At 41.7% G+C, this 105,772-nt stretch overlaps 3 protein-coding genes and 1 pseudogene across 3 annotated transcripts in view; all 4 read left to right on the forward strand.

Annotated features, from left to right (window-relative positions):
* Positions 1-2,141: 2,141 nt before the first annotated feature.
* Positions 2,142-14,041, forward strand: LOC133367657 (vomeronasal type-2 receptor 26-like). Its single transcript, XM_061591753.1, has 8 exons — positions 2,142-2,163; positions 2,561-2,741; positions 4,013-4,075; positions 4,557-4,848; positions 8,370-8,591; positions 8,879-9,106; positions 11,814-11,940; positions 13,137-14,041. Exons 1-8 carry the CDS (start codon positions 2,142-2,144, stop codon positions 14,039-14,041), a joined length of 2,040 nt encoding a protein of 679 aa, XP_061447737.1.
* A 4,403-nt stretch (positions 14,042-18,444) lies between these two features.
* Positions 18,445-64,332, forward strand: LOC133367659 (vomeronasal type-2 receptor 26-like). The gene is made up of 8 exons (XM_061591754.1): positions 18,445-18,549; positions 22,335-22,466; positions 38,275-38,502; positions 50,740-50,843; positions 53,037-53,328; positions 58,008-58,235; positions 59,177-59,303; positions 63,422-64,332. Exons 1-8 carry the CDS (start codon positions 18,445-18,447, stop codon positions 64,330-64,332), a joined length of 2,127 nt encoding a protein of 708 aa, XP_061447738.1.
* A 5,524-nt stretch (positions 64,333-69,856) lies between these two features.
* LOC133367660 (vomeronasal type-2 receptor 26-like) lies at positions 69,857-75,754 on the forward strand (annotated as a pseudogene).
* Positions 75,755-87,539: 11,785 nt separating this feature from the next.
* Positions 87,540-105,772, forward strand: part of LOC133367661 (vomeronasal type-2 receptor 26-like) — a 19,847-nt gene continuing 1,614 nt past the window's right edge. Inside the window, exons 1-5 of the mRNA XM_061591755.1 lie at positions 87,540-87,701; positions 91,314-91,417; positions 93,839-94,130; positions 96,287-96,511; positions 104,245-104,371. Of these exons, the coding sequence (XP_061447739.1) occupies positions 87,540-87,701; positions 91,314-91,417; positions 93,839-94,130; positions 96,287-96,511; positions 104,245-104,371 (910 nt within the window). The remainder of the gene's footprint in view (positions 87,702-91,313; positions 91,418-93,838; positions 94,131-96,286; positions 96,512-104,244; positions 104,372-105,772) is intronic.

Here is a 105,772-nt window from a genome sequence, read left to right on the forward strand (position 1 = left end):
ATTTACAAAATGATTTCAATGTACTTAACTGAGAGTTCTCACAGTTACTTTCTTTTCTTTGTACATCACAGCAAAGTTATTCATACCTATAGATAAACAGGTACACACACACATACACACACAAATATATTTGGTTCAGCGACACTGATGGAAGCAATTTTTAAATATAAGACCAAGATACAAAACTTTAAATCAGTGTAGCAATGCAATCTAATACAGCAAAACAGATAATAGCCACAAGATATGCTGTGGTTAAACACAAGAATCTACATTTGGAGGGAAATTCTGTCAACAGGATCATACTGGTGCTGCTGGTGCTGCTGTGTCATATTGTATGCAAGAGACATTCTATTAACTGCAGCATTTATGATGATCCCCAGCCTATTCCTCATAAATTCTACCAGCCAGGAGACCTTCTGATTGGTGGGATTGTTTCTCAAGTCGTATACCTCTATAATAATCTCTCCTTCATAGAACAACCTGGACAGATCTTGATTAACGAACCAATGTAAGGCATCATCTGTTACTCATGTCATAATTTGTTTTTTCAGTGTGAGAGAAAGATGGCATCCCAGCAATATTTGGGCATGTTAGTCTTTTATTAATCTGTCTTATACTGTTGCATACAAACTCTTCACAGACTCTATGGGAATGAAAGGAATGAGTGGATTATTTTGTTGTATAGTTTTCCCCACCCCTGCCCTTCTCACATGTTGTTCACATCCCTGGCCTCCATCTGTGCTCCCTCCCATGCACTTCCAGACTTTAAAAAAAAAAATCATTTCACATTAATATGTTTTAGAGATACTACTCCTATTGCTTGTATAGTCTACTAGAGAGGGACAAAGTCATGACTATCACTTAAACTTAAAGCATAGAGGCAAAGGACACAGAATCAGATCTTACTCTGTGATGAGACATTATAGTGTACTTAGGTTTTCAAAAAGAACATGTGAGGACTGAAACTGAGGAGGATGAGAGTGTGTAAGTCAACTGAAACTCCAGCATCTGCTTGCATGCTGGACACAACCACCCTACCCTCCACTCTGAATTATCAGGGGTGCTATTGAGCATAAAGAGGCTTCTAAGCAGTAAGACACAGTCTTAGATCTTTCCATTCAGCGCAGAAATGCTGGGAGAGGATATGGCATCCAACTCTCCAATTTAAAACCTCACACATTCTTTTCCAACAGCTGAAGAGAGCTTGTTTCTAGGATATACATGCATTTGCAAGCATAGACTTGTCCACACTTATTCATTCTTTCCATTAAAAAGCAGATACATAAAATATCATAGGAGTGAATTTTTAAAAAATATAATAATTGGACCCCAACACCCCATGACATATCTGTGGTATTGCTTTAAAATATGGGTGAGTTAATGGAAGCTCCTGCACGGTACTTTCAACTTCCAATATCATATCTTATGCTAATGTAAATGTACTGCCTTCAAGTCGATTCCAACTTGTGGTGACCCTATGAATAGGGTTTTTATGAGTCTGAGAGGCAGTAACTGGCCCAAGGTCACCCAGTGAGCTTCGTGGGTATGTGGGAATTCGAACCCTGGTCTCCCAGGTGGTAGTCCAACACCTTAACCACTATGCCACACTAGATGCTAGATGCCCTTTAATTGCATTAAAAGACGTCAGGTGAAGTCAGATCACTATGAGTGATCTATTATTTTTTGTTTCAACTTACTTCATTTTATAGCCTGTCTTCTTTGGACTGTTGTTTGTTGGTGGTGGTGATCTTGTTTCTGTGCAAATGGATTGACTCCATTAAGTGCAGGGAAAACTTTACTAAGCACTATATTGATCCCAAACCATTTTCAGCATTTAGTTCTTCATGGGGGAAGTGTCAGGCTGCTGTTGTTGTTGTTGTTAGTGCTTGGGGGGAATGAGGTGCCAACATTCATATCTTGATAAAAGTGCCAATTTTTTTTGCTGCTAGCACAACAAACAAAAAGGTGACAATACTCCAGACTGGTAAGTACCGTCACAAAAAGGACTGGTTATTCTTATTTTATTACTGCTACCTACTACTATGAGGCACCACTGATGTATGCATTGCTTTCTAGCATTCAATTGGCCTTGACACCCTTTTTAGAACATTAGTGGAAAAGCACTAGGATCAGGAAGCAGGATGGGGCGTGGTGGAGGGTCCGGTGAGTGGTCCGGCTTCACCAGCAGCCCCCTTTCCTCCCCACATGGCCCACGGGAATTTGGCCACAGCCTGCCCACCCCTCGTGGGGCTGCTGCTGGTCCTTCGCCCCGCCCCCTTGGAATCAAAGGAGAATAAAAGCCCTTGGACTCCACACGCACAACTCGACGGGGCCCCAAAGAGCAACTCCGAGCTCCAAAAGGTCGCAGGGTGAGGAAGGGCAGCTGCCGCAGGGGGGGGATTTCCAAGCATCTTCAGTCCCGGCCCTCCTTCGTGCCTCAGTCTAGCACCACCCTGGGGAGCCCCTCCTCTCTTGGGGGACTTGGTGCCCCACCCCCAGGCTTTCCTTGCCTCCCATGGTGTGGCAGTCCTCACTAGCCTCCCACCCTCCCTCCCTGCAGAGGCGGGCCGCAGAGCCCAGTGGCTAATTCGCAGCGGCATCTTGCTGGTGGTCCTGGGCCACTTGACCTTGGTGCTGGGGGCCATCATCCACGGCTCCCTCCTGCTCCACATCACCCGGCCCACGCACACTATCACCTTGGAGTACGCTGTGGCTAATGTCATTGCAGTGGCTTCTGGGCTGTAGAGCACTGCTGCCGGCGTCCTGGCGGTCCTGGTGTCCCAGAGCTTCTCTCACCGTTGCATGGACACAGCACTGGTCCTCTGGCTTCCTTCCTTGTTAATGGCAGCAGTGGAAGCCGGTTTGTCTGCCTGGTGTTACACAGCCTCCCTCCCTCTCTGTGGAATTGGCCCCTCTTCAGCCTCTTACAAAGTGGCCCTGCTTCAGGCAGCTGCCCCACAGGAGGTTGCTGCAGAGGAAGGCTCTGAAGGGGAGCCTCACCACCAGCCTCTGGTTGAAATGGATGAGGAAGAGTGCTGCCTTTGAGGGTGGAGGGAAGAGAGCTACCCACTTTTGCTGCCAGACTGTCCTTCATGTTCTTGAACAGACAGATGGGCTTGTGTTCAAGGTGCAGAGCTAGCCAGGTAGGAATCTCCCCCAAATTGTTTTTTTAAGTGTTTTTAAATTTGTATATTTGTATATTTGTTTTTAATGTTTTTAATTGTTGTAAACCGCCCAGAGAGGTTCAGCTATGGGGCGGTATACAAATGTTATTATTATTATTATTATTATTATTATTATTATTAATAATAATAATAATAATAATAATAATAATAATAATAATAATAATAATAATAATAATAATAATAAAAGCAGCACCCAGTGAAGAAATCAGAGTGGTGTGCAATGCTTTCGACTGCAAACCTGATAGATGAAATAGATATCAGGTGGGGTCCACTAGTGAGGAAGGTGCCATGAGACAAGCAAAACAAATGAAAGGCTGAGGGAACAGAAAGAAGAAAATGAAAGGAGGAGGGGAGAGGAGATCAGAGAAGAGGAAAAAAGAAAGGGGAATAGAACACAGAGGAGTCAGAGGGAGGAACTGAAAGATGGTCAGGGTGAAAATAAAAAAGGAATGGGATGAAAGCCAAACTGAAAGTGAGGTGAAAGGAGGAAAGGGGGGTGGATAAAGGGAGGCATGACTGCACCAGAGGAACCCATTATGATTTTCCTCTCAGCATGAAGCCAATTCACTGTGTATGAAGTAAAAGGAACAGGAAGCCCATCAGCCAGGACTTTAAAGGCATATGCCAAACCCTCCTCCTGATACGTACCTGGAGGCTTACACAAACAAGTGGGTCCCTGAAAAACTCAATACTTGGCAGAGTGAAAGAATTCATTCCCCTGCATCCTGAGTATCTGAATCATACAATCATTCAGTCTCTGGCTGAAGACTCCCATCCAACAGACACTTCCCTAGAAATGCCAACTGCCCTGTCCTTGGGTGTTGTAGGTGGTGGTTGGGCTACACAACCTCTACATTGCTGGATCCCAGCAGTGAAGCTGGCACCTCCTGGTAAGAGCTTTTATCTCAAGGGAGCTATACCTCCAAGTGTAGAATAAAAGAACTTACATGAAGAGATTCAGGACAGATTGAAGAGAGTGTCTCACCCCGCAGAACTTTTTCAACTTAAGACGCTTTTCGGGACACAACAAGGAATTCTCAATAAAGTCTTCCTGTCAAATTCTAACTATGTATTGTGTCCAATGTTAACCATCATCACAATAGGCCCATTGAAGTTAATGGTCCTGACTAACTTAGGTCTATTAATTTCAGTAGATCTATTCTGAGTAGAATTTAGTCATCTATTACCTTATTTGTGCCTCCAATACAAATGGAGGCAATGGAACAAGGTGCTTATGACATGCTTTGCCAAACAGACCTCATAATAATTTCACTCTTGTAAGGTCTTTAAGGCATATAGATGAATAATGATGAAGACTACAAATGTGTTTGTTGGTGGTGCTTGATTAAATAATTGTAACTCTTATTGCAGTTCAGTGCCAAAGAACTATCAGCACATCTTGGGTTTAGCATTTGCTGTCAAAGAGATTAATGAGAATCCCAACATCTTAGTAAATATCTCCCTGGGATTCCACATCCTCAACAGCTACTACTCTGCAAGGATGACTTACAAGGCCACACTGAACCTGCTTTCTGCCCAACATAGTTTTCTTCCCAACTTCAAGTGTCACACACAGAAAAATCTGATAGCTCTCATTGGAGGATGTATCTCTGAAATCTCAGCCAATATAGCCATTGTTTCAGCAAGTCAGAAGATTCCACAGGTAAACTGTGTGCACGGAAATATGGAAATTTCACAACTGTGGTACATAATGTTATTTTCATCTGACAATATTCATTGTCGCATTTTCATTAGCAAACTAGTTAAATCTGAGCTTCATGATAATACCATCAGATGGGTTCCCATCTCACTGGAAAACAGTACTCAAAGGCTACTCATCAAACTAGAAATTTCACAGACATCTGTCTGGGGCATGGTACTCTTCAACATTTTTCTCAGTGACTCAGTTGAATGGATATAGGGAATCCCTATTAAACTGTTTAGAAGACATAACACTGGTAGGGGTAGTTAATACCTCAGAAAAACAGGAATAAAATTCAAAATGACCTTGATAGAATAAGTAATTGAGCTGAAAACCATAACATGAAATTCAACACAGACAAGCCAAAGTCTTATTTAGACCACACACACACACATACACACTCATAATTAAATGCAGCAGTATGTGCAAAAATGAAGTCAGGATTACTGTTGATCAAAAGCTAATCATATGTCAGCAGTGAGATGTGACTCCAAAAACTGGGGGGGGGGGACAAGGTTAGTGAATTTAAGGCTGTTTTAACAGAACTATAGTTTCCAAGTCACAAATTTTAAACATTCTTTTTTATTACAACTAGTCAGTTCTCATGCAATTCTTGGTACAATACTTTAAGAAGGATATGCAGACAAGTTGCAATAGATTCAGAGGTAGGAAGTGATGAAGATCATGAGAATGGAACAAAGTCCTATAAATAAGTTTGAAGGAACTGGGTATTTTTAGCCTGAAGAAGTGATTACAGAGGAGGGGGAAGAACTCTTGAAATATGTGAATGGCTGTCACATGGAAGAGGCAAAAAGATGTTTCTTCTGCAAGCACAGAGGATTATACAGCCACAAGAGTGGCTATATACTATAGCCAGTGGGGATTTTTCACATTCTGCAATGTTAAATTGAAAATACCCCCATGCCATTCTGATGCTTCCCATAAGCTCATTTCAAAGTAAAGCCTTACAAAACTTATAGTCCTGAACTCAGAAACGCTTGCTTAACAACCCTCTCAATTTTCATGGTGATACTCAAAAGAGAGAGAATAGAGAGTTCAAAGTGTAAAAAGAGAGAAAAAACCTCCAGAGCCCTTTTGGACTTTTTTCTCTGAGAGTTCTCATAATCTGTTGAAATTCATTAAGAGAGAGCTTCAGTGGCCAGACTGGTTTAACAGTCAGCCACTCTGATTGAAGTCTGTGAGGGAAACTGGGTGTCTTCTAGCACCCTTCACTGACTACACTTCCCAGGATTCTTTGAGAGAAGTTCTGACTGTCCAAAGTGAAATAAAGGCCAGGTGTGCATGTGGTCAGGGACAGCTTTCATTTAAATTTGGGTGGGAGTCTACATGTGCCTGCTGTAGAATAAAAAGGTGGGGGAAAGGCTGAAAAGCAATGATACTGTTCACAATGTTTTCCTTTTGGAAAGGAAAGGGGCTTCCCTTCTTCCCAGTGCCCACCCACCCAATCCCCCGCCCTGCCCCTACCCCAGGTCGGTGTTGGACTATGACCTGGGAGACCAGGGTTCAAATTCCCACACAGCCATGAAGCACACTGGGTGACCTTGGGCCAGTCACTGCCTCTAAGCCTCAGAGGAAGGCAATGGTGAAACTACCTCTGAATACCGTTTACCATGAAAACTCTATTCATAGAGTCAACATAAGTCAGGATTGACTTGAAGGCAGCCCATTTCCATTTTCAAAAATGATTGCACAGAAATAAATCCCATTGAACTCAAAACATATGCAAATAATCAAACCTACCCTCCCTTCTCCTTCCTCCTAATCCCCCTCTTGCCCCTTTCCTTCCCCTTCCTTTCCCCCTACCTACCCATCCCCTTCCAATCCCCTCCTTCCCTTTCCCCCTCGTCCCACTCCCCTTCCTCATCCCCATGACCAGTTTTACCTATCTTAAGCATGATTGCACGGAAGTAAATGTCATTGAACTCTATAAGCATGCAAATGATCAAACCTGCCCTCCCCACTCCCTTCCTTTGTCCCCCTCCAATATGCTCCCTCCCCCTCCCCCATGGTCAGTTTTTCCTAACCTACCCATCATTGCATAAGAGTAAATCCCATTGAACTCAACAAGCATGCAAATGATCAGACCTGCTTTTCCCCTCCTTCCCCTCTCCTCTCCCTTCCTCCTCCTCTCCCCTCTTCCTTCTTTCTCCTCCCCTGCCCACTCCAGCCCTCCCTCCCCCCCTGGTCACTTTTACCTATCCTAAGCATGATTGCACAGGAGTAAATAGCACTGAATTCAATAAACATGCAAATGATCAAACCTGTCTTTCTCCTCCCCTCCCCCTCCTGTCTGCTCCCATTCCAGTCCTCCCCTCTGCATTTCCTCCCCTCCCCCCTCCTCCTCCTCCTCCCCTCCCCATCTCCTGTGGTCAGTTTCACCTATCCTAAGCATGTTTGCAGGGGAGTAAATCCCACTGAACTCAATAAGCATGCAAATGATCAATCAACTCTCAGCAAACTTGCACAGGATCCCATTTCTTACCTCCGAGATTAAAAAGCAGGGAAATTAAGTTTGATAGAAATATATCTTGGCTATAGGTATGTTCTTAAAACGCAAGGTTTTTTGCCTATTAGTGAATAAGTATAGATTTTGATTCAACATTAGGAAAATTATCTAGTAGGCACAGTTCAGCTTGGTGAACTCTCCCATGCTGGTGGTCTCCAAGCAAAGGCTAGTCAGCCCTCTGTTGTTGCTCTCTAATTTTGGAATTTGTGCTTCATACAAGGAGATATTTGATAGCCTAAAGGAGCCCCTGCAGCTCTGTAAACCTATGATGCGATATCTCTTCTAACTTATCTTCATTTTTTAAATTATTATTTCAGCTCACTTATGGATCATTTTTACCAGCACAGGATGATAAAATGATGTTCCCTTTTTTGTACCAGATGGTCCCAAATGAAGCCCGACAGCACATAGGGGTTATACGGTTACTTCAGCATTTTAGATGGTTATGGATTGGGCTATTTGCTGTGGATGATGACAAAGGGGACAGGTTTTTACAAACAATGTTGCCAATACTTTCCCAGAATGGCATCTGTCATGCCTTCATAGTAAGAATACCAAAATGGACTTACGTGGATGAGATGATAGATTTGATTATAGAGCAGTGGAAAACCTATGAAATTGTCACCCAAAGAAAAGCTAATGTATTTTTTGTATATGGAGAACCTCCATCATTTCAAATTTTGAGAACAATGCTGTTTCTAGCACCTTTTTTATCACTCCCACCTCTTGGTAAAGTCTGGATTATTACATCACACTGGGATTTTGCATCAGTGCCTTTTCAAAAGATTTGGGATATACAAACCATCCATGGTTCCATATCCTTTACGGTTCACTCAGATCAGCCATTAGGATTCCAAAAGTTTATTGAATGATAAAACCTTCCTTGGCCAAAGGAGATGGTTTTATTCAGGACTTCTGGGAACAGGCTTTCAGCTGTTCATTAAAAATGTCTAAGGGGAAGGAGGAAGAAGAGAAGAAAACTTGCACTGGGGAGGAAAAGCTAGAAAGCATTTCTGGAATTTTGTTTGAAATGAGCATGACTGGCCACAGCTACAATGTCTACAATGCTGCCTATGCTGTTTCGCATGCTTTGCATGCCATAAAGAAATACAGCTCCAAACACAAAAGATTGAAAGAAGGAGAAAAACTGGCTTTTCTGAATGTCCAGCCATGGCAGGTAATTACAAATCAATACATTAAAAAGGGTGGGAGAGACTGGATTGTGATCCAGAGGTATTCATTTCATCTTCATCTGCATAAAAATGCAAATAAATTTGGATCAGTAGTGCTAGCTATTACAAAATTGATTTTTTTAAAATTATCATTGTTGTTTATAATCAGCAATCCACATTGTGCCAAACTGAGAAATTGAGAGAAATAATATATAGAAATATAAAATCACCACATATACTTTCTGAAGCTCACTGAGATGTTTCTGTTTGCTCATTTTCTCTTTGAATCTAGTTCCATCACTTTCTAAAGAGTATCTTATTCAATAACAGTGCTGGGGATACTGTGTGTTTTGATGAAAATGGAGAATTAGTTACAGGCTTTGATGTTACAAACTGGATGATGTTCCCCAATGGTTCAATGGTTAGAGTAAAACTTGGAAGACTGGAACTTCAGGCTCCTCTAGGGAAAGAGTTAACCATTCATGATGACCAAATTGTCTGGCATCAAAGCTTTAATCAGGTGAGAGATTGCTGCGTATTGGCAGAGATACAGTGGAAGTGCTACCATGTTGATTGTCCTCACCCTCTTAGTGGCTTTCAATGCCATAGACCATTATCTCCTCCTGATGTGACTCTTTGGGTTGTGGGTACTGTGTTACAACAGGAAATACACCTATTTACAGGGTTGTTATCAGAAAGTAGTACTGGGGGACCTCTGTTTAGCCTCATAGAAATTGCTCTGTGGGACCCCACCAGATTCCATCCTGCCTCCCATGCTATTTAATATCTATAAGAAATTGCTAGGATGATTCCAGGGATTTGGAGCTTGGTGCTGGTACCCAACTCTCTCTCCATTTCATCTGAATCAGGATAGTTTGTTGATGTACTGGACCAATGCCTGGAGTCAACGCGGGGGTGGGCTGGATGAGGGCCATCAAACTGTGACTGAATCCCAACAAGATGCATGCACTGTTGATGACAGTTCTTTTGTCTGGGAATTGGGGAGATAGGATGGTCTGAATGGGACAGCACTCCCAAAATGTATATATTTGGGAGCACTGCTTGACCTGATGCTATCATTGGAGGCTCAACCAACCTCAGTGGCAAGTAATGCCTATTTCCAGCTCAGTTGTCTTACCAGCTATAGACATTCCTGGACTGAGATGGTCTGACATCAGTAATCCATGCTTTGGGGACCTCACATTTGGATTATTGCTATTTAGTCTGTGTGGGGCTTCCCTTGAAAATGGTCCAGAAACTGCAGCTAGTGCAGAATGCTGTTGCCCGGTTATTAATTGGGGCAGTGAGATGGGAGTATGTAGCTCCAATCCTCAAAGTACCTTACTGGTTTATCAAGTCCTAATTCAAGTATCTGCAAAAGCACCTGTCCCAGTACCAACCAGTTTGATCCTTAAGACTGATATGAGGGTAGGGGGCTCTGTCTAATCATATTCTCCATTAGGATTAATGGCTCAGGACCTTCTCCTGGAATTATGTTTGCCCTCTTCACTTTTATCATTCAGACATCAATTTGACATCCTTGCTTACTGAAGCCTTTACAAATTGATATCTTGCTGTTTTTATGATCAACATCTGCAACTGATCTCTGTGTTTTAATGATTTTGCTATTTTCTAATTATTTCTGATTATGTTATGTATTTTATTTACTGATGCATCGCATTGTTTTACATTTTAATGTACATCATCCTGGGTGCCTTCAGAAGAAGGGTAATTTATAATGCAATGAATTTATTATATTATTGTTATTATTAATAATAATTTTTAAATCACAATTCTTTTCTTTTTAAAATTTTCACATAAGACAATTCCAATGTTTTTAAATATGTCTTACTGTGTTCCAAATTTAATCCTACTAAAATGCCACAGAATCTATTCATGAACTTCTTTCAGGAAAAGTAAAAAATAAAAAAGGGTTCCAGGTCTCATTTCTAAAGCACATTTTTCATCCTGCTAGATATATGTTTTAGATGAGAGAGCACCAATACATTTTCAGTCTTAACCAATGAAGCCCAATAATCAATAGAAGCCAATCAACATGTGATCCTCAAATAGTCTTCATTCAGACATAGTTTTACAACTCTGCCACCTGGTCTGCCAACATGTGAGACTACTTTGTGTTTTGTCCAGCCCTAAGCAAGTAATAGAGACTGGGGAAGTGCTGCTTTCTGTCTCGGCCTGATCCTTGTAATTCTACTTAGGTGTTAAGAGACCATCTCTGCATCCCTTTGAGCTTATAAATTCATTTTGATTTATTCTTTATAAACCATCTCTGCTGAAAAGGAACTAACTTCATCAGGAAAACTCCAGACACACTCAATTTCCCCATTGAAGTCCAACCCTGGACTGGTGGCTTTGGCAGATGAGGGTTGCACTTGTGGACAACTCCATCAGATCATACAATTTTCAGTTACCAAAGCAGTTTGGCCTCACAGATTCCTCTTGAACGGTTCAGAGACTGGGGTAGCTGATCACTGCTTCTAAATGTCTTTGATTAGCTAGGAGAGGCGTTTCCCCTGTCAGTGCAAAGTATCTCTCAGTCAGGAAAGCTTTCAGTTCTTCTCTGTCTCAGATGTCAGTCTTACTGGATGCAAATTCACTGGCATCTCTTTTGTAATTTAATGTCAACAACTCACTATTCAAAGACTACTCATACACAAAGCAGTCTAGATTTCTTCAGTCATTCAAACCACATATGATTAGAATTGCATGACGGGGGAGGAGCACCTCTGTTTGCCATTGCTGTCACCTCCCTCCTTGTGTTGGAGGCTGAATGTGTGCAGCAGGGCGTCATTTATGTGGACTCATCAGATAATTTAGAATTTTGATTATGCAGATTTCTAAATTGTGCAGGAAACCACACAAGTAGAATGGGTGCCCCCCAGGAGACATTCAGCCCTATAAAGGGTGTCATGCCTGTGTGATGGTGCCATCAGTCTTATCCCAGTCTGCTCCTCACATGACTCTAATTGCATGTGAATGACTGATGAGGGCTTGAGGGCTATTGTCTCGTTGCCAATATCTGTTACATAGAAGCATAGGAAGCTATCTCATACTGAGTCAGACCATTGGTCAGTCTAGCTCAGCAATGTCCACGCTGACTGGCAGTGGCTCTCCAGGGTTTCAGGCAGGGACATTGGACCTTCTGCATGCAAAGCAGATGCTCTACCACTGAGCTACAGCCCTTCTTTATATATGATTCTGTACAGGTGCTGCCTCTTTCTGTGTGCAATGACTACTGCTATCCTGGCTACAGCAGGAAAAAGAAAGAAGGAGAGTTATTCTGCTGCTATGATTGTGCTCCGTGCCCGGAAGGGATGATCTCTAACAAGAAAGGTAAGAGGCATAATTTACAGAGAAATCAAGCAATTTCCATAATATTTCTAGTCATTTATTTGGAGAATACATATTCCAAGAATGTTTATGAAGGTGCTTCACAAAACAGGTTGTGTTTTTGAAAATCAAGAGTTTAAAGGAGAGAGGGATGACAAGTAAAATTTCGTAAAAGACTTACCAAACATAAAGTAGCATCACATACTCAAGATGTACTAAAAAGCCAATCATAAGACGTAAAGAAATCAAAGTGGGCAAATTTATACCTCCCTCCACAGGCTAGGCAAAGCTACCCATAAGGCCCTTCTTTAGGCTCAGACAATAATATATCTGAGGTAAGAACCAAAATGAGACCCTCGCCAACAGATCTTAATGCAAGACTAGTCATATGACTAAAGCTGTTGCTGTAGATACCAGTCATCCATCAGACATTTGAATTAGGCATAAAAATGTAGTGCAGTGTGGGGAAAATAAATTTTATCTTACAGGAACATATTTCAGTAGAGCTCCAGAGGCTCCAATATGTATCGTTGAGGACAAAACTCCAAGTGCTCATTCTTACCAAGCATAACATAATGTGGCCTGAATAACTTTCTAATGAGTTGGATCCAGCTAGTTGCACTTGGTTCCCGTTGAAATCAATGTCACTTTAGTTAATTCATGACTAACTTTTCACATGATCTCAATGGGACCTACATATTTATGACACTTTTTATCTTTCTTTTCTTTCACACTCAAAACAGTACACATGGAGCTTCCAAGTTATCAAGCATCCAGCTACTGATCAGCATAGCTGTGATATCTGCCTTCAGAGCATGATCTGAGACTATAGTGCTCTCAATACCCACATGAAAATATTTTATTAATAAATCAACAATAGTAGTTTATATTTGATGTGAGTAGTACTTTGTGGGTATTTAAAGTGCTGCACACATATTTTCCCAGTAACTCATAAAACACATTCTATGATCATTTTACAAAGCCTTAAAAAGAATGGCTTTTGCCAAAGTGTGACTGCAGACCTCATGACTTGAGATCTGAATCATGGACCCCTGACTCACAGAACAACAATAAGCCACTGCATCAGAGTAGTGCAAGAGAACAAAAATATATTTCCACAGACCCTTTTAACAAACCTGCTCAGATTGATATTACTCAACATCTTGAAATATTGAAACAGCTCTTCCTTTTCTTCCCAGACATGGATGCTTGTATCAGTTGTCCAGAAGACCAATATCCCAACAAGGAACAGAAACAGTGCATCCCTAAGGTTCTAAGCTACCTATCCTACAAAGGAAGTTTAGGGGTCATCTTAACTATATTGGTTATTTCTCTTTCTTTGGTCACAGCTTTAGTACTTGGGACTTTTGTGAAGCACAAGGACACTCCCATAGTTAAAGCTAACAATAGAATCCTCACCTACATCCTCCTTATCTCTCTCCTCCTCTGCTTCCTCTGTTCCTTGCTCTTCATTGGACAACCTGGAAAGGTGATCTGCCTTTTGCGACAAACAACTTTCAGCATCATCTTCTCTGTAGCTCTTTCCTCTGTGTTGGCAAAAAACATCACTGTTGTTTTTGCATTCATGGCAACCAAACCAGGACTGGGAATGAGAAAATGGATAGGGAAAGGTCTGGCAAATTTGATAATCCTTTCCTGCTCCTCTGTTGAAGCAGGCATTTGTACCGTTTGGCTATTTACTTCTCCTCCATTCCCAGATATGGACATGCACTCAGTGAATGGAGAAATCATCCTGGAGTGTAATGAGAGTTCACCTACCATGTTTTACTGTGTCTTAGGCTATATGGGCTCCCTGGCAATTACCAGCTTCATTGTGGCTTTCCTTGCTAGGAAATTGCCAGATAGTTTCAATGAAGCCAAGTTCATCACTTTCAGCATGCTGGTGTTTTGCAGTGTTTGGTTATCATTTGTTCCAACCTACCTGAGCACCAAAGGAAAATATATGGTGGCTGTGGAGATCTTCTCCATCCTGTCCTCCAGTGCTGGGTTACTGGGTTGCATCTTTTCCCCTAAATGCTACATCATTGTGCTGAGGCCTGATCTGAATAGCAAGGAGCAACTAATAAGGACAAAAATGAAATAAGTGATTGCCTTTATATTGCTGAGACTTACTGCTTTTGATCGGTTGATGGTAGTGGGTACGATGACACTTCCATATGTTAACATCCTGTTCAACTTCTTTTCAGCAGGGTTGGGCAAAGACCAGCTCACTTTAGTGAGCTTAGTACCTTGATTCTACTCTCACACACACCCCTCTTCCCTGCCTGCTACCTTCTCCCTGAAGGGAAAAATATATTACTTTGTAATTCAGGATGGGGCAGCATACCCTTCCAAAATGAAATTGGTCAACTGCACTGGACCTCCTTACTCTATAACCTTTACTAAACTGATTAGCGATGTCTATTTCCACCTTCATTGGACTATCATCTTGATTATTTTCACACACATGCCACCCTACATAGACTTCTATCCCATCCCAAAAATAATAGGGGCCAGGATGTGGTAGGATGTAGCAGCTCCTTTGAAACTGGGAGAAGCTGTCCTCCCTCCTGTTAGTTGAAAGCTTAGTGGAGTTTGTGTCTTCTGTTTTTTTATTTCTTCCCACTCTTCACCATAAAGCCCATATTTAAAAGGGTTACATTCAGGTTCATCATTTTTCTGCTCTCTGGGTGCTAAATTATGAAGAATAATAATATTTTTAAAAACACAGTTGCTTCCCTTCTTTGTAAACAAGCACAGCAGATTTCTGATCTCATGAATTCATTAAAAAAAATATTTCGAACAATTTTACTTATTCTGAGACCAAATTGTTTCTCTAAGCCAATATTAATGCTTTTGAATAATTCTTACTGCATTGCAGTTTTACTAGCAGTAGTTCTGATAAATATTGTCATGATATCTCTACTATTTCATTAATTGATTTCTGAGGTCCTCCAAAGCACCTATCACCTTACTATTTGCATAGTTATTTTCATGTTGAAAGCTTTTTTGATGATGACCCTTAGTATTAGTTAATTTGGTCTATCAATAAATTTTATGGAGCCCAATCAAAATCAGATTCCCAATTAATCAGTTCTTATCAGTTCACAACTGTCTTGATTCTCCAACAATTGAGACAATTTGTTGTTTTCTTGCATCAAGCCTCAATTTACTGGAAGTAAGAGAAGGAGGAAGCACTGTTTTCATCTTCCTGTTGATCAATTTAATTACATGTAAGTGAAGGGTGAAGGGAAGAGAGTATCTGGGGCTTATGAACTCATCTGGTTTTGGTTTTCCTTAAATCACCTCTGGAGAGATGGAGAGGACTGAACCACAGCAGCAAGAAAGCAAAAACCCAAAAACTCTGGAGAGAGGAAGGAGGTGGCAGCAGACACAGGGAGAACAAGTGTAACTATAGAGGTAGAACAAGACCAGCAGCTGCACTTCATGGATTTTCAAGTGAATACATTGTACATTTTAAATATATAACATCAAAATATTGATTCCACCCACCCTCCCACTCAAAATAACAGCTGACTTAGAGGGAACATAAACATGTTGTTTGATGCCCATTCACTGTCCCCATGTCCCTCTCATGGTTTTAGACATCAGAATTTTAACAAAAGAATCAGAAAGCAAAATGATTTTAATGTTATTTTTATTAAGAAGTGGAGGGAGAAATTGACTCTAGTTAATTTGACATCTGTAAAAGAAAGTTACAAAGCAAAATGTGGAGGCAATATTCTAAAGCTTTTAAGGCAGATACAGAGGTGCTATGTTGCTAAAGATGCTTAGTCACTTAATCACTGTTGCTAAGTGTGGCACCACATATCTCTGGAAGAATCCAGATGTAAATTGAGGAGGCTTAGAATGGCATATGCATGGCCCTGTCCCATAATTTATGCCTCATACCCCAGATTTATTGTGGTGCTTACTGCTTTTCAATCTGTAATTGCAATGTATTGCAATGTATCACGCAGAGAGAGAGAGAGAGAGAGAGAGAGAGAGAGAGACCCCTTACCTGCAGTGGGACAGGAAACCAGAGAGAGAGAGAGAGAGACCCCTTACCTGCAGTGGGGCAGGAAACCAGAGAGAGAGAGAGAGAGAGAGAGAGAGAGAGAGAGACCCCTTACCTGCAGTGGGACAGGAAACCAGAGAGAGAGAGAGAGAGAGAGAGACCCCTTACCTGCAGTGGGACAGGAAACCAGAGAGAGAGAGAGATACCCCCCTTTTCTGCAGTGGGACAGGAAACCATTGTCCTTATTTGTACACAGCTCTTAACCAACCCCTGGTGCAGGGGAGGGCTGGGGAACATGAGATCCCTGCATTCTCATAATGAGAAATTCTCCAGTTGCACTTATTGAAGTGTCTTCCACCCCATTAGGGCAAGCTGAGCCTTTAGTGTTTAGTGGCAAATTCGAAAGTGCAGGGTCTCTTCATAATAGTGACTCCATGCCCTCTCACAGCTATGCCCACTTTCCATCTTCTCTCATCTTCCTTGTTCTCCTTGTCATCTCCAAGTCCGCACTTCACTACAATAGATGTCACTTGGAGCTAATAAGGGGGGGCTGCATGTTAGCCATTGAGAAGAGTCTTCTCAGGGCCTGGCTCACTTTCTTTCACTCTGTTGGCTCCAATCATCATAAAAGGACAATGACTCGATTCCGTGGCTAATGTGCCCCCCTTTCATGCTGATTGACACATATATAGGAATCTGGCTGGGACCCTGGTCCCAAAAAAGTTAGGGGTCTATGACCCCCCCCCCCACAACCCTGGATGACTACATCTCTGGTTAGAAGTAGAAAGAAAATAAAGTGTCTTTTTGTACAACATGCAATCAAGTTAAGGAATTCAGGGCTGGATGGCCACTAATTTGGATGGCTTAAAAAAAAAGATGCATCTATGAAGGATTATGTGTATCAAGCACATGATAGCTAAATGGAATCTACATTCAGAGGCTGTATACTTCTGGTTGGCACATCCTGATTTGCTTATGGGCATTTGAAGTAATTTGTTTGGCTGCTGTTGAAGACAGAGTAGTTATGTTCAGATGTAATGCTAAACCATGGTGGCATATTGTGTGAATGAACAGCTATAGGTCACATACTCTCTTGTCCCATGCAATCAGAAGCAAGGGACACATTTGGGAGATATTTGGGAGATATTTGTTGTTGTTATGTGTCTCCAAGTTGACTACGACTTATAGCGACCCTATGAATCAGTGACCTCCAACAGCATCTGTCATGAACTGCCCTGTTCAAATCTTGTAAGTTCAGGTCTGTGGCTTCCTTTATGGAATCAATCCATCTCTTCTTTGGCCTTCCTCTTTTTCTACTCCCTTCTGTTTTTCCCAGCATTATTGTCTTTTCTAGTGAATCATGTCTTCTCATGATGTGTCCAAAGTATGATAACCCCAGTTTCATCATTTTAGCTTCTAGTGATAGTTCTGGTTTAATTTGTTCTGACACCCAATTATTTGTCTGTTTTGCCTAGAATGCCCTCCCTTGTCCTTAACATGGCTGCAACCATATCTACTCAGGGGTAACTCCTATTGAGTTCTATGGGGCTTAGTTCCTTAATAAGGATGTTTACAGTTGCTGCCTTCAGGGGCATCCATCTGTGCTCCCATCTAACATCTCTGCAACACTAAGCTCCTTTCTTCCAATAATGGCCTGGCCTGAGGGCACGTAAACGCTTCTTGCCAGAAGCAAGTAAGCTAGATTAAATGTTCTCTAAAGGTGTTGAACTGTGACCTGGGAGACCAGGGTTCGAATCCCCACACAGCCATGAAGCTGACTGGGTGACCTTGGGCCAGTCACTGCCTCTCAGACTCAGAGGAAGGCAATAGTAAACCACCTCTCTCTGAATACTGCTTACCATGAAGACCCTATCTGGGATCAACTTGAAGTCAGTCCATTTCCATTTTGCATCACCCTAAGCTTGTGAGAAAGAATGACCTTGTCACTTCAGATGGCCCTAGGAACACCCTATTTTAGGTAAGATTTCTATTTTAATCTCCAGAGAATTTTTTTTTGAATGGTATGCTCCAAGCAACTGTGATTGATACAATGTATCATGTTTAATGATGTCACTAGGGCCTGCCCTGTGATGTCACTAGGGCCCGCCCCGTGATGTCACTAGTGACTGGAGGTCTCCGCAGCGTCACTCTTCCCTCATGCTCTGTGTTGGGAGGCACGAGGGAGGAGGTTGTGGAGTGCTGGAGAGAGAAAAAATGGACGGAGAAGGCAGCAGCAGAATGGAGGGGAAGAGAGCTGTGGTGAGTGAGGATGGTGTGTGTGCGTGTGCACGTGTGCCCCGTGTGTCCTGCTGCCCCCCCACTGCTCATACCCCCGCAGCTCCTGCCATCCCTACCGCGTGTCCTGCTCCCGCCCCTGCCACCGCATGCCCCTCCGCCGCCGCCGCGCCACACTTCCTCTTGGAGCCGCCACTGCCGTTCCCCTTCTTTCACAGGAAGGCTGAGGAGGGCGCCCTGGGGCACCAGCCTTCATGCCGTCTCCCCTCGTGGTGCGTGGCAACTACTTTCTGCTGCCGCCGAAACACGCGCCTCGAACAACCCAAGCCGGCTGTGCCTTGTCCCGCTGCGGCTCCCAGGTATGTAGAGCTGCGTAATGCTCCTCCACAGAGTCTCTTTTGCTGGCCGAGCAAACAGCGGGCTACGGCAATGCTTTCCCTCCACTCCCCAGCTCGCCCAGTCAGAGCTCCCCGCAGCGGCTTGCCTCACGGCTGCTGTGCCAGAGTGCGCCTTTCTCTCTTTTCAGGCGAGGGAACCCACGCAGACAGCCACCCCTCCCGCAGTCTCCGCCGCAAGGCAGGTGGTCGGTCTGTGGGTGTGCCAAGGAGTCCATTTCATCCTAGTTCTTGTACACCCCTGTTCACAGATGGATTTTTTTTTACTGATGTGGGTGGGTGGCTCTGTGTGTGTGGAAGTGGAATCATATTCTTTTAGTGACACAACTTGACCCAAGTTGACCTTTGTTGATAAGGAAGGCAGACTTTTAATCAGGGTATGTGTGTTTGTATGTTGGATGTTACATACATGTGTGTGTCTGTGTGTGAATAGATGTAAGTTCCTTAAGTCCACTGATTTCAATAGGTCTACCTGAGTGTCATCAGCATTGGGTATCATCCATTCACACACCCATGAACTGGGCAAATACCTTCTAAAGACACTCAAGTGGCTTCCATTCTTGTTGGAAAATTCCATGACGACAAATTGGGGAACATGTAATATGAGGATTTTCTGCATTTACCTTTTCATGTGTCTGCTTTGAAAGCTAAGATCAAGAGTGTTCCCCCACATTTTCTGGTTCCAACACAACACCCACATTCATCAGAAAGATCACCTTGATGATGTTGTGAAGAATTTTGTGCACTTGGCCAGTTAACTGTTTGAATAGTTACGCTCAGGCTGCAATCCTAAACACACTTACTAGGAAGTAAGACCCACTGGAGAAAACAAGACTGATTTCCAAGGTTTGTGTAGTTAGGCTGAATCTTATATACAGGATTGGACTCAGTGGGATTTATATCTGAGTAGCATGCACAGGACTGTGCTGTCAAAACTCTTGTCACTCCCAAAAGCTAAAAAGACTTTTGTAGTGCATGACAAAGCAAGTCTGTGTATGAAGCCAGAATCTCTGTCTGAAGACTCAAGCTATCAACAAACTCCCACCCACTCAACAAAGTCATCTTCAATATGCCCAATAGGTTGTTTCAGTCCCAAACTAGAATTTTGTTCATGGGCATAGCTCCTGGCTCCATCTCCAGAGAGTTTTGGCTGGACCAAAATGGGAAAAGCAAGGGTGCCACTTTAGATAACAGTTCCAGAGGTCTTTAAAATATACAGCAAGCTTATCCTGTAATAGCTTTAAAAATATTTTCAGTGATCTCACAAACGATTCCCATTCAGGCAGTGACCAGACCCCAGGCTTACTTTCAGTTCAGGTTGTTGCATCATGTGATCTCAGACCATGCCCTGAGACTGGTCAGAAATACATTTTTATAGATGTAAGTCATAAGGAAAGAATATAGGGAAAGATCAGTGTGTACATGATGTGTCAATGTTTCCAAAGCAAGTTGTAACTATTTCAAACCTCCCTGAGTTTCTAGTGATTGTCTGTTTTCCCTCTATAAGCTAATGATTAGGTTTCTTAAAACAGTTTTTCAAACTACTTTCCAAATGAGTTATATGCATTGATTTGTAAATCACCAAATCTTGTTCTTGAAAAAATATATTGTTCATTCTTTCACAGTCATCGGAGATTTATACTGTTTTCCACAGATGTTCAAATATAGTTGCTAACAGTTTAGATATTTCCACTGCCTGTGCCTTCAGCACCCTGAGGTGTAAGTCATTAGCACCTGCTGTCTTAAAATCATTAAGATTAGTTCTGCTTTGTTTCTACCCTTACCTGCACCTCTTTCCCTTCAACTACCATGACTAGCATTTTTGTGAAGCTAGAGACAAACCCCCACACTGCTGCCTGGATCTAAGATGCTATTCAGCAAGAGAACTTTGAGCTTAAGTCTATTCTCTGCTAAATAAAATTAGTATTTCATAGGAGAAACTCATTCCACGCCCTCCTCATATGGAGGTTTTATTATGGGAAACTGCAGCTGAAGACCTTGTGACAATGTTAATTTGACAATAAGATGTATTGATTTCTCACTTCTGTTCAGACTTGTAGGAATCTATTGACTAAAAAAATTCACTTCAAGTGAATGAGCATCTGTCAAAAGAAAGCAAGCAAGCTTCAGAAAATTCTTTGTGGAACTGTTACTGAAAGATTGGTACAACACACACATTTTGCATACCACGGACTGCAAAAAAGACAAATAATTGGGTGTTTGAATAAATTAAACCAGAACTGTCACTAGAAGCTAAAATGGTGAAACTGAGGTTATCATACTTTGGACACATAATGAGAAGACATGTTTCACTAAAAAAGACAATAATGCTGGGGAAAACAGAAGGGAGTAGAAAAAGAGGAAGGCCAAACAAGAGATGGATTGATTCCATAAAGGAAGCCACAGACCTGAACTTACAAGATCTGAACAGGGTGGTTCATGACAGGTGCTCTTGGAGGTCACTGATTCATAGGGTCGCCATAAGTCATAATTGACTTGAAGGCACATAATAACAACAACAAAGCTTGCTTCCAAGAGGTAACTTTTCTTGCTCTCCCAACAACCAGCTCTTAGAAGCCATAATTCTTAGATAAAACTCCTGGCTAGGCTTGCCTGCCTTTACCTGTGATGTTGTGCCTGACTTCCTTCCCTTGCAGACTGATATGCTTAGGGAAGCTTATCTGTCCTTCCTCCTTCCACCCTTTCCCCCTCTTCTCTTCTTCGACTGTCTGAGAGAGAGGAGACACCTTTGTCTCTGCTCTCTCCCTCTTTGGGGTAACAGCCCACTGGATCAACCCAACTACCCTGAAATGTGAGGTCGGGGTGGGGGGATGTAAGATTCTGTTATGCCATTCTGTTAATATGATGGATAATTTTTTTTATTCTACTATCCCCTGTGTGTGTGTGTGTGTGTGTTTATTTTTAATATTTTTTTTGGCTACTTAGATGTGCAGCAGCCAAGGCCAGCACTTTGTAGGAGTTTTTTTTTAAAAAAGTAACTGAAATGTAACTGTAGTGATTACTTTTGAGAAAAAGTAAAGTAATCAGTTACTTTCAGAACAATTGTAATTGTAACGGTAATTACTACTTTTTGGGCCAAGTAATTGTAACTGTAATTTATTACTTTTTAAAAGTAATCTTCCAAGCTCTGGGAAGCATCTGCATATGAAACAATTGGCCACCTCCCCCATAATTCGTTAACTTTGGCACCAGATATTCAAAACTTACCCTTTTCACCAACAAGGGATCTTGTTTGCCATCAGCCCAAGGTCAGCCACTATGTCGAAACTCAAGTCCAAATGCATATTCCTAAGTCAAACGCAAGAGTAAATAAATCCTGGGCGGAATGCAACCGGTGGCCAAACGAGAAGCAGAATCAACTAAGCCCTTCATGGCTACAAATGCACTACTTGGCCCCCGAGGAACTAGGCTCCCCAGGGAAACCATCTCTTCCAATGGACCTAACGAGAGTTGTCTCAGGCCCCTGTTTCTCAAATGTTTGCACAATAATTCCAGACGAAATCATACCATTTCCTGACTTGGCCAACTGACAGAACCATTTATTACACCCACAAAAGCCTAGTGTTAGTTCCACGCGTGAGGGTAGTTCCTACCTGCGCACGAAACAGTCCGATCTCCCGCACCCGGATCTAACCTATCTTTCCTGGAATATTGCAGGATGGAACAACAAGGTTAGAGACAGTGACTTTATAAACTTTATACAAACATTCAATATTCTCTGTCTCCAGGAGACATGGATCACTGACCAGGAAGTACTCTCTCTACAAGGCTACAAATCTTGGGCTAAGCCGGCAACCAAGACAGCTGCGAGAGGTCAAGCCTGTGGGGGTATCGCAACCTTAATAGCCACCACGCTGGACGTACAGATAACTGTTCCGCCTGAACATTCTCCTGATTTTTGTTTGGCATTAATAATTTCATTTACCGACAGTTACTCCATTATATGCTTGAATGTCTGTTTCCCCCCGTCGCTTTCTCAGACACGTGCTAATGGTTGGTTGCTCCTAGGGAAGTATTTGGAAAAGCTCTCATGCGCTTACCCGGCGCACCTGCTAGTAATAAGACCTGGTCTTATTTTCCATGACCAAAATTGGCCTAAAAAGAATGTTGGTTCACTTAGAAGAATATTGTAAAGAACAGCACCTCCAGGTAAACCATTCAAAATCAAAAATCATGGTCTGTGGCAGGTATAGGAAGGTCAAAAACAATTGGACTCTGAACAGAGTCCGTTTGGGTCAAGTGCAGTCCTTTAAGTACCTTGGAATTTCCTTTACAAACACACTTACGTGGAAAACTCAGGCAGAAGCCATTAAACTAGCTACTGCCAGATCCTTGGGGCAATTAAAAAGGTTTTACTACACTAGAGGAGGCCAATTAATTCCCCCTTTGCTAAAAATCTATAGAGCCATAGCAATATCTAAAATTCTCTTTGGGGCGGAAATCTGGGGACACTCCCTTAAACGCTTAGTAGAGCCCCTCCAAAATTTCTTCCTAAAACAGCTCTTGGGCCTCCCTCGTGGCACTCCTTCGGCACACGTCAGAGCCGAGCTGGGTATACGTTCATTAACTGCCAAAATTGACTTAGCAGCCTTAAGATGTTGGAGGAAAATCCAATTGATGGACAACTCCTCATTAGTCAAATGCTGTTGGCACGATCAACTACATAAAGGGGGGTGGGCCCAATCCACGAAACTGACAATTGATCATTACAATTTATCATTTTATGACTTTAAACTATTTTCCCCAAGGGAATTGCGCAACTGGGTCTTTAACTTTGATGAAGTCCAAGACAGATCTCTCATCATGATTGCTCCGTACTCGAAATGGTTTCCCTTTTTCAAAACAAATCACTCTGTAGCCTCTTACTTGACTACCCTTTGCTGCCCTCAAAAACGCAGAGCCTTTACGGAGTTAAGGTTCCAGACAATGCCCTCAGCGTTTTTAGAGGGTAGATATAAGGATCTCCCAAAAAACAAACGTTACTGTATTTGTGGAAATAAGGTGATTGAGGACCTTGCCCATTATATACTTTATTGTCCTCTTTATAACAGCCCTCGACGGAAATTTTTAGCCCCTTTTATCAAGCCTAGGATGGGCCTACGCCCAGAAACTATAATCACGGATCTTTTGGCAGATAATCATAAAGCTGTCACCTTTGCGATTACCAACTTTGCCATGGCAGTGAAGCATATTAGAGCCCAACTTGTCAAAGCAAATTGCACAAAATCTCTAACTCTTAGGGCTAGGCTATGATTGTTTAAAATGTCATTTTATTGAAATGTTTTTCCTTGTGTTTTTAAATTGAAATGTAATGGCCAATGGCTAGAAACATTAAAGACTTACTACTACTACTACTACAAAATTATTCTAATTTGCTTAATTGAGAGTTCTCAAAGTTACATTTTTCCCTTAATGCACCATAGCAAAGTTATTCATACCTATACCTGAAAAGATATATGTGATCATTTTAAACTGGAAGAAGTGTCTAGTTCTCACTTACCTCTAGAGGACAAAGTGAGAATATAAAAAGAATAAGTTGTTCAGGGACACTGATGGACATAGAACAATTATTAAATACAAGACATGGTTCTAGCACACATATTCCCCAAGACTGAAACTGTAAATCAGTGTAGCAACACAATCTACTATAGCAAAATAGATAATAGTCATTATAACACTGCAGTGAAACATGGGAATCAACATCTGCAAGGGAAATTTTGTCAATAGGATCATACTGGTGGTGGTGCTGCCGCTTGAACTGCTGTGTCATACTGTATGTAAGGCACATTCTATTAACTGCAGCATAGTTGATTATTCCCAGCCTATTCCTCATCAGTTTTATCAGCCAGGAGAACTTCTCATTGGTGGGATTGTTTCTCAGGTCTTATACCTCATCACTTTCATCGTGCTGGTGTTTTGCAGTGTTTGGCTATCATTTGTTCCAACCTACCTGAACACCAAAGAAAAATACATGAGATCTTCTCCATATTGTCCTGTAGTGCTGGACTACTGGGTTGCATATTTTTCCCTAAATGCTACATCATTGTGCTGAGGCCTGAGCTGATGAGGAGAAAAAATTGAAAGAATATAAGTGTCTTAACGAATCCCAAATACCGATTAGCATTCTCTAAGGCCCGCTTCAACTGTCTGCGCTCCTGGAGGGTAGATTTAAGGGCATGCCCTTAACGCAACGCCTCTGTCTGTGTAAGGAAGGCTTAATAGAATCTCTGCCCCATATCCTCTTTGCCTGTCCTCTATATGCTGAGGAAAGGGATCTATATATTGTACCTTATATGCAAAATCATCCCAATAGATCTCCTGAACATTGGATGTCATGGCTTCTATCTGGCAATAATAGCTCTCATTTGATTTCAGTTGCTAAGTACTTTTATGCAGCCCAACATAAAAGACAGTTATTTACTATTAACCCTTCTATGTAATTGCTTAATATTACTAGTACTAGTTTAGTGATAATTTTAACAATATGTATGCAACTGGTTGTAATTTTTATTTTTCTTGACGGGTCGTTGACCGTAATAAAGTATCGATATAAGTGATTGCCTTTATATTGCTCACAGACTTTTTTTTGATCTGCTGATGGTGAACCATGAACATAGACACTTCCCTATGTTAACATCTCCACTTGGATTCTTTTCACCCATGTTTGGCTAAGTGCTGCCCACTTCAGGTGGGCTCGCTACGTTGACTCTAATCTCATACAACCCACTCTTTGCTGTCTGCTACACACTTCCTTTATTAGACCCTGCGGGTCTTAACAACTTCCGTCCAGTCTCTAATCTCCTCTTTCTGGGCAAGGTGATTGAGGGGGTAATGGCTGCTCAGCTCCAAGTTTTCCTGGATGAATCGGGCTATCTAGACTCTGTTCACTCAGGCTTCAGGCCTGGTCATGGGACAGAGACTGCCTTGGTCGCCCAGCTTGATGACCTACGCCAGGCATCAGACAGGGGGAGTGCATCCCTGTTGGTGCTGCTGGACCTCTCAGCGGCCTTCGATACAATCGACCATGGTATCCTTCTGGGCCATCTAGCTGGGATGGGATTGGGAGGCACTGTTTTACGGTGGCTCTGGTCCTACCTGACAGACAGGACCCAGAAAGTGGTGCTGGGAGACTACTGCTTGACCCCCTGGCTGTCAACCTATGGGGTACTGCAAGGTTCCATTCTGTGTCCCATGCTCTTTAACATTTATATGAAACTGCTGGGAGAGGTCATCAGGAGATTTGGAGTACAATGTCATCAATATGCTGATGACACTCATCTCTTTCTCTCCCTACCACCTGATTGTAAGGAGGGAGTGCTCATCCTAAACTGGTGCCTGGAGGCTGTGAAGGGCTGGATGTGGGCTAACAAACTGAAACTTAATCCAGACAAGACAGAAATACTGCTGGTCAAGGAAAAACTGCACCAGGGATTTGCAACCTGTTCTGGATGGGGTTGCACTCCCCTTGAGGGAGCAGGTCCGCAGTTTGGGAGTCCTCCTGGATCCTGCCCTGCTGCTTGAATATCAGGTGGCTGTGGTAGCCAGGAGTGCTTTTGGCCAACTCAAACTGGTCTACCAGCTGTGTCCGTTCCTGGAGGCAATTGACTTGGCCACAGTGACATATGCATTGGTGACATCAAGGCTTGATTACTGTAACACACTCTATGTGGGGCTGCCTTTGAAAATGGTTCAGAAATTGCAGCAGCAAGAATGTTAACTGGAGCATGGCGCAGGGAGCATATCACCCTGTGCTTTATCGACTCCACAGGCTCCCAATTTGTTTCCAGGCCCAATTCAAAGTGCTGGTTCTGACCTTTAAAGCCCTAAACGGCCTTGGACCAATATACCTGAGGGACCGCTTATGCCCATATGTACCTGCCCGAGATTTAAGATCATCTGCCTTGGGTCTCCTCTGCATGCCTGGAATGAAAGATATTTGACAGGCACGCGGAAGAGAGCTTTTTCAGCTGTGGTCCCCAAGCTTTGGAATACTCTACCCGAAGAAGTCCTCTCTGCTCCCTCCCTCTTGGTTTTCCAAAGACTTCTGAAAATGATCTTGTTCCGGAGAGCCTTTGGGAGGGACTGAAGGTAGAGCCTGACACTGATTTTATGCCTTCTACATTAAATTTTATCTTTGTAGTCCCTTTAGTACCACTCCCTATATGTGTGTGTGTGTATATTGTATTTTAGGTATTTTAATTGTATTTTAATTTATTTTAATGTTTTTGTGATTTTACTGTTTACAATTATATTATGTACGTGTTTGATTTTATTTTTGTAAGCCGCCCTGAGTGCCCTATTATAGGGTAGAAGGGCGGGATAAAAATATTTTAAAATAAATGAAATGAAATGAAATGAAATATATATATATAATGTTGAGGCCTATTTATTTATTTATTTATTTATTTATTTATTGAATTTCTTAGTCGCCCATCTGGCTGGCTATCCAGCCACTCTGGGTGACGTACAAAATAGGCATACAAATATAACAGACATTAAAAATCTGAAAACAATAATGATAAAATACAGATAAATAACGATACAGATAACAATTTAACATAATGTTCATAAAATACCCCAAAGTAGACAAGCCGTGAAAACAAAAGCAACAAAGTCTGAGTCCCTCTGAAACATGACGAAGTTTCCATCTGGGAGATCTGCCTAGGATAGTGTTAGGAAATATTTTATTTCCAGGCCCCAAGAGTTGTCAAGAGTTGTCAAGAAATGCTGCATTATTGCCAGAACTGGTGACGCAATGAATCCTGGAACTTAGAGAGGGGGGGGGCATGACACTCTAAGTTTCGTTTCTTCTCTGATGAGAAATCACACACAAAGGCGCCTCTGAGGCTGTAACATCTTGGAAAAGAGATAACAGTGTATTCCCTTTGATTGTTGCTATTTCTCTCTGTCTTGCTTCACTTTATATATTTCGCACATTGTGTTTCCAAATACTTTGCTGGCCATAGATTTACGTCATACTGCTGAGTGGGCAGGCACATTAGCCCTATCTTTATCTCTTAATGGTGTCAATCTACCCCTCTTCCTCGCTTTCCTTAAGTTCTTATCTCAAATTAAGTTTCTTAGATTGACAAGTGTAGAAGTTCTTTATCAAGTTTTCGCTTCTAAAGAATTATGAGAAATGGAACAAGGATAAACAGATGCGCTTGCTTATCTCTGTAATATTGTGTTCCCTTTGTTATGATTTTTAATAATATTTTACTTTGTTTTGCTTATGAACCTTATATAATGAGGCTTTACTTAATAAACGATGCTCTCTCTGCCCTGTCAGACTGCTGTCTGCACGGTGTAGAGATCCCTCTTGATCAAGCAGTAATTGTGTGTGTGTCTGCTTTACTTTTGGTATCTGGCTGGGCCACTGAAAACAGGTAAATAAAGTGTCGAGCTTGTGCTCCTACCCAGGTTGAGGGGTGCGCTGGCTCGCCTCTTGGGCAGGGAGGGGGAGCGCTTGCATTTGAACCCAACAATAGTGTAGCATGCAGCTTTCCCTTCCAAAAATGTGACTGGTCAACTGTAGTGGACCTCCTTACTCTGTAAGCTTTACTAAAGTCGGCTGCAACCTTGAGTATTTTCGCAAGCACATACCACCCTACACAGGCTTCTATCCCATCCCAAAAAGTATATGGGGCAGAACATAGTGGAATGTAGCAGCTCCTTCAAAACTGGGGGAAGTCCACTGTACTTTTCATCCAACGGCAGCTTAATGGAGTTTGTATGTCCTCTACATCCTGGTTATTTTACTTCCACAACATCTAACAGGGCCACTCCTTTTTACTGGACAGAGCAACATAAGCCCTGAAAACAAATTTTCAAAAGGCCCCAGAAATCCTGTTGGTGACTCTGCTCCCCCCCCCACAGACACACACAGAGATAGTCTAAATTTAGATTATAAGCTCCATGAGGAAGAGATATTAATCTGTAATTTGTAAAAGGTACTTCATAAATAAAATATTTTAATAACATGATGTTAATTATCATGCATTATCAAACATTAATTGAATGTGATCTGCAGAAAGAGATGCACATCATCATAAAGCCTCAGATTCCCCAGGCTAATGACTGTGAATTTAAACCTGGGCCTTCAAGTTATGCTCAATAGAGTAGTAAAGTGTGTTCAACAGTACTCTGGAGAGTGAAGAATTTATCCTTGCAGGAGGGTTCATCTATCTTCCAGAGGCAGTATGGGAAGAATAACCTGGTGGTGGTGGTGGTTGCTAATAATAATAATAATAATAATAATACACACTGTAGTTAGAAGTTTTAGGCCTCAACTGTGATTTATATTAAAATAATCAGAGACACTCCATTAGTAAGTAGTAACATGTTCTACGGGAATTCTGAGAGAATAGCTTAGTCATAACAGTGCTATGGGTGCCAGCACAAAATGGCTGCCGTGGACAGCAAAAAAAGGTGCTGGTACCCTGGACTGGTGAACACTGTAACAAAAAAAAAGCCCTGTTTGTAGCAAATATGAGTATTGTGTGGTTGGATTTAACTCTAGCTTTGGACAGAAGCAGTCTGGGCCTACTCTGCCCTGTGCCAGTTTCTATTTTATCCCTCAAAGAAGAAAAATAATAGTTGTAGCATTAAAAGGAGAGAGAAAGATCCTAGCAGCTTTGTCATGCATGATACAACTTCAAAGGCCAAAACCACTGGGGAAGTGATAATTATCCCAATCATTGTCAAAATTACTGGTTTTCATCCTCTTACACCATGGGCACCCAGAGCTCATTAACATGATCAACAGTCAGCATCTGGGGGGGGGAGTTATAAAACCCTCATGTTGAATCAGAACTGGATTGAGGCATAGGCTGAGCTCTGTCATTCTTTTCTTCGATAATTACCCTTTCTATATATTAGGGTATCTTTCCACCATCTGATCCCATCATTATTTTTAACTGCCCCAGACCCTACTATGAATATCCATTTTCTTTATCCCTTGTCCTTGGCTACTTAATATTACACTTTCCTGTTACTTCCCATGAAAATTAGGACCTCATTAAGGAGGTACTGATTAACTCTCTCACACACATGCACAGTGCCATATTGTAATGTATCATTCTGACTTTTGGACAAAGGTTTCATAGCACTCTTCATGCTGGCCAGCATCTTGCCTCTTTTATCATCACTGCTTTTAAAATTCTACCTAATTTTAAAATTGATAGAGAATACCTGAACTTACCTTTTTCTTCTCTTTGCCAACAAGGGAAAGCCATTGATACCTGTGGCTGAACAGCTATATATATGGCTGTAAAAGGAAGAAGGGGGAAACATACTGTCTCACTCACCATTAGAGAATAAAGTGACGAGATCAAGAGAATTCACTATTTAGGGATACCGATGGACAAGGAGCCATTATAAATGGTTAAAGTAAGATATACAGATGGACAAAGTGCCATTATTAACTGTAAGACCAAGTACAGTTTCCCTTGCAGATCAAGCTGAAAATCCCTATAGCAAATGTATCATCAAATGTTCACGGGATGCTGTAGCAAAACTGGTAATACCCACATATAATGCCATTGTTGGAACTATGGAAATCTGTGTTGGGAGAGGACATTTTGTCAACAGGATCATGCTGGTGGTTGAATTGCTTCTAGCACTGCTATGTCATACTGCATGCAACACACACTTCATTAATTGAAGCATATATGATGATCCTCTCCCTATTCCTCATGAATTTTACCAGCCAGGAGACCTTCTGATTGGCGAAATTGTTTCTCAAGTCTTTTTCCTCTATAACAACCTCTCTTTCACAGAACAGCCTGCACAGATCTTGATTGATGAACCTATGTAAGGCATTACTGTATTTATCTGCTCTCATTCTGTAATTTAGTTAGACCATAATACAATAGCTGAGAACATCTGCTTACGCAGCACAAGGCTTAATAATCAATTTTAATTTTTGGTGTGAAAAAAGTGCCATCCCAGGTACATCTGGACATGTTAATCATATAGACAGAAAGATAGATAGGACAGGTGGATGGATATAACTAAATATATTGCCTTCTACATTATATTGATGAGCACAAACCACCAGTAGGTTTTCCTTCACAAGCACCATTGAAATGAATGCATCCTGTGCATTTCTACACATCTTGTGCAGAAAAGCCACATGGAAGATTATGCCTTTATTTAGTTTTTGTTTTGCCAGCCATTTCTGTTCTTTCCATAATTTGTTTCTTTTCATTCTTTGTCTTCATCTCTGCCCCCTCACCTGCACTCCCAGTCTTCTAGTTACCTGAAAACTTCATTTTATATTGTAGTTTAGAAGTAGTACCTGTTTCATTTTTCCTGTCATTTTCACCCCTCTGGTTGCTCAGCCTCTTTGCATCTTAAACAGGAGCAAACAGTAAGTGCTGAAATTTAAAGCACACTTCAAAAAGACCCACAATCAATTATGACTCCCTTAGTCATGTGGAAATCACAGTCTTGTGCCTTAGTTCTTACTTTTACATTTAAAAATGCACGAGAACATGTATGAAACAGGGTTTTAACTTTCATCTTATTGTATATTTCTTTTTCCTTTTTTGGTTGAATCTGTTGGTAAAGAGATTCTGTATTGATTGACAAAACAAGAGCATAACTGGAGAAGCTATGAGCAGAGAACCTGTGGCCCTTCAGATGTTGTTGGATTCCAACTCCCATCAACTCCAGGAAGAATAGTTAACTGTCAAGGATGATGGGATTTATAGTCCAGCAAGATAAGAAGGGCTATAAGTCCGGCCACATCTATTGTATGCAAAGATGTGACTTCAGTAACTGCATGGAACAGTTTATTAAGCACTAGAATTATCCTAAAACATTGTGAGATTTAGCTCATGAATTCACTGGAACAATATCTATTTCAGATGTTTTATCCTTTTTTTTTCTTCACTGTATTATCATATGCCATTTTAAGCTATACCTCAGTATTGAAGGCATTTAGATGAATGAAGATGAAGAGTACAAATACATTTTGTTACTGTTGTTGCTGTTGTTTTATTAAGCAGCTGTAACTCTTTTTACAGCTCAGTGCCTAAGAACTACCAGCACATCCTGGCCTTAGCATTTGCTGTCAGAGAAATCAATGAGAATCCCAACATTTTATCAAATCTCTCCCTGGGATTCCACATACTCAATAGCTACTACACTGCAAGGATGACCTACAAGGCCACCCTGAGCCTCCTTTCCACACACAATAGGTTTGTCCCCAATTTCAAATGTCACAACCAAAAGAATCTCATAGCTGTTGTTGGAGGATGTATCTCTGAAATATCTGCTAATATGGCCATTGTTTCAGCAATTCACAAGACTCCACAGGTAAGCTCTGTGTACGGAGATTTCAGATACATGGCACAAGTCTTGATTATAGTCAAGCATTTAACAATGTTTCCCTTAATATTTTGGCATGCAAAGTGGTTAAATGTGAGCTAGATGATATCAGGTAGTTCACAGATTGTTGAAAAATCATAGTCAAAGAGTACTCACCAATAGTTCTTCATGAAATGGGAGGGACATTTAAAGTGGGGTGCCAACATGCTTTTATCCTGGGGCTGGAACTCATCTTTTTAAAAAAATCTATCATTCTTATATTATACATTATATATTGTGTTAAATAAATGTAAATATTTTTATCTTATTAGTGTTATGTGCCTTCAAGTTGATTATGACTTATGGCAACCCTATGAATCAGTTACTTCCAAGAGCATCTGTCATGAACCACCCTGTTCAGATTGTGTAAGTTCAGGTCTGTGGCTTCCTTTATGGAATCAATCCATCTCTTGTTTGAACTTCCTCTTTTTCTACTCCCTTCTGTTTTTCCCGATATTATTGTCTTTTCTAGTGAATCATATGTCCGAAGCATGATAACCTCAATTTCTTCATTTTGGCTTCAAGTGACAGTTCTGGTTTAATTTGTTCTAACACCCAATTATTGGTCTTTTTTGTAGTCCATGGTATGCCGAAAGCTCTCCTCCAACACCACATTTCAAAGGAGTTGATTTTTCTCTTATCCACTTTTTTCACTGTCCAACTTTCACATCCATACATAGAGACTGGGAATACCATGGTCTGAATTATCCTGACTTTAGTGTTCAGTTATACATCTTTGCATTTGAGGACCTTTTCTAGTTCTCTCATACCTGCCTTCCCCAGTTCTAGCCTTCTTCTGATTTCTTGACTATTGTCTCCATTTTGGTTAATGATTGTGCCGAAGTATTAATAATCCTTGACAAGTTCAATGTCCTCATTGTCAACTTGAAAGTTACATAAATCTTCTGTTGTCATTACTTTAGTCTTTTTGATGTTCAGCTGTAGTCTTGCTTTTGTGCTTTCCTCTTTAACCTTCATCAGCATTCATTTCAAATCATTACTGGTTTCTGCTAGTAGTATGGTATTGTCTGCATATCTTAAATTATTGATGTTTCTCCCTCCAATTTTCACACCTCCTTCATCTTGGTCCAATCCCGCTTTCCGTATGATATGTTCTTCGTATAGATTAAACAAATAGGATGATGAAATACACCCCTGTCTCACACCCTTTCTGAATGGGAACCAATTGGTTTCTCCATATTCTGTCCTTACAGTAGCCTCTTGTGCAGAGTATAGGTTGCACATCAGGACAATCAGATGCTGTGGCACCCCCATTTCTTTTAAAGCATTCCATAGTTTTTCATGACCTACACAGTCAAAGGCTTTGCTGTAATCTATAAAGCACAGGGTGATGTTCTTCCGAAATTCCTTTGTCCATTCCATTATCCAACATATGTTTGCAATATGATCTCTGGTGCCTCTTCCCTTTCTAAATCCAGCTTGGATGTCTGGCATTTCTCGCTCTATATATATTAAGAGCCTTTATTGTAGAATCTTGAGCATTACTTTACCTGCATGGGATATTAAGGCACTAGTTCGATAATTACTGCATTCCCTGGGATCCCCTTTCTTTAGAATTGGGATATATATTGAATGCTTCCAGTGTTTAGTTTTCCATATTTCTTTGTCAAAATTTGGACAGATTCAGTGTCAGTAGCTTGTAGCAACTCTATTGGTATGCCATCTGTTCCTGGTGATTTGTTTCTTCCAAGTATTTTAAGAACAGCTTTCACCTCACATTCTAAAATTTCTGATTCTTCGTCATACAGTTCCTCCGTCATTGAATCTGTCATCCTGACATCTTTTTACAGAGTTCTTCAGTGTATTGCTTCCATCTTCCTCTTATTTCATCTCAGTCAGTCAGTGTGTTCCCCTGTTGATTATTCAAGATCCCTACTCTTGGTTTAAATTTTCCTTTCATTTCTCTAATCTTTTGGAATAGGGCTCTTGTTCTTCCCTTTTTATTGTCATCTTCTATTTCAATACAATAACTATTGTAATAGTTCTCTTTGTCCCTACATACTAGTCGCTATATTGTTGCATTTAGGGTTCTGACCGTGTTTCTATCTCCTTTTGCTTTTGCTTTCCTTCTCTCTTTAACCATTTTAAGAGTTTCTTCAGTCATCCATTGAGGTCTTTCTCTCTTTTTAACTACAGGTGTTGTCTTTTTGCATTCTTCCCTGATAATGTCTCTGACTTCACTCCATAGTTCTTCTGTCAACTAAGTTTAAAGCCTCAAGCCTGTTCCTTATTTAATCTTTATATAGGATGTTATTTAAATTGTATTTTGACATTATGATTGCTTTGTTGTTGTTCTTTAGCTTTACTCTGATTTTTGATACAACCAGTTCATGATCTGTACTACAGTCTGCTCCTGGTCTTGTTTTTGCAGAAAGTATGGAACTTCTCCCTCTTCTATTACCAATTATATAATCAATTTGATTCCTATATTGACCATTTGGTGATGTCTACATGTACAGTCGTCTTTTCAGTTGCTCCAAAAATGTGTTCGCAAGAAATAAATTATTGGCTTCACAGAATTTGATGTCTTTCTCCTGCTTCATTTCTGTCTCCTAAGCTCCATTTTCCCACAATTCCTAGTTCTTCTCTGTTCCCTACTTTTGCATTCTAGTTCCCCATGATTATCAGCACATCTTGTTTCGGTGTGTGATCAATTTCCCCCTGTACTTCTGCGTAAAATCTCTCCAATTCTTCTTCTTCTGCGTTTGCCATTGGAGAGTAGACTTGGATGGTGGTTATGTTAATAGGTTTCCCATTTAATCTCATTGATATCACTCACTCAGACATTGCATTGTAGCTCTTAATTGCTTTTGCTACATCACTTCTCACTATTAAAGTAACCCTGTTTCTTCTTGAGTTCTCATTTCCTGCATAAAATATATTCCAGTTGCCTGATTGAAAATGTCCCATTCCCTTCCATTTTAATTCACTCACGCCAAGTATTGTCATGTTGATACATTCCGTTTCTTTCTTGACAATTTCTAACTTTCCGTGGTTCATGCTTCTCACATTCCATGTTCCTATTGTGTGTGTTGTACAACTCTAGACTCGCCTTTCGCATCTGTGCACATTAGCCTCTGGGCATCCTTTCAGTTTTGACCCAGCTGCGTCATTGGTCACAACGCTACTTTTACTTGTCTTTTGTTCTTCCCCAGTAGCTCGGTGAAAGCCTTCTTAACTGGGGGTCTCATCTTCTAGCACTATCTCATGTTGCATTTTGGATACTCTGTTCATAGGGTTTTCATGGTAAGAGGTATTCAGAGGTGGTTTGCCATTGCCTTCCTCTGAGTTTGGATGCATCTTAGTCTGGTGTCTCAGCTTTGACCATTCCGCCTTGGGTGCCCCTGTTAGGAGTCTAGCCTCTTGGTCTAGACTCCTGATGACATTGCTCTCAGCTTCTTCAACACTCTCAAACCCCCTCACTGCCTTAAGGTGTGCATCCTAAAGGGGGTCAAAATTTATTAAATTACATAAATTGGTTGATTATTGAAAAATTTGTTTTCAGGAAAATATAGCAAATGACATTTCATGTTTTAATGTAATTTTTCAAAATGTATTAAATTACATGAAAAATTTGAAATGTCATTTGCTATATTTTCCTGAAAACATATATTTCAACAATCAACCAATGAGTTCCAGTATGACACAAAGTTTCTAATATTAACCAGCCTTTTGGCACAATCCACCTGGTAGATATGCTGGGCTGAAAAGCTTCAGAATGTGGTGGAGCTGTGGAGGAGGAAGAGTGTCAGTGCCACTGGGCTCTGCCAGCAGAAGTCATCCATGGGGCGCAGCCAGGCACAGCCAACTCATCCTAGACCGGCACAAGTGGATTCAATGGAACACTCAAAAAGGGGTGTTCTGAGGGTGTTAGGGGCAGAACTGAGGGGAAGAGGACTTCTGCTACATCCTGAACCTGTTTGGCTCAGTCCTGTCACCCTCAGTCTTGGTAGCTGCTATGCCAGGAAAAGGGGTGGAGGAAGGAAACATGCATTTCATTTCCTTCCACCATAGTCTACCAGTGGAGCCAGCATCCTCCCCTCCTAGCTGCACCTGAACGGAGGTTGGAAGTGGCAGCCCCTGGTGCCAGCCTTGCTTTCACCAGGCTCCTATGAGTTGGATTGCACCCTAAGTCTTCCTTCTTCCAATCACATTACATGCAATAAACACATGAGTTTTACCATGTGCAATGTACTCTTCCACGTGGGTCTTCTATCTTCTTCCATTTCTAAGCCACTTCTACTGTAGTTGTAATAATTACATTTGACACCAATTCTTGTTTCTTTTTAGATACCAAGTCTTCAATACATCCTCATAATAATCTTTTTTTTAAGTGATTCTCTTAACAATTTCAACAACCACCTTCCAAAATGGTTGAATATTCCTACATGGCCACAGCTTATGAAAGTTAGATGCTCTCAGTTCAGGGCAACTCCAACAAATATTCCAGAGTTATTTATTTTAATTAATTTTAAAGGAATCAGATACCAATTATACAAAACTTTAAAATGTTTTCCCCCAGAACTATTGAGATTGAAAATGTAATCCATGCAAAAAAGGAATATATATATCTATATAGTCTATATATTTTCATTAATATCTATTAATTAATCTCTATTAATTTCATTAATCTCCATTAATGAAATATGATATTAGAATGAGTACAGAGAAGGGCAATGGAGACAGTTAGGAGCATGGAAAGCAAGCCATACAATAAAAGATTGAAGGAACAGGGCATATTTAGCCAGGAAAATAGGGGACATACTGTAGATGAGACAGTAGCATTCTTCAAATATCCTAATACATACAAGGTGGGAAACAATTTTTCCCTGCTGCTCCAGAAGGCAGGACCAGATTTTGGTTAAACATTAGGGGAAACATTTTAACTGGAAGCACAATTCATCAATAGAATAGGTTACCAATCGATGGAAACCCAATCACTGGACGACTTCAAGTAGAGAATGAACAGCAATCTGTTGGGGATACTCTAATACTGGAATTCCTGCATCACCTGGGAAGTTGGACTAAATGGTCTACAAGAGCCCCTGAAACTCTAGGATTCATAGTATTCTCTTATAATTCATTTATTTCAGCTCACTTATGGATCATTTCTGCTACTACAAAGTTCCAAAATACTATACCCTTTTTTGTATCAGATGGTCCCAAATGAAGCCCACCAACACATGGGAGTTGTGCGGTTACTTCAGTATTTCAGATGGACATGGATTGGGCTCTGTGCTGCGGATGATGACAAAGGGGACAGGTTTTTACAGACAGTTGTGCCAGTGCTTTCCCAGAATGACATCTGTTATGCCTTCATAGTAAAAATACCTAAATGGAATTATGTGGATGAGTTGATAGACTTGATTATACAGCAGTGGAAAAACTATGCAACTCTCATTGAGAGAAAAGCCAATGTATTATGTGTCTACAGAGAACCTCCATCCTTTCAGATTTTAAGAGTAATAACATTTCTAGCACTCTTCTTGGAATTGCCACCTCTGGGTAAAGTGTGGATTATTACATCTCACTGGGATTTTGCATCACTGTCTGTTCAAAAGATTTGGGATATACAAACATTCCATGGTTCTTTATCCTTCACAGTTCACTCAAATCAGCCATTAGGTTTCCAAAAGTTCATTCAGATGACAAGACCATCCTGGGCCAAAGGAGATGGGTTTATCCAAGACTTCTGGGAACAGGCATTCAGCTGTTCTTTAAAAATCTCCATAGAACAGGAGAGGGAGGAGAAGACAAAAACCTGCACTGGAGAGGAGAAGATGGAGAACCTTTCTGGAGTTCTGTTTGAAATGAACATGACTGGCCACAGCTACAATGTCTACAATGCTGTCTATGCTGTAGCACATGCTTTGCAGGCCATATACAAATCTAACTCTAAACACAGAGGAATATTAGAAGAAGAGAGACTGGCAGTGCAAAATGTACAACCGTGGCTGGTAAGTTCACCTCACTTTTTTTTTTTAAGCAGACTTGTTTATGATCCAAATGAAAAAGAACTCTTAAGTCAGGTTAAAACAATTACACCAAAATCATTTGTAGCTGTTGTTTCGTTTTGCAAATCCATTTGGATACCCAGTGATTCTTTTTAAATTATTAACCATGTGGAGACAAATCTAGAGAAATCTCAGCTAGAAATATAAAGTCGTCATTTATACTGTTCCCACTTTTTAAAAAAGTTACTCAGGTTTTAGGGATGTTTATTGAAATACATTCAAGACCCACTTGTCCCTTTGTTTGTATTCTTTTTCAACCTAGGTCCATCACTTTCTAAGGAGCATCATATTCAATAACAGTGCTGGAGACTCTGTGCACTTTAATGAAAATGGAGAACTAGTTGCAGGTTTTGATCTTACAAACTGGGTGGTGTTCCCCAACGGCTCATTGGTCAGAGTGAAAGTTGGAAGACTGGAACCACAGGCTCCTCTAGGCAAAGAGTTAACTATTGATGATGAGCAAATTGTTTGGCATCAGAGTTTTAATCAGGTGAGACACAGCAGCAACTACTGCCTGCTTTTCATGTGCTGAATTATGGAGGGTAGCAGTTACACAGCTGCTTCCTTTCTATGTAAAGATGAAATAAACATGATGAGATGAAACCTGTGTACTTCACCTGCATTGCCCCACTTCCCGAGAGTGTTCACAGTAGATTTTTTACCTCATGGATTCATCTCTCTCACTCTTTCAAAGTAAACCTTTCTTCCCAACAATGTCACTTGCTGTTTTATGATAAAATTCTGTTATATCAGCCTGTTGCAAACACACACACACACACACACACACACACACTTTTTTGCATTCTGCCTTTAATTCTATTAAAATGCTACAGAATCTCATAAACTGATTTGTGAAGGAAAGATAGGAATAAAAAAGGAGGGTTAGGTCACATCTCCAAAGCACCTATTTCATATTGCTTCATATGGGCCTGAAAGTAACAATGACTTGGAAGTCACAGAGGTATTCCAGAAGTATTATGGAAGCCGATCAAAGTCAGATCCCCAATCATTATCCCTTTCCAGAGCTCCAGTGACTCAACACTTGAGACTTTTTTCCCCCTGTAGCTCTGTGGTTTGTCCCAGCCCACAGTTAGTGAGAGACAGAAGAAGTGCTGCATTCAACCTCCCACTAATGTTTTTAATTCTATTTAGATGTGAAGTAGGGATGGGGGAAGAGATTTGATTCAGTTGCATTTAAAGGCAAACTTGCCTAATTCAAATGTCTGAAGCAATAGGTGAACTGAAACACAGACATCCTTCAAAATTTGCTCATCTCCAAATTTTGCAATGTGTACAGAATGTGTAAAAAAGTCATATACTAGGGTAAAGTGTGCATATAAATGCATATATTAACAAAAATAACATACAAAGATGCATTAAATTAAGGAAAATTGCTTTGCAAAAATGTGTATATTTTAAAAAGTGCAGAGAAGATGTGTCTATTAAGAAAAGTTTGCACATAATTTCTGATGAAGTTTCATGAGGACTTTAAAAAATGTGGAGAATCAAATTTAATATTAGAAAAATGAGAAATTGAGGGAAACTGAAATTAATGTATTTTCCCATCCCTAGTGTGATGAGAGTTTGTCTACACATTATTAATTCACGGGGGATGGGATTGTCTTGTTAAGAAAACCTTCACACACACCAAAGACCAAGGCTGGAAGGACAGATTTGGCAGATGAAGGTCTTGCACAGGGACTACTGAGATGAGATCATGTGATCTCTGGCTGCCAAAGTAGCTCAGCCGCACAGACTCTTACCAAGAATTTATGAAATTCAGCAGAATGAAACTGAGCCAAGCTAAAAAATACTTTAGTTGGCTAGGATATTTTTTTTCTAACCCATGAGAGCCAGGGAAACTGCCTTTTTTTCCTCTGTATTATATTTCATTCTGAACTGAAAGAGAATTCTGGGGCTTGTACAGTTCACCTCTCCTCACCTTTGATGCAGTTTTTAATGAGCTTTTGAATTTTGGGAGAAATTTACTGGCATCTCTAATGCCATCATTCATTGTCAACACCATTCTATATGCGGATCTCAAGGTATACCAATCATCCTTCATATTTCTATACAGGGGCTGCCACTTTCAGTATGCAATGACAACTGCTATCCTGGCTATAGCAGGAAAAAGAAGGAAGGAGAGAAATTTTGCTGCTATGATTGTGCTCAGTGTCCAGAAGGGATGGTATCTCATCAGAAGGGTAGGAGGCATAATATATATTAAGAAATGTCCATGACTTAACATATTTATCCTGTATTCATTTGGAGAATGGGTAACTCCTGAATGTGTATATAAAGGAGTTCACAGATTTGTTTAAAAAATTGAACTAGGCACAAAGAAATTACATTAAAAAGATAGGAAGCATAAAAATCATCAGCTACATGATAGGCTGAACAAGAGTTAAATGAGGCAAAGATGAGGCAAAGCAGGCCTCCCTTAGCAGGGCATTCTTCAGCTTAGATATGGCCACTGAGAATGCCTCTCCTAGGTCCCACCCAATCATATTTCTGCAGTCACAACCACAATGTGACCCCCTCCAGCATATCTTACTGCATGCATGGATTGATTCATATGGGAGGAGGCAGTCTTTTGATGTCTCTAAGAAATTTAGGACTTTAAAGGCCATCATCCAGATATTTAAATTGGGCTCAGACATGAACTAGAAACCAGTGAACCTGTTTCTGGAAAAGATGGGCATGCTTCCAATGAGAACTGCTATCCAGACTTTAGCCAGAGAAAGGAGGGAGATAAATGTTTGTGGCTATGATTGGCTCCATGTCCAGAAGGGTAGGAAACATAATGTACAGAGATCCCAATATTTTCATAATGTAATGTATTTATAATTTATTAATGTCCAGAATGTGTATCTCTGGAATGATATGGAGCAGATTTGGTTCACAATACAGATTTTTAAATGAATCAAACAAGCAAACATAGTTGTTGTTTTTAAAAGCAACATTTTAAAAGAGACACAAAGAGAATTTGTCAATAAAATTTCATAAAGACTTAGAGAACACAAATCATATTCTGTTCAGTTGGCCAAATACCTGCTGACATAAAAATGGGTAAATCAGGACTCCCATTGGAGGTACTTCCACAGACAAAGCATAGCCACTGAGAAGACCCTCTCCTGGGTTGCAGTCAATCATATCTGAAGACTGCACTCCAATGAGATCATGTCCAGAAGAGACACAGGTAGATTCACATGGGAGAAAGGGAGATAGCCTATCCTTGAGACATTTAGGGCTTTATCACTAGCTGCCACAGTTTAGATCAGCTGAATTTTTCAAACAGTCTCAAAAGCAACCACTACATATAACACATCACAGTAATGCCAACTCAATATAACTAAAGCATGTAGCATCATGAACAGATCCACTTCTGGAAGGGATGCATCTAGTGGACCAGTTAAATCTTGGCAAACACACCACACCTCTAGCTATGGCAATCATTTGCTCAGGTTTAAAATCAGTGTGAACCATTAGTTCATGACATGCACTTTAAGAATGTACCTATAGCCCACAGATATTTCTATCAAACTTTAAAGAGCAGGGAAATTGGACAGCTACAGTGAATGCACAAGGGGAGCAGGAGCCCTAACCTCTCTCTGAGATATTGTACTGCTCTACAAATTTCTCAAAATGCAAACACAATTTGGGTTGGTCTTTCACAGTTCAATCCACTTCTTGTGTAGCTTGGAAGAATTTGGTAACGTGCCTCTGAGCATATGGTGAGTGGTTTGCTCCTATGTAATCATGGCTAGGATAGGTAAAACTGACCATGGGGGAGGAGCAGGGGGGGAGAGGAGAGGGAAGGAGAAAGGGAGGGGACAGGGGAGCGGAAGGAGGGGGAGGGAGAGGAGGGGATTGGAGGGGGAGGGGAAAGGAAGGAGCAGGGGAGGGCAGGTTTGATCATTTGCATGCTTATTGACTTCAGTGGTATTTACTTCCATGCAATCATGCTTAAGATAAGTAAAACTGACCAGGGGGAGGGGGAAGGAGGGGACTGGAGGGGGAGGGAGAGGGAAGGGGCAAGAGGGAGGGGATAGCAGGGAGGAGAAGGGAGGGTGGGTTTGATCAGTTGCATACTTTTTGAGTTCAATGGGATTTATTTCTGTGCAATCATGTTTGAAAATAGAAATGGACTGCCTTCAAGTCAATCCCGACTTATGGTGACCCTATGAGTAAGGTTTTCATGGTAAACAGTATTCAGAGGTCATTTTACCATTGCCTTCCTCTTAGGCTGAGAGGCAGTGACTGGCCCAAGGTCAACCAATGAGCTTCATGGCTATGTGGGGATTCAAACCCTGGTCTCCCAGGTCGTGGTCCAACACTGAACTAGGGGAGGAGCAGGGAGGGGAGGGGGAGGGGGAGGGGAGGAAGTTGGGTGGATGGGCACTAGGCAGAAGGGAAGCCCCTTTCCTTTCCAAAAGGAAAACATTGTGAACAGTATCATTCTTTTTCAGGGTTTCCCCTACCTTTTTATTCTACAGCAGGCACTTGTAGCCTCCCACCCAAATTTAAACCAAAACTGTCCCTGGCCACATCCACACCAGACCTTTATTCCACTTAAGACAGTCATAGCTTCTCTCAAAGAATTCTGGGAAGTGTAGTTAGTGAAGGGTGCTGAGAGTTGCTAGGAGATGCCCTGTTCCACTCACAGAGCTTCAGTCAGAGAGGCTGACTATTAAACCACTTTGGCCACTGGAGCTCTGTCAAGGGAATAGAACTCTCCTCTCAGCACCCTTCACAAACTACACTTCCCAGGATTCTCTGGGGGAAGCCATAACTATCTCACATGAAATCAAAGTCTGGTGTGGGTGTGGCCCCCTGATTAGGCAAGCCCAGCAGCTGTGAGTCTGGCTTTTAGAACACTGACAGTTGGTTCTTACTGAGCATGCCTGACATTATCATTCAGTTCAATGCAAAATTTATTAGATTAATTAAAAACCAGCTAGGCATTTCTTTAACTTTTAAACTGCAGAAGATGAAGGTCAGAATATGGGGCAGCATGATGATGATGATGATTAAAAAGTGTTTCCTGTATATCTAAAGTCTGGCACTACATTATTCCAGTAAGTCCTATAACAACTCTGTAAAATAGGACAGCATTTTAATTCCACATAACAGGTGAGGATTAAGGTAAAATCAAAAAGAATGCCCCACCTGCAGGCTACCTTCTGAATTCGTGGCTTGAGTAAGATCAGTGTCAGGGATTTCCTGGCTTATAGTAAAACACTATAGCCACTAGAGTACACCAGCTCAGCATAATATACAAATTCTTTTGGAAATACAAAAACATTCCCACTCCTTGAAATTAAAGGACTCCTTTCTCTGAGAGTTCTTCACAGAACTGCAAGAATGCAAACAGAGGCATAGTCACTGACTGTTAAAATGGACAGCTTCAAACAGACATTGGGCAACATCTTGAAATACTTAAACAGCTCTTCCTTTTTTCTGCAGACATGGATGTCTGTGTGAATTGTCCAGAAGATCAGCTTCCCATTGAAGACCATACTCAATGTATTCCCAAGGTTCTAAGCTACCTTTCTTACAACGAGGATTTAGGGATTTTCTTAGCTGTCTTAGATATTTCTTTCTGTTTTGTAACAATATTAGTCCTTCAAACTTTTATAAAATACAAGGACACTCCCATTGTCAAAGCCAACAACAGGACCCTAACTTACATCCTCCTCATCTCCCTCCTCCTGTGCTTCCTCTGCTCCTTGCTCTTTATTGGAGAACCTACAAGGATAATCTGCCTTCTCCAACAAATGACGTTTGGCATTGTCTTCTCTGTGGCCCTTTCCACTGTTTTGGCAAAAACCATCACTGTAGTTCTAGCATTCATGGCAACCAAACCAGGATCCAGAATGAGGAAATGGGTGGGGAGAGGACTGACAAATTCTATAGTGCTTTCCTGCTCCTCTATTCAAGCTGGCATTTGTACAGTTTGGCTATTTATTTCTCCTCCATTCCCAGATAGGGACATGCACTCGGTGAATGGGGAAATCATACTGGAATGTAATGAGGCCTCAGTTACTATGTTTTACTGTGTTTTGGGCTACATGGGCTCCCTGGCCATTGTCAGTTTCATCTAGGAGCCTGCGAACCAAGATGGGAGAACTGGAGTGCTTGGTCTTAGAGGAAAGCATTGATATAGTGAGCATAACGGAGACCTGGTGGAATGGAGAAAACCAGTGGGATACAGTTATCCCTGGATATAAACTATATCGGAAGGACAGGGAAGGATGTATTGGTGGTGGAGTCGCTCTATACGTGAAAGAAGGCATTGAATCCAGCAAGCTCGAAACCCCAAAAGAGGCAGACTCCTCCACAGAATCGTTGTGGGTAGTGATACCATGCCCCAGGAGGGACTTAATACTGGGAACGATCTATCGTCCCCCTGATCAAAATGCTCAGGGAGACCTTGAGATGAGATATGAAATTGAGGAAGCATCCAAACTAGGAAATGTGGTAGTAATGGGTGACTTCAACTACCTGGACTTAGACTGGCTGCATATGTGTTCCAGTCATGACAAAGAAGCAAAGTTTCTAGATATTCTAAATAACTATTCCCTAGACCAGTTGGTCATGGAACCGACCAGAGGGATGGCAACCCTGGACTTAATCCTCAGTGGGGACTGGGACCTGGTGCGAGATGTAAGTGTTGTTGAACCGATTGGGAGCAGTGACCACAGTGCTATTAAATTAAACATACATGTAACTGGCCAATTGCCAAGAAAATCCAACACGGTCACATTTGACTTCAAAAGAGGAAACTTCACAAAAATGAGGGGATTGGTAAAAAGAAAGCTGAAAAACAAAGTCCAGAGGGTCACATCACTCGAAAATGCTTGGAAGTTGTTTAAAAACACTATATTAGAAGCTCAACTGGAGTGCATACCGCAGATCAGAAAAGGTACCGCCAGGGCCAAGAAGATGCCAGCATGGTTAACGAGCAAAGTCAAGGAAGCTCTTAGAGGCAAAAAGTCTTCCTTCAAAAAATGGAAGTCTTGTCCAAATGAAGAAAATAAAAAAGAACACAAACTCTGGCAAAAGAAATGCAAGAAGACAATAAGGGATGCTAAAAAAGAATTGGAGGAGCACATTGCTAAGAACATAAAAACCAACAACAAAAAATTCTATAAATACATTCAAAGCAGGAGACCATCTAGGGAGACAATTGGAGCCTTGGATGATAAGGGAGTCAAAGGTGTACTAAAGAACGATAAGGAGATTGCAGAGAAGCTAAATGAATTCTTTGCATCTGTCTTCACAGTGGAAGATATAGGGCAGATCCCTGAACCTGAACTAACATTTGCAGGAAGGGATTCTGAGGAACTGAGACAAATAGTGGTAACAAGAGAGGAAGTTCTAAGCTTAATGGACAATATAAAAACTGACAAATCACCGGGCCCGGATGGCATCCACCCGAGAGTTCTCAAAGAACTCAAAGGTGAAATTGCTGATCTGCTAACTAAAATATGTAACTTGTCCCTTGGGTCCTCCTCCGTGCCTGAGGACTGGAAAGTGGCAAATGTAATGCCAATCTTCAAAAAGGGATCCAGAGGGGATCCCGGAAATTACAGGCCAGTTAGCTTAACTTCTGTCCCTGGAAAACTGGTAGAAAGTATGATTAAAGCTAGATTAACTAAGCACATAGAAGAACAAGCTTTGCTGAAGCAGAGCCAGCATGGCTTCTGCAAGGGAAAGTCCTGTCTCAGTAACCTATTAGAATTCTTTGAGAGTGTCAACAAGCATATAGATAGAGGTGATCCAGTGGACATAGTGTACTTAGACTTTCAAAAAGCGTTTGACAAGGTACCTCACCAAAGGCTTCTGAGGAAGCTTAGCAGTCATGGAATAAGAGGAGAGGTCCTCTTGTGGATAAGAAATTGGTTAAGAAGCAGAAAGCAGAGAGTAGGAATAAACGGACAGTTCTCCCAATGGAGGGCTGGAGAAAGTGGAGTCCCTCAAGGATCGGTATTGGGACCTGTACTTTTCAATTTGTTCATTAATGACCTAGAATTAGGAGTGAGCAGTCAAGTGGCCAAGTTTGCTGATGACACTAAATTGTTCAGGGTTGTTAAAACAAAAAGGGATTGCGAAGAGCTCCAAAAAGACCTCTCCAAACTGAGTGAATGGGCAGAAAAATGGCAAATGCAATTCAATATAAACAAGTGTAAAATTATGCATATTGGAGCAAAAAATCTTAATTTCACATATACGCTCATGGGGTCTGAACTGGTGGTGACCGACCAGGAGAGAGACCTCGGAGTTGTAGTGGACAGCACGATGAAAATGTCGACCCAGTGTGCGGCAGCTGTGAAAAAGGCAAATTCCATGCTAGCGATAATTAGGAAAGGTATTGAAAATAAAACAGCCGATATCATAATGCCGTTGTATAAATCTATGGTGCGGCCGCATTTGGAATACTGTGTACAGTTCTGGTCGCCTCATCTCAAAAAGGATATGATAGAGTTGGAAAAGGTTCAGAAGAGGGCAACCAGAATGATCAAGGGGATGGAGCGACTCCCTTACGAGGAAAGGTTGCAGCATTTGGGGCTTTTTAGTTTAGAGAAAAGGCGGGTCAGAGGAGACATGATAGAAGTGTATAAAATTATGCATGGCATTGAGAAAGTGGATAGAGAATAGTTCTTCTCCCTCTCTCATAATACTAGAACTCGTGGACATTCAAAGAAGCTGAATGTTGGAAGATTCAGGACAGACAAAAGGAAGTACTTCTTTACTCAGCGCATAGTTAAACTATGGAATTTGCTCCCACAAGATGCAGTAATGGCCACCAGCTTGGACGGCTTTAAAAGAAGATTAGACAAATTCATGGAGGACAGGGCTATCAATGGCTACTAGCCATGATGGCTGTGCTGTGCCACCCTAGTCAGAGGCAGCATGCTTCTGAAAACCAGTTGCCGGAAGCCTCAGGAGGGGAGAGTGTTCTTGCACTCGGGTCCTGCTTGCGGGCTTCCCCCAGGCACCTGGTTGGCCACTGTGAGAACAGGATGCTGGACTAGATGGGCCACTGGCCTGATCCAGCAGGCTCTTCTTATGTTCTTATGTTCTTATGTTCCAACCTACCTGAGCACCAAAGGGAAATACATGGTTGCTGTCGAGATCTTCTCCATCTTATCTTCCAGTGCTGGACTACTTAGTTGCATCTTTTTCCCTAAATGCTACATCGTTGTGCTGAGGCCTGATCTGAACAAGGAGCAGCTAATAAGGGGGGGAAATGAAAGAATTTACTTTCAACTCTTTATCCTTCCCTTACACACATTTTATTGGGAATGCTGGTAGTAGGGAATATCATGAGAATTCCAACCAGTGCTTGCATAGATGAACAGCCCTCCTCATCTTCTTGTGAGAAGAACTCAGCAAGGCACAGTCCACCCTTTTTGGGGACCCATCTGAATTCTTTTCATGCACACCCTGACTTCTGCTGTGCAGGACCCTGTCTAGTCACCAAACAAACAAAAAAGTTATTTAGGACCAAGACAGGATAGCATGCAACATCTGCAGGTTATGTTTAGAATTGCAAAGGCCCATCTGAGCTCCTCCCCTTGTAAGGTTGTGTAAAAAGTGAAAATGATACTGCCAGTATAGTGACATTGTCTCTTTTTCTTCCAGAGTTTATGGGGGCTTTAGTTCATCTTTGTGTTTCCTGGCTGAATAGACGCTATGCTGGTAGCATTTTGTTCTCTTTACATATATTTGAAGACTTCTGCTGGGAAAACAAAACATTTAAATTGGCTTGGAACTGGTTGGGAATGTGTTGTAGTAACTGTTTCCTTACTGTTTTTATTCCTTCTGTCTTTTTCTCACATCTAAGTAGTTAAGTTTCCCATTAGGGGTCTGCATTGAATAGCACTTTCAGCCAGCCCAATGGTGTCATGAATGAGATGGGAATGTGTATACCTATCTAAATGGGCATCCATAAATTTGTGAGAACACAAAAGGCTTTCCTCCTTTCTCCATGACTCTGCATAAAGCAAAGACTCTGCCAGTATAGTGGCACAGTGTATTTACCCGCAAGGGATGGAAGTTATAGTCCAGCTCTGTGTCTATTCTTCCAGGCATGAGAAATGTACTATTACTCTGATGATCCCTTGAAGAATAGACACTATGCTGTCAGCATCTTGGTTCCTTTACAGACAGTTGTAGAGGAAAGAGGAGAGACCTGGAAGATCTGTCACAGTTTTAAAAGTGCCATCTGTGACCTGTCTTGGGGTATGGAGACCCAATATCAGGCAATAGATGGAACCAGGACCTTTGTGTGTGCAAATGGAATGCTCAAAGAACTTGATCCTGTCTGGTATGAGTAGTGGGATCTTCATTTGTTCTTAGCTGATGGACTGAGTAGCCCCACTAAGCTTACAATTCAAAAGCACCACAAAAATTACAATTCAATTTGCTTGGAATGTGTTGAAAATGTATTGCAGCTGTTTCCTTAGTATATGTAATGCAGCTTTTATTCTTTGTATATTTTCCTTACACAGCTAGTTTATGTCCGTGATAGGGATCTGCATCAAATATTGATTTCAGCAAGATCAGCTGCAACATTAATGAGCATTGATACAGGAATGTATATATCCATCTAAATGTGCATCCATATACTGATCCACAGTGGAACTGGAAACCTCCTTCCAGTTTTTGATCTCTCTTGTAAGAGTGGGGCTCTGGCTCACTGAAATGATGGCAGATATTATTGAAATTGTGGTATCTTTTCTAAAAGCAATTAAAAGAAGTACACACATGCCTTAGCTTTTTCTTCCCAAGTTTTTTCATAGCTCATGTTCCTTTGCTCCACTCTTGTATAGCCAGCTTTGGGACTCAAAAGGGTTGGTGCTGCTAGAATTGTGATTATATATGAACTGAGGTTCACTATGGGCCATCTGTAAGGGACTTTCACATAAGGCAAATCAGAAAGTAGTGCAACCATCTGCTTTCTGGCCTTCCTCTATCAAACCTCTATCCTTTCATTTCTAGCCACTAAAATAATTCGTGTCTTTGGCTGTTCATTCATATTATGTATTAACTTCATTTTTTAAAAAAAAATGTAACTGAATTAATTCTTGGTTAGTAAAGAACTTCTCATAAACTCAGTTTCAAAGATTCACTCTTGATAAGTTCTTATTTAAGAAGCAACTGGACTAACTAATACATTTAAGTAAAACAGTCTTTTAGGGGATTCTCAGTCAAGGCTTCATCAAAATGAACTTAGGCAAGAGAGCTAGAAAAGGACTCAGCCTGTATATCTTAAAGAGACAATCACAGTACTAAGTTATATATGCCCTGAAAGACAAATTTTAATGGGCCCAGAAAATATTGTGGGTGACCCTGCTCCACCACCAAACTATTAAAATTCAGAGTATAAAATCCTTGGGGTGGAAAACATTTGCTGTTGCTTATGTAGACCTGTAAAATGTGGTATATCATAAATAAATAATGTTAATATTAACAAAATACTTCTTCGTAGCCATAAATGGAACAATTTGAAGTGATATGCAGAAACAAAGGTACATCACACAAGTCTGAGCCTCTAAATTTGAACCTGGGTCTTCAGTTATGTTCAGTATAGGTAAGGTGTGACTGATTTTAACTCTAGCTCTGGATCAAAGAAGCCTGGACCTAGCAGGCTATGTGCTATTTATTTCTGTATATCCCTAAAAAAAAAAAAGTTGTAGGATTCAAAGGAGAAAAATACTTGGGCCTGTTTTGTCATGCATGATTCAGTTGGGAAGGTCAACAACACTCTGGGGAAGTGATCACCATCATTGTTAAAGTTACTGGTTTGGTTTCCAGCCTCTTACACAAAGGGCATCCAGAGCTTGATAACAAGATCAGCATTCATTATCTGGGATAGGGAAAGCTATAAAACCCTCGTATTCAGAACCGGACATAGATATTGGCAGGTCTCAGTCATTGTTTCATATGATCAGTTTCCCTTTATATGTCAGGCTATGTTTCTATCAGCTAATTTTCCCCGTGCTTTTTAGTCAAATACCATGGGTATCCCCACCTCTTTCCCCTTGTCCTTGTTCACTTAATTTTCCACTGACTGTTTTTTTTTATTATGAAAAGTTCTTCCTTCCACCAACCCTCTAAATGAATCATTTTCCAATTATATTTTCTTGAGGGCTCACTTTTTTAAAAAGGAAAGTATTGTGGTTGCAATCATTTTGTTATTTATAAAAGATATATAGGGTGCAATCCAGGAGCCATGAACACCACCTTAATGTAATACTGTAATTCCTGTGATGTACCTTACAGACTTTTGAACAAATATTTTGTAGATCTCTTCATATTGGCTATTATCTTGTCTCTTCTATTATCACTTTATTTTATTTTAATTAATATAATTAGTGTAAGTATTCTAAAAGGGGGAAAAAGCTTTTTGTTCTCACCATCCCTTTAGAGGTTAACTGAAGAGTTCGTGCAAATACATTATTTGGGGACCCTAATGGACAAGGAGCCATTATTAACTATAAGAAAAGGATAATGGCACAGATTCTCTACCATGCCCACATATAATACTGTAGTTGGAAACATGGAAATCTTCAACTTACGTAGGGGGAATTTTGTCAGCAGGATCCTACTGGTGCTGGTGCTGGTGCTGATATTGCTGTGTCATACTGTATATAAGACACATTCAATTAATTGCAGCATATATGATGATCCCCTTCCAATTCCTCATGAATTTTACCAGCCAGGAGACCTTGTCATTGGTGTGATTGTTTCTCAGGCTATCCTCTTGTATAACAACCTCTCTTTCATGGAACAACCTACACAGATCATGATTGACGAACCCATGTAAGGCATTATTTCTTTTCTCTTACTGTCTTTCTGTAATACGTTCGATCCATAATAACTGAGAACACATAATGCAACACTGTGCTTCAGTTAGAATTCCTTTATTATCTGGTATGAGCCAAGTGGCATTTGAGGCATCTTCCAACTGGTTAATCATTGTCTGCCCAATCTTCTACATGAGATTGTTGGGCACAGATCACCGGCAGGTTTACTTCCCCAAGCCCCATTGAAGTGAAAGGATCCTGTGCATTTAATAAGGCTTGTACAGAATAATCACATGCAGGATTATGCCCTTATATAGGTTTTTCCACACCACTGCCATATCCACATTCTAGCCCTTTGTGTTTGAAAGGAAGTGCTGTACTGGAATTTTTTGCAAATATAATTGCTGTTCATGGGGCACATCAAATGTTTGTTTATAGCATGAATCTGTGCTATATGCCACTGGGAAGCATAATAAAAATAGAGGATCTACAAAACATTTCAAAGTGTTTTACCAAGTCTGTGCATGTGCATAAGTGCACTTGTTCAGACAAGAATGCACAGATGGTGTCTCGCCCACCAAGTTTCAAAAACTACATTTGTAATCCCTTTTTCTAAATACAGGCTTTCATGCCAGCTCTTTAATAACTGCCAGCAGGGCTGCCTTTACCTTACACAATAGATAGATAGATAGTTTATTACGGCGATATGGTCAGCAAATACCTTACACAATACCTGTTCATCCTCTGTAAGTGAGCAGGACCTGGTCTGCATCTGGCTTTAATCCCATTGGTCCCTGATGGGAATCCCCAACCCCAGCCAAGGTGCACAACGTGAACTCATCCCAGAATGAATTTCCCTTAGTGGAATTGAAAGGTTCTTGAGAAAGATAGGGGAATAGTGTGCATGTGAGAGAGATCATGGTAAAATCAGAGACAGGCAGCTATCAGAGGTTTTTGTCACCTCCTTTGCAAGCATTGTTCCACATATCCTCTGATATTGCTGATCCATTATAAAGTTCCCATAAAGTTGCAGCTGCCTCCTCTTGCTGCTTCTCTCCCACATCTTTTAGCCTCGTTCTCCCTTTCCTGTTCCACTCCTGCATCCATTCAAGGAGGCCATTACAATTCTAGGTGTACACCTATAGCTGCTTAATACACAACCAAGTGTTCACATAGAACTGTAGTGGGTTCAATTCAGGCTTTAGACAACAGTTATTTTAGTACAGGAGAAAAATCGTTGAGATCTTTTTCTGGGTTTTTAATAAACATTTTTCTTCTAATAATTCATATATAACCTAAGGTAAGCAATAATGGTACTTAAACAATTCTTGCTATAAAGTGTAACTACTCAGAATACATCCACTGAAGTTAATGGTCCATTAATTTCAGTAGATATACTCTGAGCAGGACTTCATTGACTACAACCCTAAATCTGATAAATTTCAGTAGTTCAAAATAGGAGAGGTCTTGCCAGTTTCCAAGTCTTACCAGCTCTAAGATGCTGCCAGCATAGGTACCACCAAAAGAGCTTCAGATGGTAGGGAGCTGATATGTTCAAACTTATTTATACAGTTTCTTGTTTATGTTAAGCTTATTCCTACAGTTTCTGAGAGTCTTATCACTGCCCCATAAATTAGCCACACAGTCCAAACTATCTTATTGTTTCCATATATTCCAACAGACATAAGAGAGAAGATGTGCATATTTCTTCTAGATAAGGCAATGTCAGAAATTTACTTTTAACAAGTCTCAATTCAACTTGTAACCATAATATCAGTACATCAGCATTACAACTATCCTTATCATGACATCCAAATATTCAGTGTATCATCTTTATATATACCTTAACCCAACAGTTCATTGACCATTGTGACTGAAGCTGGTGTCTGTTACCAAAAAGTCTTCCCTTATATAAATAGTGCTTTTACCTCTCAACTTCTTAATTATTCCTCATAAACCCTTCCCTTTTCGCTATGACCTACTTTTGTAAAATTGAAATGTATTCTGTTTCTTATTTGGATATGAATTAATACTCTTATCAGTGGCCATTCTTTGCAATTCTAGAAGTACTAAAGCAACTATATTGTTATATTTGCCACACAGGTAAGTGGTGGTGGTGGTAGTGGTGATGATGATGGTGTTCATAAGTGAATATGCTTTGTTGTTCTTTGTTTGTTGCTTGATTGAACAGCAGTAATTCTTATTACAGTTCAGTGCCAAAGAACTACCAGCATATTCTGGCCTTAGCATTTGCTGTCAAAGAGATCAATGAGAATCCCAACATCTTACCAAATATCTCTCTGGGGTTCCGCATACTCAATAGCTACTATACTGCAAGGATGACCTATAAAGCTACCCTGAGCCTGCTTTCCATGCAGCATACGTTTGTCCCCAACTTCAAGTGTCACAAAGAGAACCATGTGATAGCTCTCATTGGAGGGTGCCAGTCTGAAATTTCTGCCAATATTGCCATCCTTTCAGCAACCCATAAGACTGCACAGGTAAGCTGTGTTCAAGAAGATATTGAAATGTCTAAACTCTGGCACACTATCTTGATTTCAGCAAAACTCTTACTTTGGGTAGCAAACTTATTAAATGTGGGCAAGATGATAATTCCAACAGCTGGATTCTTAACTCACTGGAAAACTGTAATGAAAGAGTGTTCATCAATCAGTCCTCATCAAATTCTTCTCTCCATCTTCAGCATGCTAGTGTTTCCAATATGATCTGAAGTGTCTCCTTCACTGTTTATATCTTAATATCCAGTCTTGGAGATTTCTGTTGTGCTTTGAATGTAACCCTATTGAAAGCCCTATTAAACTTAACAGACTTAGAAGTAAACTCAGAAGTGGTCAGGAACCCCTGGTCCACAGATCAAATTAGCCCCTCCAGGCAAGCCATTTTTGCCCAGGCAGCCATTTTCAGCAGGCCACACCCACCTGACATCATATGACATCAGGTGCAGGACAGGTAAAGCTGCAGCTGCCAGGGAACACTCAGAAGCAGCAGGACTTACATTCTGCAGTATTTAAATTCAGCAGTGAATGTAAGTCCCACTTGGGATCTCCTGAACAAAGGTACTGAGAGAAGCCAATTCCTACTGACAGAAGCCAGGCTGGCATTCAACACTGAATTTAAAATCAATGTGTAATGCATGCTCCACTAGGATCATTTCTAACCAGGAGCTCCCACTCAGATCTCCCAAGTGGAGTTCTTCTTCCTGGCGATCACTTGTGACCAAGTAAGATTGTCTTCCAAAATATAGTCTTTAACAATGGATCCGTCTGAATCTGTATCCACTGCCGATGTACCAGACCATGACTAGGGGCTTCTGGATTTCGCAGTCCTGCCCCCGTCGCCATTTACTGATCGCCATGGGACTTTTGTTATGGAGGACGCCTTTGCTTGAATTTGTTTTATGTGGGGAGATCAGAGCACCACGATCAACACACAATCTTGACAGAAAAAGGCTTTGATGCAATGGCATGGTACCATGACGATTGGAAGTCCTTTATATGCTGCAGCCCTCATCCACCTTCACAGCCGTTGTAACATACACATTGTTATCCTCCACCTGTTCTGCCGTTGAGGACTTTCTTGGATTGTTCTTTGTCTGGTTCCTCTCCCTTGACCTTACTGCCATGGGTGACCCTGCTGGGAGTACATGACTCCCGACGGCATCGCTCACAGGGTTCATTGGAACACGCAAACCCACTCACCACTACAAGGTGACTACTTTCCTACTGAAAGCAGCCTGGCTTGCATTTGGCACTAAATTTAAACATTGATGAAAGCACACCCTGTTGCCAAGGAACATTTGGGAGTGCATGACTCAGAGTACACTCCCAAATGTTCCTGTGAGATGGAGTTTGATTTCAAAACTGTTTAAATTCATACCAAATGCAAGCCCTGCTGCTTTCCAGCTAGCTCAGAACCATCTGACATCATTTCACATCAGGTGATGACAGGTGGGTGGGCTTTCCCACCTGTCAAAAGTGGCCCACAGAGAGGTGGCCATTTTTTTTTTATCCCACTCACAGGACAACGTGGTTCCCCACCCTTGACATACAAGATTGTGATATGGTGCAGATAGGAGTGAGAAGGACAGAAAAGAGGAAAATAAAAATGATGCTTTGAAAAGTTTGTGAGAAGAAACTGAAGATAAATTTGTCAGGAGGGAGGGTGGCATATCTTAATTCATTTAATAATATTGCTGTCTCAGTGGAGGTATTTTTCTTGCTTTTGAAACATTTTGTGCAGGCATGACATATGAATGCTAGCAACAGGCTTTGGAACAATTTTAAAAATGGAATAAATTGGTGAAAACTGCTCATAATGGAAAATAGTCCCTTCAACTTTCCATTTAAATTTTCATCTCCATTCCATGTCCCATCTATTTAGTGAAGGTAGGTCAGGTCAGAAACTTTTGTAAGGAGATGCAATCTATTAAGAGAGGACAGAACAGGAGTCCCTTTCAGATTTAATCTCCAATATGAAGTATGAAGATGGAAGTGAAGGACTTGCATGGGCAGAGGATCTGGTTACCAGGCAGACTTAGCAGTGACCTCATCCTTGCAAAACACAACCAGTGAGAACTTCTGGGCATGGAAGGCAGTTTCATTTTTCAGCCACACTTTGCTAGCATCTGTGTAGCTTGAAGGGATTTTGGTGGGGCAGACAAACCATACTTAATCCATAGCTAAAGAACTGTCCAGTTCATATACAATACTAAACCATAATTAAGGTCAGAAAGCCAAAAACAAACCATTGCTTGTTTTTGCTAACAAGCAGTCATTAAGAACCATACTTAAGGCATTGAGCCAGGTTCAGACATAGTTCTAGTTGTGTGTTCTTTAGATTCCAAGTCTTCAGTTTAATGGTGTTAATAGTAATACCCACTTAGCAATTTCAATAAGCTCCTTCCAAAACAGTTGAATATTTCTACATTTCTGCAGCATACAAAAGTCTCCTGGTCTCATTCACTGCATCTCCCACACAGGTGTATGTCTACTTTTTTATTTTAATTAGTTGTAAAGGAATCAGATACCAAATTACACACAAGTCTAAAATAGTTTTCATTCAAAACTAGATTCAGATTGTAATTTGTTACAAATAATTCACAGAATTTCATTACTCTTTAGTTGCAGATATATTAGAATCGGTTCAGAGAAGGATATCAAAACTGGGTAGGGGAAAACTGGAAGGAACTGAGTATGTTTGACCTGGATAAATGAAGACTATGGCACAAATACCTAACCCCTGTGCCTGTCACATCTAATGGGTTGGATGTGGACCAATAAACTGAGATGGAATATTGATGAGATCGAAGCACTGTGGATTGGTAGTTCTCATGCCAAGGAATTAGGCAGACAATCTGCTCTAAATAAAACTTCACTCCCTCAAATAGAGGAGGTGCATAGTTTGGGTGTACTCATAGATCCAGCTTTGTTGCTGAGGACCAAGTAGTTTCAGTGACTCAGAGCCAACTTTGGTCTGACCTTCAGCTATAGCTGTTCCTGGACAAGGATGTACTTGCCACAGTAATTCACACTCTGGTAACCACATTGATTGGATTGGTGTAATTGCATTATGTAGGGCTGTCCTGAAGATGACATGTAATGCACAAAGAGGCACATAGGCTGCTATGTTGAGAAATATATAGAAGCCATATAAGATCAGTTTCAAAAGAATTGTACTGGCTGCCAATAAGTTTATGGTCTGATTTCAGGATGTTAGTGAAGACTTATGAATCCCTAATGACTTGAGACTTAGGTATTTGAAGGAGTATCTCTCTGTATTTTGTCCTACCAACGCTATAAAAACTGCCAGAAATACTCTCCTCCACACCTCACTTTCAGCAGCATTACATTCATGAAGACACAGGAGAAGGCCTTTTCCACGGTGATGCCAAAGCCATGAAATGTCCTCCGTTCTGAGGCCCAACTGAGATAAGCTCTGAATTCAATGTTTCTTACTTTGTTTCTACTAGGCAGTATTTTCTTATTATCTCCCTGAAAAATATGAGTGAATAATATTTACATATTTTATTTCAGCTCACTTATGGTTCATTTTTGCCATTGCAAGGTTCCAAAATACTATTCCCATTTTTATACCAAATGGTACCCACCGAAGCCCACCAGCAAACGGGAGTTGTGCAGTTACTTCAGCATTTTGGATGGACATGGGTTGGGGTTGGTGCTGTGGATAATGACAAAGGAGACAGGTTTTTACAGACAATGGTGCCATTGCTTTCCCAGAATGGTATCTGTTATCCCTTCATAATAAGACTACCAAAATGGAATTATGTGGATGAAATGATAGATATGCTTATACAGCAGTGGAAAACCTATGCAATGATCATTGAGAAAAAAGCCAATGTATTATTTCTATATGGAGAAACTCCATCCTTTCAGGTAGTGAGAATATTGTTGTTTCTAGCACCCTTTTTGGCATGGCCACCTCTGGGCAAAGTGTGGATCATTACATCACACTGGGATTTTGCATCAGTGTCTGTTCAAAAAAATTGGGATATGCAAACTTTTCATGGTTCCATATCCTTCACTGTTCACTCAAACCAGCCTCTAGGATTCCAAACATTCATTCAGATGATAAGACCTTCCTGGGCAAAAGGAGATGGATTTATCCAGGATTTCTGGGAACAGGCATTCAGCTGTTCATTGAAAATGTCTAAGGGGCAGGAGGAGGAAAAGAAAACCTGCACTGGTGAGGAGAAGCTGGAGAGCATTCCTGGAATTCTGTTTGAAATGAAGATGACTGGCCACAGCTACAATGTCTACAATGCTGTCTATGTCGTGGCACATGCTTTGCATGCCATATACAAATCCATCTTCAAACGGAGAATGTTGGTTGGTGGAGGGAGACTGGCATTTCAGAATTTTCAACCATGGCAGGTAATTTCAACTCTATACTTCTGAACTTTTGCTTTTGTTTGGGGGTTTTTTGCAAGTCCATTCAGACAAGTAGTGCAAGCCACATGATAAAATATTTTATTATTACTTATAATTGACCATGCACATGAAGCCAAATGGAAGGAAATGAGAATGAGAAGTACAGTCATCACATACACTGTAAAAAAAAAGTAAGGCGAATCTTTGTGAAGCTTGTGGAAATAATTTCAAGATCTAGTTCTTTCTTTCCTAATATTCCCCTTTCATTTTAGGTCCATCACTTTCTGAGTAATACCTTATTCAATAACAGTGCTGGAGACACTGTGCACTTTAATCACAATGGAGAATTAATTGCAGGATTTGATGTTACAAACTGGGTGATTTCCCCAAATGGCTCAGTGGTTAGAGTCAAAGTTGGAAAACTGGAACCCCAGGCTCCTCTAGGCAAAGAATTAAACATTCATGATGAACTAATTGTGTGGCATTCAAGTTTTAACCAGGTGAGTCACGGGTGCAGGTGCCTGAGCATATTAAAGAGAAAATATTTATTTTCGCACATTTATATTTCTGACTTCTTTTCACTTGCTGAATGATGATAATTAGCATTTTTAGAAAAGAATCACAGCTCTCTTTTTTGTACCAATGCAGTTTTTACAAAAACAAACAAACTTCATCTGCATTGCCCCATGGTCCTGAGGGAGATGCAGTAGGCTTTTAAGCACATGAATCCAACTTTCAATTCATCTTTAAAAGCAGGAAACACTGCCTCTCCAAGCATGTCACATTGTTTTGTGACCAACTGATAAGCCAATTATTGCTTGGTTATGTAAGTCAGTTTCCGTGTTCTTTTAAAAATATCTTTTTGATTTCCAGCTTTAATTCTGATCGAATGCTACAGAATTTATTTTTATTTCATAAACTGATTTCTGGAAGTAAAGAGAAAAAGAGATGCAGGTCTCATCCCCAAAGCATCTTTATCATCATGCTAGATATCTCAGTGTAATGGGCATGAGGACAGCAGTGCATTCTAGGGCTGAAGTGTTACTCTAGTTAGCAAATGAATTAATCAATTAAGATTTTTGTGAGATGATCAGAAGCTGATCCCCAATTAGTCTCCTGCCCCCTCATTCCCATTTACAACTTGAGGGTATCTGCTTTTTGTTGCTCTATAGCTTACCTCAGTCCAAACTGAGTAAGAGAATCATGTACGCTGTGGTGAGAGCATCTCTACAAACTTTTCATTTTATCCATTCTTTTGGTTTCTTTTTAAAAATCACCTTTTGAGGGAAAGAAACTGGCTCAATCAGAGAAACTTTGTCCATCACCCCCTCCCTGGAAGCCCAAACCTGGATTGGAATCACTGGCATCTCTAATATACAGCCAAGTGTATAAAGGTCAGACACTCAAGATCAAACTACTTATCCTTCATGTTTCTGTACAGGTGCTGCCTGTTTCTGTGTGCAACGACAACTGTTATCCTGGCTACAGCAGGAAAAAGAAGGAAGGAGAGGTATTCTGCTGCTATGATTGTGCTCCATGTCCAGAAGGGAGCATTTCTTACCAAAAGGGTAGGAGACATTATGTACAGAGATACCAAGTAAAGGCTATAATGTAACATATTTATCTTTTTTTAAACAAAATGTGGCATTGTTTATAAATTCTGAAATAAATGAATGCATTCATTTGGAGAAAGTGTACCCCATAAGAGAGAGGGGGGGTCATAACATGGACCAGGGCTGGTTCTAAAGGGCGGCCAGGTGGGGCACTGGCCTGAGGGCCCCTGGAGCTACAGGGGCCCCTGAGGGCCCCCCCCACAGATCACAGGACAGGAGGAGCTTCCGAGCCACCCGCCATCCTCCTGTTTCACCTACCTTTCTCTCTGCTGTTTTTTGCAGTGTGTGCAGGGTTGCCATCAATGAAGATGGCGGCCGAGGTTTCCATAAGGGGCTGAAGCCTCTGCCGCCATCCTGGTTGATGGCAGCAATGCGTGCGTGTGTGTGCCATCAACCAAGATGGTGGCAGAGGCTTCAGCCCCTTACGGAAACCACGGCCGCCATCTTCATTGATGGCAACCTTGCACACACAGTGCGCACAGCCGCAAAAAACAGCAGAGAAAGGTAGGTGAAGGGGGAGGATGGCGGGAGGCTTGGAAGCTCCTGTCCTGCGATCCACAGCTCCTGCTGCGGATTGCAGAAGAGAAGCGGAGGGGCCCGGGGCAGGCTGGTGCCCAAGGGCCCCGGCATGCCTGGAGCCGGCCCTGATATGGACTTAAAAAACGATAAAATAGCAAAATAAACAGAGAGGGAAGAACTGGTAAAATTTCATAAAGACATAGGAAACAAAAACAATAAGCTACACCACACAGTCAAAATGCCTTTAAGTTTAAATCGCAAAGAAGGGAAAACCTTGTCCTTCCCTGGGAGGTGGGTGATTCCATATCATAGAGACAGCCACTGAGAAGCTCACCTTCCCTTCTGGATCACTCCCAGACATATTTCTAAATGAGACACTCTCCAACAGATCTTAATGTGTAGAACAAAATCATACAGCAGGTAGTGGTCTCTCATGTAACCTCTAACTAAGACATTTAGGGCTTTTAAATGTGAAATCTGAATTGAGCTTGGATACAGATTGGAAGCCAGTAAAGCCATTTCAACAAGAAAGTCATATATTCACTAATAAGCAAAAAAAAACACCTTGCGGTTTAAGAATGTATCTATAACCAACATATATTTCTATCAAACTTTAAAAAACAGGGAAATTGGACAGCTATACAGAATGCACCAGGGGAGCAGGAGACCTGACCTCCTCTCTGAGATATTGTACTGCTCTACACATTTGTAAAAAGGCAAACACAATTTGGGTTGGTCTCTCACAGTCCAATCCACTTTCTGTGTAGCTTGGAAGAATTTGGTAACATGTGCCTCTGAGCATATGGTGAGTGCTGGCAACACCTGCAATCAGGACTATATCTCCAAAGATGCAGAATTACATTTTTGTATGCTTGTTGATGTTCTTTCCTGTTACTGTTGTTCTACAGAGAATCTAACCTAGACAATTATATTTCTCTCATTATTCATCGTAGAAATCTGTGTCAAATTTATTTTTATTAATTTCAAAGTCTTTTTATTGGTCAATGTCATATGATGGTGAAGACAGCCGTTTGTGTTTCAAAATGGAGGTTATGTTCTATTTCTATTTTGGGTGCATTAACAGTTGAATCTAAAACTACAGTTTGATGCAAGGTTTTTGCCTATTAGTTAATTTCTCTGCTTTTTAATCCGGGAGGTAAGAAATGGGATCCTGTGCAAGTTTACTGAAAATTTGCTGATTGATCATTTGCATGCTTACTGAATTCAGTGGGATTTACTCCCATGCAATCATGCTTAGGATAGGTAAAACTCACCAGGGGGAGAGGGGAGGGTTAGGGTTAGGGTTTGCTGAGAAAGGAGTGATCATTTGCATGCTTATTAAGTTCAATGGGATTTATTCCCCTGCAATAATGCTTAGGATAGGTGAAGCTGACCACAAGGGGGGGGAGGAGGAGGAAAGGCGGGGAGAAGAGGAGGAAGAAGGGCAGAGGGAAGGATGGGATGGGATGAGGATAGGCAGGAGGGGAGGATGATGGTATGCTTATTGAGTTCAGTGGGATTTACTCCCATGCAATCATGCTTAGGATAGGTGAAACTGACCACAGGGAGGAGGAGGAGAGGGAGGGACGGAGGGCTGGAGTGGGCAGGGGAGGGAAAAGTAGTAAGAGGGGAGGGGAGAAAGAAGGGAGGAGAGGGGGAGGAGAGGGGAGAGGAGGGGAAAGGCAGGCCTGATCATTAGCATGCTTTTTGAGTTCAATGGGATTTACTCACATGCAATCAGGATAGGTAAAACTGACCATGGGGGAGGAGGAGAAGGGGTAGGGAAGAGGAAAGGGAAGGAAGAAGGGCAGGGAGAGGAGAGGGGATTGGAAGAAGAGGGGGAGGGGCATGAAGAGCAAAGGAAGGTGGAGGGAATGAGCAAGAGGGAGGAGATAGGAGGGAGAAGGAGGAGAGGGCAGGTTTGATCATTTGCATGCTTGTTGAGTTCAGTCAGATTTACTCCTGAACAATCATGCTTATGAAACTGACCTGGGGGTCAGGGAGGGGGAGGAGTGGAAGGGGATGGGGAGGAGATTGGGTGGGTGGGCACTGGGCAGAGGGAAAATGAAAACATTATGAACAGTATCATTGTTTCTCAGTGTTTCATCCACCTTTTTATTCTACAGCAGGCACATGTAACCTCCCACCTAAATGTAAAGCAAAGCTGTCTCTTGCCATATCCACACCAGACCTTTATTTCACTTTAAATAGTTTAGACAGACTAGAGTGGCTAGGAGACACCCTATTCCCCTCACAGAGCTACAATTCCCAGAGGAGGGGCTGACTGTTATACCACTCTTGCCACTGAAGCTCTGTCAGAGGAATAGGACTCTCCTCTCAGCACCCTTCACAAACTACACTTCCCAGGATTCTTTGGGGAAAGCCATGACTGTCTAAAGTGAAATAAAGGTCTGGTGTGTATGTGGCCACCTGATTAGCCAAGCTAGCTGTGAGCCTGGCTTTTAGAACACTGACAATTGGTTCTTACTGAGCATGACTGCACTTATTGACTTTAATGTTAAATTTCTTAAATTAATTAAAAATCTGTGAGGCTTTTTTAACTTTTAAACTGCAGAAGATGAAGGTCAGAGTATGGGGCAAGGTCAGTAACAAGATTACAGGTACTCTGTGAACATGGCTGATATTTAAGTAATTTCAACAAATTATGAGACCACTGAGAAAAAAGTCCAACACAGGTCTCTTGTTGTTTTTTCTCTTGTTTTACACTTTGAACTCTCAATTCTCTCTGAGTGTTTTGTGTATTGCCATGAAAACTTACAGGGTTGTTAAGCAAGCGTTTCTGAGTTCTGACTATAAGTTTTGTAAGGTTTTGTTTTGAAATGAGCTTATGGGAAGCATCGGAATGGCATTTAACATTGCAAAATGCAAAAAATCCATGCTGGTTATAGTATACAACCACTCTCATGCCTATATAATTCTCAGTAACTGTATCCAGTTAAGTTTCCAGTTGCTACCATGTGAATAGCTGAAGTTTCCTAATAGTTTTCAAAGTCAAGCACACATAGAGCACATTGCAATAATGGCATCCCAATGTACCGAAGGCAAGAATCATAATGAAGAGAACTGCTTTCTATAGGAAGACATACAGCTGGTAAATCATTCATACATTGGTAAACCTGAAGTTTAGCAAGCCGAAATTAAATCATTCCCAAAATTCAAATGAAGCCATTTTCTGAATAACGTAACTGGCATGTGAAAAGTGTTTTGAGTGTTTAAAGTATTATGCATAGTTTCTTTCAGTATCTCTTACAACAGGTTTTTAAGAAAGGCCAATATTGTAAGTAGTTCATGGCAGATGAGGACTAACAACAAGAGAAACAGGATTGGACCAAAGGCTAACTTCCAAATTCGTGACTTGAGATGAGATCTGAATTGAGCTCAGTACAATCCACAGAACCTCAGTAAATCCACAAACTCTTTTGGAACTGCAAAAATGCAAAATGAGGCACCCTCATTGGTTGCTAAAACTGACTCCTTCAGAAAATTGTTTGGCAACATCTTGAAATGCTTAAACAGCTTTCTCTTTCCTTCAGACATGGATGCCTGTGTCACTTGTCCTGAAGCCCAGCATCCCAACAAAGACCAAACTCATTGTATTCCCAAGAAAGTAAGCTACCTTTCTTACCAAGAAGATTTAGGAATTGTCTTAGCTGTCTTGGCTATTTCTTTGTCTTTTATCACCACTGTAGTCCTTGGAACTTTTATGAAATACAAGGAAACACCCATTGTGAAAGCCAACAATCGGACCCTCACCTACATCCTCCTCATCTCTCTCCTCCTTTGCTTCCTCTGCTCCTTCCTTTTCATTGGAAGGCCTGGGAAGGTGATATGCCTTCTGAGACAAATGGTGTTTGGCATGGTCTTCTCTCTGGCCCTTTCCAGCATTTTGGCAAAGACTATCACTGTGGTTCTGGCATTCATGGCCACCAAACCAGGATCCAGGATGAGGAAATGGGTAGGGAAAAGACTGGCGAATTCAATTGTCCTTTCCTGCTCCTTTCTTCAAGCTGCCATTTGTACTCTTTGGTTAGCTACCTCCCCTCCATTCCCAGATAGGGACATGCATTCAGTGAATGGAGAAATCATCTTGGAATGTAATGAGGGTTCATTTGCCATGTTCTACTGTGTCTTGGGCTATATGGGCTTCCTGGCCATTGTCAGCTTCATTGTGGCTTTTCTAGCCAGGAAATTACCAGACAGTTTCAATGAGGCCAAATTTATCACCTTCAGCTTGTTGGCGTTTTGCAGTGTTTGGTTGTCCTTTGTTCCAACCCACCTGAGCACCAAAGGGAAATACATGGTGGCTGTGGAGATCTTTTCCATCTTATGCTCCAGTACTGGCGTAGTGGGTTGCATCTTTTTCCCTAAATGCTACATCATTGTGCTGAGGCCTCATCTGAACAATAGGGAGCAGCTAATAAGGATGAAAAATGAAAATAAATAAACTCATTCCCCTGTTAGTCATGTTCCACTTGGAATGCTGATTGTAGGCAATATCACAAGAATTTGAAAATGGTTTCTTGCATAAATGAACATCCCTGCTCACATTCTTGTGAGCAGAACTGAGTAGGGCATAGTCCATCTTGCCCTGGGGCAGGAAACTGTATTATGCAACATCTGCAGCTCCTTTGAGAATGGAACAAATCTCCCAGGCCTCCATTCCCTCTATTATTTTAGGAATGTTCACACATTGCTTTCAACAAGTGTACACAAGGTACAACAAGGGTTCACAAGGTTCATGATAGTACAGCTATACAAATCAACATTTTCAGACACTGAAAATGTGTAGACGATAGCTTGTGCCTATGTTCAGCGTAATGTGTGAACAAGCTTTGTGTGTAAAGTGTGCTGGTATACTAACATATCCTTTTTCCACCAAGGACCATGGGTAATACAACCCCCTTTATCCCTTGCTGAAAAGATACTTTTTGCATCAATATGCTGGAAGCAAGGGAAAAGGAAAGACCTTGTAGACCTATCCCAGCTTCAAAAGTTCAATTGAAATCAGCTACTAGCCCATCCTGGCCTTCAAGGTGAGGGTTCCTTTCCTTCTTTGGTGATGAGGACAGAATAGCAGGCAGTAAAGGGATGAGGTCTTTTGAGTGTTTAAACCTGTGGGAAAATGCTGTATATGTGTTTGTGTTAGAGAGAAAAAATATTCTGTGGCCTCTCTGACTATAATAAGGCCTTGTGTTGTAACATTGTTACAAGCCTGCTTAGCAGTGGCAGCTAAGTGACAGGTTCCGAGAGGAGAGAGATACAGTCACTTTGAGACTATGGGTGCTTTCACACTGCACTTTATTCAGTTATTCTGATGATTTATTTCCTATTAATTTGCGCATAAAATTTGAGCTTTCACACGACATAACGGGTAGCGCCAGAATTCTGGTGGAATGTAGTGGAAGTTTAGCGCTAAATTCTGCAATAAATGATACCTCAAAAATTCCAATAGCAAGGCTGGGGACACGGAAGATCGCGGGAGTTTTGCGCTAGCTGCCGCTGCTCACATAACAGCCATCCCAGCATGCAGTGCATTCCCGCCCTTACCAACAGCCCTCCCAGCATGCAGTGCATTCCCGCCCTTACCAACAGACCTCACCGCACCTCCCAGCCAATCCCAGCTGCTCCTGAGAGAGGAGCCTGTGCTGCAGAGCCTGTGCTGCTGCTGCTGCGCTGCTGCGCCTCTCAGCTGATCACGTTCACGATCGTGCCTCTTTCAACCCCCCCACGCACCAAAAGAACAGGCCTCAAACCAGCTCATCCGGTGTCGCGTGAGGCCGAATGAGGGGGGGAGAAAAATTGTGCTCTGTGTGAACGACTGTTGCACAAAATGCCAGTATAACAGGTACTGCAGCGTAAAAGGGATTTTTGAAATATGGAATGAAGCGCTACCTTTTTAATCTGGTAAAGTAGCGCTATTAGCCCCATGTGTGAAAGCACCCTATATGAGATGGGGCCAATGTCAGCTAAATCCATTCTGTTTGATCTGGGTAACAAAAGACTGATTGGCTGAAGGTTCCAGACAGTTAGGAGTTAAGCACTGGGGAATTGGTTAGAGAAAGTTGGGAGTTGAAGAGACAGGCAGTTGGTTGATGACAACAGCATGAAGAATAAGACCAGAGAATAGCTGAGGGGAAAATTGAGGCCTGTATATTAATATCCAGTCTGTTGGTAATACATGTCTGGGCAAGGTCAGGATAATGAAGCCAGTTGCCGAATTGCTCTGTGCAGTGATCTTACCAAAGGAAGGTGAAACAAGTGGGTTTGTAAAGTTGGCCGAACTGTCCAAACAGCCAGGAGGACAACCAGGGGAGCTTTGGGGTACAGAGACAGATTATCTCCAGTAGGATGATTATCTTGTGGGTGTATTTGGCTGGGGTGGAGGTTTAGGGAAATTGGCCTGAGGGAAAAGCCACTTACAGGCTGGTGTCACCAGCAATGTCTTGTGAGTTTAAAAACTTGACAGCAAGCACCCTTAAAGTCCCAATACAAGTATCAGTAGTCCCTTATGTAAACAGTATCCCTTTAATAAACCTACAATCTTAGCTTAATGTTTATCCTGCCTCTCAGTGTTGGTGTTCATCTCATGCCTAAAGTCAACTATGCACACTACTAGGAGGGTGTTGAAAATATTCTGAAAGAATTGGTGGCAGTGGAAAACGAGTGACGGACAGATACCTAAGCCTGTGTTTACACAAAGTGAGGCTGAGACAGAATCCAGTGTTCCCTAACAAAACCTGATGCTCCAAGAAACTGCTTCATATTTTGTATGACCACAGGATGTTTGTATAACTTATTTATTATGGTCATAGACCCGAGCTGGTTATATACAATTTAAATATACAGGTAAGTACATTTAACAGTAATAGAATTAAAAGTAAAACAAGATAGAAATAAGCCAAAGTTCAGTTTTAAGCTAATAGGCAAAATTCTTCGTCTAGCAATTTGTCAAGAACAGAGAATTAAAATAAGTCATTAAACCAAGAGTGCATATTTCAAACCTGGTTTTTACGTATGGATTGTGATACATGGAGAAATTTGGCAACTAGTTCTGTTAGAGTTTTGTCTTTATCGGACAAAAGAAAGTGAACAATCCATTCTGGTGTTCTATCAGAAAAGGTAGAAATGGATAGTAGAATTAATTTAACTCTTGGAACATTGTATATCTCACAGTTAAGTAGGACATGTTCCAGGATTTCAGGTAAATTCTGATTACAAATACAGTAGCGTCTTTCTAGCGGGATACCTTGATAACGACCCGTTAAGAGAGCTGATGGTAGACAGTTGAATCTGGCACGAGAGAGATGTTTGTATAACCCTATCTGCTAGAGTGAGGACACAATTAAAGCTACAAAAAGCTACAATATGGGTAATCCAAACAATTATATTAACATGGAACGAGTTTGTTACCGGCAAGACCGGCATTCACTGGCAAGAAGGTAGTCTTGCTGGTAACAAGTTGAAACGGTTTTCCTGCCATCACCTTACTTTATGAAATGCAGTTTTTATTCCTTGTGCCTAGGAACATAGGAGGCTGCCTTATTCTCGGTCACTCCATTGGCCCGTTCAGTAATGTCTACACAGACTTGCAGAGGCTCCCTAGGGTTTCAGGGAAGGGGATATTCCTAGTCCTACTTTGGGGATGTTGTGGTTTAACTCTGGACCCTTCTGCACTGAAAGAAGAAGATGCTCTATCTTGTACTTTTTCTTCAATGTTAACGTCCTTGCTAGGAATCTGCATCAAATGGCTCTTTTAGCAAGCTCAAGGGCTGCATGAATAAGCATTTATATGGGAGTGTGGATTCCCATCTAAAAGTGCATCTATACAATGTGCATCTATAAAAGCCTGCTTCCACTTTTAGCCAACCTCTAATCTTATGAATGATGAGTAATGATAAGGAATTGTGATCTTAAGACATGGGTAGGTGCATAAGGCGAAAGCAACTGAAACCCCAAGCCACAAAGCACCTGGTAAGCGCCTCTCCCGCTATGAACCGACCCAGTCACTTCGCTCAGCGTCTAAGGCCCTCCTCCGGGTACCAACCCATCGGGAAGCCCGGAGGACAGTTACTCGATCTAGGGCCTTTTCTGTAGTGGCCCCCGAATTGTGGAATAGCCTCCCCGAAGAAATATGCCTGGCGCCGACGCTTCTATCTTTTCGGTGCCAGGTTAAGACCTGGCTATGCTCCCAGGCATTTTAAAGCGTTTAATGTTACAATTTTAAATCTCTTTGTTTCAGTTTATTTATTGTGATATTTTGTATTTCTGTACTTTTAATCTTTTGTACACCGCCCAGAGAGCTATTCGCTATGGGCGGTTTAAAAATGAAATAAAATAAAATAAAAAAAATAAAAATAAAAATGCGGTATTGAATGGGGCCTAGAAACAAATCTGAGGCTGCATTGAAGGCAAGAAAGGAATGGTATGTTTGTCATCTTTACACCCCCTAGGTACAGCCTTGTTGATAAATAAATAAAATAGGTTCATAATGCCTGGTTCCAGTTAGAACTTTGTCATATTCTGCAGCAGATGAAGCTTCCAAACAATATTCAAATGCAACTCTGGATACAATGCATTATAATAATCCAAATGGGAAACTATTGGAGTATGGGAGTATGAAGTCAGGTTATCCACAACCATATATGATCATAGCTAAGATGCCAGCCTAAGCTGCTGGAAGGCCCTCTGTGGCACAGGGGCCACTGGTGCCTCAAATGACAGTGATAAATCCAAAACTACTACAAGCTATGAGCTTGCTACTTTATCAGGAGTGCAACCTTCTCAAGATAAGTTTGGACAAAACTGTCTTGTCTGGACTGACTTTCAGCTTGTAGGCCCTTTTCCAGTCCATTACCACAGCCAGGCACTAGAATTTCACAGCCACCACCTCACCTGCTTTAAATGAAAGAAAGAAGTAGAGCATCATCTCCATACCTATGACAATGTACTCCAGATCTCCAGATGACCTATCAGTAGTTTCATGTAGATGTCACACAGCAAGGGAGATAAGATGGAGACCCGAGGGTCTCCAATACATAAGTGTCACAGGTTCAAGAAGAAATCCTCCAGTGCCACCTTCTGGAAATGCCTGTCCAACTGTGAGCAGAAACACTGCATGAAAGTATCACACACACACACAATTCAGACAGCTTCAGAAGAATACCATAGTCAGAGGTTGAGAATGCACAAGATCATGCTCCTTATTGTCCACAGAGTGACAAAGGCAGATTCAGTGCCAAAGCCAGGCCTAAACCCTCATTGAAATGGATCAAAATGGATGCTAGAGTGTCTGGATCTGGTCAGCCACTGCTCAAATACCTTGATTAGGAAGGGGAAATTTGCCAACAGTCTATAATTGATAAATTCTTCCAGCCCTAGTGATGTCATTAAGCATGATACATTAAGTATCAACCACAGTTGCTTGGAGCATACCATTAAAAAAAAATCTCTGATTGGAAATTAAGATAGAAATCTTACCTAAAAGAGGGTGTTCCCAGGTCCAGCTGAAGTGACAAGGTCATTCCTTCTCACCGGCTTAGGGAGCATGGATGCAAAATGGAAATGGACTGCCTTCAAATCAATCTGGACTTATGATAACCCTATGAATAGGGTTTTCATGGTAAGCAGTATTCAGAGGGGGTATTCTGAGGCTGAGAGGCAGTGACTGGCCCAAGGTCACCCAGTAACTAAGCAGGCACCAGGTAGCAGGTCTAATCCAGGTAAACCCCCCAAAGCTGGAGCCCTTCCCAGCGACCCAGCCAGCCAGCACGCCAGCCAGCCAATTCACATCATACCTGCTCCAAGTTCCTCCCTCACTTTCTCCGATTGCGCCGCTGCTGAGGAAGCCTGGACTCTCATTGGGCCTCAGGGGCAGCCAGTGCGTGCAAAGGAGAGGGGGGGGGCAAAGGAGGTGTTGAAGCAGGTAGAAGCAAGGGGGAATTAGCGTATGCGTGTCTGGAAGCTAGGGCATGCATGCGCGGCTGGGTGAGCATCCACAAAAGCTGGAGATTCAGGGACATGCAGGTGAGTCTGACTGGAAATCAGAACAGCAACAGCAATCCCTGAGTCTCCAGTGGGATCCCTGAGAACTGGCAACCCTAGAAGATATCCATTGGGTAGCAACAATAAACAAGAAGGAGAGTTCGAACAGGCTGTTTGCTGGACTCTCTTCCCATTCATACTTGTAGCTAGAAAAACTAGCCTCATGCTCATAAGCATGGGGTGCTGTAGTGGGGCAGCACATTGTCCCAGACAGCAATGAACAGGGTGATTTACCTCCTGCCCTCATGCCAGCTCTCATGGGGCTGCCTGTAGTCCCAGGTGATCCACCAAGAACACTAAAAGGGTGGACTGGGCTAGGCCCTTAGAAGGCCTCAGCCCTGCTGCATCTGGGCTCTTTCTTGGCGCATCCTCTTCCCTACCCACAACACCCTCCCACCCTCAATTGTAGTGCTTCATTGAGCTTTTCTTAAAAGGGTCACTGGTTGACAGGGCCGGATAAGAATTTTCCTCTCAATCAAATTGGCTCTCATTTGCGTAGGTTTTTTGCCTGTCAGTGATTGCTCTTCAGTTGTTAGGCATACATATGCTTCTGTCACAACTTAAAATGGAAATGGCATTGGACAGGATTAAATATAAGGGGGACCCCCATAAAGGGTCTAGTGAGGATATGGGTTGGGCCATGCCCCTGGCTTGGGAAGTGCTGAGCCTCATCCAACTCACACCCAACCCCCTGGTTGCCCCAAATTCTGTATAGAGCCCCTGTATGGGCATATTCAGATATTGCTGTTTTGGACTCAGAATAACATCAGTTCCTGACAAGAGCTTTAGAAGTCCCTAGGTCTAACCCTATAGCAGTTGTACACATGAAGACAGCCTGCTACTCAGTGAAAACTTTAGCCCAGAAAACAGCCATTTATTATTGATTTAAGATGATTTTTCAACTGGCTGCCTCTCTCATCCTAATGACACATGAGGATATAGGACCAGAATCATGGCCTGTCAATATTTTTTTTGACAGTTTTAGCCTTTTCAGTGTACTATTTAACCACAAGGAGCTATAGTGGTGCTTGTTTGGATGTGACAAGGTGTTTAACCAATGTTGACTTTCGGGCTACCCACATTAGTGTTCAACTGTTGTTCTGTTATATTGTACAAAATAAATTATGGTCTTCCCTGACAAACTACCTCCATACTTGGCCTTTATTTGTCCATATGGCCTCAAGGGGCTTTTACGTAAATATAGATTATACACTCTGCAGATGATGGGGGTTAAGGGATGCTAAAATGGTCAATGTAAAATGAGCAGATTCTGTCCTGCTGGCTGTCAGAAGTTAGAGGACTTGGTTCACTTCCTTTTAGAATGTCCTTTGTATTTAGACTTAAGAATTCCATATCTTTTTAATATGCTTTTAAACCTTTTTTAAGGAACAGTATGTTTTTAACCTTTTGTAAAGATGTCTTGAAAGCTTTTTAAAACATGTTTTTAAAGATGTTTTGTTTTAATGTATTTTAAAGTCTGTTTTTGTGATGTTTTAAAGTGTTTTTAGTGCTTTTGTTTGCCGCCCTGGGCTCCTGCTGGGAGGAAGAGCAGGATATAAATCAAATAATAAATAAAATAAAATATCTTAACTCACTTATTGCTGGGATGGAAGATAATACTTTTTAAAAACAAAATTATATTTTTATTGGTAAGAACAGATTTCTATGTGACATACTGGGCTGCCAAATATGTTAAACTAGCTCTGCATTCTCTACTAGCTATAGCTTCTGAACCGTCTTCAAATACAGCCCCACATATAATGCATTGCAGTAGCCTAACATGGAGGTAATTAGAGCATAGATACAGGATGGATAAACAATATTGCCAGCTGAGTTCTGTGAGATCCTGTTGTGGTCCCTGGAGGCATGTATTAGATTAGATGGTTTGGTAACTTTCACTTTCTTCAAGGAAGCAAATTCTGCATAATAAATGACTTGCTTTGTACTCATCATTTTTCATTTTTCTCTTCAGGTGATGCCAGTTTCTGTGTGCAACAACAACTGCTATCCTGGCTACAGCAGGAAAAAGGAGGGAGAGAAATTTTGCTGCTATGGTTGTGCTCCGTGTCCGGAAGGGATGATCTCTAAACAGGAGGGTAGGAGGCATTATCTACAGAGATATGAAGAAAAATCTATAACATAACATAACATGTTTTTATTTTTTAATGTGGAATGGTTTATAAACTCCAAAATAAATAAATTTATTTATTTGTAGAATGTGTATCCTACTAAAGTATACGTAAAGTGGTTCAGAATACAGATTTTAAAAATAACTAAAGAGAGGAGACAACTAGTAAAATGTCATAGTCATAGGGAGCATAAATTAACATCAGTCATGCCATACAGGCCAAATGCCTTACAAAATTTAAAGAGGGAAAAGCTGGCCTCAATTGTAGGGAGATTCCATATTAAGGAGGCCTCCTCCTGGGTCCCACTGTTACTGGATTTATAACTGACTCCTTTAGAAAAGTGTTGGGCCATATCTTGAAATACTTTAACAGATCTTCCTTTCTTTCAGATATGGATACCTGTGTCAGTTGTCCTGAAGACCAATATCCCAACAAGGACCAAAAGCAATGCATTCCCAAGGTTCTAAGTTACCTCTCCTATGAAGAATATTTAGGGATCATCTTAACACTCTTGGCTAATTCTTTCTCATTTATCACCACTTTAGTCCTTGGAACTTTTATAAAGCATAAGGACACTCCCATTGTGAAAGCCAACAACCGGACTCTCACCTACATCCTCCTCATCTCCCTCCTCCTTTGCTTCCTCTGCTCTTTCCTCTTCATTGGGAAGCCTGGGAAGGTAATCTGCCTTCTGAGACAAACGGTGTTTGGCATGGTCTTCTCTCTGGCCCTTTCCAGCATTTTGGCAAAAACCATCACTGTGGTTCTGGCATTCATGGCCACCAAACCAGGATCCAGGATGAGGAAATGGGTGGGGAAAGGACTGGCAAATTCAATTGTCTTCCTGCTCCTTTCTTCGAGCTGCCATTTGTACTCTTTGGTTAAGTACTTCCCCTCCATTCCCAGATAGGGACATGCATTCAGTGAATGGAGAAATCATCTTGGAATGTAATGAGGGTTCATTTACCATGTTCTACTGTGTCTTGGGCTATATGGGCTTCCTGGCCATTGTCAGCTTCATTGTGGCTTTTCTAGCCAGGAAATTACCAGATAGTTTCAACGAGGCCAAATTTATAACTTTCAGCATGTTGGTGTTTTGCAGTGTTTGGTTGTCCTTTGTTCCAACCCACCTGAGCACCAAAGGGAAATATGTGGTGGCTGTGGAGATCTTCTCTATCTTATGCTCTAGTGCTGGCGTAGTGGGTTGCATCTTTTTCCCTAAATGCTACATCATTGTGCTGAGGCCTCATCTGAACAACAAGGAGCAGCTAATAAGAATGAACAATGAAAATAAATAAACTCAAGTCTTTATTCTGCTGTTAGTCATGTTCCACTTGAAATGCTGACTGCAGGGAGTATCAAAATAATTTGAAAATGAGATCTTGCATAAATGAATATTCCCTGCTCAAATTCTTGTGAGCAGTAGGGCACAGTCCACTTTGAATAGACCCCCATCTTGACTGTATTCACACACCCTGTTCTATGATGCCTGGAGCCTTCTTAAGACCCTAAGGGAAAAGAATTGCCTTAGGGGGCAGAAAATGGTATCATGCAACATCTGCAGCTCCCTTGTCCTAGTCCACCAGGCTTCCCCTTTCCCCTCCCCCCGTGATTGTAGAAGTGGTCACACATTGCATTCAATGAGAACATTCTGTGTACCAGTGTACACAATGGCTAAGCTATGCAAACCAACAAGTGTACACTCTTTCACACAAGTACTTCTACATGTGTAGAGAGAGAGATTATACCTGTGTTTAGTGTAATGCGTGAACAAGTCCTGTGTGTAAAGTAAGGATGATGCTGCCACAGTAGTTGCACAATATGTTTTCACCAAAGATAACACACAGTTCAATCCACAAAACCCCTGCCAGGAAAGACACTGTCAGTGTCACTATTCTGGCAGCTAAGGAAACAGGAGAGGCCTGGTATACCTATCCCAACTTTGGAAGAGCCTTTTATGTTGCCTTCTTTTCCTTCCCAGCCAGCTGAGGATCTTGTTCTTTGGGTAGGGAACTTAGCAGCAGACAATAAAGGGAAGTGGTCCTTTTGGTTGTTCAGATGTAATGCTCCAAGGATCTCTTTCATATTTTGTGTGAATGGTGGGATTTGTATCCCTACCTGGTGAAATGAGGGCCAGTAGTGGCTGGTGCCCTCCTGGATCTGACAGAGCTGCTAGAAAGTAAAGGGCATGGCTAATGAGGTCACAGGGGCACGGTCAGTTTGGGACTTCTTCCCAGTCTCCTTCCTTGCAAAGATACTATGGACACTTGTGCACTGCAATAAGCAAACCGAAAAGTGTCTTGGCTTGGTTCAGAAAGTGTCCCTGCTGTCACAGTTGCTTTTCTGCCAGAAGAAAAATTGTGTCCCCTCCACCTGTTCTTGTCTCTTCCTATCCTTCTCCTTTGCAAAGAAACAGTGGGCACTTAAATACTGCAGTTGCAGAAATACTAAACACATATAGTAACTAAGTGTCTTACTTTGGTTCAGAATTGCTGTCAGAATTTCTAGTCTGAATTCATGCCAGAGAAATCATACATTACTCAGAAGTAAGCCTTACTGAACTCCTATGGATTGTTCCCTGATAAGTATGTACAGAATTGCAACCTGAATGAGTCTTAAAGGTGCCACACAGGACTGTTAACAAGGGACCCCATAAATGTCCAGATCTATGGGGAAAGATTATCCGCCTCCCTCAGTTTATTCACTTCTGCATCTTTTTCACAGACTGTGGAATAAGGTGGAAGGATATTAAGTGAACTGGGACGAGAGAGAGCAGGGTTAAAAGACAAATAATTGGGTGTTAGAACAAATTAAACCAGAACTATCACTAGAAGCTAAAACGATTCATGAAAAGATAATGCTGGGAAAAGATAATGCTGGGAAAAGCAGGAGGGAGTAGAAAAAGAGGAAGGCCAAACAAGAGGTGGATTGATTCCATAAAGGAAGCCACAGACCTGAACTTACAAGATCTGAACAGAGTGGTTTATAACAGATGCTATTGGAGGTCAGTGAATCATAGGGTTTCCATAAGTTGCGATTGACTTGAAGGCACATAACAACAACAATACCTGGGCCTGTTGTTATGCAGGAAGACAACCAAGGATGCACCTGACTTGTGGAGTCAGAAGGGATGGGTTCAAGAACCAAGCACATAGACATGAAGCACATTTCATTAGAAATACCTACTGCAGAGGACTACTCAAGATGGAGTATTGTCCAACAGAAGACATGACTTCAGACGCTGTGATGAAGGTGTTGGGCAAAGTCAGATACTGCAAGCTGCGAGACAAGATGAACCTCATGGGCTGAACCAAACACTAGTTGAGAAGGGGTATTGGAAGCAGGGCAAGCGCAACTCCTGTTTGGGTTCTTTTGTTTGTATTCCAGAAGGAAGATAGAGTTGGGGTCCTCCAGCTGGCTAGGCTTGCCTACCTTTACCTGTGCTCTTCTCTACCTAACTTCCTTCTGTTGTAAACTGATATGCTCAGGGAAGCTGACCTGCCCCTCCTTCCTTTGTCTTTTTCTTCACTGTCCAAGGGGAGAGGAGACATCCTTGTCTTTGCTCTCTCTCCTGAGCCATAAGGGCAATACTCAAGTCTGGGCATTGCGCCTCCAAATTAGTTAGTTAGAACTAGGTATTCCTTTCCTATCTACTATGTATTTCTATAGATCTTCCGGGGGATCCACTTCCGGTAAGACGCTTATTTTTAAGCTCCTGATGTTAGCTTGGACTACGTTATAAATAAGCTTTATATCAATACCAACTGGAACCTTGATCTCAATTTACTTATCTTCGTCAGTAAGGCAACAGTAAAGATAGCCAGAGGGCAGTAAAAGAGCTATACAAAGAGCAGCACAAAGAGTGATTCTGCAGTCTCTAACATCAGAGCTAATAGCCGCCATTAATTTGGATAATTGCCACACTTTATCTAGCATAACCTCCCCCTCTAAGAACACCCTGCCTGTGGAAGCTCTTTCAAGTCTTATCTACAGTGACAGTTCTAGTGAACCTAGTGAGTAATTGCTTAAGCATAACAGACTGCTGATCCGGTTCCAACAAGTAGAAATCTACTAGAAACAAGAAGTGGGGAAGAGATTCGACATGGAGGACGAATGCTACCCTAATAAGCATCAAACTAAGATAACAAAATATTTTTCACAGGTGCATGATGTACTACATCCTCCCTTGACTATACAGAAACCTCAGGCCTCGTCCCTTCCATTTTCAATGACACAGGAATGGTCTCTTGTGAAACCCTTCACAGTTAATAGCTTCGCTGACAATGCTGACGCATTTACAACTAAAAGTCTTGCGGAGGAGCTGTTAGATGCTGGTTTTAACTGCTCTCTCAACTCAATTTATGATCTGCCTCCCTCAGAGCCAGTTACCATTGACTCATATCATGAGCAATCTAGGGAAAACTGTACTACCTCTCAGCCTTATGGAGCTTTGGATCTAACCCCCCTAACACCTAATCTCACGACGGCGCCTAAACCAACAGATATAGACTGGCAAACTTTTCTGCTACAGGAATTGAGACTAATCAAATCATTTATTAATGAAACCAATAACCTACTTACCACCCTGGTGAAATCCTGGGGGGTTCATTCTATATATAACACCCCAGAACAACGACTTGGTACGGTCCAGTAGGAGGTGCCTGTAAAAGAATTGACAAAAAATGGAAGGAGGAAGAACCAACGACAGCTGCCCAAAGTTGCTTCCTCTGGAAAGAAAAATCGAAAACAAGTAAAGAGCTGTAAAAAATCTAAGAATTTTAAAAATACAGTAACTCCAGCTTTTTAAAAAATGAATTTTAAACCACTATTTAAACTCCTCGAACCACAAAGGCCGAATACTGCTACGAGAGAACACACCCTCCCTCCGCTTCACACCAATAACATACAGCAGAATGCATCCTCTGTGCATTCTACTGAAGACTTTCATGATGGAGATATAACTAAAACTGAAGAATAATGCTACACTACAACATCTCTTCAGACAAATAGCAAGACTCCAGTTGTCAACACCTATATCCGGCCTTGGAATCTAGTCTTACAGCCTGGGAAATTGGCGATATCATACAAGTCAAGGGGTTCAAGATGCTGGCCCCCCTTCCCAAGTGTGCCATTCCTGGACAAGTGTTTTGCTCGTCTTTTGCATCCCTGGCAATCTATTAATTACATTAAATCTATGATCAACATATCCACTATATCCGGGGTATGGCGTTTAATTGTGACATTTCACTCACCATCAATGGCCTACCAGATCTATCACGCAAGAGAAGAGTTTTCCTACAGATACAATGTTATTACATCAATTCTTCTGCCCCAGAATCTTTATGGCCTCTCTTAGATCGCCCAGTGAGCCTTATCTGTTCAGAGTCAGGGTCATCTTTAACTCCTGACCAATCTCAGCATAAAGAACAATCTCCTTTGGGCGTAGTTACTATTCCACCTGTAACGCTTTCTACCCTCCTCTGTGAGTTGGAACCGGAAGAGTCCCAACTCGCGGAGTTATATTTGCATCTATCAGATTCAGAGAGAGATATGGTTATCAACAAACTTTATTGCTTAATTCAATGACTGACAGATACGAACCCTCAAAAACGCTCCACTGGGGAAGCGGCTACCGGTTCTGTATCGGATATGTATCCCTCCGTGTCTACTCCTTCTCTGCTACCGGCCAAATCACTGAATTCGCGCCCATCCAGGGGGACAGTCTTCATAGATGAACTGGGTCTTCTGGATCAGATTGAAGTGTTGCATTGACCTACACGGCGGGAATTATCCTCCTTATCACTACAACTGCTGTCCTGGAACATTGCAGGATGGCCTGCTAAACAAAACATCCCAGACTTTATTAACTATTTAAACCAACAAGATGTAATCTGTTTAAAGGAGACTTGGCATACCAGTGACCTAAGTATAGATGGTTTTACTTCTATTACCTTACCTGCTGCCCCTCCCTTGCCTAAATCCAAAGGACGTCCTAAAGGAGGGTTGGCAATTCTTATATCAACAACACTACAGATCCACAGCTGTAAATTACTGCCTTGCCATAATTATGTTATGGCCGTTTGCCTGACCTTTGATACCTTGTCCTTCATATTAATTAATGTCTATATTCCACCTGCCATATCTAGAGCACTCACGGACCAAATATGGGAGGATTTAGATCAATATGTCACAGAGTTGGAGGCTCGTTTCTCTAAAGCTACCATAGTTATTACGGGAGACCTCAACGCTAGAATCGGACAGAATAATGAAAGGTTATTTGACTCCAAGTTATGGAGGGGTGAAGTTAACACACACCTAATTCCCAACCTAGAGAGAACCTCTAAGGACCTTAAAGTTAACTATGCGGGAATTTGTCTGACTCGTTTTGTTGGTAGCCATAACTTTGCTATTCTTAATGGCCTGCAGCCCTTTGACGCTTGCGCAGAATTTACTTACATTTCAAACAGGGGAAGTAGTGTGATCGACTTTGTGATCACATCACCCCCCCTTTTGAATCTAATAACCAACTTTTCGGTAGATAACAAATTAGATAGTGATCATCTACCCCTGTCCCTTTCATTATGCTTAGAGCCAACCTGCAGACTACAGGCAACATACAATCCAGCCGCTAACCATCTGTACTTTATATATAAACGCCCTATGTGGACCGCGACAGTCACTTCTAAAATAGCGGAATTTATTTCATCCCCACCGGCTAAGATCATACAAGAGTTTCTTGGAAACTCCTCCAATCTCTATGACTCTCTAAGTGCATTTGATTCGCTGGTTGAGTCACTCCAGCCTCTACTAGTACCAAAAACTGTGCACATTCAAACAAATTCCAATCTAGGCCTACCCAATTGGTATGACTCAGAATGCTCAAATCTGAAGAGACAATTAAAAACAATATATCTATGCTACCGCAGGCAAAATGCCAACCTTTTGCCGGATGCCTATAATAATACCAAAAGGAAATATAAGGCTCTTATAGCCACCAAAAAATGGCAAGCTTTACAAAAAGGATGGGTTACTTTGAGACAAGCAGCCTTAGATAAAAATCCAAAAAGTTTCTGGTCACTAGTAAATAGCTCCATCAGACCGTATAACCTTGCCCCCTGCAATATCCTCCTGTGTGTCTGGGAACAACATTTTGCGGACTTCCAAAAGGATTTTTCTCATAATGCCCTAAAGTCCTCGTTTATTGTTGACCATGAAAACCTTCCTACCTGGTCATCGGTCACTCAATCAGAAATTATGGATCTGATTAATAATTTAAGGCTGGCCAAAGCTCCGGGTGGAGATAATCTTCCCCCAGAGCTATTGAAAAAGCACTCTGACTGGTGGGCTCCTATTCTGGCCAACCTATTTACTTTGACCAACAATACTGGACACTTTCCCCAGGCTTGGAAGGAAGCCATAGTCGTGCCCATCTACAAAAAAGGCCCCAGGGATGCGCCCACCAGTTATAGGCCAATCAGTTTGCTCTTGGTCATTGGAAAGCTATATGCCACCTACTTAAAGAGGAAACTATATAACTGGATGGAGGCGGAAAATGTATTGGGATGGGAACAGGCAGGCTTCAGGAGTGGTAGATCTGTTATGGATCACTGTATCATCCTGCATCATCTGGCGGAAAAATACAGGAATCATGTTGGGAGCGGCCTGTATGCCGCATTCATTGACCTGAAGTCTGCCTTTGATTCCATCTCGAGGGACATACTTTGGGCCAAATTGGCCAAAACCTCCATTGACAAAAGGCTGTTGTTTTTGATATACAATCTTCATCTGGACACCTCGCTCCGCGTCCGCTGTGGATGTAATGGAGGTCTTTCCAATCCAATCCACACGGTAAAAGGAGTCAGACAAGGTTGTGTATTGGCTCCCCTCCTTTTCAAACTTTTTTTGAATGACCTGGCCCCCAATTGCTTGGCGCCTGATTTCCACTCTCCCAAGATCCAAGGAAGTAGATGCCCCCTTCTGCTCTACGCTGACGATGCGGGCCTGCTTTCCTTTTCCAAAGTAGGCCTCATACGTTTGATTAGAGTTTTTATGAGCTATTGCTCAGAGAACTCATTAACAATTAATTTCAACAAAACAAAAATATTGGTGTTTACAAAATCCCTTTCGATCTCCAGATGGGAAATTAATGGCCATTCTATCGAGCAAGTTAGATCTTACAAATACTTGGGTATGATATTTCACTCTACTCTCTCTTGGGCGCCTCACATTCGTGCGGCAGTTGCTACGACTCGGAACACGGTGAAGGGTATTATACGCTATTATTATAATAAAGGAGGGCAATTTATACCAGCAGCCATTGAGGTTTTCAGAGCCAAAGTGCTAGCCCAACTATTATATGGCGTTCCATTATGGATATATGCCTTTAGCTCTACAGTTGAAGCAGTTTTGTCCATCTTTTTACACCGAATCTTCAGAATTCCAAATTGCGTCCCCAGCACGGCCTTGAGATTAGAAGCTGGCCTAAGCTCGGTTGAATGCCAAGCGTGGACTCTTGCTTATAATTTTTGGGCCAAAATTGCTTATGTCTGCTTACCGGGTTATCTGTCGCTTAGAGGAAGATGTGTTCCTTTCCACCTGGAAGAAATCCTTTATAGATAAGCTTCCCTATTTAGGCCTTTCAACAGAATTTCTATCTTCCCAAAATTTTAATAAGGCTAAACAGATTATCACCTCCCGGCTTAAGGACGTTGATAGACAATCAACGATACAGTCTGCTCTCCACTCCATCACAATTTGAGCTTTAATTCCTTAAAGTATGCTCCTTATTTGGAGATTCTTACGAACCCTAAATATCGATTAGCTTTTTCTAAGGCTCGCTTCAACTGTTTAGCTTCAGCTCTTTTGGAGGGTAGATTTCAGGGTATTCCACTAGACCAACGTCTATGCCCGTGCAGGTTAGGACATATAGAATCGCTTGCTCATGTTCTCTTTGTTTGTCCATTTTATTCTGCAGAAAGGAACCAACTCATTTTACCTTATATCCAAAAGTATTCTAATAGCTCCTTAGAGCACCGGACATCTAGGCTTCTGTCTGGTAATAACAGTCCACATCTGATTCCAGTCGCTAAGTTTTTATATTTAAGTCAGTCCAAACGTATATCACTTGGTCATCAATATTCCACCTAATCATCTGTTATTATTATTATTTTACTAGCCCTAATGTACATCTGCTTTCATTTGTTAAGTTTTTATATATAAGTCAGTGCAAATGTATATCATTTGGTCATTAATATTTTACCTAATCATTTGTTATTATTACTATTTTACCAGCCCTAATGTACGACTGACTAATGGATTAGAAGCTGTCTGTATTGACTACTCTATTTTTATTTTATTTCCTGGACGGGTCGCTGACCGCAATAAAGATATTGATTGATTGTATTTCTATAAATAAAGTAGCTTTTCTTATTTTGCTAAGTCTTGAGTCTCAGTGATCTAAATGCAGGGTAAAGGTCTGCTACGTAGGTAAATACACACTGGCACACGCAGCTCAGATGCTGAGTATCTCTGCATATTTCCATAACAACCTTCCACAAAAATGTTGCCTATGACAGTTTGCATAACTATATCTTGTCCAATTCATCCTTTCTTTTAATTTTCTCTCTCTGCACTCCCCTTTCCACTCTTTCTTTCTTTGATTAACTTTCTCTGTTGCCTCCTCTCATGACTACATGACTGTAAACTCAGTATAAGCATCACAAACTTTTTGTCAGATCATCTGCCCACCAAGGCATCTCCAGTTAGACAACAGAGCTCAGAAAGGACTCAGTGTGAACATTTTACAGAGCCATTGCCTATCACAGCACTTAGCTACTTAGGCCTTGAAGTCAGGTTTTCAAATAGCTCAGGAAATCCTTTTCTTAGTGACAAAAAATAGATAGTAAGGTCCTTTGGGTAGATGCCTTTCCTTTTTTTATGTTCATCTGTAAACATGATTTTAAATTAATTGTTGGTGGGGGGGAAGGGTTTTTTGTGGGTTTTGGGGGTTGTTGTTTGGTGGTTTTAAGGGTGGGTGGCCTGCCTGAGTTGTGGAAGCCAGTGTCAGGAGCATGTGTCAATTGGAGGGGAGTGATGGGGGGAGGGTGGGAGGCCAATATATAACGAGGCTGGGAGGCAGAAGCTGGTGGAGTGCTAGGGGCAGACCATGTCAGGTAAGAGGAACTAAGGAGAGATGTGTAATATCTGTCCCCTGTTCTGGGCCTGTCCAGAGCCAAAAGATAGCTGGGGAATGCTTGACTCCATACTCTTGCCTTCGATTGCTGCTGTGCAATGCCAGGTCTGTTGCCCAAAAAACATCTCTCATCCATGATATGATATCGGATGAGGGCACAGACCTGGCATGTATTACGGAAACCTGGCTGGATGAGGCCGCTACTCCTATCCTCACGGCCATGTGTCCAGCTGGGTTCTTGTATGCACAGCAGCCGAGGGTCGGTAGTCGGGGAGGGGGAGTGGCGGTTATTTACCGAAGGTCCCTGGTTCTCACCTGGCCTCCTCTCCGTGAGACCAAGGTTGTTGACTGCATGTACTGGAGTTTGGGCAGTCTAGGGATTCTGCTCTTGTACCGTCCACCCCACTGCATGACAGACTCCCTGGCCGAGGTACTGGAGGTGGTCTCGGATGTGCATGCGCAGTCCCCAAACTTGTTAGTATTGGGAGACTTTAATGTACATTTGGAGGCCATCCTCACAGGGGCGCCTTGGGACTTCATGGATACCATGGCTTCCTGGGAGCTGCACCTTATTCCAACGGGGCCCACCCATGTAGCTGGTCATGCACTCAACCTTGTGATTGTCTCAGGAGAGGAGGAGAGTGATCTGAAAATTGGGGGTACATCCATCACCCCCTTGTCATGGTCAGATCACTACTTGGTGAGGGTGGACTTCTTGGTGCCACAAACCCTCCGTGGGGGTGGAGGACCCATTAGGATGGTCCGCCCCAGCTGTCTGATGGATCCAGATGGATTCCTGAATGCGCTTTGGAGCATGCACACGGGCACTCGGTTGAGACCCTGGTGGAGGGGTGGGATGCTGCAATCACCGGGGCATTAGACTGGTTGGCTCTGAAATGCCCTCTCCCCCTGAATAGAGCTCAGACGGCATGATGGTATACTCCATGGTTGCGAACTCTGAGGCAGGAGCTGAGACAGCTAGAGCGCCGGTGGCGGAAATGTTGCTCTGATGACAATCGGACACAGGTTAGAGCTGCTGTGGCAGCCTACCATGTGACGATGAGGGCAGCAAAAAAGGATTTTTATGCTGCCTCTATTGCGTCCGCAGAGTGCTGTCCCAGGAGGCTGTTCCAAGTGCTCCGGAGCCTGGTCGGTCCAGTTGCCCCGGAACCGATGGAACATGCTAAGGCCTCCTGTGATGAGTTTGCAAAGCACTCCAAAGATTTGGAGAAAATCGATTGTATTAAGAGTGCTATTCCGTGCGCTGTGGTGCTCCGGTGGTGTGGGATCGGTTCCAGCTTCTTCCTTCTGATGAAGTGGACAAGGTGCTTTCAACCTTAAAGCCAACCACTTGCTTACTCGACCCTTGCCCATCGTGGCTCATTATGAGCTGCAAGGACAGACTGGGAGAGGGGATCAAGATGGTGGTAAATACGTCCCTGGAAGAGGGAGTAATGCCATCAGCTTTCAAGGAGGCAGTAGTAAAACCAATTCTAAAGAAGCCCTCCTTGGATTCCCAAGATCTGAACAACTTTCACCCAGTCTCAAATCTGCCATTCCTGGGCAAGGCGGTTGAGCGGGTGGTGGCAAAACAGTTGCAACTGCATTTGGAGGAATCCATTTCAATCGGGCTTCAGGCCTGGACATGGGACTGAAACGGCCTTGGTCGCCTTGGTGGATGATATGAGGAGGGCATTGGATAGGGGCGAATGCACCTTCCTTGTCCTCCTGGATCTCTCAGCGGCTTTTGATACCGTTGGCCACGGTATCCTTCTGGACCGCCTGAAGAGGTTAGGCATGGGGGCACTGTATTGCAGTGGTTCTATTCCTTCCTCTCTGGTAGGTACCAGAGAGTGATATTGGGGGATGAGGTTTTGAATCCTTGGCCTCTCACTTGTGGGGTCCCACAGGGCTCCATTCTCTCCCTGATGCTGTTCAACATCTATATAAAACCGCTGGGGGCTATCATCAGAAGATTTAGGCTGCAGTGTCACCAGTATGCGGATGACACACAGCTCTATCTCTCATTCAAATCTTCACTGAGGTTGGCTGTAGAAACCCTGTCCAAGTGCCTGGAGTAGGTGAGTGGCTGGATGGGAAGGAATAAGCTGAAGCTGAACTCTGACAAAACCACAGTACAGTTTGTGGGAGACAAGGGAAGTTTGGGGGATGTTGACCTGGTGCTTGATGGGGTACAATTGCCCCTGAAAGACCAGGTCCGCAGCCTGGGGGTCATTCTTGACTCCCAGCTGTCCATGGAGGCTCAGGTCTTGGCTGTGAGCTGGGCGGCGCTGCATCAACTCCATCTGATACGGAGGCTGCGCCCCTACCTTCCCAACCATCGGCTCCCATCTGTGGTACATGCTCTAGTCTCCTCTCGCCTAGACTACTGTAATGTGCTCTATGTGGGGGTACCCTTGAAAATGGTTCGGAAACTTCAACTGGTACAGAATGCGGTGGCTCGCCTGATTATAGGCAGCCGCCGGCAAGATCACATCACTCCAGTACTGAAGGAGTTGCACTGGTTACCGGTTGCTTTCTGGGCCCAATTCAAGGTGTTGGCTCTGACCTTTAAAACCCTATATGGTTTCGGCCCAGTCTATCTGAAGGAGTGCCTCCAACATCATGAGGGATGCCACTCAACAAGATCAGCCTCAAAAGACCTTCTCTCTATCCCACCAGTTAAAACAGCTAGACTGGTGAGGCCTAGGGAGAGGGCTTTTTCAATTGTGGCCCCCACTTTGTGGAATTCCCTCCCAAATGATCTCCCATGCCCGCTCTATGATGAGCTTCCGCCGGGCCTTGAAGACCTGGCTCTTCAGGCAGGCTTTTGGGGTGGGTTAGGTTTTATTATTGTTGAGATTTTAAATGTTTTAATGTATTTGTATGTTTTTATTTTGTACATCGCCCAGAGTGGCTGGACAGCGAGCCAGATGGGCGACTAATAAATTTAATAAATAAATAAATAAACCATAGCTGCAAACTTACCACTTATGGAAGGGGGGGATACAACATTAGATCTCCGAGGTTAGAACATTCCCTCTGACCCTGGATAGGAAGATCTGATGTAATGTATTCTGTAGCCTCTTGGTCAACATCCCTGGGGCCACAGGTTTATAGCCCAAATAAGAATAAAATACTGTTGATAGCCATAAATTGGGGATCCAAGACATCTGTTGAAGAAAGTGTGCATCAATTTATTGGGCTTCACATTTCTGAGCTTGTGACTCTACATTTAAACCTGTAAACATTACATTTTGTCAAATATGAATGGACTTTAGCAGAAATTTAGTCCTCAGAAGAGGCAACTGGCTATTTATCACTCAAAGAAAAAAACGAGCTTCAGGATTCAGAGGGGGGATGTATTCCTGGCAGTTTTGTCCTGTATGATGTAAACAAAAGCCAACAACACACTAGAGAAGAGCTAATAATCCCCATCTTTGTCAAAATTACTCATTTCCATCTTCTGAAAAAAATATTTTTCAGAGCCAGTTAGGAAGTCAACAGTCAGCATCTGAAGAAAGCTATAAAACCCTCATGTAGTACAGAACTGGATCTAGAGATATGCAGGGCTCTGTAATTCTTTTGTTTAACCATTTCATCTTTATATCATGGTGTCTGCTTCCACCATCTGATTCCTCCATGAGTGTACCATGGTTATTCCCTAACTGGTTACTCTGTAATCAAATATATCAACAGAATCAACCACAATTCAAGGCAGGCTCTAGCAAACAGCCACATGTAATGCTGGTGTTGGAAATATGGAAAATCATCTTTGTAGGGGCAGTTTCATCAAAGCAATTGTGATAGTGGTTGTGCTGCTGCTCATACTGCTGCATCCTACTGTACGCAGGAGACATTCTATTAATTGCAGCATAGTTAATTATCACCTCCCTATTCCTCATGAATTTTACCAGGCAGGAGACCTTGTCATTGGTGAGATTGTTTCTCAAGTCTTCTTTCTCTATAAAATTATCTCTTTCAAGGAACAGCCTACACAAATCATGATTGGTGAGCCTATGTAAGGCACTATTTTATTCTTCTCTCTTTCTCATGTGCTATAATAGTTCAGACCACAGTCACTGAGAGTACATCATTACGTCATTAAGCACCATTACTGCATTATTTCTTCTCTGTCGTTCTGTAATAGGTTCAGACAATATTTGGGCTTATTGCTCAAAATCAAAGCACACTGGGAAGGGACCCACAATCAAAACTGACTCCCCAGTGAGAGCATGCATGTGATACATGCATTTGCTAAAATAGTCTTGCCCGCAGTTCTTATTCATATTTTTAAATTTGAAATTGCAGGGATGCAATTTTATAGGGGAATATGTTTTTATAACTATAATTTCTGAATTGTTTGTCAGATACCTTGCATTGCACTGACATATCTGGATTATGCCTCTCAAAAGCAAGTGAGTTAATAGAAGGTTATAAGCTTCCCCTTTGTAACTTCGACTTCCAACATCTTTTCTCATTTCATCTACACACAGTAGATGCATTTAAATAGACTTAATGCATCTCTGACATAAAAATAAGTAACTATCCATTATCAGTTGCTTGGAATGACTTCACTTTAATATATATTCCTTGTTTGATTGAAACTATTGTTACAGAGATTCTAAGCATGCTCAGGTGATCCCATATATGAAATGCTTTGATGGAGCCAGAGGAAGACACTCAAGTACCACAAATGTCCTTGAATGCATCATCACCTACCAGTCCCTCACCTTTACCTATACCATGTTGAGTAATAAAGTAGATTTCCCAATCACAACAGTTGTTCTATTCACATTTAGGTGAACATAACAAAAATTCCCCTTTAGGAAGATTGAAGGCAGAGCATTGTAAAGAAAATTAGGGTTTGTGAGAATTTAGCTATTCATCAGAATATCTATTTAAGACATTTTACTTCACTCTGTTATCATCTTTCACTGTTTTATCTTCTGTGTTATTGAGCTACATCTCAGTTTTGAAAGCATACACATTAATAATCATGACGAATACAAACACGGTTTTTATTCTTTCTTTCTTTTTAAGAACATAACATAAGAACATAAGAAGAGCCTGCTGGATCAGGCCAGTGGCCCATCTAGTCCAGCATCCTGTTCTCACAGTGGCCAACCAGGTGCCTGGGGGAAGCTTGGGTATTACAGTTCAGTGCCTAAGAACTTCCAGCACATCCTGGCCTTAGCATTTGCTGTCAAAGAGATCAATCAGAATCGCAACATCTTATCAAATATCTCTCTGAGGTTCCGTGTCCTTAATAGCTACTACATTTCAAGGATGACCTATAAGGCTACCCTGGGCCTGCTCTCCACGCAACATAGGTTTGTCCCAAACTTCAAGTCTCACAACCAGAACAATCTTATAGCTCTCATTGGAGCATGTATCTCTGAAATCTCTGCCAATGTGGACATCATTTCAGCAACCCAGAAAGCGCCACAGGTAAGCTGTGTGCACAGAGGCATGGAAATATCATAACAGCAGTACACCATCTCGATTTCAACAAAGCATTTAAACAGTTGCCCATTTTTTGTCCATTTGTTTTAAATTGTTTTTAAAAGATGTGTTTTAAATTTGTATATTTGTTTTTAATGTTTTTAGTTACTGTAAACTGCCCAGAGAGCTTCGGCTATGGGGCGGTATATAAATACAATAAATAAATAAATAGAAGCCAGTTGTACTTCCAATGACAGTGCTGGATCCAAAAGCACTCCCATCTGAGCTACAAATTTGTCTTTTAGATGTCATGTAACCTCCAGAAGATTACTCTTCCAGACGGAGAAACCGCCTACTTAAAACGCCTCCGTCTTGTCTGGACTGTGCTTTACCTTGTAAACCTCCATCCAGACTATTATCACAGCCAGGCATAGGTTTAAGATATCATCTGCCTCAGATGGTTTAGATGAAAAAGGGAAGTACAGTTGTATATTGCCCACAATGCACTCCAAATCCCCAGGTGACCTCACTCAGCAGTTTAATATACATGATAAGTAGCATATTGGGGAAAGTGAAACCCTGACAGACTCTGAAAGGTAAGTGCCACCACAGGATCTAATAGAAATCTCCCAGCACCATCTGGAAATGTCTGTCCAGGTATGGGTAGAATCACTCCAGCATGGTATCAGTCACACCCAACTGTTGCAGTCGCTCCATATTGATACCATGCTGATTGAGAGATGAACTAGATCCCACTCCCCCTGTCTCTCCCCAAAGGGCAACCAAGGACATTTCTGGGCAAAAGAAGCCTCTCTTCATTCAATATTGCTCCTGTCCTGCCTGCTGAATAATTGGATGGAAACTGCAATTGCAGGTGTGTGAAGGGAGAGTAGAGGGAGGGGAACAAGAAGTATCAATATCCAGATCTCTGGCCTTGCGCAGAGGCAGCCACTTGGGGTTTGAGTGCCAACTGGCTATGCCATTTCCAAGCATTTCAGACCCTACACAACCTCTCACAGCTACAATATGGGGTTAGCTGGTTGTTGCCAGAACTATACGGATACTGAGGATAACATGAGATCAGTAAAAATTGGTGATTGCTTTCATGCTTAAGCATAGGGCGAAGGGCTTTCTCAGACCATTCCCTTTGTATATCAGGGCCAGGAGGGAATCCAAGAATATTTAGGGGGCACACCACACTCACTCACCCAAAGGTAAATGACTCTGGGAGAAGTGAAACAGTATGTTGAGGGAGGCCATGCCCATTAGCAGGCCCTCCCTTAGCATGTGCGGGGCCCGGGGCAAAAGCATAGTTGGGGGGGGCACATTCTTCCTTTCTATATATATCCTTTCCTCCAGGCAGCGGCGGAGACTTTGTATTTCGTCTGCTAGGAGCTTGTGGCTGCGGCTCCCTTTTTTGCAGCATTCGTTGGCAGCGGCAGCGGCTTTGTATTTTTCAGCTGCAGCTCCCTTTTTTGCAGCCTTTGTTGTACACTCGCTTTGTGTTTCTCGCTGCGAGGTTTTCTCCTTCCCGGCTCGCTACATCAGCCATCAAGAGACTGCCACTGCAGCTCTTCCTCCCGGCTCGTTTATACGCTCCCCTCAGCTCGCTACTGCGGCCGTGAGGAGGATGCGGCTGCTGCTTTTATATGCAGATCGCCAATCACGGGGGGGGGCAAAGCGCGGGACCAGGGCAACTGCCCCGCTTCCCGGTGCTTACGGGCTGCTCTGCCCATTATATTTACAGTGATTATGAGCTGGGCAGTAGCACAGAACCAAATTACATGTTACATTAGCTATAATGAGGAATTGTTTTACTCTTTAGGTCACATACCAATGGTGGGCAGGGGCAGAGGAAAATGTAGGGTGAAAAATGGATGTGATTCATATATGTCCAGTAAGCTATATTCCACTGACACAAAGATCAGAGGTTTCTGCATGAGGTACACCCACACATCTCCCCATCCAGTCAAGCAAAAGGCATTATCACAGTTCAAGGATAACATCCAACCAGGGAAAAGCACTCGAGGACGAGGAGAAGGAGGGCCAGTGAGAGGTGTGGCATTGAGAGAGGGTTGTGGCCTTGATAAAATCTCAAGGGTTGGATATAGAAGTCTGGAGGACCACATTTGGTCCTTGGGCCTGAGGTTCTCCACCCCTGCACTATAGGCACAACTGAGTTTTAGTGTCCTCACCTGCCCACTACTGGCCCTGACGTCTCCGCTGTGGTTTGGAGCATTCAGCCACTGCTCTCACCATACCCAGCCACATAGTCCCTGAGGAGAAGATTTCAATGGGCCCTGGAAATCCTGTTGATGACCCTCCTTCCCATGAACCAATTTCAGATTGTAAGCTTATAGGGCCACCTACATTTCCTATTTGCATATGTTCATCTGTACACTGTAGTTCTTCATAGATAAATGCATTTAAAAATTACAAAACACTCTCAAGAGCCATAAATGGGACAAACATTAATGGGAAGTGATCTGCAGAAAGAGATACACATCTGATCTTCAAATTCTCCTTCTCTAACTCTGGATTTAATCTTGAACCTTGACGTTAAAGCAAATGTGAATGGTCTGTTGGTAAATGTAACTCTAGTCCTGGGCAGAGGCAGCCTGGACCCACTGGGCAAATTTCCACTGCATGACAATAATCTTTCTAAGCACAAAGCAATTATTCTATAATATGGGGAAGAAGAAGAAAATTATCCTGGCAGCTTTGTCCTGCATGATGCAACTTCAAAGACCAACAACACACTGGGGAAGAGCTAATTACCGCTATCATTTTCAAAATTACTGGTTTCCACCCTCTGACACAATGGATTTCTATAACCCATTAGCAAGGTCAACAATCAACATGTGCAAAAAGCTTGTAAACTGTCATGTTCTTCAAAAACTGATGTAGGCATAGGCAGGGCTCAGTCATTGTTTTGTGTGATCATTTCCCCTTTAAATGATGGTGTATGCTTTCACTGGCTGATTCCACCATGATTTTTAAGCCCCCAACGTATGCCATGAGTATCCCTGTTCTTCATGCTTTCTTCTTGCCCTGTTCTGCATTCCAGATTCTTACTGTGAACAAATGCACTCCATTGATTCATCATTAATTAACACAGCCAGCCATGCTCACTGCTTCACTCTCATGTGCCTTATGTTCTTTGGACAACTTGACTGAGAATTCTTAAGGGAACACGTATTTTTTCTTTGTGCACCTATTGATACCTGTGGATGAAGATGAACATTCTTTTTTTAAAAAGTATCATTCTCATTCAGCCTTAGAGGACAATGCAAGAAGAGAAAGAAAACAAGTTGTTTAGTTATGACAGTCTAATAAATATAAGACCAGGACACACAGATACTCTTACAGGTCAAACTGTAACCAAGTGCAGCAACAGAATCAACCACAATTCAAGGGAGGGTACAGCAAAACAGATGAAAGCCACAACACTATAGCTGAAACATGGGAAACAGCATTTGGAGAGCATTTTTTTTCAACAGGATCATGCTGCTGGTGGTGTTGCTGCTTCTGTTACTGCATCATACTGGATGCAAGACTCATTCAATTAATTGCAGGATAATTAATGATCCCCACCCTATTCCTCATGAATTTTACCAGCCAGGAGACCTTCTCATTGGTGGCATTGTTTCTCAAGTCTTCTTCCTCTATAACAACCTCTCTTTCATGGAACATCCAGCACAGGTCTTGATTGATGAACCTATGTAAGGCATTCTTTCCTTGCTCTCATACTCTATAATCATTCATATCACAGTAATGGAGAGCTCATCATTAATAATAATAATAATAATAATAATAATAATATAATTTGTGGGTCGCCTATCTGGCCAATGGCCACTCTAGGCGACATACAATTTAACAACAATACATTACATCATAATAAAATACATCATAAAATACAATATAACAATAAAACAATAAAACAGTTCCAGTACAGAGTAGTAGGCTATTCGTCGTAAAAAGCATCATTGAGGCATTATTTCATCTCTCTCATTCTGTAATATGTTAACTCTATATTCCAGCCTTACAGAGGGACAAACTCAGGTTTATTGCTGAAAATTAAGTCACACTGGAGACTATCAAGCAAATCTGACTCCCTAATGCAAGTATGTGTGCCATCAATGTGTTAAAAATAGTCTTGTCCCCACTTATTTATTTATTTATATCCCACCCTTCCTCCCAGCAGGGGCCCAGGACAGCAAACAAAAGCATTAAAAAGACTCTAAAAGATCATAAAAACAGACTTTAAAATATATTACAACAAAACATCCTTAAAAACATATTAAAACAAAACGTCTTTAAAAACATCTTTTAAATAAACCTTTAAAAACATATTAAAAAGCAATTCCAACATTTGTTATTCATACTTTTAAACTTGAAAGTACATTTATAAAATGTCATAGGATTATGTTCTTTGAAAAGTAATTTCTGAATTGTGCTTCAGTACCTTGCATGGCAATCTGGATTATGTTTTTCAAAAGCGGGAGAGTTTATGGAGATTTGCAAGTGTCCCATTTGCATTTTCCCTTCCAATATCTTCTCTCATTTCATTTCCAAATGGTAGTCATAGTCAATTTATTTACATACTGCATTTTTCACAAATATGTCTGTGCTAAAAGTGGTTCATGTAAACAACAAACGGTCCAAATCTGTAGCATAACAATACCTAATAAGAACAATCACTATAATACTAAAAAAGTTCATATAATATACAGCAAAATGTAAATGAGTATAAAGCTCAACAATAAAGCCAAAACAAAAATATTGAAAAGGAACCTCAAAGTGAATGTAGCAATCTATTCTATCCCCCTGACCCTTTTGCCTCACCCAAAGGGCCAGAAAGTCTTCTGGAAGCAGCTCCCTTATGAAGGCTGCTAGGGCTGGAGGGTGGGGAAAGGCAGGTAGAAATAGCCATCTCCTGATGACAAATGGAGTTTCTCTACCCTCCACTCACATAGCACATTTATTTAAATTGCATTCATGTTATCTCTGATTTTAGATTATAAAAATGATCCATTATCAGTTGTTGAAGTAACTTCATCTTATTGTATATTTCTTGTTTGATTGAAAATGTTGTTACAGAGATTCTAGGCATGTTCGGGTGTGTGCAAATAAGAAATGTGTAGACGAGGCCAGAGGTACTCACCACCAATGTCCTTGCATGCATCCCACCCTCCCCATCCCTATCTTCCCCATGCTGAGTGATAAAGCAGGATCCCCAATCATGAGAGGTTATTCATCAGAATTATACTGTAGCTTAAATAGACAACTTGGAAAGATGTTTTACTTTTTAAACTTCACTATCTTCTTTCGCTGTTTTATGTTCTATGATATTGAGCTACCTCTCAGTTAAGCTACTTCTTGGAAGAATGCAGATGTGTGATGAAGGATTATATAGCCATGAGAGTGGCTGTATACTATAGCCAGCATGAATTTTTAACATTCCGCAATGTTAAATTGAAAATACCCCCATGCCATTCTGATACTTCCCATAAGGTCATTTCAAAACAAAACCTTACAAAACTTATAGTCCTGAACTCAGAAACGCTTGCTTAACAACCCTCTAAATTTTCATGGCGATACACAAAACAGTCAGAGAGTTTTATTTATATCCCGTGCCCATTCCAGCTCTCCCTCCCTCCACACCGGTCTGTTTTACCTATCCTAAGAGTGATTGCACAGGAGTAAATCCCACTGAACTTAATAAACATGCAAATGATCATACCTGTCCTCCTCCCCTCCCTCTTCTGCCTGCTCCCATTCCCTTCTTCCCCTCTGCCCTCCCTCCCCTCCCTCCTCCGCTTCCTCCCCTCCCCATCCCCTGTGGTCAGTATCACCTCTCCTAAGCATGATTACAGGGGAGTAAATCCCACTGAACTCAGTAAGCATGCAAATGATCAATCCATTCTCAGCAAACTTGCACAGGATCCCATTTCTTACGTCCCAGATTAAAAAGCAGAGAAGTTCACTAATAGGCAAAAAACCTTGTGGTTTAAGAATGTACCTATAACCAACAGATATTTCTATCAAACTTTAAAAAGCAGGGAAACTGGGCAGCTAGTGAATGCTTGTTTTTGTTCTTGTTTTTTGTTATTCCTCCATTAAACAACTGTAACTTATTACAGCTCAGTGCCTAAGAACTATCAGCACATCCTGGCCTTAGCATTTGCTGTCAAAGAGATCAATGAAAATCCTAGCATCTTATCAAATATATCTCTGGGATTTCGTATCCTCAACAGCTACTACACTGCAAAAATGACCTATAAGGCCATCCTTAGCCTGTTTTCCACACAACAGAGGTTTGTTCCCAACTTCAAGTGTCAGAGCCACAACAATCTGATAGCCCTTGTTGGAGGATGTGTGTCTGAAATATCTGCCAATGTGGCCATCATTTCAGCAATCCACAAGATTCCACAGGTAAGCTGCCTGCAAGGAGGTGTCTCACAACAGCGACACACTGTCTTGATTTCATCCAAGCATTTGAAAAGCAAAATCTATAAAACAGGCTATTGTGGTAATATCACCAGGTGCATAATTAGCTCATGGGGGAAAAATCAATATGATGTTAATAAACTTACCTCATGGAAAACTGATCTGAAACTAACAAAATGAAAATAAAAAATGTACCACATTAATGCAACTAGAAAATCAGGATGAATTTTATGCTGCATTAATAGATTCATATTTTCCATATCACGGGATATAAAATGCTGCACTTTAAGGCAGATGTAGATAAAGTATAACTGTTTCAGAGAAGGAGATGGTCAGGGGAATGGAGGAAAGCCCTAAATACACTCAGCAGATCGAATAGGCGAACACCAGAGAAAGGGGAACCCAAAAAAGGATGGACCGGTAAAAAAAATGACAGACTATCGAACTGCATGCAGATCAGCACCATGCAGCAAACCCATCTCTACCACACATACAGTATATACTACCTCTGAAGAGAAGTAAGCTGATTTGTTAAGAAAGGATGAAGAAATTAGGTTTCCAAATACCAAATTCTGAATGGTTATCACATCAAAGAAGGTAAGAATTGTTCTCTGCTGCTTAAAAAGGCAGGTCAAGATTTTGATTGAATATTAGGAGAAATATCTTAATGGTAAGAACAATTCAAAGAGAGCAAATTACCAAAGCATACTAGGTGAAGGTTTCATGAAGAGGCTTGACCACTGTATGCTCTAATTCATGATGGCCCACTAGACCATTTTTAACTGTAAGATACTAAGTTTTAATGTACTCTTCCATTCTATATGAAAATTATGAATATATTTTGTTTCAGCTCACTTATGGATCATTTTTGACAACACAACGCCCTAAAATGCTATTCCCTTTCTTGTACCAGATGGTCCCAAATGAAGCCCAACAACGCATGGGAGTCGTGCAATTATTGCAGCATTTCAGATGGACGTGGATTGGGCTCTTGGCTGTGGATGATGACAAAGGGGACCAGTTTTTACAGACAATCATGCCAATGCTTTCCCAGAATGGCATCTGTTATGCATTCATAATAAGAATACCAAAACACTCTTTTGTAGATGAGTTGATAGACTTGCTTATACAGCAGTGGAAAATCTATGAAATTGTCATGGAGAAAAAAGTCAGTGTATTCTTTGTATATGGAGAACCTCCATCTTTTCAGATTTTGAGGGTGTTACTGTTTCTAGCACCCTTCTTGGAATTTCCACCTCTAGGTAAAGTGTGGATTATTACTTCCCATTGGGATTTTGCATCGCTGTCTGTTCAGAAGATTTGGGATATACAAACCTTCCATGGTTCCATATCCTTCACAGTTCACTCAAATCAGCCATTAGAATTCCAAAAGTTCATTCAGATGATAAGACCTTTCTGGGCCAAAGGAGATGGTTTTATCCAGGACTTCTGGGAACAGGCATTCACCTGTTCATTGAAAATGTCTAATTGGCACGAGGAGGAGGAGGAGAAACCCTGCACTGGAGAGGAGAAGCTGGAGAGCCTTCCTGGGCTTTTGTTTGAAATGAATATGACTGGTCACAGCTATAACATCTACAATGCTGTCTATGCTGTGGCCCATGCTTTGCATGCCATATACAAATTCAACTCCAAGCCTAAAAAAATGATAGAGAGATGGGCATTTCAGAATGTCCAACCATGGCAGGTAGTTCAACAAGAACAAAACTAGGCTAGCTTATGATCCAGAGATAATAGTAATTCTAACGTCTGCATAAAACAATTCCACCAGTTTATATTTTTTGAGAGGGGGATTCATTTAGATACAGTGAGAAGTGTAAAACGTAACATAATAGTGATTTTTCCCATAATTGGCCCACCATTTGGAGTCTAATAGATAGAACTGACAGCCAGAAATTGACATTGAACAGAAATATTGGTCATTTGTTCTTTATTTTATAATTTTATGTTTTACAATTTTATTGTACATAGCCATGGTTATTTAATGAGTTTAGCTCTATTAATACATATAGATAAATAAATATACTGTCCCAAACAGATTAAGTCAGAGTTTTAAGAGTCCTAAATATTAAAATAATTTCAAGATCTTATTATTCCTGTGTTAACATTCTCTTTCAATCTAGATCCATCACTTTCTAAGAAACATCATGTTCAACAACAGTGTTGGAGACACTGTGCGCTTTGATGACAATGGAGAATTAGTTGCAGCTTTTGATGTTACAAATTGGCTGATGTTTCCCAATGGCTCAGTGGTTAGAGTGAAAGTTGGAAAACTGGAACTTCAGGCTTCTCCAGGGAAAGGATTAACCATTAATGATGATATTGTCTGGCATCAAAGTTTTAATCAGGTGAAAAAAAGCTGCAGATACTTAAGTATATCAAAGTTAAAAATTCAATCTTTGCCAGCTCATCATTCTTTTCAGGTGATGAAGTGTGCTAGTTAGCATTATTTTTAAATTTAAAAAATCACAATTCTTTCCCCCCTTTTTAAAGAAACAATTTTAAATGATGAAATCAAAATTGTCTATGTCAGCTGTATTGTTCCAATGTCTTCAGGGCGGTTATAGTAGTTTTTTGAATCAAAAAGCCAATTCAAAAGATTCAAAAAGCATCTTATTGCATTCAGCTTTAAGTATGCTAAACTGTCACAGAAAGTTTTTAAATTTCAGGAACATTTTTTTTAATCTTCAAGGGACTTTTATCACTGTTTTTGTATTCTGAGCATGAGAGAAGTAATGCATTCTCAATGGCCACATTAATGGCTGAAGGATTATAAATATTAGTCAAAACAATTAAATTTACAACAGCTGATCAAAAATTGATACCCTTTTAGACTCCACATACACAATGGGAAGCCAACGTGATACCCTTCGGATGTTGTGAACTAAATTTCCCATTATTCTTGACCATTAAAGGCAGTTGTCATAGAGAACATCTGGAGGCCACCATGTTGACTATCCCTGATTAACCAAAAAAAAAAACCCTTTACAACTCTGTGTAAGGATGCAATGTCACCACACATTAGGGATGGGGGAGAATATCTGACAAAATTGAACCTGGTACCGGATCCTGACTGAATTTGCTAGTTCGCTATCCATTCGGAGTGGCACCGATCTCATGAGGCAGGCCTCGGCTATGATTGGCATGGATTTTGCAGCCACAACTGCAAGAATATTTTTTTCAAAATCCTCCCCCTATTTTATGGGGTTTTTTTTCATAATTAAGATGTTATGTCAACCACAGGATTTCATAAGAACATAAGAAGAGCCTGCTGGATCAGGCCAGTGGCCCATCTAGTCCAGCATCCTGTTCTCACAGTGGCCAACCAGGTGCCTGGGGGAAGCCCGCAAGCAGGACCCGAGTGCAAGAACACTCTCCCCTCCTGAAGCTTCTGGCAACTGGTTTTCAGAAGCATGCTGCCTCTGACTAGGGTGACAGAGCACAGCCATCATGGCTAGTAGCCATTGATAGCCCTGTCCTCCATGAATTTGTCTAATCTTCTTTTAAAGCCATCGAAGCTGGTGGCCATTACTGCATCTTGTGGGAGCAAATTCCATAGTTTAACTATGCGCTGAGTAAAGAAGTACTTCCTTTTGTCTGTCCTGAATCTTCCAACATTCAGCTTCTTTGAATGTCCACGAGTTCTAGTATTATGAAAGAGGGAGAAGAACTTTTCTCTATCCACTTTCTCAATGCCATGCATAATTTTATACACTTCTATCATGTCTCCTCTGACCCGCCTTTTCTCTAAACTAAAAAGCCCCAAATGCTGCAACCTTTCCTCGTAAGGGAGTCGCTCCATCCCCTTGATCATTCTGGTTGCCCTCTTCTGAACCTTTTCCAACTCTAGAATATCCTTTTTGAGATGAGGCGACCAGAACTGTACACAGTATTCCAAATGCGGCCGCACCATAGATTTATACAACGGCATTATGATATCGGCTGTTTTATTTTCAATACCTTTCCTAATTATCGCTAGCATGGAATTTGCCTTTTTCACAGCTGCCGCACACTGGGTCGACATTTTCATCGTGCTGTCCACTACAACCCCGAGGTCTCTCTCCTGGTCGGTCACCGCCAGTTCAGACCCCATGAGCGTATATGTGAAATTAAGATTTTTTGCTCCAATATGCATAATTTTACACTTGTTTATATTGAATTGCATTTGCCATTTTTCCGCCCATTCACTCAGTTTGGAGAGGTCTTTTTGGAGCTCTTCGCAATCCCTTTTTGTTTTAACAACCCTGAACAATTGAGTGTCGTCAGCAAACTTGGCCACTTCACTGCTCACTCCTAATTCTAGGTCATTAATGAACAAGTTGAAAAGTACAGGTCCCAATACCGATCCTTGAGGGACTCCACTTTCTACAGCCCTCCATTGGGAGAACTGTCCGTTTATTCCTACTCTCTGCTTTCTGCTTCTTAACCAATTCCTTATCCACAAGAGGACCTCTCCTCTTATTCCATGACTGCTACGCTTCCTCAGAAGCCTTTGGTGAGGTACCTTGTCAAACGCTTTTTGAAAGTCTAAGTACACTATGTCCACTGGATCACCTCTATCTATATGCTTGTTGACACTCTCCAAGAATTCTAATAGGTTACTGAGACAGGACTTTCCCTTGCAGAAGCCATGCTGGCTCTGCTTCAGCAAGGCTTGTTCTTCTATGTGCTTAGTTAATCTAGCTTTAATAATACTTTCTACCAGTTTTCCAGGGACAGAAGTTAAGCTAACTGGCCTGTAATTTCCGGGATCCCCTCTGGATCCCTTTTTGAAGATTGGCGTTACATTTGCCACTTTCCAGTCCTCAGGCACGGAGGAGGACCCAAGGGACAAGTTACATATTTTAGTTAGCAGATCAGCAATTTCACCTTTGAGTTCTTTGAGAACTCTCGGGTGGATGCCATCCGGGCCCGGTGATTTGTCAGTTTTTATATTGTCCATTAAGCTTAGAACTTCCTCTCTCGTTACCACTATTTGTCTCAGTTCCTCAGAATCCCTTCCTGCAAATGTTAGTTCAGGTTCAGGGATCTGCCCTATATCTTCCACTGTGAAGACAGATGCAAAGAATTCATTTAGCTTCTCTGCAATCTCCTTATTCTTTAGTACACCTTTGACTCCCTTATCATCCAAGGGTCCAATTGTCTCCCTAGATGGTCTCCTGCTTTGAATGTATTTATAGAATTTGTTGTTGTTGGTTTTTATGTTCTTAGCAATGTGCTCCTCAAATTCTTTTTTAGCATCCCTTATTGTCTTCTTGCATTTGTTTTGCCAGAGTTTGTGTTCTTTTTTATTTTCTTCATTCGGACAAGTCTTCCATTTTCTGAAGGAAGACTTTTTGCCTCTAAGAGCTTCCTTGACTTTGCTCGTTAACCATGCTGGCATCTTCTTGGCCCTGGCGGTACCTTTTCTGATCTGCGGTATGCACTCTAGTTGAGCTTCTAATATAGTGTTTTTAAACAACTTCCAAGCATTTTCGAGTGATGTGACCCTCTGGACTTTGTTTTTCAGCTTTCTTTTTACCAATCCCCTCATTTTTGTGAAGTTTCCTCTTTTGAAGTCAAATGTGACCGTGTTGGATTTTCTTGGCAATTGGCCAGTTACATGTATGTTTAATTTAATAGCACTGTGGTCACTGCTCCCAATCAGTTCAACAACACTTACATCTCGCACCAGGTTCCGGTCCCCACTGAGGATTAAGTCCAGGGTTGCCGTCCCTCTGCTCGGTTCCATGACCAACTGGTCTAGGGAATAGTCATTTAGAATATCTAGAAACTTTGCTTCTTTGTCATGACTGGAACACATATGCAGCCAGTCTATGTCCGGGTAGTTGAAGTCACCCATTACTACCACATTTCCTAGTTTGGATGCTTCCTCAATTTCATATCTCATCTCAAGGTCTCCCTGAGCATTTTGATCAGGGGGACGATAGATCGTTCCCAGTATTAAGTCCCTCTTGGGGCAAGGTATCACCACCCACAACGATTCTGTGGAGGAGTCTGCCTCTTTTGGGGTTTCGAGCTTGCTGGATTCAATGCCTTCTTTCACGTATAGAGCGACTCCGCCACCAATACGTCCTTCCCTGTCCTTCCGATATAGTTTATATCCAGGGATAACCGTATCCCACTGGTTTTCTCCATTCCACCAGGTCTCCGTTATGCTCACTATATCAATGCTCTCCTCTAAGACCAAGCACTCCAGTTCTCCCATCTTGGTTCGCAGGCTCCTAGCATTAGCATACAGGCACTTGTAAGCAGTGTCTCTCTTCAAGTGTCTTTGGCACTTGTGGTTAGGCCTGTGGTAATTTTGCTCTTCTGAATTTATATCCTGTGCCCCTGCTCTCACAATGCCTACTTCTAGGCCTACCCCTTTTAAAATTTCATCATTTCTTTGGTTTTTATCCCAGAGGGGAGGTTTATTCCGAACCGGACCTTTCTCAGCTCCTGTCAGGTTTCCCCCCTCAGTCAGTTTAAAAGCTGCTCTGCCACCTTTTTAATTTTAAGTGCCAGCAGTCTGGTTCCATTCTGGTTCAAGTGGAGCCCGTCCCTTTTGTACAGGCCCGGCTTGTCCCAAAATGTTCCCCAGTGCCTAACAAATCCAAACCCTTCCACCCGACACCATCGTCTCATCCACGCATTGAGACTGCGAAGCTGGGCCTGTCTGGCTGGTCCTGCGCGTGGAACCGGTAGCATTTCAGAGAAAGCCACCTTGGAGGTCCTGGCTTTCAGCATCCTACCTAGCAACCTAAATTTTGCTTCCAGGACCTCACGGCTGCATTTCCCCATGTCGTTGGTGCCAACGTGCACCACGACCACTGACTCCTTCCCAGCACTGTCTACCAAACTATCTAAACGACGGGCGATATCCGCAACCTTCGCACCAGGCAGGCAAAACACCTTGCGGTCTACACGCCCATCACACACCCCACTGTCTACGTTCCTAATGATCGAATCACCCACTACAAGGATCCCTCCACCCCCTGGAGATATATCCTCGGCACGAGAGGATAGCTGCTCATCCCCCAAGGAATGGGTCCCTTCTAAGAGATTGTTTCCCTCTTCCTCAGCTGGATGCTCTCCTTCCCCGAGACCATCGTTGTCCATGATAGCAGGAGAGCTATCATCGTTGGAGTGGGACACAGCTATAACGTCCCTGAAGGCCTCCTCCACACACCTCTTTGCCTCTCTCAGCTTTTCCAGGTCCGCCACCTTGGCCTCAAGGAAATGAAGTCGTTCCCGGAGAGCCAGGAGCTCATTGCACCGAGAGCACACCCACGACTTCTGTCCAACAGGCAGATAGTCGTACATGCTGCAGGCGGTGCAAAACACTGGAAAGCCCCCACACCCCTGCTGGCTTCTTACCTGCATAGTTTTGTTTAAGGTTTATTACGTCAATGGGTTGGAGACTGCGGTTTAGTTGAGGTCAGGGAACAGACGGGCAGAATGGGGGGCCCTGGCCTCCTCGCCCTGCTGCCGAACTCGCTCTGCTGCTTAACTCGCCTTGACACTTCGTCAGCTGGGGCTCCCTCTAGCTCGTGGAGCAGCTCGTGGAGCAGCTCGTGGAGCATTTGTTAGACTGACCTACTCTACCCGCCTTACCTCCCCCCACCCCACCCCTCTTTTGTTGCTGCTGTCCTGATCTAACCAGGGGCTGTCTCTCTCTTTCTCTCACTCTCTCTGTGCTAAATGTGTTTGTGTGTGTGTGACAGTGTGACTGACAGTGACAGACAGTGTCTGTGAGGTGTGGTGGGGCACCACCATCGTCTGGCTGCCTGCACCTCTCCCACACTCTCTAAGACTGTGTTTTTTAACTTTCTATTGCCACCCCTCACAAGACTCTTGCTGATGTTCAATCATTGGCGTAGCTCCTAGTGCCCTGTCTTAAGTGTGAGAGTATTTGAACTGGGAATTCATTGCTTAAACCAGACCGTAAAGCAACCTAAACATTATGCAATGTTTTTCTCCGCTACCAAAAACCTATGTGGAATACTGTCATTTACATAAGTATCTACAAAAACAATTATGTAATTCTTGCAAATTAAAAAAACCCCAAAAAACTGTGGATCAAATCACCCAAAAATATGCTCAGCAGACTGAATAGGTGAACACCAGAGAAAGGGGAACCCAAAAAAAATAATGGACCGGTAAAAAAATGACAGACTATCGAACTGCATGCAGATCAGCACCATGGAGCAAACCCATCCCTACCACACATACAGTATATGTTACCTCTGAAGAGAAGTAAGCTGATTTGATCAGAAAATCTTCCCCACATCCACTCTGGACTGATGTCTTTGGCAGATGGGGATGATGCTCCCGGACAGCAGTATCAGTTCATGTTATCTCTGACTGCCAAAGTATCTGAGCCTCATAAACCCCACTGGGGATCCCTGCAACTGGACTGGAGAACCCCAAGCAGAAAAAGGATTTGATTAGTTAGGAGATACTCCAATGTCTGTGCAAATCACTTATAAGCCAAACCTGGGCAGATATGGGAATATAGTTGTCATATTAGTTTATTGCAAACTCTTGTGCCTGTGTGTCACTGTTATGTAGCCTGCTTTTGCTGGTAAGTAGCTGTTTCAGGTGGAGGGGTATCTGTAAGAAAGTCCACCCATGGGCTGTAAGGTGAAGTTCTATTGTCTAGAATGAGTTATATATCCTTGATCTGAGTGGTTTTAGATTAGAGCTTTAGGTATAATTGGTGGTCTGTGCCTTTTTCTTCTAGATCTCTCCTCTAGTAGATTATGCCTGGGTATCAGTGTCACCTGTTAATCTTCCTTTTCCCTTCACTGAGTGGGTATAGTAGCCTAAGGAATGCCTTGTGTAAGTTCTTACATTGTGAGCCTTTGTCTATCAAGCAGTTTTACCTCAGGGCTTGCTGCCAACAATGGATTTTGTGTTGTTTTCTGGGTGTCAGCTGTAAGCATGTAACTGTGTCTAGTAGTCAGTAGGTTTCTGATATGTGGTACTTCTATGTCCATTGTGTAGTTGCACAATAGTGTCCAGAAAGTACACCAGCTGCATGTGCTGGTTTGGCTCAGGTAGATGGTGGGGTGAAAAATGTTGAACACCTGGTGAAATTTCTCCAGTCAGTACCCTTGGTGATGCCATTGACCTGTGAGGTAAGATCAGCCCCCTCTCTTCCCATTTTTTAGATGGCTGCTGAAGACTCATTTTTTTATGCAAGCATTTGGTTAAATTTCAACCCTTTATGCCATTGTACTGATGTTTTTAAGGATTTTAAGGATTATATGGATTTGTTTATGGTTTTTTGTATGTTTTTATATTTTTAAATCTCTGTATGGTTTTATGTACGCTTTCTATTTTTAAACCTATGTAATCCACCTCAGGACGTGCATACCAGGTGAGAGGTAGACAACAAGAATAACATGATTATTAAATTATTATTCATTATTATTGACCTGAATATACATATTGTTACAAAGTAGTAATTTTGAGTAAATACAAAGTGTCAGAGATTGGTAGATAGACATGCTATAGCACCATTAGGGATAAGACTGTATTTCTAATGGATTAGAATCATATCATAGAATAGTAGAGTTAGAAGAGGCCTATAAGACCATTGCATCCAACCTCCTGCTCAATGCAGGAATCCAACATAAAGCATACCTGACAGATAGTTGTCCAATAATGAAAGCCTCTAGATCACCATAGAATTGTATCATATTTGTGTATTTGGTGGAAAAGAAGAAGTGGTTCCATAAAAGGATAGACTCTTCTGCCTGGCTCAGTGTATGGCTAGATAAACAATATTGTTGCCTGAGTTTCTTAGGAAGTCCCACAACTATCTTTTTTGTGGCATATGGTCTGAGACTGGAATCCATATATGCAGACATATCAGCTGGAATGGTCCCATCGCTTGTAACTATGGGATGCCCAGGATTGCCTGGGTTGTATATTGTATGTTGGCTGGATTAACAGTATTGCTGGCTGAGTTCTGGGAGTTCTAGCCATGGCACGCAATAGGCTAGATAGTTTGATATCTTTTTCTTCACACAAACAAATTGTATTTAATACATGACTTGTCATGTTGCTAATCATCCTTCATATTTCAGTACAGGTTCTTCCCCTTTCTGTGTGCAATGACAACTGCCATCCTGGCTACAGCAGGAAAAAGAAAGAGGGAGAGAAATTTTGCTGCTATGATTGTGTTCCATGTCCAGAAGGGATGATCTCACATCAGGAAGGTATAAGGGATAATCAAGACATTTCATAAAAGACATAGGAAGCATAAAACAACTTCAAGTACTTGGCAAGCCAAATGCCAGATTGTTGGTTCATTTTTGGTATTTCTTACCTCACCTTCACCCTAAGGTCACCACAGCAGATTTGATAGACTAAAAATACAATTACAAAAATAATCAATAAGCCATAATACAACTGACAGAAGGCAGAAAGTTTCAGTGCCAAATGCTTTTTAGTGTGGAGGAAATTTAACAGTTTTAGGGCCACTACAGAAAAGACTCTTTGACAAACCACCACCATCCACACCTCTAAGGGTGGCTGTATTATCTACAGGGCCTCCTCTGCCAATCTCAGTTATCAGAAGTGGCACATAAAATATGTGATATTCTTTAAGCTATTTTGGTCTGAACTCATTTAGGGCTGTTGAAATAAAAGGGAACACAGATGGGTCAAACCAGGCCTCCATTAGAAAGGAATTCTCCAGTCAATGCGAACACCCCCTCCTGGTTCCAATCCAGTTATATCTCTGAAGTCAAAACCCTAATGAGAACCTTTCAAGCAGATCTCAGTTCATCAATCAACTCATATGGGAGAAGGCAATCATTTTGATAATAGAATCAGTGTCTTATCTGTAAGAAAGTTATGAAAAAATAATCACCTAGATTATTTGAAATGGGCTTGGAAATGTGCTGGAAGCCAGTGAAGTTGTTTGAATTAGAGAGGCGCATGCTCCCAATAATTACCTCTGGATAAAGCACTTGCTGACATATCTTACAACAGGTGAAATTCCCAAAGCATTATCAAAGGCAGCTCCAAGTGGAGTGCATTATATTAATGCCATCTTAGTATAATTAAGGAAGCATCACCCAGCCAGATCTGCTTTATCTAGGAATGGATGCAGCTGGCTCAAAAGCTGAAACTGGGACAGCCCTGGCTAAGATGGCCACCTGGACATTAAAGAGCAAAACTAATAAAATATTATAAATAAAATTTGGCAAAAGGAATCCAGTGATGGTAAATGCAATCAGTGTAGGCAATGGGAACAACAAACTTGCAAGGGTTCTCCCTCTTAGTTAATAATATTCACAACTGTGGGCATGTCTTGAAGTAATCACTGAGCCGGGAAGGGAATATCCAGTTGTGGAAGAGAGCTACTTTTTCCTCCTCTCCAGCATCCCATACTTATTTTGTCTGGTGATTCAAGCATAGGCCATTCTTCATAATCTAAAGCTCTCACTGCTATGACTTATGTCAATGATGGGAAGAAGAGAGAAGGTGATTTAGCAGTATATCACTAGAAGTTTTACAGTACATCAGTAAGGAATTCTATCTGTTATTTAAAAATGGCAGCAATTAAAAGGCTTTTCTGATCACTTGGATCCAGACTCAGTGGCACTTGGTGC

Source organism: Rhineura floridana, chromosome 11 (assembly GCF_030035675.1).
Source record: "Rhineura floridana isolate rRhiFlo1 chromosome 11, rRhiFlo1.hap2, whole genome shotgun sequence".
Classification (NCBI taxonomy): Eukaryota; Metazoa; Chordata; class Lepidosauria; order Squamata; family Rhineuridae; genus Rhineura; species Rhineura floridana.

Coding starts and splice junctions, on each gene's coding strand:
- LOC133367657 (XM_061591753.1), top strand. CDS start 2,142: ATGGGGCGTGGTGGAGGGTCCG. Junction 2,742..4,012: donor ATTGCAGTGGCTTCTGGGCT/GTAGAGCACTGC, acceptor TGGGTGTTGTAG/GTGGTGGTTGGGCTACACAA. Junction 11,941..13,136: donor GATGATCTCTAACAAGAAAG/GTAAGAGGCATA, acceptor TTTTCTTCCCAG/ACATGGATGCTTGTATCAGT.
- LOC133367659 (XM_061591754.1), top strand. CDS start 18,445: ATGCCGTCTCCCCTCGTGGTGCGTGGCAACTACTTTCTGCTGCCGCCG. Junction 18,550..22,334: donor TGTCCCGCTGCGGCTCCCAG/GTATGTAGAGCT, acceptor CTCTGTCTCCAG/GAGACATGGATCACTGACCA. Junction 58,236..59,176: donor GGCATTCAAGTTTTAACCAG/GTGAGTCACGGG, acceptor GTTTCTGTACAG/GTGCTGCCTGTTTCTGTGTG.